Genomic DNA, 108,728 nt, shown 5'->3' with positions numbered 1-108,728 from the left:
TTACCCGTGTGAGTTTATGTGAACTAATAAGGATGTGCAGGTTAACAGTAACAACACCCAGACCTCTCCTACTAGCTTCCCACCTATAGTATGTCCTTTAGTTTGGACTAGTCATGGTAGTGCTGATAAATTCTGGTTTGTGAGTTACAAGCTGCCCACCCTGGGATCTGATTGTGCAACACACTTCCATGTGGTCCAGATGGGAATCGGAAAACTGCAACTCCATGCAGCTTTTTGCTGTTCACACTGATCAGAAAACATCAAAACTGGGACACATGAAGAGAAAAAACATCAGAATTGGGACACTGAGCTGCAGCGTGGATGTAGCCTAAACAGCCTGCGCACAAGTAAAACATGCCACATTACATGAGCTGACACGTAGTTAAGGTGAAGTCCTGCATGACCTACCTTAGGTCATATCATTATGTCCTCATTCAGGCCAAATGCTTCAGTGAAAAACTGCCTTCTTCAATGCTTCACCTGACAATCAGATGAAAGGAAATGTTAATTTGGCATACTGCTCTAACAGAAATTTTCGTTTTCAGACAGCACTTGATGCTATCATGCTAATGTTAAAAAAAAATTCTGTCTTTTGTGCATGAAAGCTCATAGGGAATATTCAGGGTGCTACTGTGGCAATATGAAGACAAGATCAAAGTCCTCAAATAGGCTTTTATTATTTTTATTGCAGGTTCCCCTTTACAGAGAGGGTGCTGTAAACGATGGAGAGGAAATGTTATGAATCTATTACTGTCGAGTTTTCTCACATCCTATCTCTCGTAGATGGAGGATTTCTGAATCAGTTCTTTAATGATCTGAGCTCATACAAGCTGTTAACAATGTGTAATTTATATTAGAATGTAAAAAAAATTCCTCTGCTCAGTGATCTGGCAAAGAAACACCATGTTATTAGCTTCATTTTACACCCGTGATTAAAACTTGTATCATCATTTATTTACTGAAGTAAATATACGATGCCAGCACTTTAAGGGAATTATAACACTTAAGCAGTGTTGGGAGGTGCTCAAGAAGAGGTGATCACGCTCAGGGCCACGCACCCTTGGATGAATAATTTCACACATCATAAAGGATCTGTCACAACCTCGCACCTTCATCAAAGAGCATGAATCAAAGTGAGCCATACTCTCTGAGCCTGGCTGCTTCATCAGTGTGAGTTTAGATTGGTAGAGAGGAGCTTTGCCACACTAGAGATCCAGGTGCTCAGGGTTTTTACTTTCAGTCATCTTCATGAATTTGTGGGATCTTCGACATGTTGGTTAGCGGTAGGTAGGTAGGTCTGTAGTTGGGGTTATAAATTCACAAATCTCATGTGATCATCTTTCTTCCACAGCCAACTTTACTTAAATACCTCCTACACTTCCAAAAGACTGAGCTGACAGGGACGGACTGATCGTGCTGTGTGTTAACTATAATAATAATCATAACATTGCATTTATTTATGGGCGCCTTTCAAAGCATTCAAGGACACCTTACAAGACAGTTAAAAACAAGCAGCAATGTATCAAGACATTATAGAATCAAACAAAGCTTTGATATACGATAATAAGTCAATATAAAATCATTATTCATGCAAAACCCAACGTGGGCGTAACCATTAGAGTCAGGATCAGACCGAATATACCAGTTTGAAAAGATGTGTTTTGAGAAGGGATTTGAAGGTAGAGAGAGTCGATATTGCAAATGTCTTGTGGGAGAGAGTTCCAGAGGCGGGGGGCAGAACAGCTGAAGGCTGTAGACCCCATGGTAGTCAAGCAGGCAGATGGTGTAGTGTGTTGGATGGCAAAAGAGGATCTGAGAATATGGGAGGGTGCGTAGATATGAGGGAGTTTGTAAAGATACAAAGGTGCTAGGTTATGAAGGGCCTTAAGGGTGAGAAGCAGAATCTTGAAATCGATACGTTATACACAGTAACTGTGAGTCAACCTAAGAGATAAACGAGATGCTGCCTTCAGATCCCTGTCAGACATTCCAGTATTATAAGTAGGGTGTGCATAAAGATTACAAACCAGGGGACAACATACAAATACAGTTATATCGTTACAGATTCATTGCAAAGAAAGTTGCAAATGCTGTTTTTTTTCGGGATTTTTCTTGAAGGCGAATTTTACTGTTTGCTGAATTAATTAAAAGATTGTTTCCCCACCAAAATGTTATATGTGGTGAAGGCTTTGAACCAACTTTAGACTAAATACTATTTTTACAGAAAATTTTATTCAACTGTTATTCTAAAAATGAGCCGAAGCCCAAAATTTAGAAATGTTGTTTTTTCATGTCAGTCCAGGGTAGTGTTGCAATGGCTGGACCACAGTATTTGCACAATCCTGAATCTGACTACCTGTTGTCTGTGCATCAGCTCTGATAGGGCAGTGGGTCAAATATCCAGGGACATTTTTGACAAAGTACATAAAAAAAAAACCCTTTTTATCTAGTCACTCAATTTACAACCAGCCTAATCACAGCTTATCACAAATTGCATTGTCTCGTTGTAACTTAACATAATAAGATAATGATCTTGTCCCAAATTGCCCTCTCCTCAGTTTTGATAATGATCACTGCTACATTTTACTGTCTGGTTGCTCCAGACAATCATGTTGTTTTGAAGCATGCTTCACAGTAGCCCGAATTAATAAAAAATATTGGAGTTTAGTGCAGTGGCTCTTCCCAGTGCCCTTGGGCTCACTGATGATGTACAGACGAAAATGAAAGGTCAGTCGCTATTCAAGCCAGCCTGCAGAGGGATGGCAGGTTCATGCTACTTAGGAGCCCAGGGGGGCCTTCAAAGAAGGGCTATAAAAGTGTAGCCTGATAGTTTCGATGGTGCTGATGTTGTATTGTTGTAATGTAGAAGCTGTTGTACTGTAGCAGTGTAGTTAAACTCATTCTCCTCAGACCATCAATCAATACAGGAGGGCAGCCTTCTTTGCATTTACGGTACATTACTGTAGATTAATTGCTCTTCCCATCACTCTTAATAAAACAGATTAAAAACTCCAGTTACTAATCAGTTCACGTACAACTAGGAAATAACAAGCAGAAATTTTCACTCTATATGGTGCGGTATAAAAAAAGACAGTAATGCCTGCACACTTACTCCAAAGCCACCAATTTTATTTATTTTAAAATTTGTGGGTTTGGAGTAAATGTAAGGGCATTACTCTTTTTCTATTTTTGATAGCCTTATACCAATGTGATGTGCGTATAATTGCACCCCTTCAAGTATAAAAAAAATATGGCCCATACTGTGCTCACAATCACTTTTTGAATGCCGTTTTCTCGAGATCACAAGTTAATTTATTTCGTTACCTTGAGAAATCAACTTTTTGTTTTCTCGAGATAACAGAATAATTTATCACAAGATTTATCATGGATGGAGCTCATTCTCATTTGTTCGGGTGGCTCTTAAGGACATGGGTTCAAATCTGGTTCTTATTCCCTCTCTCCATCTCACTTTCCTTTCTCTCATTAAGTCCAATAAAATGAAAGTGCTTGAAAGGTATTGTTTGGTACTTCTCCTATATGAAACATCCCATCATATTATGACCAGAAGTTAATCAACCTGCCATTTGGCCATGACACAGATATCATTTATAAAGGTGCTGTTAATAATAATGGGTACTCCTTGATCTAATTTTCAGCTTAAATCAGTTACTACAGTTGTCAAGACGCCATCTATGCATACTGGCATGACACTCCTGATCTCTGATAAACATTATAAGTAATAAAAAGAAACAACCTTTTGTTTTCTCATGATGAAGGGTTGATTATCTCGTTATCTCGAGTTAAAAAGCTTGTTTTCTCAAGATAATGGAATAATTAACAAGTGATCTCAAGATAACAGCATTAAAGAGATTTATAATTGTGTTTACAGCAAGTCGTGCAGCTTGGTATCTTTCAGTGTTGGAAATTTCTTCATCTGAAGCATCCAGAGATATAGATCTATAGCAGTGGATACCAGAAGGAAGGAAGTAATTCATAATTTTAGGAAGAAGATGAAAATATTTACATGGGCTTTATGTTATACATGTGTATTCATACATTATATAAAAAGTTATATTTATAAGCAACAAAACTCATCCTGGCTCAATACTCAATGATTTTGCTACTACAGCCACTGGGCGTGGTAACCAGTAACTTGGTGGCTATTTTGTGTAACTGCCATTAGCTTACTGCAGTTTGCTGACTTTTTGACTCCCCTCTACCTGTGTAAGTGTGAAAGTGTGTTCAGACCACAACTGAAGTGAATTTCCAACTCATGTTATTCACTGGTCTGTTTTTTCCCATTTTTATTTGAACTTAACTGCAGGTGCCAACTGGTTGTTGGCTGCATCAAGCTAGCAATGTACACACTGTGTTTGTGGAGTGTGTGTGAGTTTCGGACTGACTGCAGAACTCACCAGGAACTTTTCTCAACAGTTTCTCTCTATTTTCCTCTTCACTCTGTCTGTTTGTGAGGTGGACTCATAATTGCCTTGGGATGAGCCCTAATTTTCCACTGAAGTTCAAGAGATTTTCAAATCACTTGTGTGTTTACTTTAATTTATGCTGCCAAAGGCTAATTGGAATTTATTTTTTATGCAATCATGCCGCCTCTACAGTAAAAGTAAAAATGTTTTTCAAAATTTAGGTTCAGGGTCAGTTTGCTGTACTTGTTCAACTGTTAAACTCTATTTTAGCATTTGCTACTCTGTATTCTACTGTACCTTTGCTAAATAATCACTGTTGTCTAATGTAAGGAGTAGAAGAAGCTAACTAGTTTAGAATAGCTCATATTCTCTAAAAATACCACAGTATTTGCAGACTCTGGACTGGTTATTATATGCTACTTGTCCATTTAGGCCTTTAGTCTCTCAGGTGGTCAGTGTGATCAAAGTACAAACTAGCATGAGCTTTTCCAGAGTTGATCTGTGACATCAGTGCAATATTTCCTTTTAAATGGATGTGTAATGGTGCTTCATGCTACAGAGCTGAGCATTTTATTCTGTCTTGTCAGCAATGGTGAAACCACACTCACCATCAGCTCCCCATTTAACCCTGCTCTGGTCAAAGTCGAGCACCACTCATCTCATCTCTGTGGAACTGCCCCATTAAAACATAGCTTGTGGCAAGTGTCAGCGAGTGGTGCAGTGTGAAAGATGAGAGCAATAACAGAAAAGAAGCACATCACATTGCATCAGTGGTCGACTTCCAGCATGTGGATTGAATTGATACGCCATCCGTACCTCTGGGTGTAGAAAAGGTTCAGTGTGACGTCATTCTACAGACTTCTCCCCTGAGCTGTATTATCTGGGTTGGGAGTTTATGAAGACTCTTCCCTTTGCAAAGCCTTACATGTGTATAAAAAATTACAGCTGGGCGCCTGGAGGCATGCCATGTGGTTTGTGCTGAGGCCAAGGAGAATTACAGTCATATTAGAGATGTCTTCTGGGCTTTACATGTAACCCATGTGAACATCGGCCCTGTAGGCAGCAAAGTGTTCAAGCTGGTTTAAATGCATCAGCACTGCAGTACTGCTCTTAAAAACCCCCGAAGCTGTAACTTTATTTTGAAGGATGAAGGATGGAGAGAAGGATGTCATTTACATATCAGTGTATCTTATCTGTGCATGTTAATTCATTTTTTACGGTTGCAATGCAGTTACCCAGCAAGTGAGATGAATGATTATAAATGATTAATTTGTGAGTTATGACTCCTTGCCCCGTTTCCTCCCTCAGATGCTAAATCACAGAGGAAGAAAAGCAAAGCTAGGTGCTGATTAATTCAAACATTAATTCTCCTTACAACAAGCCTCCCAGTCAGCTTTAAATAGGCCCATTGTTCAACTGAAATTCGCTCTCACAAGACACAGTCGTCTTTTCATGGCAGTGTTCTTGTCAATGAGTCACCAATTAATTTGGTGCATTCTGGAGGGCTGGCCAACAGCAGTTGGTTTTGCACCAATCACATGTATTACAAGTCTGTTTAAACATGCAGATATGACCCACATGCAACCTCCTTAGACATTAACAACAAATGTGATAACTGCTTTTAATTAACACCAGAACGAATAAATTCCATTGAAAGTGCAACAAATATCTTGATCCAATTGCACGTGTTGGCCCAAGAAGGATCCTTCCTCCATTTAGCACTGGCTGCATGTCAGCCAAATGTCAAAGTGATGAGGCAGAAGTCAGCGCCTTTACCGGATGAAGAGGTCACAGCCATGCTTAGAGGGTCAGGAGAGCTAATTAGACAGAATGAATGACGGGAACCTGAGGGGGTAAATGCAATTACCAACAGAATGAAAGGCATAAGTAGAGGAGATAAACCCCTGAGATATCTGCTGATGAAAGTTTAAATTTTGTAACTTTAAGCCCAGAAAAACCTGAAGTTAAAATCAAATATATGCAGCGCTGTTAAGCTTTGAGACAGCAGGAAGCTCACCGCACAGCTTTTGGCTCATTACCACACAGGACACACTCTGATGATCGTTAGTGTGTCAGAGTTGGTTGCAGGGATGAATAAGCCTCTCTTCTATAAGGAAATTTATGAACAATATGACAAGCTGTGACTATGTAAAAATTTGCCTGCACGACAAAATTAAATGATGAGCTAAAAAGCTGTAGTGAGCCGGGGTAGCAAGGATCACCCACTCCTAAATATACACATCCCTGTCTCAGCAGGTGCTGCTAGATGAGTTGGACTGAGCCTGCAGACGGCAGAATGTCACTTCAAGCACGTCTGGAGAGAGAAGCAGCCAGAATAATCATTATAGCCTGTTCAGCTCTTTCCCAAAAAGGGAGCAATAAGCAGAAGAAGTACCTGTGCTGCATGTTTCATGTTGTCTGTTTGATTGTTTGATCCTGAATAAAAGAAACCCAGACGGCTGTCTACGCTTGGCTTGCTTCCAAAGACTGTCAACGTTTGGAGACGACTGGGAGTCCCTTAATGCCTTGGCAGTGTATAGGAAGGATGTCTAGAGGAATTTAAATCTGCAAAAGTAAGAGTAGGGTTGACACTGAACAGTGGCTGAAGGCACAATGGTAATAAGAGCAACAGGGCATAAATGAACCCCTAAAGATACATCTCAACATAAATCCGCTCTGTTGGGCAAGAACATTTGTATATACAAGTAAGTCACTGACTTTAAAACAATAAAAAAATTGACAAAACTTGAATGAAAACCAAGCCTATCGCCAGACAAGAACACTGATATTGAGAATTCTACAAAACATTGGATATGTTAAATTACAATGTTTTACAATATCTGCACATGGCAAATAAACAGTGATTAAAGTAAGATTAAGGTTCGACCAAACACTTGGTTATGGTTAGGAAAGGATCATGGTTATGGTCAATATAAAAGCGATCCTTAATTGCAAGGTTACAGTTAGGGTTAGTGTTGTCGCTTTTTGCAAGAAACAAGGTACTCTTGTCTCTTGCACAAAACTCAGATGTGCTACATGCCCATCCATCACCCTGTCCTGCACAATTCAATTTTACTTTCCACCTTACCAAATAAGACAACATAAGACAACTTACTTCCTGCATTGGCACTGAACATTGACATTGGACATAAATCACAAGGTGCTGAATCGTCCAATATGGACATAATTCATAGGATAATTGGCTGATGAAAACCTATATGTGAAACAGGAATACATAGTGTTGTGTACAACAATAGACCGCTATATCAGTAATAGAAAATAAAAAATTGCAAAAACGCTCTACAGCATATTCAGTGATTTTTGCGCCTGACTGCTCAGATCTGAGTTCTCGGTGAAGCAGCCCACCAAGTGCCACTGGCACTTAGACATAGGGAATTGGGAAACAAGTTCAAAGGGATTGGGAAAGCTTTGGTCTTGACCCAAGAAAACCTGCAAGGGACAAAGCAACACCCCTAGAAAACAGCAGGCTGGTAGTAGAAGTGGTATATTGCGAGACGGATGCAGCACGGTGTGTTAAAATAGATTTGCAAGCACAGACAGAGGACGGACTGGGAAAACTTGGAGAGAGGAGCTTTGTTGTAGAGCTCTGTGTGCCATGGGAAGAGGTATTAAATGACACATGAAAGGAAGACACTTAGATACAGTACACTGAGCTACTGTAGCAGCTGTTGCTGGAAGGCTCTAAAGACAGAGTTTTTGGTAATATGAATTTGCAGCCACAATAATTTCCAGCTGTTTGGTTGATGCTGAGTTTGAGATTCATAGCCAGAAAAGGTTCAAAATCAGAAAAGAGCATGTGCATGGCCTTTTCATCATGCATCATCACACCCAGGCTGATAGAATAAGCAAATGTTAGCAGGAGATAGTCAACTTAGCATACAAATGCATATTTGCAAAAGAGGGTGACCAGAAAATACTAGTATCAACAAATGATATAATCGCAGCAAAATGGCAGAGCAGAGGCAGGTGCTTAAAGGGCTCACAGCTCACGGCATGACAAATAAAGCACGATGAGCACATGTGAGGCATGAAATCCCAACACAAACACAGCCAACAGGGCTGGACTGGACAATAACTGGTGCCTTTGAGCAAGTGAAGCACATTAATTTGATCATATCCCAGCAAATGCTCATGTTAAAGGACATAATGTCAGCTCAGATATAACGACAGACATGTGTGTTTGACATTACAGAAGCCCATAAAAATCCCTTTCTGTCAGAGATGTGTATGTGAATGCTTTTGAAGGGGAAACTGATCAAACCTGAGGTGATGCATTAACAATCAAAGAGAGTCCAAGGTTCACTATTGTCATCGCTTGTCACACTGATGGAGGCTTGTTCAAGGTGAAACCTGTCACAAGTTTGAAGTATTCACATTGTCAGTGTGGACTAAAGGTTTTTAATTTTGCCATTAAAACCTGTGTGGGATGGTCTTTGGCTGCTAATACATTCTGGTAGTCTCCATTTAGATGAGCAACTATTGATTCCTTTCCGCTAAGGACATTACTGGTGCTATAGTGCTCCTGAATCTTTGCTAAAATCTCAGGCCATTTCCATTGATCCTCTCTGAAGTTTGGGGAAAACACAGTAACAGGGGTTAAACCAAATTATTTATTGTTTGGGTAATGTAACATTTAGTAATCTGATAATATCAGATACAGTTAATATATTAATAATAATAAGAATAATTAATAATATTAATAAGACAAATTCCTCTCTTAAAATTTAGCCACCAGGGGAAACTAAAGGATTCTTTGTATCATTTAGAGTCTGAATACTTTATGTCATAATTATTCTAATATTCATTTTGTTTTGTATTATAATTATAAATATCAATTATAAAATAGTATATAATGGCAAGTAATGTACAAAGAGTCCACTTAAAGCTCCCATTCTTGATCATCATAAAGCGTAAGTGCTTTCATCACTTACACTTTCACTGACACTTTCATAAGGAAGGGGTATAATTATACGCACATCACAGAGGTGCAAGGCTGTTAGAAGACAGCAACAATGGAACAATAGCATTTCTTCTACTGCTTTCACCCATTACATGTCAATTGACTGATGAACTGATTTTTATTCTTCTAACGGTTCAAGATGTCTGTGAAGATTCTCAGTCATCCGGGTAATGGTTATCCAAGGATGGTTGAATCGAGGGCAACTGGACTTAGTTGTAGATACTTGAAGATGTTTCACCTCTCATCCAAGGGGCTTCTTCAGTTCTAACTGACTGAACTAGAATTAGTACTAAAACGAGAAGATCATGTGCCTGGAGGGATAGCTCAGGGCCTATACCATTTTCTATCCATAGTAGGTGGTCTTATGTCATATTTGGTATTTGTTGGCAGCAGGGGAGGCGAAAGGAGCCGGAGGACACTTGAGGTTGGAGGACACATGTGGGCCAAGGTACAAAAAAAAAAAAAGAAGCTTGTGTGCATGGTGTGTGTCACTTACATTGATGAATGTATGTGCATATGGGTGATACGGGTGTCCCTTATCTTTCAGGTGTAGGTAAACTGCTGAGTCTTGACCTGAGCCATGCGTTTGTGGTCTTTCGGATGGACCAGTTTCTATCTTAGTGTGTTGCTAGGTTTGAAAAACACAGAGATGCGGATGCAAACACCGCAAGCTCCTCAGGTCAAGACTTAGCAATTTACCTTCACCTGAAAGATAAGGGACACTCTTTCCAGGACAACAACGTATGTATTTTGAATAGGGAGGACAGATGGTTTGAAAGATTAATGAAGAAGGCTATATCATCGTCAAAGAAGAGAAACTATCTACGACACCACTTATCCCCCACCTGCAATGCTGTGCTTTCATACCTTCCCATTCACATTTCAACCATTCACATCAACTCCAATGACTGACATTTACACTTGGCCTTAGGTTACTTCAATGACTCTGTCAACTGTCATTACAACAGCCAGGAGTAAGAATAAACCAAGTGGTATCAATGGCCTTAATAATGACCCCATAGAGGTTAAATACCTGGGACTCCCCACCAGTTAGTTAGAACTGAAGGAGCCCCTTAATGAGAGGTGAAACATCCTCAAGTATCCACAACCAAGTCCAGTTATCCTTGTCTCTAACAATTCAACTGCTGTCTTACTCTTCAAGTAAAATCTGAAACGCTTTCATCTCTTGCTCTTCATCCGACATTTTAACTGCATTAATCGCTCTTAGTGAAGTGAAATTAATTTCAACGCTTACTCTTCATCTGATACTTCAAAACTTTCAGGTCTCAGGTCTTCATCAATGCACGACAACTACGAAAAACTTTTTTTCAGGAATTCCACTTCCACATCTAGCTCAGTTTATTGGCTTCACTTCAACTGACATTAACTGTTTTCAGGGTTTGAACTTAAAGTAAATCTTTGACTTCTTTAATCTCCTATTCTTTGACTGCGGTTTGAAGTCTTCCTTGCAATTTGCCATACACATTAAAATCCTTTCAGGTCTCAGATCAACACCTTCGAACAAAAAAAATCTTTCACTTCAACTTCATCCATAACTTACACTTAAAACTTTTATTCTATTCTTCTATTTAAACTGCCATTTCAGCTTCTTTCAATGTTTGTATTTCAACTACAACTTGAATTGTTTCAGTATTTGAACTATTTCAAATGTTTTAACTGCAAATTTTCAGATGCAAGAACATATTTCCGATAAGAAACAAAAAATATATAAAATTTTATAAATTAATATAAAATTTCTAGGTTATAGTGATCCAGTCTGTCAGTCAAGTTTTTGGTTTCTGGTAGGTTAAGGAGTAATATTTTTAATGTTTATGTATTGTTAAATTTAATAGGCTGATATTTTTATATACAGTTATTATATTCCCCACAATACTTAAAATTTGTAACCTGGGGAAACTATTGGTTCCTTATATAAAACACGCTGATGTCCCTAATGCTGTATATTATATTCTAATATTCATTTTGCATTATCTTTGGACCATTATGCATCAATTTATAATTATTATAATCTCTCAGACAGCAAGCGCCTTTGTTCTTGCTCACTTGAACATCTCATGATCTGTTTTTGAGACAGTATTTGAGACAGTCTGTACAGTAGCTGGCAGTGTTGCGGTGTGTTTAGCTGTCTATTCCAAAGTGCTTTTTTTAACTCATTATAATGATTGGCCCATGGCAGCAAGCCACAGTGCAGCTGGGCAAGAGAAAATGAGGTTCTTTGAAGTTCCCTCTTTTGAATGACAACACAGATCGTTGTTGTTGTGCCTTGTTTCAAACCTGGAGCTCGCTTTGAAACCACACAAAGGGATCTGGCTTATTATGGCCCAGTAGGCCGTCCATACTTTGCCCTTCTAAAAAAACTGAGGAGTAATTGGAATTGGCAGGATCAGCCTTTGCTCAACGTGATCATGAGCGTGACAGACTTTACATCTTGGTGATCTTATATGATTCATCTGCATCATTTTTGTTCTGCTTCCCACTCTATTTGTATTTTGTATTCATGTCAGTCTTTTATGTTGTCTAATATATGATATCATGCCCAGCACAGCATGTACTCAGCATGTCTACTCAGTATTTGTGATATTATAGGAGGTTATTCTAAAGGAGAGTGGAGTTAGGTGGCAGAATGAGGGAAGCAAGGATTCATGGAGGGCCCCGGAGGCTGCTCTAAGGGCAGTTTTGCCCCATTTCTCGTGGCCATGTAGGTTAGTGGGGAAAGGACTGATGTTAAACCGATCCTAATGGATGTTGGCGGTGGGCATCAAGCTGCCGGCCTGGGCGGAAACAGGAGCCCGTCTGTCTGTCTAATGTCAGATGAAAAGAGATGGTGTGCTGTCACTACTCTCAATCACGTCTCCCTGAGCAAAAACATTGACTCTAATGAAGTGAACCGCAGATACAAAGACACAGCCACAGACTCCATAACCTCAAAGCTTTTAGCTCAGATCACTGCTCAGTCATCCAATTTAGCTCTTTGTACTTAAAATCCCCAATTAATTGTATTAGCAATTCATGAGGTATTTACTGTTCCAGACACACAACAGATTAATTTGAAAAGACTTACTGAGATGCTATTAAGTGACTTGACTACCTTCATCAAGACAACACTCCTACCTTAAAGCTCAGTTGACAATGATGAGCTGTAATTTATTTATTTGAATTTAAAATGATTAATGAAAACATACTTGAAATACTGTTGAGTGTAATTGCAAGGACTTCATATCCAAGTCAAAATAAAAAAGACAGGTTACCACTTACAAATTACCACTGAACTGAAAATCCCACATACAGAAAATATGCCTGCAAAGAAATTCACTTACACAGTTTAACAAGACTGATGATATGTCTCAAATCTATACTACACAATAATTCAAAGCAGGTTTTGAGTATGACCAACAGATCGACATTGCAGTCCACTGAGCCTCACTGCTAAGTGTTCATATGCAGCCATTTGCAACAGTTAATGGTGAGTAATGCGATAGTTTTTTCATCTTTAAATAACCCATACACTCTCCATTAATGTAATGGGTGAGCTGCAGGAATATATAGCCAGTGCTGTGTCAAATGTAGTGTATGCTGAAGCAAGCTTCTTATAAAGTCATTTTCACACAAGTCAGGGCATTTGCAACTGGTGGATTCACAACTACACAGCTAATTATGTATGAAACTGTGAACTAGAAGGGTTCACATAGTTAATGATTATCATGACAGAAAATATCTCATAATTCTGCATAATTTAGAGCCAGGGCTACTGAAGTTAAGATAAATGACTAGTAATTCTTTTTCACTTGATTGTGAGTGCGAAAAGGCAGCACAGACAGATGGATGATATGACAGCTGAAGTCAACTCTACTCTGTACAGAAAGTCTGCTCGCCAAGTTGAATGATGAGCTGGGATGAAAGTGGAGTCATGCAAATTTAAACTAAAGCCTTTCTACCGTCAATGGGAACGGGGTCTACATTGACAAAAGTGTGTTTCCAAAGAAAATCAGAGAGGCTGAAAATTGGAGGAAAACAATATAATGCAATCCATACAGACAAAAAGTAAATCCAGGAATTAAGACAGGATGCAGGAAGGTGTTAAGAGTGTATAGAGGGGTCAGTATTCACCATACAAACTGGAGCTATGGATACAGTTTGTGTCCAGCGAACTGATCTTGTATCATTTTGCAAATATAACAAGATATTTGAATATGAGACATTCCTCAAAGACTGCAATTATGTAAAACTGTCTGCAAATTCTTATATTTTATAACGTAAACAGTCAAATTAAAGAGTGTGAATATGTGCAGCTTTAGTGCAAGTAATATTACCAGCATAAGGATTCAAAAACATAGATTTGTAAAGGGAATATAGTTCTACATTTTGGGAGAGAGATTAATTTGCTTTCTTGCTGAGAGTTTAATTGATTGATACCACTCTGCTATCCATTCCATGAAATATGGATCTCGAGTCAGGAGACACTTAGCTTAGCTTAACAGAAAGACTGGAAATAGTTGGAGACAGCTAGCCTAGCTGTGTCCAGCATTTCAAATGCTTTCAAATACTATGTACAAAAATGAAGTGTAAAACTGACAAGTTGGGGTCTTACAGGGGTCTGTGTGACAGACTAGTGTATTTCTTGGCCGGGCACAGTGACTTCCTGGAGTCTTGAATTAAACAAATCAGATATAACATGTTAGTAAATGAGCTTTACAGCTGCATGTTGGCAGATTTTTTTTTTTTTTTTTACCTTTGGACAGAACCAGGCTAGCTGTTTCTGTTTTTCTAATCTTTATGCTTAGTTAAGATAACCAGCTGCTGGCTATAGCTTCATATATGAAGTTATAAGAGTGGTATTGAATTTCTCATCTGACTCTGGGTAAGAAAACAAATATGTGTATTTCCCAGTATGTCGGACTACTCCTTTAACAGTTACTGACTATAAAAATAATATAAGTACAACAAAGACCAAACATTTAAAAAGAAAGACTAACTTAATCATAAATTATTAGCTAGAATCCCACACATTTCGTTGCAATATGGTAAATGACAAATGGCTGCATTTATATAGCGCTTTTATCCAAAGTGCTTTACAATGTTTCTGCTGCTCATTCACCCATTCACATTCACACACACACTCACACACTGATGGCAACAAGCTACCATGCAAGATGATGACACAACCATCAAGAGCAATTTGGGGCTCAGTATCTCACCCAAGGACACTTCAACATGAGGACAGGAGGAATCAGATTGACCTTCTGATTAGTGGACAACCTGCTCTACCTCCTGAGCCACAGCCGCCCCTATGTATAGGTAGAGTTCTAGTTGTACATCTATTTAGCTTAATGATAAAGATCCAACTATGTGAAGATTACAGTTAGCACCTACTCAGGCAGCAGGGAAGTAATAGACCTCCAATAGTGGTGCTTAGAGACACAAGGATATTGTGGTCGACATACATGATTGTTCAAGCCTTGGTCCTGGTGCAAGAAAACCTGCAAGGCATAAAGTAACACCATTACAGTGTGCTAACACTGCCAGTAAGTTGGTTATTGGCTGGGTCTGTTCTGACTTGTGGGTGTTTAGAGAGTCTGATTTTATCTTTGTGGCGGTATACAGTCACAAAGTTCCTGAAAAGGCAAATATAATCTATCTAAAGTATGTGTGTACAATAGAAGGCTGGGAAGTGGTTGTGGTAATATGGTAGGATTCACCACATATAAACAGAAATATACCATTACTCTTAAAGAGAACAAAATTCTAGTCTTACCATTGACCCACGCATTTGAGGTAATTGTTCTCCAATTGTCATTTTTGAGACCTTTGAAGACATATAAAAAGCTATGAGCTCAACCAGTCTCTCATGCAATGAGATCCAGGAACCTTAAGGTGCTCTTGAAGATGAAAAGAATTATAACAGCAAGGGGAAAAAAATCTTCAGGCACTTTAATGTAGAACACTTTTATGTAGAGCAAGGCGATGACTTACATTAAAATCCTTTTAATCTGGCGTGATTATGGTTAAAAATACAGACCTCTTTCAACCTGGCAGGGTTCTTATCAGGGCAGAGTTAATAAGACACATGAATAACACCTTTTTCCATGTATAGACAATCTATCAGAAGTAAATTCCCACAAGTAAAACTAAATAACATAAAATAATATAACATAATATTAAAAATGGTTGTACACATCTGTTGTGTATCATTTTTGATAATTTTGCTCATATTTTCTTTGTGTAAACAACTGGGAAGTCTTGGATTGTTGGAATCAATCTCTCAGCTCTGTTGCATCAGTAAGGCTGCAATGCTTTTCACAGAGTGCAATCACTTCAGTGGGGTGGCCAGAAGGAACACAATTAGGAGTGGTTGTTGACAGTCAGTGACCTTGAAAACTTCAGCAGGAGCCAACTTTTTTCAGCTGACTAACTTGCTGACCGTCTGCACGTCATCCATGTTTCCTCGGTTGCTGAGCTCTGTAGGAAAAAACGGACTTGCGGTGGCTTCTTGTTCATGTGACTCACAGTTTTACTGAAGGGCACTTGTAATGCAGCAAACATTTTTAGAGGAGGACACAGAAAAGATTGGGAAAAGGTAACCTGTTGGAAGTAGACAAGTATAGCTGGGCAAAAATGTGCAAAGATAGGATAGGAAGACTTTGAAAGTGCCAGGGGTTAGATTCAGTATAAAGCAACCTCTGATGTACTGCTATCATCCAAAACCTGCAGTGGCCAGATGACGACTCCACATGTCCTCTGTATTCTGAGACAGCTCCTATCTGGATACAAAATTAGTCTAGCCTGAGAATGATACAGTCGCCACATGAACTAAGTGTTTATACTTTGGCAATAAGAGTAAAAAATCTTTCAGTTTTAGGATGACAGGTGTTTTGGCTTGTATGTGGAGGAAAGAGCGCCAGTAAAAAATAATTACTACACAATTTAGGGGATCTTAAAGGGAAGCTAAAGCATAAGTGGACATGAGCCAGCAAAGATAAACTGATCTATTGATCTAATGTGGCCCCAACCTCATCAAACTGTTTACCTCAGGGGGGTCATCGTGCAACAGGAAGATACTGTAAAGGAGGTTTATAAAAATGATTAAGCTCACATACAGATTTAGCATGAGAGCGGAGTTGCTGAACAGAAAAGGCTCAGAAGCCTATAGAAGACAGCTGCTTGGTATTTGTAGCCTCTCCACACTGCTAGTTTTAGTGAGATTTGCAGTCATGGATTGCAACAGCCCACAAGAGGCCTTGGAAGAAATTGTAAATAGCAGCCAGACTGACTTAGGAGAATGGACACCAGCTATGGTCCAAAGTGAAGAAAAGATTCAAAATTTTGACAGGACACCACTGAGAATGTCTTGGATGGTGGCACATCTGAGTAATCATCTACCTTTTTCAACTCTCAGTGTAATTGTGTTTGTTTGCAGCAATTCAGAGACTGAATTGCTCCTGAATTGCTGATGAGCCATTTAGAGCCAGCAGCTTCAGCCATCCCATTAGTGTCTTGCTGAGACCATTAGGAATAATATTGTGAATTAGGTCTAAGCTCAAGTGTGTATACAGTGTGTAGATGAATATATAGTGCTGTAAATAGGTGTGAAGGTATTACTGGTCCCAGAGTAATTCAATGAAGTTTCTGCAAGGGGAGAGGCTATACACACCCTTTTACAGACCCTTTCCTCCACCGCAGTTCCTGACATATTCTGCTCTATGGATGTCAGAAAGTGGGAAATTCTTTTTTTTTTGAATAGATGAGCTCATTCTTAAGGAAAAATGGGAATTAAAGGTGTATAAAATTCTTGATATACCTGAAAATGGCTGATATATCTATTCTCAGGGAAAATAATAATTACTTTAACATCTGTCGACACAGTTCTCCCAGTGGATGTCCACGGCCAGGTACTCTGGAGACATGTCATGTAAATGTAATTTACAGTGGTATGATTGAAGGGGAAAGGGGAAAAAAAGTAGCTATTAGGTCTGTAAGAGTCAAGTGTGGCGCTATTCATTTAGACCCACAGTACCCTCCTCACAAGAGAAAATTAAAAGGCAAACACAAAGTGTTTTGCCTGCAGATACATTCATTTGTAGACCAGGCTTCATGTAAATGAATTCAAATAACCAATTTCGTGCAGGTGGGCACCTTGAATAAAAATGACATCACTGACTTCTACTGTCCCTCTACCGCGCCTCGTTCGCTAGAGGGCGCTGTGTACCTCAATCAACGGGTGACGTAGACTGACGTACTAGGAAGTAGATGACAACAAAAACTGCAGCTGGTTAATGCTAACCACCCGTTCATGTTGTGAGAGTGACAGGAGAAATGCAATGATGATTTTCCAGCAAGATTTGAAAGTCTTCCTCTAGAAACGCGTTGACGTGACGGCTTAGGATCTAAAACACAGAACGGGTGAGTTGTGGCGGTGTCGGCCAACGCTAGTGAGCGATTTAGCATAGCGAGTTAGCATGGTTTTAAAAGCCTGCGTTAGTATGCCACAAAGTACTGATTTATCTATCAGTGACAGTAAGTTATTTCCTTCATGTTCGATACAGGTATTGGCATTGCTCTGTGATTGTCAGTTAGCTTATACTATTTATTTAGTTCACTAAATCTGAGGTGTAACGTTGCTCCTGTTTACGTGCTGTTCTTGTTTTTGTAAAAAAAATGTCACGCCAATATCTATTGTAGAAAATGTCAATGTTAACTTGCATTGCTTGTCTGCAGATATACACAGCTAACTGCTTTCACGACAATACAAACATTTAACTATCAGGAGTTGCTGGTCAATTCAGCATAATCATACACACACACACATATATATATAACCCATCAAACAGCAGTTTAATATAGTGTTAAGCGTTATACATGAGTGTCTGATATGCCTGATCTCCTGCTTCCAGTTTAAACCTCTGCCAGGATCGCCGTGAAAGGAAAAAATGAGAAATATTACTGAACTAAAGTGCAGTTTTATTGGATTTGTATACCTAATCCAACAGAATATCACAAGACTAGCCATAATCTATTAGTATTGTGGACTTTGATGTAAACTTCCAGTATTCTAATGAAAATTAGTGAAGCATGAAATTGCCCCATATTAGAACAGTGAGACTCTTTTATCCCTGCAGGAATCATTCATTTGTTCATTTTAGTTTCATGTTTGTCAAACTAGACATTGGAAGAGGAAGAGAAGCCATTTGAAGTGTCAGCTGACTCGAAGATCATCCCATAAACAAATCACTTTCATTTCCTCTGAAAACCTTATTAGATCCGTTACGATGAGTTATTTCTATTCATATGTCCTGTTCAAGCTGAAAAGTTACACAATTCCAGTATGTAGCTGGTAAGATGAGTAGCTTTATAAACCTTTGGAGATTGAAGATAAGTTCTACTTTTACCAATGGCTAGAAACCTGTTTTTTAATAATGGTGTACTTTATTAGAAGCATAAATTGTAGTGTTGTTTTCTGTGTTTACAATGCAGATTGAACATCATTCCGCTTTTCAGAAGACTGTCACGTTTCCAAGTCACTCCAATGTCTTCCGGCTGTCCGCCTCAGTCACCAGCTGTGGCGAAGTCTGAGGTAGCAGTAGAGGGAGAATGCCCGCTTCTGGCTGCCACCTTTGCCTACTGGGACAACATCCTGGGTCCACGTGTGCGCCACATTTGGGTTCCAAAAGGCGACCAGGTGATGTTCCTCAGCGACGGAGAGGTGACCTTTTTGGCCAATCATACACTTAATGGGGAGATTCTGCGCAGCGCCGAGTGTGGCGCGGTGGACGTGAAGTTCTTTGTCCTGGCAGAGAAGGGCGTCATCATCGTGTCTCTCATCTTCGATGGCGAGCTGAAGGGGGACAAGAACACGTGTGCCTTGTCCATCATTCTGCCTCAGACGGAGCTGGCCTTCTACCTGCCTCTACACACCATCTGTGTAGAGAGGCTAAAACACGTTATCCGCAAGGGACGCATCTGGATGCAGAAGGTAACCTTGATACTCCCACTGTTCCCTTGACGTCTCACTCCTAGACGCTCTTCGTATCCACATAGCAGTAGGCAAATTGTTACCCTACCTATTCCTGCTTCCATTCCTGATTTTAAAGGGGTATTAGTAATCCACCTCTGTTTTATTCATTATGGATTGCAACACCGTTGGCAGAATAATAAAGTTACAGTCTCCCAACGTAGAAGAGTAAGTTAGCTAATTAGCTGTGAGAGCTCCTGCAGAGAAAGCTAGTGAGGAGGGTATAATAGGGATAGACAAAATGACATGAACACATAGTGAGAAAAGGCTTCAACTTTTAATTAACTCCGTCAATACTGATCAGTCATATAAGGTTGAATCAGTGTGTGCCCTGTTTATCAGTCTCATATGTTTTACCTATATTCATCACATTCCTGTTGGTTTGCTTTACCTTGTGACCGGTGTTTCTCTTGTCAGTGTGTTCTTCTTGACAAGAGTAATTATATTATTAGGTTAATCATAACCATTGATAATTGATTAATGAGGTTTTAGTAGTTTTTTTTTTTTTTAATTTTGCCTGGTGCACCTATTTTGGCATCCTTAGTGCTCTGTTTGGGCAGCTTTAAAACTGTTGATATCAGAGCACTGATTTTGCCGGCTAACAGCTAACAAGTAACACTAACCGGCCCTAGCGCTGACTTGAACTGTAGTGCTTTTTGCAAGCAACCAGAAAATATCTGTAGCAATGAGTGCTGAAAACTGTCAAATGCTGAAAGCTGGCGTTGAATGTATGCTCAGTCTTTTAATCTTGTTTAATTATTCTTTGATCCCACATCGTTTGATTTGAAACACAGTTTTGTCTGATTTGGTGTGTATTTAATTTAGGAAAAGTTTTTATATGTCTGCTTGTGTTTAACAATTCCCATATGAATATTTTAGCTTCTTTTTAGTAAATGAAATAAGGTTTTTGTAGAAAAATATATATTTATCAAAGTAAGGTGTTGAAAAAGTGTTTGGTGTCCTAAAATCTGATATCTTTTAAGCAATAGATTAGAGATCACAGTCAAAGCCAGAATTCTTATTATTATTTCACTGGTTTTAGTATTTCTTCAGTGCTTTTAGTTCACTATTTCCTCTTTCCTTGATTTTTAGGGCTACAACATCATCTCAGTGCTGAGTTTGGAGATTGTCCCTATCATGGAGCTGTTGGCCTCCATGAAGACACACAGTGTACCAGAGGATATAGATGTGAGCAGCACACACACACACACACACACACACACACACACACACACACACACACACACACACACACACACACACACACACACACATCATCTCATCCTCTCATATTTTAATAATGAACAGTATTGGCAAAGAAGTAGAAAACCGTAATTCGGTTTTCTACTAATTAGGTGCACGAAATATTTAGGATTGATTTTGTTTAGAGCTGCAACTAACAATAATTTTCCTGATTAATCATTTGGTGTACCTCATCATTCTGTAGCACAAGGTGACATCATCAGATGTCTTGTTTCGTTCAAATAACAGTTCAAAACCCCAAAATATTCAGCTCATTGTAATGTACATAACCTATGTGTGTTTCACTGACTGCATGACTAATATAACAAGAAAAGAAAAATAACAGATTCTCACTTTTGAGAACTTGGAACCATTTTTGCTTTAAAAATCATTAGCAATTAATCAAACAATTGAATTAATTGAGTATAGTTGCTGTTTTACTTCGCGTTCAATCAGCTAATGGATTAACTGACTAATTGTTGCAGCTCTATCGATAAATAATTTTCCATTAAGTCTACTAGAAGGCAGAGTTAATAATTTATCATCTAAACATCATGGTGGCAGTGATTGGCTGAAAAGAACCGGATAGAATTTTAGAATATAATATGTAAAATTTTAAACAAAGCCTTTGTCTCCAACTTTGCTAAATCTCAGTTGTTTCACTGTTTCAGTTGTTCAAATGGCCTCTATTTCCAAGAGGTTTAAATTATCCATGTTCTCTGCCTAGTTTACCTCCCAGTGCGATTAAACACATTTGTTCCCTCTAATATGCAAATGCAACAAAAAAAACGGAGCATGAAGAAGCTCCCCAGAACCCTTCTTGTGTTTCCTGCTCTGTTGCACGATGGTGTATCTTATTGCATCTTATTTTCATCGCAGTATCTGCAAGTGTGCCCATCATCACTTCTGTATCTTTGTCAAGACCAATTTTAAAAATGACTCATTTGTTTCGCTCCTGCTGAGTAGATAAAAGACACGGTGCTAAATGATGATGACATCGGGGACAGCTGCCACGAGGATTTCCTCCACAAGTAAGTACTCTGGTACAGGCGAACGGAGACGGATGATGAACAATGCCCATTTAACACCCATCAACCTTCCAATGATGAGTAATGGCTCTCCACTTAGCTGAAGTTTCCTCCAGAGAGAGGACCAAAGCTAAATTGCTGTTAGTGTCGAGAGTTTGGAAAGTTCATTTCGGCAATGAAGCTCCCAGTTGCTCAGACTTGAACAGGATTAGTTCAGCATCCTGTGGAGATGATAAAGCATCTGTGAACTGGAATTTATTTACTTGATGGTAAAGAATATTTATAGTTGATTTAACAGACCAGCTGTATATTATTTAAAATCACGTGAGATTTTTTTGTGACCAGTCAAATGACGGTTTAACATTCAAAAAGCCAAAAAATGATCAAACTCCATAAGGATTGGAGTAAATTTAAGGATTATGTGTAAAGCCTCCTAAATGTCCTCAGGACACAGTTCCTCTGTCTCAATCATTACTCCTACAAGCTGTCAGTATTAATTACAGTAATGCTAATGAAGCTAGTTGGCTCTAATTTGCATCTTTGTCTCTGTGGTTCAGGGCCATCAGCTCTCATCTCCAGACTTGCGGCTGTTCAATAGTGGTCGGAAGCAACCCGGAGAAAGTAAACAAGGTAAATTTACCGGATTAGTGGCTACACACAGACAAATTTGTAATGCATCTGCATAATTTAAAATGTTTACAAGTGTGCTGCGCTGTTGTTTTAAGTTTAATGAGCCACGCATGCACTTTTTTCAGTGTCTGCTACTGCTTGCGTTAGTATTTCGAATGCCCCCCTGCGCTCGGGAGCACAGTTACAGTTGCGGCTGTCTCCGAAAAGATAGAAGTGATATGAGAAAGCATATAAATGACTTAAAATGAGCAGACATCTGAATGAAATGACAGAGGCTACACATTGTAACTGAGAAGGAAAAATATGATATTGCATTGCACACCATGTATTGTTTGTTCAAAAGATCAATATTACAGTAGGAAGCAGCTACAAACAATGAATATCTTACAGCCTTAATTCAGTTTGTTTTGGGCTTGAGGACTGAATTGAGCCACAATTCAATCAAGACTTTTATTTGTATCTAACAACTAGCCTCAAGGCTAATGCTAGATGATGGTCTTCAACCAAAATTTAGCTTCTTGAACAAACTTTGTGCTGACAGTGTGCAAGAATTCACCACTTTTTTATATAACAACCAGCAAAATCAAGATAAAAAAAAAAAACATTTTCAGCCTATGTTTTAAAAATGGAAACCTAATACAGCATTGTTGCTTAAATAGTTGCAGTTATGTTGAGTTTTATCCATTGTGCTCAAAAATACTCCCAAACCTGTTTTTCCTTCACCTGAATCAATTACATAAACACTGTGCAGATAATCAAAAACTGGATTTTGAAGGCTTCTCCAGTTTAAGAGTTAAACGGTCACTCTGTTTATAGATAAATCCTTTTTTTTTTTTTCTTTATACAGATTGTCCGCACACTCTGCCTCTTCCTCACCCCTGCTGAGAGGAAATGCTCTCGCCTCTGCAAGGCTGACGCTTCCTTCAAATACGACACAGGCCTGTTTGTTCAGGGTCTGCTCAAGGTAGCCACCTCTCATTATACACTGTGATTTGAATTAGAGCCTGGTTATCGTTCTGTTTCGCCTGCTTGTTTGATGTCGCCCAGTCTCGTTCTGCTCTGACCTCATTTCTAACATGAAATGGTTACAATGAGATATTTGTCATTACCATATTGCTTACGTTTCATATCTGATTTCATACGTGTAGCTTTATTTGCTGTCTTTATATTGTTGTTATTCTTAACCACACAGCTGCAATATGCAAATCAAGACATTAACATATACAGTATGTAAATATGTGCTCTATTCTTTTTAACTCAAATAACCAGAACATACATTAACTCAACATGAACAGAATGAGAACAGCAGCTTGTTAGTTCAGTCATAAAGAGTCAGTAATGTACACACTGGCTGTTTTGTGGAGCTTCTAGTTTCGACAGCGCCTGCAGGATCCTCTTATATATTTCCAACTTAAAGCGCAGAAATAAAAGAGACTGGCCCAGGGAGAAACAACAAGGAGACGAGACAAAACTCACTGCTTGCAAAAAGGGAAATTATTTTTGTCAGCTTCTTTTGCCATATATAACATGCATATAGGATGTTTGTCTATGTGAAGTTTTTTGTTTATATATCAGCATCAGAAGTTCTAATATATCTCACAACTTGTAAGCAATGGACTCCCTGTTGTTGTGATTTTAGTGTACATAATGCCATTTGCTTTTTTTAACAGGGATCGAAGAAGTTTTGTTTTGTACACACTAAGCAGAACGAAATGAACATGCCCTTACACATCACAACAAAAACAAAACTACCAGGTTGTAAGATTACCTAAGGGTTGGCAGTTTTTCAATATGGGCCTCCCCCCCCCCCTTTTTTTTTTTCATTCTCAGGACTCCACAGGCAGTTTCGTCCTGCCCTTCCGCCAGGTTCTCTACTCGCCTTACCCGACCACACACATCGACGTCGACATCAACACGGTCAAGCAGATGCCGCCGTGCCACGAACACACGTACAACCAGCGCCGCTACATGCGGTCTGAGCTAAGCACGCTCTGGAAGACAGACAGCGAGGAGGACATACCGCCTGACACGGTCATTCACACTGATGAAACCTTCACACCTGACCTGTAAGCCACGTATTTATCTGCTGTTACACAAACATATTCTAATATCTTACTTTTATTTTCTTATACTACAGAAAATTTCCCAATGCCAATATCATAACCACCTTGCCTTTCTTCTTAGGAATATATTTCAAGACGTCATGCATAAAGACACTTTGGTGAAGTCATTTATAGATGAGGTAAGAATATAGCAACACTCCTTGCCATATTATTCTTTATTGTTTGCATAAAAACGGAAAAAAAACATCCCTAATCAAAGACAAATATGAATACATCAATAAAAGAAAAGCTATAACCATAAAAGGAGGAAGAACCATATTCAGTGTACTATGAAACAACAATGAAATGACAATCATCCAAAATAAAAATACCCAGAAACAAGAATATATCAGTAATTATGAAATCATAACTAATTGTACTTTGAGCCAAATACTATGTTGCAACACATTGTACAGCCTAAATTACCAAACCACAATATTACTCTGATAATTGTTTAAATTAATCATGTTCCAGGTTTTGGAGGCCAGTTTTTCACTCATCTTTCTTGGATGGCTCACAGTGATATGATGTCAGTTAGGAAAATGAAAATTGCTAAAAATGAACTCTCTAACATGCTCCTTTCATACCTGCTGTGTTCTGTGGGAGGTGTGTAGCTGGTTTCTAGTCAAGTCATGCCTGAAAATGATACCCAAGATAAAACAGTTACAGTTCTTGATCCGTTTTGATCACAGTTGTAAACCTGGTCTCTTCTGGAAGTTAAATGTTTTGAGTTCATAAAAAAAAAAAAAAAAAAAAAAAAGACAAAGTTCACCAAATTTATTCTACAAATTTACAGAAGCAACAACATGATGAAAAAAATCTTGCCTACGGTCTTTACTTTACTGTTCTGTTTGTATGCATTCCTGTTACGAAATGCAGTGATATTATGTTCTTAAATGGTTTACACAGAGAGCATCATGACGCTTTCTGCTTTCAAACGACGTATAAATTGTTAATTCCAAGTGCAGATTCTTTCAGCTGTTTTTATTGCTTGTTAAGTTCACTGCAAAATCAAGAATATGAAATCATCAAGTAGAAGTGAATCTGGTGTTTCTAAGACAAACCTGTTTGTATGTTTTTTAACACAGTGTAGTGTTGTGAAGTCGAAAGTGGCAAATTCATAGTCATATTTCATTTGAAGCACCTTGCTATTGAACACAGACCAGGACTTGTACCTGGCTACTGCAAACATTTGAATGACGTGCTCCCATCGCACTGATGAAGTCTGTAGATCCCATAGATACAAAGCAGCAGGATTTATTCCCAAGGGTAACAACCCATCCTCCGGTCCCATGAAAGTGCTCCCAGAGTTGCGGTTACAAGTTTTTTTCATGACAACAGCAATATGTTTCTTCCTCAAGGTTAGCACAAAAGAGAAAGGTGGTGGGTGGGTGGGGGGGGGGGGGGGGGGGGGGGGGGGGGGGGGGGGGGGGGGCAGAGGGGGGTGTATTATTCCAACCTTTTCCAGCAGAGTCGTAGCCTGGACTACTAATTGACATCCTGTGTCGTACCCAGGTGTTCATGCTGAAGCCGGGTCTGTCCCTGCGGAGCACTTACCTGGCCCAGTTCCTGCTGCTGCTCCACAGGAAGGCCCTCACGCTGCTCAAATACATCGAGGACGAAACGTAAGACCTGTCAATAATAAGACTTTAATTCAAATAACGGCTTTCTGTGTGGCAACAGTCTTCCACACTCATACACCCAGCATCACAGAGAGATTCGAAAAATCAAATTACCAGAGCTGCTAATTCACTTTCAGGCTGTTTAAAATACTTTTTTCTTCTTTGCCTTCTGCTATTGCTTCTGCTTTGACTTTGCATTGTAGTCACTGACCTTGCTTTGATAGCGACATCACCACCAATCACCACTATCCCCCCACCCCCAAACCACCACCACCACCACCACTACAGGACACAAACACCATGAAATCTGTGACCTAATGTAACACACTTTTTTTTTTTTTTTAAGTTGTAGAAGACATGTCTCATCTCAGTGTTTTTCTGCATTTTGTCATGTCTCCAGGGTTTTGGTGTGTAGGGGTGAGGGGGTGAGCTAGCTCAGAAGGACAAATTACAACACGCTGAATGATAGGGAACTGACAACACCAACTCCACTTGAGAAACATCTGTTAGTCCTTGGAGAGGACCCTGCTGAATCAAATCTCAAAAGCCGCTAGGTAGATGGACAGCGGGGTTGCAGGAGAGGAACACACAGGTGCAGGGTGAGCGCACACTCTGAGTTCCAAACAAAAACATGTTTTTTGAACGCAGAGAGGACGTACAGTCACCTGTGATGTCTGTGCACTTGCTAGAAACGTATGGGAATACAGACCAGTCACTCTGATTCAGCTGACTGCTGGCGTAAAGCAGACGCTTTTATCAAGATGAACAGCTGTGTGTCAAGAAACACACAGAGCGCGATATATGGTCAGTAAACCATTGCAGGAATAAAATGCAGGTTAGACGTAGTGCAACGAACGCAGGAACCATTCTGCTGAACAGTTAAAAGACCTCATATGTTCAGATGAGTCATCCTTCACCCTGTTCTGAACGAGTATGACTGTGACGCATTTCACAAGAACTCTTTAGGTCTGAGTGCTTTTTTCCCAAAGGACAAGTTATTTGGTTTTGGGCAGAATTTTTATGGTGGATTATGTTCACTGTACTGCTCATGACCAAAACAGTGTGAGCAAACAGTAGTGCTGCCAGCTTTATTCATATGCACAAACTCAGTAAGTCAGTGAAATCATCTGCAGTAGTGTTTGGATGAAGTCTGCTGATATCTGTTCCTGCTTTACATTATGAATTATAGACATTATACATTCTTACAGTAGAGAGGTATTCTGCCCTAATGGGACAAGAATGTTTTTGTCTTTATTAAACCATGTACATAAGAATGTCTAACTTGTTCCTTCGTACGGACAAGTTTTAAGACACCCAACATTACAGCAGTGACAAAATAGACTCAGGGAAAACACCTCTTTCTAATTTTGTGGAGTATCTTTCCATCTGCCAGCGCTGCTGAGCAGGTAGCAGCTACTACATATTTTTATAGTAATCTTAACAGCAAGCAGCAATCTATCGTCATGATCTGCCTTTCTGTTTCTCTGCGACACCAAAAATAGCAGTCCTGTTCTCACACTCAAAGGTTGTGACATGCTTTATCTTATTGCTAAATATCTCACACAATCAGAGGGGAAGTTTAAAGCTCTCTGCAGCTGAGACATTTGAATAATTTCAATATTCCCCTAACATCTCTGTCCTTCAGAAGGGACAGACCTCTTCATGTATATGTATGTGGTGAGAAGAACAAAAATCTGTCCTTCAGTTTACAACCAGCTAAATGGATTTGCAAAGACTACTTTGTGTTTTTTTTTGTTGTTTTTTTTTGCATCAGTGCTGTTGCAGACCTTATCTACTTAGTGTATCAGGCTTTACATGCACAGGAAACGGAAAGTGTGAAATGGTGAACTAATAATGAATACAAGTTATACAGTTCAAACAAGAGCAAAGGACTGTATAAATGTAGCACCCCCGTGGCACCACTGAAGCTATGCAAAGCAGAATTAGGCTTGTAAAATTAATAATATTGATAACTGATTAAACGGTAGTCATTTATCAAGCAAGGATGCTGAACATTTGCTCGTTCTGGCTTTTCAAATATGAGGATTGGATACTTTTCCCTGTTTTATGTCTTTGTAAGATTCATACATTTGGTTTTTGACTGTCGGTCAGACAAAACAATCAATAAACAAGAAGAAACTGGTACCCTAGTAACAGTTTCTTCTTATTCATTGCTGTATAGTTGCATATATAGTAGTATATAACAAAATGTGAAAATCAGGCTCCCAATTATGGTTTATGTGAGTGATTGGTGTTGGGAGAAACTGAGAAGAGGCAGCTGGTGCACAAGGTGATGAATCCTCAGCATCCTCCCAGAATGACAGTATGCCTATGGGTGTGAAAGGCATCAGCGGTTGGTGAATAATGTGTTGAAAATGATGTAAAGCACGTGCCACAGCCTTTTCAGTCACCACAGCTCAACTTCTTAGAGACTAGCGATGCCAGAGATGATGTTGTCCCTCCTCCTCATCATCAAAACTCTAAGGGCGTTTTCACACCTGCCTTGTTTAGTTTGGTTGAATCGAAGCCTGGAGCGTTTACCCCCTCGGTGAGGTTCGTTTGGGCAGGTGTGAACGCACTTAGTGATGCGCGGATCGGCTCTGATGTCATCCGAATCCACATGTACGCATAAATCATCCACCCACCACCCACCTGAACAAATTATTTTCTCCGATTTAGAGACCTACACCTGCATGGACATTTCACTCCACCTCTACTAGTCCCTGCAGGCTATATTGCCTTTTAAATTATGTTGAGAAGCACAAACTTTAACGATTTACTTTGAAGATTAGAGAGGCTGCTTTCAGTGATTGTAAATGTTTCCATACACGCAGTAATGTCACTGCTGCAAATATCCTGGGACATTTAAGCAGCAATACTTTAAAATATAGTTATAAACTTGACAGGACAGAGGAAACTCTCCAGGGGAAACAGAATTAAGCTTTTAGCTTCTGAAATATTTTTTTTAGACAGTTCTGATGGAGTTCAGGATTTATCAGGAGGACGGCTGCTTTACTCCAAACAATTTCACTGTATGAACCTGGAACTGTATATGACCTTTTGGATGTGGAGAATAACAAAGAAAATTAATTAACATTAGATCCTGACTGATCCTGTCAGCGTGTCTGGAGATTTAAATCAGTAAAGTTACGCCACTGGGCCTCGTGCAAAAATGCGCACAGTGTCTCTTAATGGGGCGACGCGCTTATCTCTTGTGCTGTGGTGGGATAATGAAGTTTAAGATATGTTTACATTTTAAAGAATGTAATTAATATTTTCCGCATTAATGATTTATTATTTCACCCACCCATAACCCATCCGCTATTAATCAGAATGTTCATTTTTATAACCCAGTCCATCCGATCTGTGGGTGAACTGCGGTGCCCGTGGATATAACTATGATCCACGCATCACTAGAACACAGCAATCGAGTGCAGACCAACCGGACGGAGATGTTGTTGAAGAGGTGGTCTTGGTCCTGGCACGGTCAGTTTGTATTATGAACATGGTCCAACCTAGATTTGATGCAACTGCAGGAAGCATTGCATATTCTTTGGATTAAACCAGCTCTCGTAGCCAGCTGCACTGTGCATTTTACTCCCTTCTCTTCAGCCCACTGAAGGCAGCACGTCCTCACACTCATTGTTTTCTAGACGTTACCTTGAAGTTCGTTCAAATGTGCCATTCTGCTCGCGTATCGTGGCTTGGTATATCGCCCAAACGATGACCGCAGTTATGAAGAAATATCAATTCTGCTGATGATCCATTTTGGACAACTATCCCGGAAGAAAAACAACCTTTCTCCCCCTGCCAACCCCACGAGATTTCTGACCACGGATTGACAGCTCCCTCGTGGTTTTTGTTGATACATTTTAGTTCACTTGATATTTTGCAGTGTGAAATCAAACCAAACCAAAGGGAAAATGCAACAAAGTAGCAACTCATCCACTGATTCGGACCAAAGCAAAGTATTGGTCTGAAAATGCCCTGAATTATGGTTTTATGATCACCATTTTATCACTGACAAGAAATTCTCCTTCCTCTGCTCAGCCCTCAGGCACAGAAATGAGACTGAATGCCACGTTGCAAGGTGACCTGGTGGCTTTTGATGGCCCCACACCAGACTTTGCATTAATGAGTCTTTCATTTAGGCAGTTAACAGAACATTCATTTAACAATAATACATGTTAGAAAACCAGCACTGTAGCTTTACACTACTAAACGCATCGAATTACCCTCCTCTCCGGGGAGCTTTTCAGTTCCTTGTAAAAAGAAGAACTAGAAATAATTGTATCTCTAGTCACGCTCTCATCCCATCAGGGTTACAGTAACCACCTCCTGGCTCGGCTCCATAAGCACCTTCTTAAGCCCTTTCAATTCATCTGAGGCGCTGCAGTCCTCCATTGTCTTCAGCTTACCCAAATTTTTTCATCCCACCCTCCCTGTGGCGACCTGGTCATCGCTCCATCTGGGCTTGACTCATCTCCTTCTGTGCTCCCCAGTAGTGAAATGACCTTCCCACTCCCTGTTGATTCCTCTAGTTCTACATGAACATGCTTTTATTTTGTTTATAGGAGACATTTGAACTCTTTATCAAATGCTTCTCTATTGTACATAAGCATTTCAGCATCCAGGAATATTTGTAACCTCTGGCCCTGTAACTAGTATTCACTATCAATGTCCTGGTACACTTGCTCTGAGGCGTTTAATGTAGATGTTCTATTTTAAAGACCTTTTTAAGGCCATTTCAACTCTAAAGCGAATGCATCTTGACACTGCATAATAGAAACTGGATGGCACAGCACTACATCAGACACCGGAGTTACTGAAAGTGGTTGAATAGTTGCATCAGTAAATGTAAACAAGTCTGTGTGCAGAAAAATGCTTCTGACACATACAAGAAAGTTGGCTTAATCTCATTTTTTTTTATCCTGTTTTTTGAAACTCAACTTTTATTTTGTGTCACCATATCAAGTTTTAAAGCTGTACTAATCAATATTTTTTATAGTAAAACTTAATGAAATGAAATATGTGATATGAAAGGAGTCACTCATATTGCCAAATGCAGTCTCCATTTAAAACTTTCATGTGTCTTAGGAACAGTTGTTATTGGACACTGATATTTATTTATAAGTTTACTTTTAAGTTCAGATAGAAGACATTTCTTTAAATTATGCAGTATATGCTTATACATATTTGACAATTAAGAAGGAAAGTAAATACAGAAAAACTGTTTGGTGCGTTCTGCCATACAACCAACACATCAGACATGCTAAAATATCAATATGCAATCATTTACTAATTCATGTAAATTATGATATAGAATAGGCCTTCAACTAACTAACTAACTGTTGTCATTATTGATTAATCCACTGACTGTTTTCTCATCTAATCAATTGGCCTATAAAATGTCAGAAGAATGTCTGTCACAGGGTGATGTCATCAAATTTCTTCTTTTGATGTTTATTGTCATATAAGACAAAGAAAAGCAACAAATACTCGTTCTTATATAACTGATTTTTCTGAATAAACGTTGCAGGAAATGTCACCATGATTTTGCACATATTGCTCTTATTGAATTTTTTCTCCTGATACATAAAAGGGTTTCAAAGATGTTATTTAGAATTTCATTTGTTCCTGAACTCAGGAAATGTCTGAACATATCTCACTCCCGAGACAACACTAACCACACAAACAAAACCATTATTTGTGTTTGCGTACGAAGGCATTAAAGCGGTCTTGGTTATGGTGTTGCTACAGTAACAGCCCGAGGTCTAAGGGCATGCTATTTTACAGGTGCTTTGACAAGATTGTTTATGCTCAGTTGCCGTCCTGTAGCAGCATACATAATTCATCGTGGCATGGCATTCCTGTGCACAGCTGCAACCCAACTAGATGTTAATGCAAAGCCTCTGACCCTGGGTATTGTCGGTTGTTAACAGTAACACCACGGTGTCTCCCCTCCTGCTTTCACAGGCAAAAAGGGAAGAAGCCATTTCGATCCTTGCGTAATTTAAAGACAGACCTGGATCTGACGGTGGAAGGAGACCTGAACATTGTAATGGCCTTCGCTGAGAAGCTGAGGGCAGGACTGCACTCGTTCGTGTTCGGGAAGCCGTTCTACACCAGCATGCAGGAGCGAGACGTGTTAATGAGCTTCTGACTCTGTTCTGCACTATGTCACGGAAGGAAACAGACATTTATGTTGTGTTGTTTTTGGTTTGTTTTATCGTTACATGAATGTATGCACCAGTGTACTCTTCATACAAGACTACCATTATTAGCCTGAGCGTTTGTTTCTGCTTGGCTGAAATGAAAAGAATATTTTGCCTTTTTTTTGTGTGTGTGTCTTTATCAATACAAGGCATGATTTCAAAGACTGATTGTTACTGCTGTTATGAGCCATCAGAATTAAAGTTTTGATATATTGCCTTGATCAACTGTAAGTATGATGTGATTTTAATGTTTTTAGAAGACTTGAATTATTTTATGCCTTCTGTTCATAGAGGGTCTGTACTCATTTATGGTGTTAAAATTGGCTGAGGTGCCCACCTGGATGTTTGCAATTTAATTTAAATTTCTATTTATTATAACGTGTTATTAGTTTCTTCACTGCCCGTGTTATACAACGATCTCAGTTGGCCTTTTGAATCTTTTGAACTTGTGGATTAACCTTTTCAAAAATTCAATTAAGGAACGTGTGTGCTGAACGTGAATGTTGCACTACGCTGCAACTAAAAGGTTGTGAGTAGTCATAAAGCACGGAGATTTCATTAAAGGAAAAAGGACAAAAGCACTGTAAATGAAATCTTATCACAATCCCTCCTGACAAAGCAGACCTGTGTTTGTAGCTGACAGTGAGTGTCATTAAATGCATTTACCCAGCTGTGCGTAAAATGGATTTGCACAGATTTTTTTTTTTTTTTTTTTTCCTTCCCCCCACAGCAATGATGCAGCTATTTGTCGTTAGGATAATCCAGCTTTACAGCAAACATAACTTTTCCATGGTGTTAAAGTCAAGTCATTTAGTTTATTTGCTTTGAGAATTGTGGCCAAAAATACTATTTGTTTTGACATTGTAATATGTGGAGTTGATGAGTTTGTGCTATATGTACATTTTTACTGTTTACAGACAGTTTGATTGAATATAGAACAATGCATCAAATGACAGGCGTGTTCTCTTTTCTACATTTATCCACTGTGCTCCCTTTCTTTTTTACTTTATTGCTTACTTTGTTTTAACAGAGGATTTTGTCTAATTTACATCAACTTGTGCATATTGGGCAAAGAACAATAAAGAGTAATAACCAGCTTAGTATATCATCTTTTATACTTCATTGTTATGTGCTTTGGAATTGATAAAAATGTCACTCATGAATTAAAGTAAGCTGAATAACAATGAAGTAAGGATTGATTTTGGAGAAAATGATGATGTGAAAGCTTCTCAGAGTGCAAGATCCAAAGCAGAAGAGCCCTGATGATAAAGATTTAATGACCTCCAGATATTAAGCTAAGCCCTGACTCAAAATACAGGACTCACAAGTCAAACGGGGACTTAATGTGTTCAATAATAGATGAATGAGTAAGACATTGTGAAATGAATAATGATATGACTAAATACAGACAAAATTTATAGTCTGACCATGAAAGTTTAGAGTGTATTGCTGGTCATTTTTAATTCTAGCAGTCTTTATTTATTATATTTATTAAAATGTACTTTTTCCTAAGTCTGGTCTTTAATTCACAACAGGATTTACTGCATTGCTGATGAAAACGGAAACCTTCAAACATAACTCTCTGATTCCTACTGGCAAATGGCTAACCAACTATATAACCAGATGTACAAGGTTAATGGAGCTGAGTGTGCCAAATGTATATTTTTTCCTTATTTTTTTTCTCTTACTGCAGATATTTAGACATTCAACGAACAGAATCAAATTAACCCTGAGAGTACACCATGTATCACATCAATCAATCAGATAAAAAGCATCAGAGCCCTTTGGGATCTGTATCTGTGACTCGAAGCACCTTTTCAAGATGCTGCAGCTGAATAACATTAAATAACATTAAAATAGCATTGAGGCCAGACTATTAAATTTTAAAATAATATAGCGAAACACTGAATTTATTAGTGAGGCAGCAGTAATTACAATCTTTAACTGAAGTGGTTCATGAACTATGGACACCTTCAAAACCTGACCGCAGTTTCTCCAAGATGTGGTTATTCATAAATAATATAATCTATGAGTAAACTGCTTTCTTTAAACCGCTGGATGGGAGAGAAAAAAAAGGCAGCTTGAAGATCGTAGTCTGTCTAAAGCTGCCTCAAGCAAGAAAATTATAATTAGGTGTCCTCTAGAGGGCCTTGAACTGCTGCATATATTTTTTTTTTAAAAAGTGAAGGAGCCTTTAATTACTAATAGAATATGTGTTGCAACCAAGGACCTCCTTCAGGAATTAAGATGAAATAACATTCAAAGGACAAGAAAAAGAATTCATGTGAGATATAGTTTCTTTTTAAGCCACAACCCAAATAGGTTGGTCTTGAGGGGGAGGCTTGATTGGCAGGGAAAAGCTTTGAGCCTGATGTCTGGCACCTTTTCAGTAAAACAACTCCTACGTCTGCTTTGGGGAGGCTTTGTTGTTGTGACTGGAGGGGCACATGACAACCGTCTGTTGCAGTACCCTAGAGTTATGGCAATTCTTAGAGATAACACAGACGATGTTGGAACCGAAAATGTTTTCTGGTACTTTGATATTAGCTTGTTTTTTGAAAAGAAAAGGAAATCAAATGCTTGCTTGAATTCTTTCCTTTTGGACCCCTAGCCATAAGATAACAGTTTCCAGCTAGTTTAACATTCAAACCACTTTATCGATTACAAAATGAGCAATTCAGCAGTCTATTGAAGCAGCTGAATATTGACGTAATAATAGCAGAGATGAAGTTGATCACAGGAATGGCTCACATTAATAGAGAAAGCAGCTTTGAAAGTAACGCCTATGTTGACAAACACAACATATTTTTTGTCTCATATACTGTATGTGTGACATTTTTTTGCAATATTAGCCAATTGTTCAATCCATTGCTTTGGTCTAAGCTGAAATACGCATTCTCAGCAACTTTTGAATGAATTACCATGAAATGTTGAGATTCATGGTTCCCAGAGGATGAATCCCTCTGACTTTGGTGATCACCTGACTTTTCCTGTAGAACTACCAGAAGGTCAAAGTTTTTATTTATCCTGTGAAATATCTCAGCACCCACCGGATGAATTGGGACAACATTTTGTACAGGCATTCAGTGTGAGTCTGGTTTTAACAGACTCAGAGCATAAGACAAACAGACAAACAGACAAATCTTCATCAACATATAGGATTGAAAATATCCAAAATGAATGGATGAGCTTGGCAGCAAAAGAGTTGTTGTTATAATTCTTTTGAATAAAATGCTTTAAAACAGGACTAGCCTGATGGAAATCAGTGGGAAAGTGTTGCAAACATAACAAAATATTGTCAGATACTATTTGTTTTGCAAGAACTTCAAATTCAGATTTAAAATAATTTAGGCAGTAGAATGAGAAACACAATATAAAGTGTTGGTTTCATTAGCTTGTTACACTTTCTTTTTCAATATGATGACAAGAGAGATCACTCCGAGACTTCTCTTGGATAGGCTTTATTTAGTCGTTAAGTTGTTACTGTACTACTACTCAGATAGATTCACATTGACAATTACAACCCCTCCTCATAATATGTTGTTAATAGGGGAAAGGTTTCAGAATTTTTGGAAGAACACAGTATAAATTGAAAGGCTCTACTGAGAAAATCCTCAGAATATGGATTTCTTCTTGGTTTATGTGGAATAAAAAACCTTGATCTCCCTTCTGGGTAAATCTATTTACATTTGCATTTATTCATGTTGCAGGCACTTTTGTCCAAAGCTACATACAAATGAGATATTTATTTTATTTCAAAATAGCCATTCTTCACCTTAGGAATAGAAGTTTAAGTTTTATGTATAGTTGCTCTTATTTTAAGTGTATATGATGTGTGAGTGTGTGAAAAAATATGTTTGACTGTACTATACTTTTTGTCATATCCATTTTTATATTTCAGTTGTTTTTGGTTGTGTATTATATCTTTCTATCATCTCTCTAACTGATGAAGATGCAGAGAAACTTGTCCATGCCTTTATCTCCTCAAGACTGGACTGCTGCAATGCCCTCTTCTCAGAGATCCCTGGCAGGAGCATCCAGAAGCTCCACTACATTCAGAACAGCGCTGCCAGGATCCTGATGAGTTTGTGAAAACACGAACATATAATACCAATTCTGCTTTCATTGCACTGGCTCCCTGTCTCCTTCAGGATTGACTACAAAGTCCTGCTACTCACATACAAATCCTTCATGCATCTCCCTACATACAGGAACTGATCATACCCCAAACCTCCACCAGCACCCTCAGATCTGCCAGCAGCTTGCTCCTCCAGGCCCCCATAACTGAGCTCTGCACCGTGGGGGATCTAGTCTTCTGTTCTGCTGCACCACGCTTGTGAAACAGCATTCCTAACTATCTGAGACAGCACAGACCCTAGAGTGTTTTAAAAAAAAGCCTAAAAATCTTTCTATTCCAGAAAGCTTTTTCATCTCAACTCTTATTATTATTATTTTCTTTATGTTGTTTATAATAATACACATTAAATGTATGATGATGATGATGATGATGATTATTATAATTATTATCATTATCATTATTATTACATAGCCTACTCTGGAAAACTAATAAATATAGAATAACACGTTTCTGGGGCAAATGTTCCTGCTGAGGTTTTAACAGAACTGAACCAACTCAGCATCAAAACAGCGCCACTCAAATCCCACTACACTGCTATAAAAACATTCTTAGAGATAGGTAGAAAAAACTGTCTGTCAAGAGTGTGCGTGACCTCACGCTTTCCTCTAATTGGTCAGTTTCTGACTTGCCATTTTTCCTATTGGTCGATTTTAAGACTGCCCTCGTCACAACAGGAAGAGATGTTAACTGGCCGTCTGCCAGGTAAATATTCAACAGAGGATGCTAGCTATCCCCATGTCTGACACGACAAAAGGACAGCAACTCCTGGACAACTGGAGCAAAGATGAAACCACATGCTTTCCCGAGGGCATCGAGGTAGTATTTTACTATCATTAAGTGACTTGTTTTCACAATTTTAAAAAGGAGAAGTTATAGGGCGCGGCCTGCTGTCATTAGCTAGCTAGCCTTGGGGCTAACGTTATGATATTTAGCGGTTAACTGCATTATCCACAAGCTAAAACGGCATTAGCTAAGAGGCTGGCTATGCTTGACGAAGCAGTATTTAGTTGTAACGTTGTAAAAGGTGTTGAGGACAATGCTCTGGAAATTATTCAAGACTTGGGATTAGCAAGGTGTATGGCTGGTTCCAGGTATGGTTCGGGGTTACAGGTTACGTCTGAAGTCGAGTGCATTGTTAATTTAGCAATTTGTATACGCCGGGTCAAGTTTAACTTAATCTTAACCTATTTATAATGATGGAAAACTCATTCGATGATTGTAACTAGTGTGTAAACAAAACTAAAAAACAACCAAGTAGCTTCGATGAGTTGCTGTTCTGTTGTTTCGGGTGATGTTATTAATGACTCCTTGTCATCATCATCATGGTCGTCTTGTTTAAGCAAAATACAACATCCAAACACCACCGAAAGCTATTTGGATGAAATGTTAGGTATGAGTGTATGTTAGGTATGAGTTTAAACACCTTGTGTATTCAACAAGGTGTTTGTTTTGCTGATAAGCAAGGTCAGATTTGGTCAAATTTCCAATGCAGTTTGGTACTGTGAGCACAATGAAATCAGCCAGACATCATTATTACACCATAATAATCATTTCTTGTATATTCAGCTACTTCTGCTATGTTGTTTTGAACATGAATACACCAAGAGCAACGACAACAGCATTAAATGAATAGTCTTAACTATTAAACAGTTACTCAGATGTCCTCTGATTTTGTTTGTTGATGGGCACTGTCTGATGTGTACAGTGTATGTGTTTGGGTACACCTCTGGTAGCTAAAAAGTTAAAGATAATTTCTGTATTTGATAGTTACCTTCCCTCCTGTACTAATGTAAACACTTCAAACCAAAACTGAAAACACCCTGGTTTTTGTAACTGTTATGAGTCATTGATCTTTCAGGGATTGGCAGCATAATCTGTGCTCATATCTCATAACTCAAGAAACATACCTCTCAAATCTGAACTTGCCTTTCAGTAATATCTGTGCTGTGATCCGTTCAGATGGACTGAATCACAGCTAGGTAGTGTATAAGAGATATAAACATACATTCAGGGTACATTTAGGTGAAGTAACTGTGATTTCAAAAACTCATACTGACACTGTTTTAGTGCCTAATTCAGCTTTTTGTAGTAAACAAACACAACTGTCACAGCCAGAATTGGATTAGCATCTGGCAGGTAGCTGATGTTAAGTATTCAGTGAGATCCAGATCTTCTGTTTAAGTACAAAATGTCAAATATAACAGATAATGTTTGTCTGTTTCCTAAAATGAAGTACCTGTCAAAAAGAGAGATTAAGAAACACTGCGTTTTCTGTAAGCTGGGTTTGCTCACTGTGGTTTTACAGCCAACGTCATTTAAGGTGGATTAGTCGAGGATTTGTGTTTGTGTTTGTGTGTGTGTGAGTCTTTTTGTGTGTAACAGCATTCAAGCTTTTGACTCCTAAGCATGGGCTGACTGGATTCACACAGTAAACACTTGTTGCCACACACACACGCATTTGCAACCTCCTTCCGCCAATACCCTGCCACAAACAGACAGAATAAAGTAATCCTTGTATGAAGCAAAGTCCACGTCATGAAACAGCCAATGTCTTCATGACATGCAAAGTAGTTGCAGGTCAGGGTAACTAGGTATGTAACTAACCATGGTCACGTGTTGCGTAATGCATAGCAAGCATTTTTTTAAAGTTTGGAATGTGTAGTGAAGTGATCCATCAAATAGTTACAGTGAGCAAGTTCAGTCAGCCCCGACCATACAGCATAGGCTCTTTTCTTAAATAAAAAATAAAATTGTAAGACTTGAGTCTGTTGTCAGTGGATTGGGGTAGAGCATTATTAGTCTACTTCATATCAACATTTGTTGGCCATTTGATGTGTAAATTATATCTAATTTTCTTTATTTCAACTAATTATTTTCTTGTGTTCATTTAATTTATGATTTGAAGATGTATTTTACCTGGGGTTTGCAGAAAATATAACTCGTCATTTATTAGAATAACACTTTCATCAAGAAGAAGCTTGCATTTAGTTTTTATAGTGTAGAATCATCATATTTTACAATTGTTTTGATTCTAATTGATTCAAATTTTTGTCTACTCAGACATTTCAACAGTAAAGTGGTTTAATTGTTTTTATTTGTGCCTTGTAATTCCATCTGCCACAATTTTCATAAGAATCCACTTTCTGTCTTTTAATTTTCCTTCAATTCTGTTTGTTTTGTTTGTTTATTTATCTGAGTTTATTCCTGCGCCATTGGAAATAATCTTGAGTTGAACTCTTTTAGTTTTAGACATCAGACTGAGAGCCTGTAGCCATGGATGGGCCTGGTTCCAAAAACAATGAAAGCACCTTCCCCAGCTTCGGTGACCTGGATGACTTTCTCACCAAGCACAACTCCAACTTCATCTGGCTACTTGTGGGTGAGTGGTCTGCATCTGTACTGTAAGAAATATCCACATCAATGATTGATTTTTCTTAGACTTAACATAACTTCTCATATGTAAAGCACAGAGCTGTCAACACTAGATCAAGTTGCGTTTTAGTTTGATATCATATCGTCTTTTGGTCTCATTAAAGTATGTTAAATAATAGTTTTACAATTATTGCATAGTCCTGGTGTAGCTCTCGGTAGGCCGATGATATTTCATGTTTTACAGGAAGTTGCCTTTTTTTCTGTATGACTACAACATCTTCAACTTGAAAATAGCTCTTTTGGGGAAAAGGAAAAAAAAAAAATCAGATAAAGCTTTTAGTGCTGCAGTAAAACCCAGCTGTTAGCCCAGATTTGGAAGAGTAAACAGTTACTGTGTTAAATCCATCTGCATTGCTACACTCTGTAAAAAGTGATGAAAACATTTTTGGTTATAGTTTATGATGGGTTTTCCAGTCTATTTTACTGATGGGTCTTATTCATCAGGAAGCGTAGCATCTGGCACATTGTATAAAAGGAACAGTCAGTACACATGTATAATTAAAGAGTTGACTTAATGGATGCAAAATCAGCATTAGTGATTAAATTATAGGCCTATTTCCCATCTGTGTTTACAGACACAAGTGATCAACAATTAAAGACACTTTTCTGTTCACTTTTACATATTGGTTCAGACCATAAGCATGTTGTAGATAGTCTGTAAATGTCTAAAACGTCCCACTGTTGTAAATAAAAATGTGTCCCAAGTCACTTTATAATTGATCATCTTTGACTGACTGAGACCTTGTTGTGTTTTTTTTTTTTTGCCTTTCAGCCACCATTCTGTCCTGTGGATGGATCATCTATTTAACTTATTACAACTCCCGCAACATCGGCCTCATCCTCACCCTCATCATCAACAGACTCTACAAGGATGGCTACATTCATATCGGTGTGTTCGTCAGGAGCTTTGTCACACGGTGATAAATAGGGAAGAGGACGGCTGCCAAAGCTTTCAGTTCAAGGCGTTAACTCGGCCTGCTGAATATTTCATGATGAGCCAGGTTCTATTAGCGTTTATCTCCGTAGAGTCTGTACAGCAACCTGCCACCAATAACAGATTGAATTTCTCTATATAAACTAGACACAGACTGGGATTTAAAGCACCTTGAGACCTTAAATCCAAGTGTAACTCAGCCATTATTTTTCAGCAAATTGATCAGTTCTTTCCAAAAACATGTTGGCTTCTTCACTAAAGAGTTAATTAGGGCTTATCTGGTGCATCTGCTCTGTAATAATTCAGAACCAATCAGTTTACAGCCCCAAAATCAACCTTCAGAGAAGCCAAATTACATCATATTGATGCTTACTTTGTAATAAGACATGCTTGTTGATTATTTTAGTAGTGAATTAACAAATTCACCTCATTTATTTAGCATCTCAGCTGCATGCGTCGACAGAAACCCGCAGCCGACATGCCATGAGTAAATAGAGAAAGAACAATTACCGAGGCAGCATTAAAATTTTAGTAAAGGCCTCATTGCCAACATGTGTCACAACAAAGTGAGCAGTCACCTGTGTGGCCACTAATCTGTTTATTCAAATCCGCCTCTTAAGTTCCACAGAGTTCTACCGTCCACAGGTGGCATTTACAAAAAGCATTGCAAAAGCTCGGAAAAGACAATCGCTTTATCCTAAACAGGTCTGAACATGTTTATTTAAAGGTGTGTCTTGTCAACACTCGGTCATGTGAAGTTCTTGAGCAGGTTAAAAGAGGGAAGCACTGACCATGACAAGTTCCCTAGTGAGAGAACCTTGGCCCAGTCACACATCCTGTCTTTAGTCAGTCAGCGGAAAAAAAAGTCAAAAATACCACAAACATGAGTGTCAGCTGGAATGATTAGAGTTCAACTGCTCAGGTGTCGTCACCCTCTTGGCATGAAATAATTAAAAGACGTTTTATGAGGAGGATTAACGATGGCAAATCATGTTCAGGTTATTGCACATCTTTCTTGCCCAGTGACATTCTCAGGCCTACTTCATGTACAATTAGATCCTAATCATGTTTTTTTCTTTTCTATGATTAAAAAAAAAAAAAAAAAAAAAAAAAAAGAAAGAGAGAGAGACAGGATGATTGAATGTCCCAGCAACACAGATTTTAACCTGTCTAATTACATCTTTTGTGTAACATTTTAATTAATTGGTGTGTTAACTTCAGTTCAAAAATATATTGAACAAATCCAAACAGATTTACACTGCCATGATATCACTTTTTCAGTCAGTGTAATCAACGCTACTGTTATTTATTTACTGTTTATAGAAATATTATACGTGTACTCTGTGTCTGTAACACAAAATATGTGTGCACCTCCTCCATAGGCTCCTTCTCCTTCTCTGTGCTGTCGGGGAAAGTCATGTTCAGAGATGTCTACTACATTAACCAAGACATGTCTATCAGGTAATGTGACCTCCTGAATCTCCTGGGTTCATCTATAATCTTAAAGTTTGATTACTGATTGTTTTATTTTTTTCTGCGTAATAGGATACAGGATGGCTTCCTCATATTTCGCTGGTGGAAAATGTATAACCCAAAACAGAAACAGCATGGTAAGTAGAGTGTAACTGTCCTCCTCATTCTGTTGTTTGCTTGGAGGAAAACGCGCATCTGTTATTATTTTAATATAACCTACTTTAACTTTAGGATTGCCGAATGTAGAATATTGTAACTTGTCTCTCTCTTTTATCACCAGACCCCAAGGCAGAGACCAGGCTTTACGTGACAGTCAACGGCTTTGAATTTCATGTTTACAACCGGACCGACCTCTACGCCCGCCTGCAGGAGACCTTTGGCCTGGATCCCACACTCATCACGCACAAGAAAGATGAAGAAAGGGGACGGGAGGAAAGAAACAAGACCCTGGAAAGGTAAGACCAAGGCCTCATCAAACAACATTGACGATTGCCTTGAAAGCATTAGTCTTTTTTAGGGACAAGTAAGACATGTCTCCAACATTGATTTGAAGTTAGTTAAGTAGATGTTAGTTAAGTAAAAATAATATTTTGGTCAATACACATTCCTGATTGCTGAATACTTATCTTGCTTCTGTTATCATAACTCACAGTAACATAAAATGTTGGGTTTTTTACGAATTAATCCACAAATTTGAACAGTAAACCAAAATTGAAGTATGTCTGAATTCATTTATTTTACCTAGCAATCATCTGAAAATGGTGGGATTTGAAACGAAAACAAATCTCTTTTTACATGGGTTATCATTCACTAAACTGTGTCTTGATTATTGTAATACTGCGTAGGTAGTATTGTATGGTAATTTATTTTCTCTCTAGTATTGGACTTCACTTCAGAAGCACAGTAGTAAGTGTGAAAGAGCAATTCCTCAGGTGTGGTTGGAAATGCAAAAAAGCAGGAAACAGTACTATCTTATAAAAAAGATTTATGAATTGAAATTTAATGACAAGCAATAGGAATAGGCTGCACATATACAATCCCTTTTCCCCCCATCATCATGAAATGCGATGGAGGTGCAGGCACAGAAGAGAGCTATTATCATTTCCTTCTGACAGCCAAATTAATTGTACAGACTGGAAATGTAGTTCTACTAAACTGTTGTAAGGCTGAATGTCTTCTGGTCCACTGTAGTGTGAACATCAAAGCAGAAAATCCAGACCCAACGTCTTCTTGGCGCTCCCTCATCCCTGTCATCAAAGTTAACATCAGCACGGTGAGTACCTCACAAGTTCATACCATCAGGACACCACTGAGATACAGAAAAATATTAAGGACAGAAGTGTATTTCAGGAAATAGTATATAGTATGTATATACGTATGTTTGCTCTCTTGTAGGGTCGTTTGGCGTTTGGGAACCACCACCTCCCCCAGACTCTGTGTGTTAACTTTGAAGATGCCTTCCTGACCTACGCCACCAAGCCACCATCCAGCCACCTCGACCAGTTCATGCACATCGTCAAAGGCTCGCTGGAGAATGTACGCGTCATGCTGGTTCCCAGTCCACGCTACCTGGGCATGCAGAATGACGAGTAAGGCCAAGTCATATATTTATTTTTACAGTACACCATTTTATTTGTTTTCAAATTTTATTTCAGCCTTGCTGTAATATCACAAAAACTTGTTGTTCAAGAGGTTTTGCTGTTTAAATTCATGGATGAATTGTGTATAAAGTAATGCCACAGAGATTGAATAATATGACACTCTGAAAATGTAGTATTTATATATTCAAAGCAACTTTTGTAATGTGTAAACAACCTAATTTTTCAATTGTTGATTTCGGTGTGAGAAGTATTTTCCCCAAAACATTTTTATTGATGAAGCTATTGCCTAAAGAAAAGTTCAACATGTATATTGTCAGTCATTAGTATAATGACTGTATAATGAATGAGATTATTTGTACTGCGATATGTATGACGTCAGTCTTAAACAAAAGCAGAGGACTCACTCTACATCCCTGTGCTTGTTTGTACTTAACAAAACACAAAAAAAACACAGTAAATCTGCTGCCATGCTATGCTCCAGAAGTTTTTCTTTTTTTTTTTTTACAATTTTATATATATATTTTAGATGTGTATATATCAAAATGTTGATAGAGTGCTTTGTTTTTGACCTGGCAGCTTTAACGGTGCCATGAACCAGTATCTGCACTTAAACAGAGTGAATCGACATGGAGCGTGAAATTGCATTAAACCTCAGTGATGTTTAGAGTCGCTCTGAGTAAAAAATTGGCAACTGTAGCCTCTAGAAAATCCATCTATGATTTCAACCTCCAACAGTCCTTGAAGTGTCTTAAAGCCTTATTGGAATATCCAGTGAGATGAAGAAACAATATTTAAGAGGAAAGCCATTGCTTTTAAGAATTTAAAAAGAGTGTTTTCATGCAAAAGTTGAGCTTCAATAAGCGCTGATTATTTAATTAGGGCTTTGGTAGCTCTTAAGTAGAGCAGGAGAAATTCTGACACGTTGATTATATTTGCCTCTATCAGAAAAACTCTTAAAGGACCAGTGTGTAGAATTTAGTGGTATCTAGTGGAACAGACTTGGCAGAAATGCAATATAATATTCATAAGTATGTTTTGATTAGTGTATAATCACCTGAAAAGAAAAATCATTGTGTTTTCGTTAGCTTAGAACAAGCCCTTTATATCTACATAGGGAGTGAGTCCTCCTCCACTGAGCCCGCCATGTTGCACCGCTACGTTTCTACAGTAGCCCAGAATGGACAAACCAAACACTGTCTCCAGAGAGGGGCTTTCGCGTTTTTTGCGAGTTTTGTGACCACCGTAGGTCCGTAGGTTCTCATGCTTGTAAAGGGAGGGTGAGGGGAGGGGCATTCAGTTGGTTGTAATCTACAACCTCACCACTAGATGTCACTAAATCCTACACACTGGTTCTTTAATGAAAACTGGGTTTTCTCTGTACCCTTGTGGATTTCTTTTCTAGGCCCCCCAGACTGATGGGTGAAGGCTTTGTGGTCATGCAGTCCAACGATGTAGACATCTACTATTACCAAGATGAGCCCGGTATGCACGCACACACACACACACACACACACACACACATACAACGCAAATAATCTTGCTTTTAATTTGACAAGCTTACATTATTAATTTGTAGTTGACATTGTGATGTGCTATTGTGTGTAGCTTTGTGTTTTGTATTATGTGTCCTGTGTGTTTTTTTGCTTTGTACTGTTTGTTATTGTGCTGTTATATGTTTTAATTGTGACCTGCAGAAGGTACTGCACATGAAAATTAGCAATAAGCTAACTCTGGTACAGTACATCAAATTGTAACATTTATGTTTAACACTGTACAAGGTCTCAATAAATACAATAAATAATAATATTCACACATTCTAAAAAAAAAAAAAAAGCCCAAATCCATTGTCTTTTCTCTGTAATAACACTCACAGAATTGTTTAACCTTATTGGACACACTGTGTTTTGCCTTTGAACGACTGATCGATAGTGACTGGCTAATTATAAAGGACTTAAGAGTAAATGTGCAGTATGTCAGCAAGTAAGCCATTAAAAGTAAAGGGTTCTTTGGTTTCAAGATTGTTTTCAAGGCTTTGCTTACATTTGTATTTTTGTTCAATATTTATTGTCAGAATGCTCTAGGGCTTGAAATCTTTGTGTGTGTGTGCGTGTGTGTAGGTCTGGTCCCAGTTGAGCAAGAGAGTGGAGAGGAGGCAGAGACATGCAGTGAGGGCGATAAGCTGCAGGACTTGCCTCCATGTTGGGGTCTGGACATAGTCTGTGGAAAGGGAACTGACTTCAACTACGGCCCCTGGGCAGATCGTCAGAGGTGAGTAAACAGAATGTATAAATACACAAACTCTCTACTTAATTACCATGAAAAGACAAGCTCTGTTGTTAAAACCTGGCCCTAATATTCAGGTGAAGTGAGATTTAAGCATAAAGTTTTCTAACTACTGTGTCTAACAGATCAAACTGTTAAGGCTCTAGATTTGGGCTTTACAGATGTGGTCTTGCATTTACACGAGCGCTCACTTTTCACAGGGATTGTCTGTGGAAGTTCTTCCTGCCGGCTGACTACCAGGCCATGAAAGTGACCGAGATGGCTGAGCCAGGAAAACCCAGGCAGATCCAGGCCTTTGAGCTCCGCATGAACATCATCGCTGATGCCACCATCGATCTGCTTTTCACCAAAAACAGGGTGACTCTAGCGCTCGCTCTCGTGTGCTTTCTTCTCTCTTTTTTTTTTTTCTTCCTTTCTTGCCAAACCCTTTGATCTATCTTCGTCCCCCTGCTGCTTCCCTTGTCTTTGTCTTTATTCCTCCCTGTGTTTTTAGCTATTGATATTGGTTCATGTTTTATGCTTTTTAAAATTTTCATGCTGAAGCAGTGCAGGGATTTTTTTCGCAAAGCTAAGTATGTGAAGTGCATACTAAATAACAACATAAATGCATGTTGAATAAAAACATAAAATGGCTTGAGTCAGGAAAGATTAACATTTTATGACCTCTTTTGAACACATTTTTTAGATTAGATGACTATCTTCTGTTTTTAAGACAGTAAGGCACTCACTCTAATAATTTGACAGCATACATGATTTTTCTGTTTGCTCTCTCCCCTTCTGCTGTCTTCATCCCCATTAATAGGAAACCAATGCCATCCATGTGAATGTAGGTGCCGGTTCTTACCTGGAAGTCAACATCCCCATGACTGTAGGAGAGAACGGTAAGACCAGTGAATTAAAACGTCAGCACTCAGATCTGTTGCAGCAGGTGTCCCACTCATGGGTCATCTGCGCTTGTGGACCAGTCTTCTTCATATAGAAACACATGTCAACTCTGTTAGTTTTCTCTTTCATTTGGTATTAATCTGATGCACTGACTAATTACTGAACTTTCCCAAAAGTCAGGAAGAAGACAGAGATTCTTAAAGCTAATCATAGCAAATTAGCATCTTTATTTACTGTATTTGACATGTAAATTTAGGAAGTTCAGTGGCTTCTTTATAAGTGGAATTTAATCAAATTCTGCTGTTTCATGAATTGTTTATTATTTAGGCCCATAACAAAGATCTTTTGAGGTCACAGCAAACGTTAACCTGGTTGTCAAAAATGTAAACATACTATTATGGAAATCGTTGTATAATCATGTGAAATTAATGTTACCATGACAGTACTCTAAAATTACTTAAGTTTACTAAAGTTTGTTTAGTCTTTGCTAATAAGAACTTTTGCTATTTGCTTTTTTTAAATTTCACATTCTCAGTCATATTGTGCACATATTTAACAATATATGCCAAAAAGAGTACAAAAACCAACTACTTTGTATTCTTATATCAAAATCCAATCATGTTTTCCTCCCTGTAAAACAAAATATGACGTGTGCTTATGTAGGCTTGAACCAACCAATGTCAACCAATCAGTCTTCAACTTTTAGCGGCACAGAGATAAGATTCACTATGATGATTATGAACGTTCACATCAAATTCCTCCCAGCGTTATGTCCTACCTGTCTGTCCTGTTTCACTTGAAATACATCACGATGCGGAAGTTAGATACTCTCAAAATGCAGTTTCATCTAGACTTAAAGTGAGCTTTTACGTAAGAATCAAGTTTTCCACTCTTATAATAAAGACTAGACTAAAGATCAAGTATCATAAATATTTAGAAGCCATGTTCAGAATAAAACCAGTAACCTCAGGCAAATGTTACAATCTCAACACTGATAGTTTGTGAGACATGTAATCATTTATCACACTGAGCAGATAAGTCATCAGTCAATGCTGTCCTCTGTCCCCGTGAATTTAGTTAACATAAGTAGATTTTCAAGTTTTGCTGGTAAATGGGATTAGTTGCGAGGACTTTGCTGTAGCTTTGTGTTTTGAGAATTGATGGCCCTGCTTTTCCGCTTCCTTCTTCTGCCCTCAGGCTACTCTCCCACCATCAAAGGTCAGCTGCTTCACGTTGACACCACCAGCAGCATGCAGTACAGGACTCTTCTGGAGGCTGAGATGTTAGCTGTAAGTAGCAGGCAATTATACAAGAAGCTCCTCTGTTGAAGTTTTGGAGATAAATTTGGAAAATGGTCACTTCTTAGCTGACTTAAGATGCAAGGGAGAGAGATACAAATGCAATGTCAAACGGGCATATACATAGTAAGTGCTCTGCCGTTTAGTGAAAACTTGTTCTGCCTCTGCCTTCATTTCAGTTCCACGTGATAGCCAGCTACCCTCGGGTGTGGAACATGCCTCAGTCGTGGCAGTGTGAGATTGAGGTGTACAAGGCCACCTATCACTTCATCTACGCCCAGAAAAACTTCTTCACCGGTGAGTCTCCCAACAAACAAACACAATCTGAGCGCAGTCATCTGAGATCGGAAGGTGAAACACTGTTTTTTTCCCCACCTCATCACTGTCCCGTCCATCTTTATAGATTTGATCCAGGACTGGGCGAGTGACAGTGCCCCAGACATCTACTCCTTTGTTCCCTATTCCTGGAAGTTCAAGATCCTTTTCCACCAGTTTGAGATGATCTGGGCGGCAAACCAGCACAACTGGATTGATTGTTCCACCAAACAGCAGGAGAATGGTGAGGAAGATGAAGATGCTCTTCTAGATGCAGATAACTATACTATACTAAACATATTAAAATGGGTGTTCAGTTACAGAATGTGTCTTATAAGAGTAGTAGAAGTCAGCTTATTTATTTTCTGCATGCAAGGCTCTCTGTGTAGAGATATAGACATGTACACATATCTATGTGTGACAGTAAAGAAAAGAACAAGAAGAAAAAAGAAAATTTCTATAATTATTCTGTCTTTAACATGATGACAACCCATAATTCTGCACTGAAATTACATTTACAGTCATTTCATCTAACAAGCCATTTACTTAGAGATGAATGACTTTTTTTAAACATATTTTGAAGTAAAGCACAAATTGCAATATAAAATCCTAGAAAACAATACAATTGGATGATACAGTAGTTTTATAGTTTTGCTATGTAACAAATAGACTCACCTCTGTATATGTCTTTAGCATTAGCATTAGCACTGCTGCAAATAATGGAGGGGAAATAATTCAGCCATGACAGTAATCGATAACTTAATGCCTCTATAACACTGACTAATGTACATGACAGGATGCTTTGACTCTATTAAGTCATGACATATTGTACAGTATATACTCCCATCCCAAAATGGTGCAGACTAATCAATTGCATTATTGATCTTATATAGTGTACCTGGCAGCATGCGGCGAGACGCTGAATATAGACTTCACTTTGCCTTTCAACGAGTTTGTTCCAACCACCTGCAATACCCGCTTCAGCTTGAAGGTTAGTCATGCGTTAAGTGAATATGATTTGTTCCAAAACTAAAAGTCAATTAAACGTCTGGTTTTTGAGTTTACTTGTAATGATTTTTTCCTGTTTCACAGCAGTACGACTGCACATACTGTATGTTTTCATTTCATTTTTATTCAGATGCTTTCGCTCTTCGCCCACAGATGTGAATACTTTGACACTAACTTTGTGTACGTGGGTGCGTTTGTGTATGTGCGTTTGACCTCCTCAGGCGGAGGATACAGACATGCGACTGTCCCTTCCAGAGTGCCACCCGAGTCGCTACCCCCTCCTCACCCTCGCCAAAGACTACCAGAACGTCAAGCTGCCCCCAGATATGTTCATGCCAGGAGAGAGTCAAGGTGCTCCCCCTCCCAAACCTGCCAAGTCCCGGTGGAGGAACATCACCCACGCAGAGTGAGTTAAACCTGGGAATAGTTTCTCTCTAGTTGTGGGCAAAAAGTGAGTGTTCGCAAAGAGCAGGGCTGATGACTCATCACCGTAACATTGACTCACATCTATGCAAAGGAAGAAGAGAAACATTGCAAAGGTAGTGGGTGGTAATTTCAAGTAAATGTACCACTAACCTTAACTTTTTATGCTTTGGCTGCCTCTGTTGGTTTTGTATAAAATGTAATATCCCTTTTTGACTGGACAAGCCACAGACCAGCACTATAACCACAGTTGTCCATGAGCGAGTGAGTGATGAAGTGTCACCATTGGTCGGCCGGTCCAGTGTTGGAGTTTCCTCATGGGCCGTTGCTCTTTCAAAATGAATCAGTGCGAGACGATGGAAGCGGACGACAGCAGCGTGACGCAGAGTGACTGTGTTTCCTTCTCTGAGCTCTGACGCTCTCAGCTCCGGTGTTAAATGTAGAGATGTCGGCTCAACTCCCGTTTAAACAGACACGTTCCAGCGTCTCTACCGTCTCCTTCTCTGCCAACCAGAGTGATCGACTCTCCGGCTGACAGTGCTGTCAGCAGCCAGCAGGAGAGACGCTCCGGGGTGTGTTTGGATTTAATAACTGAACTAATACCAGGACACAAGCTTTTTATTTCTCTGACATTGTCACATCACAAATGATGAATGACAGCATTAAAACATCTCTTGAGTCTTGCAGGTAAAACATGCGACTCATGTATCTGGCTGGTCCAACCATATACTAAGAGCTATTTTGACAGTTTAAATTTTGGTCAGTTCTGTTTAGCATCCTTAGTTGAGTGAAAAATGAACTAACTTTATATCACTATCTCGGCGATAGAGATAAGATGTATAAACTCTGCCTTGTCTTAGCGCTATCAGCAGTGTTGTCATACCAGTATATCTTGATTTAGACTCTTTAAAACCTACAGTTCTTCTCCACTTAAAGATCAGCGAAGGTTAAAAGAGACGCTGCGGTTGGGTAGCGCATGCATTTTGCAATCTGTACATGATAACTTAACATGCAGATCATTTATTATGTATAGCCCTGAGCCAGACTTTACTGATGTAGCGCTGTGAGACACCCGCTTACCCCCTGGGAGGTTACGATCGAATTCTGTCTGGACTGGTGCACTCTATGCTGCAGAGAAATCAGGCGTGACCCATTTGCAGCCTTTAGCCTGTACTGTATGTCCTCGAGTTGTACGGTTCGTAAAGCAAATGATGAACTGGAAAATCCACTTGAAATGATGATAAACTCAGCATTATGACTGTGTTCTGAGTATACATTTTTCTTTCCTTACATCAGAGCTGGCTGGGTAGATTGCTGGAGTGTACCCAACTTCTTGCTCATCATCGACTACACCTGGCACCCCATTTATCCCCAGAAGGCTGATGAGCAACTCAAACAGTCATGTAAGCTCTCCGTCTTACTACCAATTCTCAGTTGTTCCTTCTAAAGCCAACCATAAGACTGCGGACTACGTTAGGAATTTTGACGGTCTTTGAAATCTTTGCTTTAAAAGACATGTCTCTCACCTTAATCTTGTCCGACTTGTTCACCAGTGTCTGAGATGGAGGAGTCCATGCTGTCAGCTCTGCGGCCCCCAGAGCACACCTCAGTACCCCACAACGCCCCGCCACGCTACACTTCCACGTCTACTTCAGCTACACACAGTCGGGTGCCCACTGACCCGTCAGAGCTGCCCCCCGACAGACTTCATGTGGAAATGGAAATGTCCCCAGATTCTCAAATCATCCTCTACGGGCCTCTGCTCCGAGCACTGATCTCCATCAAGGTACAGAAATCTTTGAATAAGCTTAATAATAGTAAAATTCTTAATTTTCTTGACTTTGGTGACATCTTTGGTTAGATTTATTGCTCTCATGGTTTTCACTCAATGTAGTTAGTGATCCAGTTTAATCATAAAGATTAGATTTTGGATAACGTAAGCACCAGGAAAGCCCAGGTGTAATAAGTTCATAATCCATTAAACATCCTCCTAATCTCCCCTTCTACCTTTTCCTTAGGAAAACTATTTCGGTGAGGACGACATGTACACAGACTTTGAGGAGGCAGTGACCAGCCCTGTGTTGTCCACTTCTACCTCCTCGGGTCTGGGTTGGTCTCCTCTGGGCATGGAGGACAGCGAACAGAAGGGAACCTCAGACATCCATCCCCTTGACCTGCGGCCCTGGGACATCACTGTGCACATCAACCTCTACAAAGTCCACGGCCGACTGCCAATGGTAAGACTGATGACTGCCAATAGTTCTGTTTAATGGTTTGTTTTTTTTTTAAAGAGAGAGCGAGAGAAAGATAAGTGTAGAAGTGTAGCAAATTGGGTACGATTTAAAGATAATGGAACTACTCTATCACTACAGTGTGAAATATAAGTGATGAAAATGTTCACTTGAGTATGCTGCAAGACATGCAGTCTACAAATAGATAGAAAATATCATGATACTGTATGCATATTTATAAAAAATGAAGGAAAGACAATGAATAATGCATCTGCAGTATGAACGGAGAACATTCTCGTAAAGTGTTTCCATTTCATTAAACCTTTGTCTCCTGTGTTTGCAAAGACTTGTTTTTTAATCCAAACCTGCCAGCCTTATGTTTTGACTCGATCTGTATACGCATGCATCTATGTCTTTGCTTATTTTCTCGCTTGCCTCCAGCACTGCAGCAGCGAGGGTCCCGAAGGTCCATCAGGCTTCTTGGAGCGGCTGTGTTTTGAGATGAAAAAGGGTTATAAGGAGACGATGCTTCAGCTGCTCCTGTCTCCAGTTCACATCTTCATCAGTGACAACTACCAGGTCAGAAACACATCATACCTGTCGCTGCTCCATTTGGCTCCGTGCAGGGCAGACATCTACAAAGCAGTAGATTTCATTTGTATAAAAGCACGTTCAAAATCAATTTGTGTCTCGGCTTTGCAACAGGAATACAGAAGCACAAAAAAATAACACGATTATCCCTGTGGCTACAGGACCGTGTTGGCCTCTGTATTAATCACTTAAAAGCCTAAGCAAGACAGTGTTATACAGCACAGTAATACAGACTTTAACTGTGTGTGTCAAGCCTCACGTGTGGAAGGACTAAATAATTAATACACAAACAACTACACTTTAATCTGGTCACTGAAAGAGTGACTCAGTCCTTAGAAAACAATAAAGCCTGCGGTTAGTGTTACCTAATGTGAAACAGGTTGGCAGTACCTGCCACATGTTTGCATAAGCTCAAGCATATTGTATAACCGCAAAGAATTTATAAGCTTTAGCCATGAGTCGGAGCCTATTTGCTGTTTAGAGTGAATATATTTTCCTATTCCCTGATGCAGAACGTGTAGCCCTCTCTCTCTCTCTCTCCTCTTTCTAGCAGGTGCAAAGAGATTGTGGAAAACAGCCATGGATTTCACTTTAGCTAAAGATTGCTATTAGCAACACACCTCGTTTCCTTCATGTCAATTCAATTTCTGTGGGTTTAACCTCCCGAGGCAGTGATGCAAGTTTAAAAATGAGTGTGTGAGAATCTGTTCTTTTGTCAACAGCGTCCCACAGCGGACGGGGTGTTGAGGGACGGCCACCTGAGTCTGTCAGGCCTGCAGATGAGGGCACATGCCATGTTCTCTGCTCAGGGCCTCCCACTGGGCAGTGACACGCTGGAGTACGCCTGGCTCATTGACATGCAGGCTGGGGGGCTCACCGGCAGGGTTACTGTTCCACAGGTGCGTGTGTGTGTGTGTGTGTGTATGTGTGTTATTGGTTAATGTCAAACGGTGATGTGGAATCTGGAGGGGATATAATGTGTGCAGTTTAAATACAGACTCATGTAGATTATGATTATGTCATGGATCTTTAGGTCAGCTGTGTGGGAGAGTGTGTTTGTACAGTTGTGTTTTAAAGCACTTGACAGAATGTGTTTTCTAAATAAACATCACCTTTGTGAATTCATAATGCATTTGCTCTTACAGTAAACATTTATTGATGTTAAAGTTTTTGTGTGTGTGTGTGTGTGTGTGATTATTAGGTGGCCAGTATGATAGAGTGGGGTGAGACTTATCTTTTCCACGTGGTGTCCCGCGAGTTCCAACTAGAACAACCCAAGCCCTCTGTCATCTGCCAACATGGTGTGGACCGTCGCATCTGTGATGCCAAGGTACAAACAGGCAGTATACCATGAATTACTGCACAAGGTCTGTGCCTCATTTCTGATGCTGTAGCTGTCTGGTCTTGTTTTGAACTTATTAGCAGTTATGTGTGTCTGCATCTCACACCGGAAGCTACTGATTTAACTCATTATAGCTAAAACTACTGATTTAGCTTGTTAAAGCTGAAGCTACTGAATTAGCTTGTTATGGCTGAGGATACTGAATTAGCTCGTTACGGCTGAAGATACTGAATTAGCTCGTTATGGCTGAAGGCGCGTTTTCATAAGATTTAAATGTTGGTCAGACCTGCTCAATGTGAAAGGAAATGTGAACATGATGAGATAATAAACGGAGGCCACTGCAGACCGTGTCTCTCTAATGATGCATGATTCAGAAAGCACACTTTGTTTCACATAGTTGGAGAAACTGAACAACACAAACCTATTGATCAACTCACAGGAGCCATACATAGCATACATACACAACACCATGTTGACGTATGAAACCGTGTTGAAAGAAAACAAGTCTATTTCGCAAAAAGTCTTGTTTGTGTGCGAATACTAACAAGGATATTTTTAAAAACTGCCTGAGAGCCCTCATTAGTTTCTGACAACTAGCAGTTATGGCTACAGGAGAAATAGGAGATTGCCTGTCTCAGAACCATTGAAAAGTTTCTGGTTGTCTTTTAGCTGAGCTGCCTGCCAGGTCACTGTCGCACATCAGAGGAGCTGAAGTACACCATGACCCGACTGGCTATGGACGGAGTGGACCTCTTCGTTGTTGAGCATGGCTGTGCTGCTAACATCAAGGTTATTAACACCAACTATGTTTTTATTTTATTTTAAATATAGTGGGAAAAAGTGGACTATGCTCTTAGATTTTTTTAATGTGTAAATGTGTTTTATTAAATTTGTTCCTCCCCAGACGGGTATCATTCGTGTGGCTAACTGCAACCTGCATAACCAGGCAGTGGGAGAGGGCATCAGCGCTGTGGTGCAGGATGTAAACATCCGGCAGTACATTGAACAACAGCAGCAGCACAGTGAGGCGACCAGGCTGCAGCCGGCTGGACAAGGTCAAGGTCCCGGTCAGCCGTTAGGTCTCGGTCAGCCCCCTTTGCTACGACGCTCTGTCTGGCTAGAGGCAGGTTCAGTCAACCTGAACCTCATCACAGCAGATATTGCCCTTGCTGCTGACCACCCCGCCAAATGTGAAGTCCAGAGGCATTTTCTGGAACTACATGATGCTCAGACCAAAAGGTAGAAAAGCACAAACTGTCATCTCTTATTTGCTTCTCTGTGCACTTGTCACATTTTTTGTGGGTGGGATAAAGGTGTCTACAGTTGTTCTTCAGCTAGCCCACAGCAGCTTTTCAGCATTGTGGCATTATTTGTTTAGATCATTGGTCACTATTGTTCTTTTTTTTTTTCTATATGTGAATTTGCTTACAGGTAGTAGCACCCTTTAGTTTACTGAAGGGACACTGGTAATGTTAAAGCATCTTTTACAGAAATGTCAGTGCTGAAACTCAGTCGCTGTAGCACACTTCTGTATAATGAGTCACTGATACCAATCATGATGACGTAGATACAGTATATTAAAACAAGAGTCCAGCTTTCATTGAGTCATCATGTCTTATACATGGATCCAGCTTATGATATTTGATAATCAACCAGGAGATTGATCACTTGCTGTGACAATAAATTCAACACACTTCAAAATCTTATAAAAGGTGTACAAGGCATCATTATCAGTACAAATATTCATTGGAGTTTGATATATCATCAGTTATTATTGTAAACAAATATACCAAAGATACTACTATTTGGGTTGTGAGATGTGGTATGTATTATCTGTATTACAAGTATGTATTATCTATGTATGCACATTGTAGGAGTGTGTGTCTTAAAACCAAACAGTACAAAATAAAGGTACCAAAGGAATATCAGCTGCTGGAAAGGGAAATTTTACCTTCTGCATGAATTTTTTTGGGAAAGACTTTGATTGAGACCACAAAGCTTCTCTTTGTCTTCCCACAAACCCAGAATCCTGTCTGTTTTAATTTGCTGTTTCCTTCATCTTTCTCTACTTTTCACTCTCCTTGTCTCCCTCTTCTCCTCAGACTCTGGTTCTTGTGGCCTGAAGAGGCTGGCATTCGCAACAAGCGCAGCAGGAACCGCTGTGGCTGCCTTGGAGGCTGCAGGTTCTTTGGTGGTACCAACATGGGTCTGGACTTCTTCAAGCTGGAAGAGTTGACGCCCTCCTCCTCATCTGCATTTTCTTCTTCTAGCACGGAGATGGACATGGGTTATGGCCAGTCTTTGCTACAGCCTGGGGAGTGGATTATTACCAAGGAGACACCCAAAGTGGATGGTATGGATTGGCAAGATATATTCTACATTTCCTGATATTTTTTTAGACTAGTCTTCACATAGGGGGACCTTTGAGAGTAAGATTCAATACTGCATCAATACTTACTAAACCAAATCAATGTTTTGTCAGGGAGGGTTGTAGGACTGAAGACGGACACACACTCGCCATGCCTGCCTCCTGAGGTGCCTGAGAGGCGTGGTCACCTCAGTCTCCAGGTGCCCCAACGCTCCCACAGCTCTGCCTCTTCCTCTGAAGAAAATAGTTCCTCTAGTGCTGCGTTGCCCCTGCTGGCTGGAGAGAGGGACACTCCCTCACCAAGCACAGAGGAACGCATGTTCCCCGTGAACGGCAAAAGCCCTGCTGAGTGAGTAACATAATAATGCTGAATACTAAATTTAGTGTTATATGTAGTGTGTTTGAGCATGAAAAAATGCTGAACACATAAATATAAGCAGACAGCATGAAGGAAACACAATAGGATTTCTAGCCTGGGTGTAGTTACTCTTTCATTATAATAATTTAATTTAAATGTCCATATACAGTCTGTAATGTCTTCTAAGTGTTATGTTTGCTCCTGTTACTGTTACAGCACCCTAGGGGAGGTCCCAGAGGTCTCGCCCGTCTCACCCAACAGCTCCCAGGAGCGCTCCTCAATGCGCTCCCCCCTCTGCTCTCCTCTCAAGCGTCAGGCCTCTGTACAGTCAGGTCGGTTGGGCAGTACCAAGAGCCTTTCAGCTGCCGTCTTCACCGACAAGCCTCCCCCAGTGCTGTCCGGAGGTGTCCAGTTCAGCAGCGAGGTTTCCCGCAGCGATGAGAACGTCCTGGACTCACCGCGTCAGCGTAGGAGCTACGGCTCCTTTCCCTTCACACCCTCAGCAGACTCCAACACCTTCCACCAGTACCGCTCCGCCGACTCCAGCATGTCTGTGGCCGACAGCGAAGCCTACTTCTCCGCCGCCGAGGACTTTGAGCCAATCAGCAGTGCTGATGAGGGTCCAGGGACGTACCCTGGCCGTAAGAAGAAGAGGAGGCAGCAGATGCAGCAGCCGCAGCAGCCCCCGTACCACATGGAGAACTACAGGTCAGCTTAGATGATAACATACTTTAGAAGTATTGAGTCTATTAATGGAGCTCAGCTTCAGTGGAGCTCACGAAAGTTTTCAAAGTTAAAGGACTCAGAGAAGAATAAGTGGATGGTCCGATCAAGTCCAAGGTTAAGCACAGGATCAAGGTGATGATAGATTCTAGACAGCTCACAGTAACATCAAAGAGTCTCTTATTTCTCATCTGTAAGAGCAGATGAATTAATGACCTATCTCGCAACTCCTGACCTTGCCAGACGGCTTAAAGTCTTACCCCTTATTAAAAATGTGAAAGCAGCCATTCAGAAGGATTTTGCCCCTTTGAGTTACATTTCATGATTGTGATGTGTCCAAGCATTTGATTTTTCATTAAGTGTCTCCAGATTGTCAGATTGTTACACTGCAATTTCAATTGCTGGGATTTTAGTGTTAATATTCCACATTTAGAGTAATAAAATCTGTTTTTGCCTTTGAGCTATTTCACGGTATCATGGTAATATAGAGACCTTCTTCCTTTTGAAACAGAATTTAAGGTCTGAATTACTGTCATAGCAAGGTCTTTAACACGTCGCCTATATTTGGGAAACATCGCTTGGAATGGAAAAACAGGTATTAAACGACTGCATCAAATAATTTCTGATGACTCACACCGACAACTGCAATGATTATAAAATATCTGGATGGCACAATACGCAGGCATTCATTAACCGTGTAATGACACTTTTATGTTTAACACCCAGCAAGTGTTGCATTTGATCGTGTAACTCGCCCCTGAGCTAAACACATCGCAGTTTCCATTTATTACTTTGATTCGATCATGCAAGGATGGATGTGATGTAGTGGGGTTGTAGCAAATGAGATGTTTGATCCATGGGCAGCCACTTAATGCTGGTGTGTTTTGCAAATTGGATTGCAGTCTTGTTCGGCATCAACCTTGTCATTTTTCTATTACCCAAAATGTTCACTCATTGATTTCAGCGCGCCTTTTGATTGATACAGCCTCCACACGAACACAAATAATCAATTCAGTCTCATGAAAAGTTTCCTCTGGCACAAGCCTGTTCAAACATATGGCTGAATTCAATAACATAAAACTATATACAGAAAAAAAAACCATTATTTCCAGTGATGTCACAAAACATGAGGCTTTTTGCCGCCAAAACAATAACTGGCTGACACCACACCGAGGCTTGTTCATGTGATGCTCATGTGTAAATGTTTTGACCTCCTCTCAGCCGAAGCTCCATCTACCACAGTGTTGAGGGTCCTCTCACCTATGTCCTCAACGGGGAGCTTATCACCGAGCCACGTCCTCTGCCCATGCCCCCAACACTGCCCCCGCTGCCTCCCCAGCCCCTGCCCAGCCACACATCCCAGGCCTCCTTCGTGTCAGCCCTGGCTATGGAAGAAGAGAGCTCAGTGGAGGCGGAGAAGACGGCTGAACCTGGCCCCGTAACCCGACAGCCCCACGTCATGGCGTGCTACCAGAGCTACCTGGCCCACTACCAGGTAACATCTGTCACGGCAGTCCACATCTGTGCAAATCTTCAGCCCACATGCGAGAGGGCTGAATTCATTTTTATTTAAATGATTTGTTTTGATGCAAGAATCCACCACTTTTGCCCCTTTCCTCTGCAAATACACTTGCTGTGTTGTGATAAGAGGATCATGGTGAAAAGTACTTCCACGTGCAAAGCAAGTGCTTCATTTTATGCTTCCCATCTGATTAAAAACAACTTCCTGTATCTCAAAATGTTTGATTCGCAGGATCCAAAGCACAAGTGATGATAAAACACATAAATTATGCAGCACCACATATAATTAACATGTTATATGTTTATTGTGTTGACTCTTTTGTCTAATTTTGTCTGTTTACCTCATCTCTGCCAGGTTTCCAATTGGTCTGTCAAGCAGCCCACCAATAAGAGGACCTCCAAGTCTTCTCTGCACCGCCCCCTAGATCTAGACACACCCACAAGCGAAGAGAGCTCCGCCTCCTTTGACCAGCTCTCCGTTCCCAGCTTTAAGGTCTTTTACCCATGACATACAGTCTTTGTCTTAGTGTATTAAAGTGATTAGAAACTTTACTTTTAATTTGTGTGTTTGGCTGAAGTTCCTAGTGTATTAGTTTTAGGATTTGGTTTTGCATTGCAGGTGATAAAGCAGGGCCTCTCAGCCAGCTCACTACTGGATAGAGGAGTTCAGCTGATGGGAGAGAACAACAGGTATTTAAGCCAAATTGTTGACCATATCAGCTTTTAAATTTACAATAAAACCACATCCGCTCAGAAAAATATATTTTTTTGTAGTTCTACGTGTCATTATATTCAACAGCCCACATTCAACCTCTCCTGTGTTACATTATTTGATTGTTATGCATAATAAGAGATGTACATATGTTCCTCTCCAGTACACCATATACTCCCCTGGATAAGAGAGCCATGGAAAACACAGATGATGACACAACAACAGATGACTGGACTCTAGAGCAGCCCTTAGCTCAGACCAGGACAACAGCCATTGTGGAGGTGAAGGGGGCCATCAACGTGGTGCTCACACCCCTTGTGGCTGAGTCCCTGGACAGGTAGATACCAACCTTCATGTTGTGTTTTTTTATGATTGTGGTTGAAAATCTAACTATTTACTGATTTTAAAATATTATTAAAAGATAAATATTTGTCTTTGCTGCTTTGTTGGTTATGTCTCTTTTAAAACAAAATGTTTAATCTCAGTGTGGAAAACATGATTAAAAATACAAAAGAAATACAGTAGCTGACATAATTCTTTCTCACACAGCACATTCTGAGTTGAGGGTTATTCTTAGCCCGAGGCTAAGATTTGACCTTAAGCCAATTTAATCCCTATGCATACCACATATTGGATATAAAAATCCTGCTGACAGTATTTCAGAGTCTGGTCTCGTTCTTGGTTTTCTACCAGTATGAAACTTTAGTTTGCTATAGGCTAACAATGCTAGGTTAACAATGTTCTTACAAGCACTTAGCTTTTGGCTAGTGCAGTGTGGAGTTAATAAACTGTAGCTTGGAGGTTGAGGAGTGGCCAACATCTCTACTGACAGTAAATTTGATTATATTTGGAAAGGCCATTCTGAATCAGCTCATGTGATGCTCACAAAACAGTTTGTGTTTGTGACGTCTCTGTTTTACAAAAAAACAAATATCAACTAAATAAAACATTTATGTTGCTCTGAAATGTTTTATTTTATTACAGCTGTCTGTTTATTTGCTCTGTTTCAGGTACATTGAGTCTATGGTACACTTTGCCAGTATTCGTCATCCTGCTGCCATTCTGGACGACCTGCATGGGAAAGTCCTCAATGAGGCCTATCAGATCAGCAAGTCCACAGTCACTGAGTCTGTAAGTAAAACAACACCCAGAACAGAGCAATAGAGTTTAATGTGTGAGTGTTTTTGTTCTAAATGTTTAAAAATGTTGTCATTTAACAAAATCCACCCAGTTTAAAAGTGAATTAAAACTGGCTTTGCTGCCCAACGACTGATGTCCCACTGTTATGAATCTGGATCTACACAGAGCCAAGCAGGCAAGCAGGAGCACAAGCTGTCCAAGACAGAGGGCACGACCCCTGGCTCGCTCAACATCTCCCATGGCCAGACAGACCTGTCTGTCAAACCAGATAATGTGAAAATCAAGGGCCTCCAAGCCAACGTCTCCATCCCCAAGGTAAGACCCATGACCCCGTATAATGAGAGACCAAGAGTGTTCCTGAAAATGTGCTCTGACCAAGAGAGGTTCAGGAGCAAGCACAGAATCATGAGCACTGCTGTAGATCACTTTACATTTAATGAATATACAGTACATTCAGCATTTATGTAGAATAATGATAGTTAAGCCATATATTTTTGTTTTATTTGTAAAGTGCACAAATGTAGGTTTGAAATGCAGCCTATAATAGCCTGTATCACCACAATCATGTTTCTTTCTCTTCCACTGGAGAGAAGTTAAAGTCTGTTACGCAAAATGTTTAAGTGGATATGTAATACATTTCTTTCATTTGCAACAATTGCATTATTGATTTTGCTTTTGCCCTCTGTATATCTTCATAAAGAGAAGACTAAAACAATCTTACATTTGGGAAAAGTACTCACATACAGTGTGACTAATCTGTTTATTATTGTATTCATCCCTGTGGAGCAATAATTGTTTTTTAAGAAGGTTCAATTCGGCATTACTATAATTTATGACCTTAGTTACAGATTTTTTTTAAACTTGTTTTTTTAGAAGAGAATATTTTTCAGTATTGTAGGATTCAGTTCAGTTTGGTTTACTTGTTGTTTTGTTTTCTTTCCGCGCAGGTGAACCTTTGCCTCTTGCAGGCTTCTGTAGAGGAGGGGTCACCGTCCTGCTCCAGTAAGTGTGTCACACATGTGTCTCTTGTGGCGCTGTGCTTTGACAGGATTGCCACCCAGTTCAGAATGAACAGGTAATGCCTCAACTACTCATGTCACAATAGAGTGAGTGTGTGTGTGTACAATGACTAAGCTTTTTGGAGTATACATATGTGCACAGGATTTATACTACACACCTGCTGTAAATTAAAATTGTAAAATTGTATGGAAGTCATTTTTTTAAGAATGCCATCCGCTTCAGATCCAGGAGGGGTTGTGAATCTGCGAGAACTTGTGAATGATTCAATTTGATTTCTATTCTTTGATTCAAAATGAGTTCTCAATTCCCAAAAGCTCATTCTCATACTTTTTCAGTGCGAGTGTTCAGAGTACAAAATCAACTAATTCAGCTATTTTTCTGACTCCACAACATCTGACATGCACATAAATGTCACTACCACATAACTTGTGTCAAAAGACCTACACAAATACATGTTTTTTTTTCTTTTTTTCTTCTCAGGGGTATTGTAGAAGAGACTCCCAACACCACAGAACACGGCCGACCGTCCGTCATGTTGGAGAAGTACGCCTCGGCCACCAAGATGCAGCCTCAGTCGTCTGGCTCGCTGCGCTCCAACGCCGGCATCGAGAAAGGCAAAGAGATCGCCGCTAGACTCAACGTCCACCGTATCCACAGCCAGCTCCGAGGCCTCGACTCCACAGGTTGGTTCTGTAGAATGACAGCCCTGATCGAGCTGTTGTGACCATGTTTGAAGTCAGACACTGCGAGGTTTACATGTCATGTGTTTGTCTCTTCACAATATGCAAAGTGTCCTAACTAGACCTAGAGTTCCAGGGAAAAACACCTTGAATTTTTGTTTATTTAGTGTGGTTTAATGATATTTTAAAATGTTCTTTTTCAAGATTTTTTTGTTGTCTTTGCTCTTTGTTTGCTTTGGGCAAACCTGCCATGCCAGGAAAAAAAAAATCTATAACCTCCGACAACATGTATTATTTGTCACAAATATGTAATAATGATTCAAATCATATTCTGGTGGTTTATTGTCCTTCTAAGTGCCAAGAGTTTTGTTGTTCCTTCTCTTCCTGTAGACATTGGCACATGTGCCATCACAGCCATCCCTTTTGAGAAGTCCAAAGTGCTTTTCGGTCTGGAGGAAATGGAGGAGTTTTCAATGGTAGATGAGACGGATGCCCAGGCCACCTCAGGTGATCTGGGCCGTTCCACCACATCTCTTGAGAAATGGGGCTGGATCATGTTTGAATGTGGCATCGAGAACCTCACGGTCAAAGGTAAATCATCCCAAACTCTTCGTGCAGGAGCCGTCACTTACAATGAGACCTAGAGATGTGAAACATTTAAAGATGAGTCGCATTAAGAATGATGTAGAATATATTGTAGACAGATTTCTGAGTATGTGTAACTTATATTTGAATATATAACACTTTGTGTTGCAGGGGGTCGTCAGTCAGGAGCCATTCTTTACAATGCATTCGGTGTGATGGGTCGCTCAGACACTGGAGGGAAGACCGGAATGTCTAAGTCCAATGGTTCAACAGGCTCCCAGACAGGCAGTGGTTACAGCACTGACGTATCTGATGACAACCTGCCACATGATACTGTCAGCCCTGCCTCTGAAGTCAATGAGCACTCAGACTCAGACGACCAGGTGAGATACTGGGAAACGCCCAGACACAACCAGTGTTAAATCTGTTTTAATACAACATAATCCTGAAACTTCATGAGCCCAAACTTGGTTGAAATACAAATTTTAGTTTGTTGTGGAATTTATCTCCACATTTATCTATCTATCTAGTCATTGTATGTGCTAACAAATTTCTAAATGTCATAGAAAATGCAGAGCACTTGTTAACAGAGAATCAAAGCTTGTAGTAGAGCTCTGATTGAGCAAAATGTTTGTCAGTCTCAGCCTAAAATCACAGAATATAATTCATACATTTCCTTTTACACTTTCTTTGTTTTTCCTTCGAAAACATGTACTGTAAATATCACAATCCAATTGCCATTCTTTGATTTGGGTTTGAGCAACTGTCATGCTCACAACCATGCGTTGTTCTTCAGATAGACTATAATCAGTGACGCAGTGCGGCTTCAGTTACAGAGGACAGCACTAAATCCAAACCAAACATGCAGTATGGAATTCGTTCGCACCAGTCAGTCTCATCCACCTGTTAAATCCTGTTCTCCTCTGCTCTGTAGGATGAAGGTGTTGAGTCAGATGACCTGAAGAAAGATCTGCCCCTCATGCCTCCGCCACCTGACTCCAGCAGCATGAAACTGACCATCAGGGAGATCTGGTTCAGTTTTGCTGCTCCCACCAACGTGCGTTCACCTTCGGAGGCCATCTCCAGGTATGACTGCACTGACATAATATGGACCTCTTTATAAAAATGCTTTCATGTCGGTACAGGAAGTCAGTGATTTGTGATAAAACTACACAAATAGGGTGAACTCAGTTCAGACAACAAGCCACCACATTGCAGCATCGTCTGGCTGAAGTACAGTAAACTCACTAGTCGTTTGCTTTTGGTGTCAGTCATGTGGCAGCAGTATTTTGTCCTGACTGCAATATTATCTGCTGCAGGAGGTTTTCATGAAAATCCTCTCTTGTGTGCCTCTGGCAACTGCTGTCAACCACTATCAACTTTGCTGTTGATGCAGACCTGTCAGCCTCACAGGTCATCAAACTGAAAGGACTCACTGGCAGGTGCAGGAGCTCTGGATCTGAGTTTTATTATAACTCAACCAGCCAATAAGGGACAGAAATAAAGTCTTAACCGCTGTGAGAGAAACCATTGCAAAACAGTTGAAGCCATAATAATACATGTTACAGCTATTAGCAATTTATCTGGAAGAGGAGAAAAAACATTTAAGTATACTTCAGGATATATAGATGAACTGACTTTCTGTTGTGATTATAGGCAGTTGAATCTGCTCAGCACGGCCACGCCGGCCATCGGAGCCTGGTTGGTTCCCATCGACCAGCTCAAATCCTCTCTACGCAAACTGGACATGGAGGGCACGCTGCGTGTGTGTGCCGTTATGGGCTGCATCATGACAGAAGCTCTCGAGGTCAGCAACGCATCTGTGGACACACACATAAATATATGCACCCGATAGCCCGTGATCACACATAATTGAATTAATAAATCAGTAAAAAAAAAAAAACATTTTATCAGCTTGTTTTATGACTTTTCCATCATCCTTTTGTTGTCATTCAACAGAAAAAGAGCATCCACATCCCGATCCGCAGCAAGTACAACCGTGTGACTAAACGAGCTCGCTACCTGCATGAGAACCCTTCGTGTATGCTCTGTAACATCCTGCATCGCTATCTGCAACAGGCTGACTACTCTGTCATAGAGGAGGCCACCATGGTTAGTACAAGGCCTCTAAATCTTTCTCAGTCACATCACTTTTATAAGCCTTCTCAACTTGGCTATCTACAGTTAAGTGACTAATAAAATAATTTTATTAGACCACTTTGCCCTCAAGTTCACTATATGTTAACAAATGTTTCCAAAATATTTCACAGCCAATTATTTTAAGTGGTCTTAAGCGCTCTTGGCTCCGCTTCATGATTTCAATTGATCCCTTGCCAATGTGAAACTATGGCACTAATCCACTCCTCTTCTCCTCTCCTTTCCATCACAGAATGATGGGGTTCCAGCTCTAGTCACTCTAAAGAAGGGTCTGGTAGCTTTGGCCAGACAATGGATGAAATTCATTGTGGTCACTCAGGGCTTCAAGGCTATTGGTCTAATGAGGCCCAATCAGCTTACCAAACCCAAGGAGCCCCAGCAGAGCCTGGGTGAGACGATCTTAGGCCTGGACAACGGTGCCGCACTGCAGAGTGACACCAGCGCTGATGGGGCTGAATTTGAATATGATGCAGGTGGGAACATACAGCTTTCAGCGTGCTAAAAATATATTGAGCCACCCATCTGTTACCACAGATGGACCGTGAAACTCCTAACCTTTACCTCTGTGTTTGAACAGAGATAAATGGACTACTATCTCTTAATGGCAGAAACGTGGTGTAGAGATGGCTACAATATGAGTTTTCTGATCTCACTTTTCAAGCGGTCACATGGTTCTTCTAGGAGTTTTATTCTATGTCATTTTTGTGAAGCCACAGTGAGTGAACACACCATGTTGCTGGAGGGAGCATGCAGTCGTCCGCCGCCAAAAGAAGCGAACTCTGGTCCTGTCAGCGGAGTGGAGATCATGAGGAAACTGTCCAAGTCCCACACACACAACGAGTCTGCACTCAGAATAAAGGTACAACTTTGAGATCATGTGTGTCTGTATTTCCCAATCACGTGTTATGAATCCATATCGGAGTACATTAGATTGTACCTAGTGCCTAATAAATGTAACGAATACATAAACATACACATTTCCATACTTGTACTGATTTGTATATATTCATATGTAGCATATTTCCTTAACATACCTTATGTAAACCATAAGGCAGTATACAGTTTTTGTAACTGCAGCCTGTGAGAGTTTTAAACAAAGAGAAATTACTTTTACCCATTCTAGAGTACATACATCTAAATACACTTAACTAAAAACACTAAAGAGAATGTTATGGAGCACTTTCGAGGAAGGAGATTGTCCTGACAGTATTATGAGGGTGATTACACTGTTAGAGCGCCAAGAGGGATCACAGCCGACACTAAGATGGCACTTCACACTGCAGTTTCTCTGCCAAGTTAAAGAGTGATTATTTATCTCCTATCTCAGGGTATGTTGAAGCTATTTGGCTCTTTTGTCAAAGAACTATTACCTCAACTTTGGACTATTTCCACAACGGATAGCGGCAGACAAAAAGAATCCCACTCGTCTTTAAAACGGGGGGGAAAAAAAGCCAGTAGCAGCGGCATAGCGTGAACATGACCTCCTCTCAGTAATATGTACGTTTGTCATACCCAGGGCTCCCATCCCTACCAGTCGCTGAGCTACACCAGCGGTGACACAGCAGCTGACTCACCCGCCCATGTGAGCCGTGCAGGCCTGCCAGCCAAGGACAGCCCCAGGAAGGAGAGTCTCCTGAGCAATCTGACGGGAAGCTTTCGCAGTCTGCACAACCTGCTGGAGGGCACGCCCCAGAGGAACGAACCGTCTGCCGCCACCGCAGCCAAGAGCAGCTCCCTCACTCGCACAGGTACTCATGCCGGGATCACTGCCGTGTTGCTTCGCTGCTACCTGCAGTGTGTAGAAAGGTCTGGTAACCACTGACTACAAGTGTGAGCTGGGTTTTTTTTTTTTTTTATGACAACATGTAACAGCCTACTTGTGATTTTTGCTGCAAAGCTGACCTCTAGTGTTCAATAACGTGAATAATATCAAACCAGTGTGTTTATTTTCTCACTGAGCTCATGCTCACTGTGAAGGAATATACAAATATAGATGATCTTCAGCCAATTCACACAACAATGTGATTTCTAATTATACATGAAATAACTCCCATTGGAGATGAACTTGAAACAAAGTGTGGAAAGAAAAACATTCTATCTGCATATTTTGAATCTGTGTTGTAAAACATGATTTTTATGATGTTGTGGGTTTGCATGGAGTCAGAGTTTGGAAACGATTCGTCATAAATTTTTATCCTCCCCTAAAATTTTAAATTTACATCAAGCACATGTGCCTCTATGACGCAGGATGAAGATGATATGTGAACAGCAGTCTGCCCAGTTTTTTTTGTAACCTGTTCGATGATTTAATGTGCTCTGAAAACCAACTCTCTTCTTTCTTGCCCTCAGGAAACAGCCTAGGGACAGACATGCTGACAGAGCACCCGCTGCTGTCAGAGCCCTCCTCCGTCAGCTTTTACAACTGGATGTCCAACGCTGTGGGCAACAGGAGTGGGGCTGGAGTCCAGGACTCCCCGGTCAACCGGTCCCAGCACAACAGCCTGCAGACAGGTGAGACACGGTGGACTCAGGATTTTCCTCTGAGGGTTGTTGCTTTTTTTTTCACTTCTGAATTAAAATATTATTTTATAATGCTGTTAGAATAGATACTGCTCATTAAAACTTTCGCACTTCTTCTAATCTAGTAGCTATAACTGCCAAAGAATTCAGTTACATGTCCGTTTTAATGTTGCTGTTTTACTAGACCAGCTGGATTCTCCTGTCAACCACTTTGTGTACCAACCACTACCAACACTTAACAGTCCAGAAGGAGGTCAGGGATTTGTTGCTCGGTGTTGTGCTGATGTTGTTGGTGAACTAATTAGCCACAGTAGCTACCTGAGTAAAGTAGCTTGTTCCCCTTGTTAGTTTAATAGTCACCTAGAACTCTGTGTCTCTTAGCAGAACTGCTATGTTGTCAGTCTGTGACAAAGACAAGATTCCTTATTCACTCTGGAGGAAATTGATTCATTTCATAATCATTAACAATAGATTCTGTATAGGAGGTTGTTGGTTAAAGCCACTATGTATAGAATTTTAATGATTGTAGCATATTTCAACTTATTCTGATGGGATGTTTTTATTTGTTGCCATTCAGGTAAGATGTCAAAGCAGCTTTAGCAAACACAATACTGATATGGATACCAAACCTTGGATGATTGGCCAATATTGAGCACTGATCCAACACTAGGGCTTATTTCCTTGTACAAGTGAATTCTGTATATGTCTCAGCTAATTAGTGGTCATTTAATGTGGCAACATGCTGACCGGTCAGTACAAATGGCCGTGATGATATAAAACGATGTGTGGTGTCATTAGACTTAAGTTGTAACCTTGTAACTGATTTACAGGCACGCAGTGGTGCTTTTGTTTTGTATGTCATGTCGTTTCCTTACTGATACTTTTCCGCCAAACATACTGTGAGAACCAGAGCATGTTATTGAAGTTTAGCGACCTGAAATGCTGTTTATCCCTCACAGCACTGCTCTTTCCCACCCTCTGTTCCTCTATACTTCCTGAGTTAACAAACAGCTGCACCCTGCATTTATTTCATCCTCTCCCAATGGTAGCTCATCATCTGGAATCACCCGCATGGATCGCTGGAAAGATATATCTTGACTTCACAATTTATCAGAACACGGCTGATTGTGTGGGTACAATTATAAGTGTGTAACGGCTGGATTCGTGTCCAAGACTATAAGCTTTGTCATCATCGGCTCACCAAGGTGTCAGCCAATGACAGCGCAGCAAATTAGTTCCTCACAAACAAATTAACTGAATGTGATCTGGCTGTTAGGAGTTCCAAATTGCGCACAAAACAGCCATAAAGTTCCTCTTAACACCTCCTGTAATGTGATTGTTACTCCAGTTTGCCTTCTGTTTAACTCACTATAACATCTTTGTTATGAGGAGCTAAAGTGGTAAAGTGTTTCACTGTACAGCACTTGATTCACTGCTTCTTATATATAGAGTGTATGCCCATGCTCAGACAACCTCCTGCCTGATCTTACAGTACATGTATCCCAAACCTCTCTTCCACACCCTCAGGCGGGACGTGTAACCTGCCCACCATCCCCTCAGCGTCAGACTTCAACACGGTGCTGTCCAGCGACCAGAACACCCTGGATGGGACCCATTCCCAGCATTCCCAGCATAGCACCAGCCAGGATGACATGGCCGACATTGAGGAGGGAAATCAGTGTCCAGCTGCTGTTCAACTGGCCGACGCTCAGGTGCTTCTTCATTTGTCTGATTATTATCTCTGCCAGGAGTAAGCCTGAAGGAGATCATGTGTTTGGTCGTGTGTCCGCATCTCCATCAATCAGCTAGGCTCAAAACAAGTCTGTTGCAGGTCACATTTTTGGCCTTGGTCATGGCTCAAAAACTGATATCCATAGAAAAGTTTGGTCTCATCTTGAAGTGGAGCATCTGCAGATTAATTCCATACTCAGTATGTTATGTTCCTCTAAAGTTAGGCATGATACGAGATGAATAAATCCTTGTTTTTGTTAGCTTCGCCACCATCTTGACTGTAAAGGAGGGACAGCTGAGTGAGATTCAAATCTTCTTTGTTTGGGAGGGGAGAGGGAGGTAGGGAGGGGTTTTATTTTGTGTGGTGTGTTACAACAAAATGTTCTAAATAAATAATAATGTTTAAATTGAGAAGTTTGGACTTACCGTCCTGTTTATTTTTTTACCTTTTTAAGTTTATACAGTTAGGTGAACCCAGGAGGACGCTTGGTTACAATACCATCACACTATTCTATGCATCTTAAAGAAAACTGAGACTATACATGCCCCCCGACACTCTGCTGAGTGCTGAGTGCACTCTTCTCATTTCGCTATTGTGTTTAAATCATCACTAGGCAGCTCATTAATACGTCTTGAAAAATATTAAAATGTGAATTTGTCGTTTTTGAATTGCTTTAGAAATAGTTTTTAAATGAAGTTTTTATTTATGCCGATAGCAAGAAAACAAGCAAAATATTTAGGCTTAATATACATCTATTGGCTAACAGCCAGATTTGTCCATTGAGGGGAAAAAAGTGGCTAATCCAAATGTTCACTTGATTATCAGTCATCATCCTTCATCATTAAAACCCTGTTGTCATTCTGTGCCTTTATGTTTTCCCCCCTCAGGTTGTTTTCAAGCCTTTGCTGAGCTACACAGGCATCCAGGCCCAAGACACCACTCCTCTTAGTTACAAGATGTATTTTGGAGAGCACTTGTCTTTTTCTGGCAACCTTGAGTGTCTCAGAGCAGACATAGTCGACTCAGACCCTTCAAAAGAACGCAAAAACAAAAGATCCAGGAGGTAAAATAAATCTGAATTACTACATATAAAAATGACAACAAGAAAGAAGAAGTGAGATTCATTTTTACCCATTTTCTTTCTTGTCATTTTTGTGTGGCATTCCCTTGAAACAGAAGTGTCTGAATGTCTGCTGAATACATACATAACCTTTTGTCTGTTCTTGCTCTATCTTTTAGACAAGGCATGGTGAACCTCCCTCCTCTTGAGTTCAAGCCAGCGCTGCTGATTGAGACATTCAGTCTGAACGCAGTGGTGATGGAGAAGTCAACCAGCGCTCCGCAGGGCCCCACCGCAGCCCCGCTCTCCTTCCACGACCTCAACCGCCGCCAGTACAACACATTCCACTGCGATTTCACCACAGCCTGCCAGGCCATCAGCCAGCGCGTGGACATGGCCCTGGTGCGCCTCATCCACCAGTTCAGCACCATGATCGACGACATCAAGGCCACGCAGACGGACATCAAGCTGAGCCGCTACACCGCCGGCTCAGCTTCCCCGACACCCACCTTCAAGGCCCGGCCGTACCGCCACTTCAGGTCGTCCGACTTCAGCCGCAGCTCCCGGGGCAGCCTCAACGGCGCAGGACGCAGCGGAACGCAAACCCTGAAGAGCAAGAGAGGAGTGGGTGGAGGGGGAGGAACGGGTGGAGGAGGAGCAGGGGTGGCTGGGGGTTTACCTCCTAACGGACCTCCATCAGGCATGGACACACTGGGGAGAAGAGAGCCCAGGGGACGCAGCTCACTCGGACGTTCAGAGCGACGCACCTCTAAGGTAACAAGAATGATAACAGACATTTTTGTAAGCAGGGACTCAAAGCTTTCAAAGTTCAAAAACATAGATTTAAAGACATCATTTAAAGGATTTAAGGAATTTCTATTGCTAAGCAACAGCTCATGTTCATACTGAATGTATAAAATCGACAACATAAACACCCAAGTTTGTTTCTTGTCAGATAATGATATTGGCAAACACCGCAGTGGGAACAGCCAACACTGCCCCAGGACCTCAGTTTATGATCTGGCAGATGTGATGTTAAAATATCTCTGATATTGTTTAGTGCCACACCTGTTCAGACCTTAAACACGATCAGTAAAATCACAAAATTCAGTCTGAAACTGACAGTTTATACACACAAACCCTAGAGGGAGCCAGTAGATTATAAAATCCTCTCAGAACAGGCACCATTCACAAAACCATACTGTGATTTGTTTGTAAAATTAAGCCTATCATTCAGTCCACAGTTTATTAACTTCCAACATAACTTCCCAGCCAGACAGAATACTGCTGCTTTTAAAGTTTTTTAAAGGAAAGTTATTTTATCTGGGCGGTGGGAACATCAGCTTCAAACTTTGAGAAGCTAAGCACTTTTTGATGTGAGGAGATTTTTATTAAAGTAAAAGATGATCTCATCAGATAGACTTCAAGACAGACTTCAAGTAGTTTTCACAGGTACTGTATTTCTAAACCAGGTCTCTTAGGAATCTCTGTCTGCTGAAATAACCTCCATGAGTTACCTCCATAGTATACCGAGGTTCCTTTTGCAAGTCGTCATCTTTAAGCTCTCATTAACTGTCGTGACTGCTTAAGAGCTTATAACTTAACTGTCCGAGCAAACAGCAGGTCAGTAAAAGAAGAAATAAATAAACTGACCAGGCTTTTTATTTACCCTTTAACCCCGTGATGCATATTGTGACATTTCTACTCGTTTCATAACGTGGAATATTACGTAACCTCTTCAGGTGTCGAGAAAGGGCTCCCGTGACGTGGCGGACCACATGGCCATCCAGATGGACGACTCTGACTCCATCACAGTGTCAGAGCAGAGCGAGCCGTCAGCAGAATGTTGGCAGAACATGTACAAGCTGCTCAACTTCTACTCCCTCATCTCCGATCCCACCGGCATCCTGGAGAAAAGCTCTCCAGAGAACTGCCTCTCAGGTGGGAATCAGCATCTGACAGTCAGCCAGTTCCTTATTTCCGTCCTGTCATCGCATCCCTGCGCTTCCTCTCTGCTTCACTTTCCACTTTCACATCCCGTACCTTCTCTCCTCACATTATTTGCACAACATCTTTCTGTATTTTTTGCTTTTTCCATCCTCCCTTCTTTCAATCCATCGTTTCCTGACACTTCGTTTGCACCCTTTTTCCTTTTTCTTTCAGTTTTTACTGATGTATCAGTTTTGTTCTTCATATTCTCAAAATGTATTGCTGTATCACACACAGGATGTTAATTTCACCTAAACAAATGTATCTATACAAAAACCAATACTTTTTCAACATCTGCTGTTTTTCAAGAAATTAGCATTCAGTAGAGAAGCCCCTTTTTGTCTCAGCCTGCAAACTGACATCGGGAGCTCACTTCCCCTAGCTGTACATCTTGCTGCTGTATTTTAATTCAGTTAGTGATGTATTATTATGGTCATTTTCTCCTGATATTACTTTTTTGCTGATGTTACGACCTCACATTCCCCCCGAGGAGTTCATTAAATATAAGAGAGTAGTGTGTAATGGTGGGACAAAGTTTCACAAGAGCACACCTTGATGTAGGGATAGAATTGGCTCCTCGGGGACTAAAACTTTGCTCAGTCTTTTTTTTTGGCTAATGATGGCGCAGTGGTCATCACAAGCTAAAGTTATGTCAGTCAGCAAGAAGGAAAGCTGCAATTCATCAATCATTAGATCACGGTGTACTTAAATCATTCTACACAAATAACGTCTATCCTTAAAAGAAATATTTCCAATAAATAGATCCCTTCATTCCGACTTGTATTTTTTTTTCTCCCTCATCCTTTCTGCAGAAGGTGGGCGTCGGCCCTCGGAGCCTCTTTGTAAAGTGATCTTTGAGAACGAGCAGCAGGAACCCACGACACCCAACAAGCCCCCGGGTGCAGGCGGGAGGCGGCGTAGCCTGGTGAGCTCGGAGCCGCAGCACGTCACCCTGATAGTGTTCGGCATCGGCATGGTGAACCGCACCCACCTGGAGGCCGACATCGGCGGTCTGACCATGGAGGCTGAACTGAAGAAGATCCATGGAAGTTTCACCCTGAAGGAGAAGATGAAAGGTGGGCGATGCGAATCAAACATAAAAAGTTTTATCAGTGTGTTGTTTGCTTTTTCCTTTTTTTTTGTCACTTCAGGCAAGCTGGTTACCCATATCTTAATTTCCCTAATGTGCTCTCACAGTGAGAGTCTTAAATGAATCAAGCATTAAAAGACAGTCTTCAGGGGATGAATAAAAAAATCAATTAAAACAATCTCAGTTTTTGGCATCAAGATTTAAAGTTATAAAGTAAAAGTTTTGTCTTGAATGATTGATTTCATACATAAACTATAATTGGAGACTTATTGCATGTACACAGTATAGTGAAAAAGTTAGTAGTTTATCAGTCTTTGGCAGATGAACTTTTTTCCCCTGATGTCTCTATTCTGTTTGATTTAATATTTCTTTTCATGTTTCCACAGATATCCTGCATCAGAAAATGACTGAGACCTGTGCATCTGCTCATATAGGAGGAGTAAACATTGTTCTGCTGGAGGGCATAACACCTGACATACAGTACGTACAAACCCGCCTTCAGTTCTTCTAAGTAACAATGTGTACATATATATATATATATATATATATACACAGTACAAAGAAAGGTTTTTATGTCTCATGTTGAAAGGAATTCTTGGAAAAGAAAGACGTGCTTTGAATCTTTACTTCATCTAACATGTTTAACAGATTATACTGATCTTAACCCTCTCTAGATGAGAGTTTGCTGATTGTTGTGTGCGTGCATTCATTTTTGTATCTCTCTCAAATTAGTTTGAAGTTGGTAACAATCATTTAAAATCATAAGTAATGGTTTTTGGTGCTCTGATTCAATATTCCTTTATTTTTTTGTGTTGCCAAAGAGAAAGGTGATTTGATTTTAACAGTGGTAACTTTAATGTCAAATTTATAAGTATCTTTGAAAATCTGAGTTTAGAAAAGTGGTGCAAAAAAGTGTTTTCCACAAGCATTGGTGCTCAGCGCGAACCAATTACCGACTTCTTTCCAGCCAGGTAGTTTTTGTTTTTACTGCAAGCGATTTCCTCAAAGCGTAACCGTCCTAATCATGTTACAAGCCTCGTAGTCATGCATTGAAACACGCTGATGTATCTCCACAGTGTTCTGATTCAGTTAAAACTATAATGCCACTCAAGAAGGAAGCTTTTTTTTTTTTTCATCTCATTCTATTTAACAGATGCTCCCACTGTGAAAATAAAACCGCTGAAGCTTAATCCTAATTTTATACAGTATGCTCTGAATGCACCCATGTGATTAAATTTGTGTTTGTCAGACAGAAGCCTTGTACCGTTTAGTTGTTATTGATGTGTAAAATTGCCCAACATTCAGATGTAAGTAAAAATAATCACAGTGCCACTCGCGTATTTACCAACCCGCTTGTTTGATTCAGGGTAACACAGCGTGCAGATGAAGGACATTAATTGAATCATAAGCAGCAACAATGCGAAATGTAAACATATCGGATCACAACTGAAGTGTGCGGTGTGTTTCATATTAGCAGATTGTCAGCGGTTGTTTTCAGATATTTTCTTCCAGATTCAGTTTCCTGATGATATTAAATTTAACTTTAGTCCTCTGTGATGGCTCAGCTTATCTTTGCACTTTAACTACTTTACTATCTCAGAACTGTTTCACACTTTCTTCTGCTCTTCTTCTTCTTCTGTTTTTTTTGTGTTTTTTTTTTTTTACATTCCTTGGCTTTCTCTTCCAACTACTTGCATAGACTGGAGGATTTCCCAACATCTCCCACCAGCACAGCTAAACAAGAGTTTCTGTATGTTATTGCTGCCTTTCAGGGCTCATATGCATTAGTCAATCAAAACCACAACTGCCCTAATTGCACATCCTTCATTTGTCTGAGTCACTTATCATCTACGTGTATTCTCAGTGAACGTTCACTCAGGACTCTCCTGGTTGAGTGTGTATGTGTGTGTGTGTGTGTGTGTGTGTGTATGAAGCCACTTTCATTGGTTACAGAGACCTAAGGGGAACTATTCCAGTTGACTTTCATGAAAGCAGGGAGTTGGTTTTTTTTTAATTTTTCAAGCTCTTTGTGAGTCTCTCACGCCTTAAGTGTTACTCATGAATGTCTGACAAAATGTTGAAAAATCAGACTGGTATTTCAACATTTTATTTCAGTTAGTTGAATAATAAATTCATAAGACTGTGAAATGTGGAAACTGTTGAGTCCAGATCACTTTTTTTTTTTCTACATAAGCGACCATGCATTCAGCTGCCATAGTGTACAATTCATTACCTTATTCATTATTCATAGTGGAACGTGTACCTCCGTCAGTGTCATGATTGCTCATTCTACCTGTGTCCAGAAATCGTGATTGCCATCCCGAATCTGCATGGTGTTTCGCTTTTTGATGTCCTTGTAGTAATCCCACATAAAATGCACCTTCATTCATATCACCTGAAGAGAAACAACGTTGACAGTCCTGTTGCTCACTAACACTAACTTCCTCTTGTGTTTCAGAACCGTGGTGAAATGCAACATCGCCAAGTCTCAGGCCTTGTACAGCGCCCAGCGGGGACTGAAGACCAACAACGCAGCTGTCTTCAAAGTGGGGGCCATCATGATTAACATCCCTCAGCACCCCGCTACTTTGCACAGCATGATGGTCCGCAGCTCCCATCAGCTCTCCAAACAGATCTCCGACCTCATCCGCCAACCCTCCAACAGGTAAGTCTGCTCCGTTTAGCTGTTTTTAAATACCGCAAGACAGACGCTAAACTGCTGTACACTTGTAGCTATATTTAGATTTGTGATAGAAAGCTTCTAAGAACTTTTCATTTACATAAGTGACAGATTACCTCAATATATCTACACTGTTGCCAGTTAACTGTGTTCAAAGCCTGTGTATGGCCTGTTTCCATGGTAACATTTTGAATTATGTTAATATATTTATAGAGTTGTAGGTGTGCTTAGGATGTTAAACAATTTTTCCATTATTTGATGTTCACAGGAATATGAGCCAGTTTCTGCAAAGCTCTGCATATTAACACACTCAGCACACAGTTTTTCAGTGGACTGAAGTGGATCCACTCCCTTTGTTAACATTGTTCACCACTTATGTCGATAATTAGCCAACTGTGACTGAGTGAGCAAATGTTTTTTTTCCTCCCCTGCAGTCCACCTCCCAACAGAGAGGACACCCCCACACCACAACCCTCCGACAAGGCATCCAGCATCAATCAGACCCCCGTAGAGGCCAACGAGTTCCCCCAGCTTCCTGAAGGACTGGAGAAGAAGCCCATAGTCCTCAAGTTCAGCGCCATGATGGATGGCATCACCATCGGGGCTGCCCTGCTGCCCTCACTGAAAGCAGAGTACAAAATGGGTCGCATGAAGAGCCATGGCATGACAGGTGTGTGTGAGAAAAGAGATCCGACCTTGATTTCCATGATAGTTTGAACTAATTGGCGAACAGTCTATTTTTCCTTCTAGATTCATTTTTCCTGTGCTTGAGCGTCAATGTCGCTCTTTCTGACGTGTCATACATTTCAAAATGACATTTTATTGGGAAAAAAAACTGGATACAAAATACTTTTGCCTTGTCTTTCTGTTTTTAATATCCATTTTGAGGAATACTTTCTCCTTTCTTCACTCGTTCCTGTGTTTAGGAGCACAAACCAGTTTCACCTTTGAGTTGCCAAACCACAAGCTTTGCTTCCAGTCAAAAGTGTCCCCAGTGGACATGTCCACCATGCCACCCTCAGCCAGCCTCACCCTGCCCCCGGTCACCATGTCAGGAGAGTACATCATGGAGGACCACGAGAGCCACTCAGACCAGGGCTGGGGTGGCGATGACTTCCCAGCAAAGCAGGGGAACTACCTCCAAGGCAACTACCTGCGCTGTGTGGCTGAGGTAGGAGGCTCCTGATGGGATGGTTTACTTTTGCATACCATGGCAGTGATTAACAGTTGAATAGCTGCCCAGCTGAATTAACAGAGCAGCCTGTGATGATTTTAAACCCGCACTAACTTGTCTCCTCTGGCGTGCAGATTGGTTCTTTTGAGCACAACCTGACCACAGACCTGCTCAACCACCTGGTCTTCCTGCAGAAGGTTTTCATGAAGGAGGTCAATGAGGTCATTCAGAAGGTGTCAGGTACTGTACCAAAAGCCAACACACATTTTTAAATTTTTTTCATACTTGCATTTTTATACATTTATAAATTATAAGGCAAAAAACCTACACATTACCATGGAAGCCAATACGAAACTATATAATTTTCTTTGTTGCTGTAATGGCTCAGTTTCCTCTCAGATCAATAAAGTTAATCTAATCCTAAACATCTGACTGTTCCCCAAAGTATTCAATAGCCTACAGCCACTACTTAAGTCATTGAAAAAAAAAAAATTCCACACAAAACATCGCCCAAGGCACATGCACAAATCCAGTCATGTTTATTTCCACAACAGTATTGATAGTAATTTGTTTAACTCACTAAGCTTAATCGATGTAATTGCCCAACAGAGAGAGAAGTGAGTGTTTTGTGCCGTTTTAGGCTAAAGAATAATGAGAATGGTGTATGGCAAGTATTCACATCAGGGGATTGAAAGGAAGTTCCAATGGGAAACTTTGGCAGATATTAGAAACTCACATATGTAGGTACACAAGTACATCACACGCTATCTATTTCACAACAGTCTGTTGGAACTTGTGAGGCTGACTTGTATACTTCCTGTCCCTGCAGGAGGAGAACAACCTATCCCACTGTGGAATGAACACGATACCTCAGCAGATGCAGACAAGCCAAAAATCCTGCTTTATTCTGTCAGCCTCATGTTCAAGGTATCTCATGTTCAGTTTCTCTTTGTATGAAAATGCAAAAAAAAAGCACCTCAGTCGCGCTGGGAGAAGCAGCCCGGTGAAGATTTAAGACCAAACTTTATATCATTTCAAGTAACAGAACCAGGAATGGTTTGAGATTTGATATATGATTGATGTGATATAGATTTTTGTTCTATTTTGAATATGATTGTCTGAAAGCCATTTTCCTGTTTCACAGGGAATCCAGATGACAGCCACCACTCCTTCCATGCGAGCCGTGCGCTTTGAGACGGGTCTGATCGAGCTGGAGCTATCCAACAGGATCCAATGCAAGGCTCAGCCCGGTGGCAGCAGCAGTTACCTTAAACTGTTTGGGAAATGTCAAGTAGATCTCAACCTAGCCCTTGGACAGATTGTCAAGCACCAGGTACAGATCAGCCTCAGACTGGTGAAATAAGTACCCTGCTTTAAGAAACTTTCACAAAAAAAGCACAAAATACAAATACTTGAATAAAGTTAGGACCTGCTTGGTTTTAGTAGATGGCTATCTGACTCCATGTCATTTTACAGGTGTATGAAGAGGCTGGGTCAGACTTCCACCAGGTGGCGTACTTCCGAACGCGGATCGGTCTGCGGAATGCTCTACAGGAGGAGATCAGCGGCTCCTCCGACAAGGAAGCTGTCCTCATCACACTCAACAGACCAATTGTTTTCGCCCAACCAGTGGCATTTGACAGAGGTTCAGTTCATTTTTTTCTCTAAATCACATCACAGTCCTCTTAGGCTCTTGGAGTTAACACATCCATCATATAAAAACACAAAAAAATATTTAAAAAACAAAAATCTGCCAAATGTATTGATGTCTTGAGCCCTACTCTGAACCTCATAAGGGTTTTTCAGTTAACTGGAAGTCTCTAACACTTCTGTGACTTCTTTACATGACATTCAAGATTTAAAAACTCTTTCTACCCACCTGTGTTTCCTACTGCAGCTGTGCTCTTCTGGCTGAATTACAAGGCAGCATATGACAACTGGAATGAGCAGCGCTTGGCCCTCAACAAGGACATCCACATGGCCACAAAAGAGGTGGTGGACAAGCTGCCAGGCATCCAGCAGACTTCAGCCCAGGCCTTCAGCACCCTCTTCCTTCAACTGACGGTCAACGACCTGGGCATCTGCCTACCCATCACCAATACATCCCAGGTAATCTGCTATGCTTGGTTTTATTTTTTTTTTGGTCCATCATCAGTTTTGTTAAGATATTTTACATCTAAACTTCGGGGCGTAGATGTCCAAGTTTATATATATTGTACTTGATATAGTGTATAAACAATAGCAGGGTTGCTGTCTGTTAGCTTTAAGGTCATTCAGGTCAAACTGTCCACATTTATTTTGATGTTTATGGCAAATAATTTAAGCAGAAAGCTAACCTTTTACAAAGACTTAACGCATCTTCTATTGGCATTTAATTACCATGGTTGCATTTTTTTGCTGTGTTTTACCTCATGTAAAGCCAAGGTTTGCAGATGTGTTGTGTAGCATATAAAATGTACATGCGTCTCCTTCTGTAAGTAGCTTTCATTTACTGTAATGAAACAAACAGTCTTTCATTTGGATTCTCGTTTAAACTAAAAAGAAGTATAACATGCAGAAATAATTTTTGGCCTCTTTTCTCAAATTATCAAATTATGTCAATACTGCATTTGATCATCTTCTTCTTCACTGGCATTTGGCAGCACCTACTGTACCAGTGCTCATGACATTTATTTCTCTTTTATTAATAGCCTTGAGAAACATGTACTTAGAGTATGTTCCTAAAAAGAGATGATCTTCTGTTATCAGCTTTGATATCAGTGTTTCCCCTACTGTAACTGTTGCTAAGCAAGCAGACCAATAAAAAAACATGTCTACACCTCCACACACTCTTCCTCTCACTGACCTCAACAAGATACACTTTTAATGCAAAGCAAACAATTTCTGATCGTATACAGACTCATAACATAAGTACATGCTGGCTGGCCTATTTTTAATGACAAGGCATATGTGCAACATATGTTAGATTTACTGTAAAATAGACTTAGGTAGACATTTTTATTTTAGAGACTTGCAGTAGTGTTGTCGTTTATTTTTTTTATCCACAAAATGTATTTTACTGTTTATCTGCTTCAAATGTATAACTTTTTTTTAACATAATTCTTTCAAAAATGTATTTTTTATGTGAAGTGATTCAGACTGACGTGTCAACTGAAATTTTGTTTTGCTAAAAAATTTACCTGATTTAGTGCATTAGTGCATTTCTAGGGGAAACACTGGATATCAATGAATGATCCGTATCAGATGTCTTGTTATACTCACAGAATGTCCTTAGAGACAAGATATACCAGCTGTTATGTCACACTTATTTCCATAGAGAGGACAAGTACCAGTTACGGAGGGCATCCACTCTGAAGCTGGGGCCAGCACATCAGTAGGCCGGCATAAAAATGCACGAAAAGTAACCTACAATTTATTACATCTCTTGTGATGGCTTGTTGTGGGACAATGACTTACTGTGATCAATAATCTGTCATGAAATCTGTCACAAGTACACTGCATCACAAGTGCTCTTTTCTTGAAATCGCGGGTGACACCACTTTTAACAGCGCTGGCATAACAACTAATGAAGCTTGAGTTGGTGTCTGGGGTGTTTTTTGAGGTGTGTAATTATTATACTAAAAAAGAGGTTATGCCAGTTGGTGTTCAATGTATTGCTTATCTGTTACTAAAATGGAGATTTTTCAGACTACCATGAAATTCTACAAAGTTTTATACCCAACAATATATACCCACACTAGATCTAATAACACACTGCATCGCTGCACATGGCAGGCTCTGTCTACTTAAGAGAACGCATGTTGACCTTTGAAAATTACCTGGATTCCTGCACGAATTGCTCCAAAACTGTCATCTGATTGTGATCTGAGTTATAATGACAGGTAATCGAATAGTTATAAGATAAGACATACTTTCCTCTGCCTCTAGTTATGACTGAGATGACGATCAGACTGTAATTTTAGGATTAATACAGAATTAATCCAGAAATTCAGGTAATGTGGGCGAATCTTTTCCCATCCGACAGTAAAACCCAATCTAACAAACCAAAAAGCTTGGTAACATTTCACTCAGACGTCCACAGAGTACAGTGAGAGTATGTATGAATGGTCTGTCATTTGCAGATTTTGCAATTAATGTCTACCTTGATTTGAAGTATTCTAACAAAATATGATCTATTTAAAATCTCATGAAAAGATCTGTGTGGACCATAATTACATTTCCATTGATAGATAGTACAGTAGAATGAAGTGTTACCAGCTAACTCTGCCTTTTCCCAAAACATGGAAGTGGGTTTTTTTTCCATGTACTTCCCCCTCAGCCGAGGCTCGGGTAACCCATCTCCCTCTCTCCACTCCTCCACCAGGCCAACCACAGCATAGATTTTGACACGGGCTCAGCTCTGGTTCTTACCATTGAGAGCACACTGATCACCGCCTGCTCCTCAGAGTCCTTGGTGAGCAAAGGCCACTTCAAGAATTTCTGCATCCGCTTCGCCGAGGGATTTGAGACCTCCTGGGACGACTGGAAGCCTGAAATCCGAGGGGACATGGTCATGAATGCTTGTGAGTGGCGCAATATGCTTCAGTTTTATAGCCTTTAATAAATGTTAAAAGCTAGAGCACCTCTGAAATATTGACTGGATGTTGCCTATGCGTCTGTTTGTGGTCTGTATATAGGTATAGTCCCTGATGGTACATATGAAGTATGTTCCAGGACTACAGGGCAGCCCTCTGCAGGCAAGTTCTTTTAACTAAGCTCTGGTCCTAAAAATATGGATCACACCCTAGAGCTCCACAATAAACATGAGACAATTGTCTGAAATTTTTATTTTGCATTAATTTTTATCAGCATCCTTTGCTATTCTTTCTTCTTCCTCAAAACAGAGAGCAGTAGTGCTGGTACCTGGACTCTCAATGTGCTTTGGAAAATGTGCGGCATTGACGTTCACATGGACCCCAACATTGGCAAGAGGCTCAATGCTCTGGGTAACACGCTGACATCACTGACGGGCGAGGAGGACATAGATGACATTGCTGACCTGAACTCTGTCAACATGGCGGACCTTTCAGATGAGGACGAGGCTGACAGCATGTCACCCACCATCCACATGGTCAGTCAGTATTGGGTTCAAATCGAGATAGGAAGTATACTGATATACTATTGCCAACACTGCTAGATTAGCCAATCCTGTTGCTATTTAAATATAATTTTCAAATGAGTTATTATGACACAGTGTTATGTCAAGAGAAATATGCAACTGTTGACAATTAGATCAGATGTCCTGTTGTGATTCCAATGAGAAAGTTCTTATTGGAAGAAGATGTTTGAAAAATCATTTCTTTAGACTTAGAGAGTTATAAAAGAAAGAAAAGAAGAGAAAACCCTGAATGTAGGCAGTGAAGCTTTTGAGTCTGTTGGTTCTGGTTGTCACAAGATAAAGGAATAGTTTGACATTTGGGAAATGTCCAGACAGTGTGCATGTTTTTATATATATATATATATATATATATATATATATATATATATATATATAGTTAGCTTTGCTTAGCACAAAGACTGGAGACAGGGGGAAACAGCTAGCATGGCTCAGTCTAAACTTGACAAAATCTGGGTACCAGCACCTTGAATGTGACAATTTTTGGTTTTACAGGGCCTTATGTGTGGGACCAAATCTCTGCTTGGCCTGGCAATCTCATGGTGACAACAAGACTCACTGCACCTGGCCAAGAAATAGTCCCACACATAATGCCCCGTAAAACCACAAAAAATTATTTTTACTTATATGTTTTTTGTACAGATTAAAGAAACCAGGTAGGACGTGTTCAGTAGTGAGTTTTAGAGGTGCTGGTACACAGATTTTGTTGCCAATGTACAGAGCCAGGCTAGCTGTTTTTTGCTATTTCCAGTCCTTTATGCTAAGCTAAGCTAACTGGCTGTTGGTGGTAACTTCATATTTAACATACAATTAATATGAATAAGCATACTTCCCCAAATTTTGAACTGTTCCTTTAATATTTCATCAATAAATGTGAAGAAATCTTACCTAGCTTACTTTTTTAAAAACAAAGCGTCAGAAGGTAAAGTCTGACCCGAGTCGTCCATTCTCCTACCTGTCCATCCATCTGTCCCTGCCGTTGTTTGCAGAGTCCAGAGAACCTGTTCAGCCCACGGCTGACCTTAAGGAGGCGTCTGGTAAACCACATCCTGGGCCTCAACCCCAGGCCCCAGAGTGTATCTGTCCCAGCAGACTACTTAAACTGTGCATCGCCTCGCCCCCAAGCAGGCAATGCCAGGGCCCAAAGACCTCTCTCCTGGGCCTGTGTATGTAGCCACCCCACAGTATTAAACTCTTCTCTGGGCTGACAAAATCACTTCCAAGGTGGCGTTACATATCAGTCACAAATTAGGGTTGTGGATTCCACAATGCTGAGCAATGCTGTTTTATGCTGGAGCTAAATAGCATGATAGCAGAGTAGATAATAGTGTTGCTTAGCATTTGCTTTCACTGCCCTCCTCATTAAGCTTCAATGATGGGTGAAAAGAAATAAATTAGTCTAAATTACACAATTGCCTGTGGCAAGGATGCTTTCCTCTCTCACTTTGAATGTAGTGGTGATGGTGGTGGTGGTATTTCCTGTTTTGTGCCATTTTGTATTTTGTTGTCCCTGGTGTGTTGATTGAACTACATATAACCTACTCTGACTGAATCATAGAGATCAAAATAACCCAAATTTAATGAGACTGATTTGAGAAGGATGCATTTTTATTTACAGCAACTGCCTGGTGGAGATTGTTTTTAAAAAAGGGTTTTGGGTTTGATCAGCAGGTTTGTGACTTTTTCAGTTTGACCACATAAAAGTGTTTGGGTGTCTATCATTATTTTTGATCCAACAGGAGACCGTTGACCCCAGAAGGCAGATGTCGATGGGGAACCAGGTGATTGACGCTCGCGGGAGGAAGTTCACCAAGAGGGTGGTGGACATCAGAGAGCTGAATGAACAGGCCAAGGTCATCGACGACCTCAAGTAAGATTCCGGCTTTCTCAATTGTTTAGTTTACTCTTATTTGTTTAGATTATATGATTTGACATTAATAATTCTAAAAGGTTACACAAGTGCTATCCTGTTAATACTATCTATATCCTCTTTTCTTAATTACAGGAAATTGGGGGCCAGTGAGGGCACCATCAACCAGGAGATCCAACGCTATCAGCAGCTGGAGTCTGTTGCCGTTAATGACATCAGGAGAGACGTCAGAAAGAAACTACGTCGCTCCAGCATGAGGGTGAATTCTCATCTATTTACCTGCCACAAATAGCAATGTATTCACCACAGCAGTCTGAGTATACTTTTACAAGACCTGTTTCTGACTTTGTGTTTGTTCCTCACCAGGCGGCCTCTCTAAAAGATAAGTGGGGTCTTGGCTATAAACCAAGCTACAACCGCTCCAAAAGCATCTCAGCAGCAGCAGGCAGGCCGCCTCTAAAAAGGATGGACAGACAGAGGTAACAGAGGGCAGGAGTAGCCACTTTCCCCGGTGTTATATTGTAATGGAAATGACACTGTTAAGGTTGATTAATCTAGCACTTACTGTAAACAAAAGAGATCATGTAATCTCTGTCTCACACCAGTGCTGCTGGCACTGTGTGTTTTCCAAAAACATTTCCCATTAACCCTGTTACAAAGAGGATGCAGGGGAAATAAAAAGGTGCTCATATTTTAATTATGCAGATATCTCAGAATGAATGCAGTAATGATATTAGACGCTATAACCTATAACCTATATCCTGAAACCAACTATAAGCTAATTTATATTGTACAAATGTCATTTAGCACTTACCTGGCACTAGTTCATGTCACTTTACTGTGTCTTCAGTTCCAGAATAGGGGATGTGGATGATTTACCAGACGTGCGTGTGGATGCTGCCTCTCCCGGACCCCGGGTCACCTTCAACATCCAGGACACGGTAAACATATTTCTACAAGCATCCTGCATATCTCACATAAACACAGAAGAGAGACAACTTTAACACAATAACCGAATGTAGCTTTTTATAGATTTAATTGCACTGTAGAAGTCTGTTTTTTGACGTAATTTATAACCAAATTAATCATTAATGCAATGACAAAGTAGATATCTTTAGTTGTGTGCCATTTTATGTTTGAAAATCATCATCTCATCCTCCATTTCTATGTGTTTGTCAATGTATTTGATCTCCATACCATATGATATTACATGATAACACCTCATGATGTCATATGATCATGGGGGTTTTACATTCTATTTTAAAAGCAGCTCCGAGGGAGCGGCTATTATGCTCTGAGGATTTTTATGAGTATATTTTGGATGAGCTCCTTTTTGATAACTCTTCTGTTCAATTTAAGCTTAATAATCAGGCCTTGGAATCCACATTTGCACCTGTCAGTCCAGGAGAGGTATTCAAGGTATATGGTATATTCAAAAAATTGAATTTAACCAATTCAAATACCTAACCAACACCAACAAATACTTCTGTTTCCTATTCTCCTCTGTGATTACCTTGATGGTGCTGATAGGATTTTGAATATGCAAAGTCGAAACAGGATGATGAAATACCAGCTTCTGCATTAAGTATATTAAAAGCAGCAACATTATATCGAACAGTAGTGTGAGTTGATTTGCATGATAACTTACTGTTATCCTGCTCTGTGTGATTTATTGTGCTGCATAGATATTTCCAGAATTTATACTTCTACAGGGACCGCATTAAAATGTATGTTCCACAGTCTTTGTTACTTTTCTGTTGATGAATGCCAGAAGCATACCATCAAGTACAAAGAAACACTGTGCAAGACAACAATTTGTCCTTGATTTTACTCGGATAAGCTCACCAAAAGCATGTTTTCAGAAACTAATTTGTATAATAAAAAAGCTAATACAAGTTTATGGTTTGATTACATTATGATAAATTATGAAGTCCGCTCATGCTCATCCTGTCTTGAAACTGCATAAAAATCCTAATCAGCTTTGCTTCAACCTTAATATATTTGCTGATTTCTAACAACTCTGCATGGTAAGCATCTGAACCGAAGTCTGTTGGCTCTTGTTTGTCACAACAGTAAGTCTTCTCTCACACCCAACAATATCAAAATATAAGATTGAATACATATATAAGCTGAGATTCATATGTGCCATGAACAGAACCATATAATATTAAATTGGTATGATTACCATGATCTAATTAGACACCTCATTGACAATTCAATCCCTCCCTCCCTGAAAGTCTGAAGATTTTAACGGCATCACCTTCCTGTTTTGTGCTGTACAAACAGATATCAGGTTGAGCTTATTGGAAAGAGCAGGTTCAATAAAAAAAACTTTTTTTCGTTTAATGTAATTACACTTAATTATGAAAATTATTTTTCCTAACTTATTCCTTATTATGTCATGTTGCTACATGTTGCAGTCATAAGACCTTGCTAATATTATAACTGTTACAAAACTAATTCATTAGTGACAAAAATGCACTCAGAAAATCCAACCTTTCATTCAGTAATTCAAAAGAAACACTTCATGAATATATTTTTCTGGGTTTTTTCGCTCAGCGCAGTTTGAATGTTGCTTGATCTGCTTGCAGACGTATTTTCCTGCTTGGTGTAAATGATCAAATCTCTCTCACGACTCAAAGCCTCCAATCATCACTCTTTAATGATGACAGACCCAGACTGACTCTGCTTAAGGCCATATTGACTGCATTTGCCTCACTTGTCAATCTCTCTGTGGTCATTCGGCTTCTCCCACCCACATACTTGCCTTGGCCACAGAGTTATTCACAAACGTGTATTTCTGTGATTAGATTAATACCATGCCAGTGGTTTTAGATGGTCAGTGAAACAACCTAACAAATAAGGTCAAATATTGTTGTCGAGCTGACCCTCAGACAGATCTTAAGTCTGGATTATTTTCAGATGCACTTTGCAAAGATTTATGGATGTTCAGGAGCAGTCAGCCTCTGTCAATAGCTACATTGGGGATCTGTTGTTACTGTTGATTAATGAGCTTTTTCTCACATTCTTGGTAAGATAAGGGCACTTTTAAACTTTTTTTTTTTCCATCTTCACTCTCTTTGAGAGTATGTTCATCTTTTCTCCTGTCAGGGTTTCATGTTGTCCTCATCTTCCTCCTTGTCTCACACTGTCTCTCTTTCATTCCTCTTTACAAAAAGTGCATGACCTCTCAGCTCCTCTGAGAACAGTTGCAGGCTGGTAGTGTTCTGTCATTGGACATGTTGTCAAAAACTAGACATCTAAACTGTTCTTTGATATTTGATTTTAGTATTAGATTTTAGATTTTATTTACATAAAGATTGAATGTCATAAAGAAGAGAAAATAACTTCTAATCAATATGGTCCAGTCAACAGAACACTCCTCCCTCAAAGTTTAGATTCTTTGGCTAGCTTTCTATTTAAGACATCATCTCCATTAGTTGCTGGATTGATGTCTCTAAATAGAAAGAGCTTTATGTCGACATAAAATCTGCCCTGAGTTTGACTCTCTGCCCTTCTCTGAAGTTTCCTGAAGAGACAGAGGTGGACCTCTTGTCAGTCACCATCGATGAGCCATCCTATCCTCATCATCACCATCATCTTCATTCTCCATCCGTTACCGACGGCCAGCACTCAGTTTTCAGTGCCCCTTGCACCCCTGCTGTCTTCTCATCCACACTTCCCTTCCAGCACGACGACATAAGGCGCGATGACCTGTCCTGGTCCTCATCCGAGGACTCCGAAAAGGAGGACGAGTTTGAACGTGAAAGACCAACGAGCTATCGAAGGCCTTTGTGAGTTTTCTTTTTTATTTGCCCTGCTTTTGTCTACTTAAGCATTCTTGTGATGAATGTTAGATGAAAAGCACCATTAATCTCACATTATAACTGCATGAAAGCCTTGAATTTATGATTTATATCTTATACTTTAAATGAGGTTTCACAGTTTTCAGCTTTCACTACAACAGTCTCTTTGCTCTGTCTTCTCAGCCAAGCGTCTCACAGGAAGTCGTCAGGCTTTTCTGCCGTGAGTCAGCTGTTCAGCGAACGCTGGCCGGGCACGGCCGCCAATCGCAGTTTCAGTGGCCCAGCAACTGAACGAAACATCGACTTTGAGCTGGATGTCCGTGTGGAGATCGACAGCGGGAAGTGTGTCCTTCACCCCACCACTCAGCAACCTGAGCATGAGGACATTTCCTTCAGAAGGTACGATGAAAAGCATCTCTTGTTCTGAAAACTACACGTTTTCAGACATAACATTTCCTGCTGTCTCCTGCTGCTGCAACTCATTTTTGAAACATCTAGTAAAAAGAAGAACAAATCAGATTCTACATTCTGAAATCCTCCTCAGTGATTTGCCAGATAAAATTTTATGCTGTTGCTGGAACAGCTGCGTCTGCTTGTCCTCAGTGGATACAAGAAACTTTTTACCGTGAAGCGTATTCAGATAACTTAACAGAATCAGGCATAAGCACACCTTCTTCATATTACAACACTGTTCTCCCTGTGGGTTTTGTAGGAGCTGTGAGCGCAGCCTCAAGAGTCTAGACCAGGAGTCTCCTCCCAAGAAGAAGAAGCTGCAGCCCACCTACACCTCCACCACTCACCTCCTAGCTGGCAAGAAATGTCCCTCCTCCCTGCAGACCAAATCCAACGACCTGGAGACCACAGTCTTCTACATTCCAGGAGTAGATGTTAAGGTCAGCTTCTCCCTCAGCATCCACATTGCCCACAAGTTTCTACTCTGTGTTTACATTGAATAATTAATTCTTCTCTTTCTTTCCAGTTGCACTACAACTCCAAGACCCTGAAGACGGAGTCGCCCAACGCTTCGCGTGGATCCTCCCTCCCTCGCACTCTCTCCAAAGAGTCGAAGCTGTATGGTATGAAAGATAGCGGCCCTCCCAACCCTCCCAATGCTGTCCAAAGCAAGACTAACTCGCTCCTACCTCCCCCGCCCCCACCTATTCCATCAGGTATTAAGCATTCCCTCATCCTTAATTGCATGCCCTAGCACCATCTCTAATCACCGACACCACAGCGCCACGCCTCTCCGCTCTTGACGATTCACATCTTCACGTGGATCTGCCGAATCAAATGCATGTGATTTGATCCTTTATGTTAAGGCATGAATCCAGAGGGCACCTTTGATCAAACGGGCTCATGCATATTGATGCACAGCACAGAGGGAAAGACACCACGCCAAAGACATGACTGTTGATATGATTCCCCTTTGTTTATAGTCTAAAAAAATGAGCTTTCAAGTGTAGGCTTCTGGTGCTTTTAACTCCCATGTGTCTTTGCAGCCAAAGGTAAGGGAAGCGGAGGTGTAAAGACGGCTAAGCTGTATGCCTGGGTAGCCCTCCAGACTCTGCCAGAGGAAATGGTCATCAGCCCCTGTCTGCTCGACTTCCTGGAAAAAGCGCTGGAAACCATTCCCATCACTCCTGTGGACAGAAACTATGCAGGTTTGTTTGTTGGAGTCAGATGTGACGCACCGTGTGGTCTGTTCCTTGAGGACTTGTACAGCAGAACTTAGTTGTCTGGCATTCATAGCCATTTCTTTGTGTTCCTCCATCAGCTGTGGCTTCCCAGGAAGAGGACATGGGTCAGTTTGATACGGTGGAGCCACTGGAAGAATCCACCACCTCCCTGGTTTCTTCTTCTACGTCAGCCTACTCCTCCTTCCCTGTGGACGTGGTTGTCTACGTCAGAGTCCAGGTATTCAAAGATCTCTCACAGCCCGGCTGCAATTTTTATACTTCACTTTGTCCAGAGCATATTTACCTTTCAAATCATATAACTTAAATATTGCATTTAATATATTCAGTCTCTGAAGAGAATAGGAAAAGTGAGAAATCTGTGTTTCCAGCCCTCTCAGATCCGCTTCAGCTGCCTGCCAATGTCCAGAGTGGAGTGTATGCTCAAACTGCCCTCTTTAGACCTGGTCTTCTCCTCCAACCGTGGAGAACTGGAGACCCCGACAGGAGCCCACCCTACCGAGGGATCACACCCACCCTCCTCCACTCCACCGGGGCAGCATATCCCCAAACCTCCTCCTAGCAAAGGTCTGTAGAGCATCACTGAGCATTCCCTTTTACATATGTGCAGATATACATGACGTGAGCAACTGCAAAAAGTTCTCAGTCAGACTCTTTGAAAGTTTATCAGCTACAATGCACATACCTGCTAGCTGTCACTGCATGCAGTGACTGGGCCCTGTGTGGTTTAATGATGCTCATAGCTTGTTCTCTTGTATTCATTACTTTTCCCTCTAGTCTGTCTTTTTGTCAGATCATGAAAGTTCTGGTATTCCTTTTGTTTTTTCACAGATCCTTTCCTCAGTATAGAGATGGTACATTATACTGAATCTCAGGTCTTATTTTTTATTTAGTTCAGCCACATTTACAGTAAATGTTCATGTACAGTTTGTTCTCAAGCCAAAAAAGAAAAGCACAGTATTAATATTACAGTATTACATTATTATGCACAGTGATGTATTAACTTTTCAGCAGATAATTCATTTGGATCTCTGCTCTAATTAGCTTACACCGCAGTATTATGATAATGTGACTTTATCATTTCTGTCACATGCAGGCTACTGTAGCTCAGTGGACTGATTTGCGTCTGTTAATAGAGGACAACAAAAGTATTTTAATTAGTTCATGCCTACTGTATGTGACTGCTTTTCTTACTCCATCCGTGTTATTCCTTCTCTCCTCTTGTATCCTTCCAGCGTCTCCGTTGCTGGGGAGCCCTCTGGGCAGGAGCCGCCACAGCAGCAGCCAGTCAGACCTCACCGGGCCCCCCAGTAACTCCTCAGGCCTCAGCTTCACTGCCTGCATGTCTGACTTCTCCCTCTATGTCTTCCACCCCTACGGCGCCGGAAAGCAGAAATCTGCTGTCACAGGCCTGCCTCCAGGCCCAGGACCATTAGGTACGGAAAGAGAAGAGGGGAAGCCTGTTGTAATATTCTCATGCGCTTCTACAGGGCTGCAGTTGTTCATGAAATTTAGTATCTAATGTTCCCACTGATGAAGACTTTACTGTGGATATGATTAAAATAAAAATATATGTATACACATGTGATTTAGGTAGGTTTAGTATAAATGGAAATAACCATGACTTCATGCTTTATGCAAATGGTGGTACAGTATTATCTAGTTATTAATGTATGAGAGGCTACCAAGATTCAAATTAGATGAAAGTGTAATAATCGTCATGATAACCATTCTTTTTCCTGAAGGTACAGTAGACGAGGAGCCGTCTTCAGTAACAGGAAGGAAAGACTCTCTAAGTATCAACCTGGAGTTTGTGAAGGTCAGTTTATCCAGGATGAGGCGGACCGGAGGCCCCACCTTCATTGAAAGCTTCATTCCCGGCAAAGGTGGCAAAATGGACACCACCCTCATCAACATCTCAGGTACACTGTCAGCCCTAGGAGATGTCACCATTACTATTCCTGTTTTGTCTGTGTAAAGTTAATTTTTAACTTTGAACTTTCTTTCTGCAAGAATTGAACGGATTCTTTAAATTTGAAGGTTTGTTTCAAGGAGGCGAAGTCAGGAAATGTGATAAATTCCCAGCAGACTTAAAGTATAAATTAGTATATAGGAATGTTTGTTAAAGCCCAAATTTGTTATTTCATGGGACACATATAAGAGTAGTAAAGTTACCTTGTTGCAGCTTCATGCTTTCAGTTTTATTTTAAAACCATCATCAGAAGGAACTACAGATGTCAGCTGATTGCTCAGTTGCATCAGATTAAGTCACAGGCCTAAAATGCATGTGAGATAAAGCATCAACACAAGTCAACATCATGTAAACAACTTCAGTTCCTTAGAAGCTTGTGGACCATTGTTCATGGATGATGGCAAAAGCGTCTCTAAGAAGTAGACTGTCACAGTATTTACTTGATTTTTTTGTGTTTTTGTATATTGTCCATGAATGTCTTTTTCATGAGTTGTCTCCAACTTTGTTTTCCGTTTTGCTCATTCAATCAGCCTTACAGCCAGGACATTTGAAGTGACATACAACCAAGCATTTAAATACATTCAGTGTTGGATCTTTAGCAGATGTTAAATATATTATTAGGTACAGTCCTAGAAGTTTACATCAGCTACATGAAATATACATGTCCAAACGAGTGCATGAACTCATGAATGGGACATCTTACTAGTATAGAAATGACCCTGGGGAGCATAATGAAATGAAAAATTCACCCTTTTAATCTTTGACTGTCAGGTTGCACAAGTGCTTCTTTTTCCCTTGTAGGTTTGTGTTAACGAGCATTATGCTACCGATGTGCTTTCATTATAGAACGTTTTATAGGTGTGTCTATATGAACAATTGTAACACTGTCTCCTCAGCTGTGTGTGATATTGGCTCGGCTTCCTTCAAGTACGACATGAGGCGACTGAGTGAGATCCTGGCCTTCCCCAGAGCCTGGTACCGACGAAGTATCGCCAGACGCCTCTTCCTCGGAGACCAGACGATCAACCTGCCAGGTGACCTTTAGTCCACTCATTGGCTTTGGCCTGTGGTAGGGTTGGTTTGTTAAATGTTGTATTAGGATGGTAGCATGGTAGTTTTGTGGAAAGGAAAGGTCTCAGCTGAATTTGTTCCACAAACGAACAGCAAATATGCAACTAGAACTCTAGTTTTTGTGGTAAAATATCGTCTTTTGCATAGCGTCTAACACCATGAGCAGAGAACGTGTATATTTTGTTTGTTGTTGACCTTTGTATGAAAGTAGTGCTAGAAGTTTGAAAAAAAGCAGAATAATACTAACATGGTCTTCAAGATAAACTTACTAACATGGACAAAAGAAAAGAAGGAAAAGACTCAACTGTAGGCAGAAATAAGTAAATCATTCTTTTAACGTCAGGCTCCATCTATCTCCTAACCAAGGGGGGTTTAGCTTGTGTTCATTTTTAATATCCCATCTCGCTGACCTTCCTTCAGCCAACATTTCCTCCCTCTGTTCCAAGTTGACATTTCCAAGGCTGTCCTTTACTTACATCTCTCAACCTTTACCTGGCTGCAGCCTCTGGCCCCGCCACCCCGGACTCGGCCGAAAACATCACTCAGCATCTGTCCCCCGAGTCCAGCCGGAAAGCCTATTGGAGGACCTGGGACGGCAGCACCGGGACGCAGCACATGCCCCAATCGCCCAACGTCTTTTCTGAGCACTCCACCGGAAGCAACATGTCCCCGGGCGGCCTGAGCCACCTCAAGTCCCCCGCACCTGGTCGCACCAGGAGCGTGTCTGATTCCTCAGCCCCGAGAAGAGGTAATTACAAAAAGTCTTCCCATTTCCAAATGCAACTCCTTTTCCTCCGCCACGTTTTTACTCATCTTTATTCCCTCTCATCCAGATTCGGTGACCAAAACATCCACTCCTTCGTTCAGTAAAAACGGCAAAGCAGCGGGTCAGCAGGGGGCGCCGTGGGAGACGTTGGTGGTGTTCGCCATCAACTTGAAACAGCTCACCGTCCAAATGAATATGAGCAACGTCATGGGAAACAATACGTAAGTTGTTACAGTTTCTTGACTGAAAGGATGCAAATAGACAGATATTACACTTATTTCCATAGCGATTTCTGAAATCAATATGTATTTGACATATATATATTAGTTCCTATTTTTATGAGAAATTACCTGCCTTTTCAAAGAGTGACTCTATTTTATTAACTTTTTTCAGTTTGTCCCTGATGTCTGAAAAAAACTCCAGTGCCCTCTAACAAGTGATACAACAGTTAATAAATCTTTATAAATAAACAGACATCCATATCATTTTCTCCCTCTGGGTATATTTGGATAAATCCTGTGAGTGTTACTTAAATTGGCCTCAAACTTACACATGGAAGTAAAAAAATCTGGCAAAGGAGTCTAGGAGGGATTCATATCACCCATGACAGCTGTAAAAGATAACCCAAAATAACTTAATTATTATTCAGTGGCCCTTGATGTTACATCTTTTACTGACTGCCACGCTCTCTCTCCGCAAATGAGATATACACACTTGTCATTCACATTCATGAAAAAAAACTCTGTCTCCCATTCCTTATGAAAATAGTATATTTTTTTGCCTTTTATTGACCTGACTTTTTTCTGCATTGTCATCGTCAAGTCTGGTGTGTGCTCACCAGCACCTGCTAACATCGCCCAATGGTACCATGGCTGTATAACGAGAAGGTTACAGCATTACTGACATAAACCAAACTTGACAGCAGCGTAACTCGTTTAATTGACAGCTGATTGGAAAATAATCATTTTGTGTCAGAAGGGGGCGGGATGTCTGTGAATTTGATTGGAATAGAAATTTAAACAAGTTTACCAATTGTCTTTGTGTTATCAAATTCACCCGACCTACTATGAATCCTCCATCCAATGGAAAGAAATTGCATAAAAACTGTACATTCTTCTGGATTGAGTCATACAATCCCCTAACCCAGGTTGTAGACATTGCAAAACAAGCCCATTCAACGGAGCGCATCCGCAGGCTCCGTTCTCTCACTACACTATGATGCTTGCAAAAAGGGAAATCAGCCAAAAAAAAAATGGCTGGCATCCCTTTTATTCTCGGTGGAAAATGCAACATTTTAAGATAGTTTCAGCATTAAAAAGCGTTTTGATAACATTTCTAGCAAGAAATGTGCATTTTATTTTCATAATCTTCATTCAGTGAATGTATGTGATGTTTAGTTTGTCAGTTATTACGCAGATATTTTTATGCTTTCTATCGTTGCTATGGTGGTTGCTAGGGACGCTACTACAGCTGAAACTATGTAGCTTACATGTTTGAATCATTGTCTTTGCGTTGTCTCTGTGCTGCAACTTTCTATCTCCTTTCTACATCTGATATTCCACTCTTAATGCCTCTTTACCGCCCACTCTTATGGGCTCAATTCACCTCTACTACACTGTTGTACTTTAGTGCCGTCGTTACAACTTTCACCTCTTACAGTTAAGACACAATTGCAGGAAATGCTGCTGAATCAGTGACAAACACAACAGCCTCATAACTAAGGCAGTACTGTTTTTATGAGCTGTGGGTCATCATAAAGTTAAAAAAACATCTTCCACTCAGGAGGAAATGTGTGGGCAACACACACCTGTCTGCTGACTGTTCCTCACCAGGTCAGGATAGACTTCTCCAGCGCTGTTTAAATTATTTAAGATTTCAGAATATTTTTCAAACATGAAAACATTTATACAGAAGTCTTATATGTTTTTTTTGAAGCAAGAATTGATTTCAGATCATCTGATCGTCCGTACAGGCATTATTGATGAGATTTTTTATTTGCCAGTAAGGTACGTTCAGAGCGCACAAAGTATTAATAAAGAAATCTACACTCTGGACCACAAATCTGTACTTGGATATGAGTTTATAGTATGTTGTCATATTAAAATGATATATTGAGATTATGATATACAAGCTTAAGTACATAACAATATCTTGGTGTACAAAAGCTGACATATTTACTCGTCAATCAGAGTCGCTACTTCTGGTCGCCTGGTCTTTTCCTTCTCTCTGGGCTGTTTTTCTTCCCGGGCAAGTCCTCCCAATGAGTCATTTACGTTTCATAGAGAGCACTTCTACATTATTCAGCAGCACTCACAGTTGTGTTTTTTTTGCCCCTGCAGCTGGACGACCAGCGGACTGAAGAGTCAGGGCCGCCTGTCTGTGGGCAGCAACCGGGACCGAGAGATCAGCATGTCTGTGGGCCTCGGCCGCTCCAAGCTCGACTCCAAGGGCGGGGTGGTGGGTGGCAATATAGACGTGAACACCCTGGAGATGGTCTGTAAGTAAACACAGCGTCGACTTTTTCAGACATCTGGTGTTTTTTGTTTTTTTCTTCCTGCCACTCGTTAGCAGCTCTTATTGCAGCAGAGTGTAAACTGTGGATGTGGAACCGAGCCAGAGTTCAGTGCAGGGTTCTCACACAACACTGAGCCGTGCAGTCATAAAATCCAGACATATAAACTTTCACATTTCACTCTCACTGTTTTACACTTGCCGTGTAAATATATGCTCCATATATATTATATATTTATTGCATTTAGTGTTTAAATAACCTACTGTTACACATATTTAAATGTTATGCATTTGTAAATTGAATATAATTGCGTTTTTCTTTCAACTTAAGTAAATGTCTATTTGAGTATTCATGTTATTTCACCGCCTGCAGTTTTGCATGTAATGAATACACTATGTAGCAGACCGAACTCTGTTAACTTCTGATGACTTTTTAACTTTTCAACAATTCAAATATATTGAAAGTGAAACATTTAAATTGGAATAAGACTGACATTACTTTTAAAGTAAGCTAAAGTTCTACAACTTAGGAAAGTTACCAACAGTAATGAAGTGAAATGATCATCCTCCTCATTTGAAATTGGATCATTTTTCAACAAGTGAAACACATACCGCAGTGCATGAATATGCTGATGCACCCTCCGGTCCACAACACACACAGGGCTCCAACTGCACCTGTAAGCAGCAGATGATGAAATGTTAAACAAATACTGAGCTCAGCAGAAGCAGGCCTTTGCTATTTAAATGTTTTTTTTTTTCATTTAAGTTTAATACATTATCATTTTACACGTTTTTTTGGTTTTATTTTAACATAATAGCAAAGACCATCTCCCACTTTGGCCAAAGAAATAAGGATTTTTTTAAACTAGTTCAGTTTAAATATTATTTTTCAATTCTTTTTCTTAACTGTATCACTTAGATACAAGTTTCTCTCTTATCTCAAGTTATTGTATAAGTGAAGTGGTCACTTGATGCTGCAGTGATAACTCCTTGCTGTTTGTTTTTCTAGCCCACATCTCCGAACACCCAAACCAGCAACCCAGCCATAAAATCCAGATCACCATGGGCTCGACAGAGGCTCGAGTGGACTACATGGGCTCCAGCATCCTGATGGGCGTGTTCAGTAACGCTGACCTGCAGCTCCAGGACGAGTGGAAAGTCAACCTGTGCACGGTTGACACCAGCCTATCAGAGAAAAGGTATGAAACGACGTCGGCAGAAGCCAACTAATCAGCGTACCGCCTCTTTTTCTTGACTTAATCCTGCTCCTGCGGTATGTTCATTCAAGATGTAATGATCTTCTATACACACACTAATTCTGTCTCTTTTTCTTCCATCTGTCTCCCTGTTCTTCGCCTCCCCCCACCATCCTCCTCCTCCTCCTCCCCATCCCCATCTTTTCTCCCTCTCTCCCTCCAGTGAGATCTTCGTCCACGGAGACTTGCAGTGGGACATTTTCCAAGTGATCATTTCACGCTCCACCACACCAGACCTCATCAAGATCGGCATGAAGCTGCAGGAGTTTTTCACTCAGCAGTTCGACACCAGCAAGCGGGCCCTCTCCACCTGGGGCCCTGGCCCCTACCTACCCCCCAAAACCCCCGTCATCAACACAGAGAAGGGAGGTGCAGAGTTTTGTAAGTGTGCCTTTTTCTATACTGCTGGGTGAAAATGTTTAATGCAGACTGTGTCTCAGGGAGTCCTGCTGGTTATAGGAAGAAAAATGATTTGTAATTCTAATAAGCTTCATTTGTATACCACTGTTTCAAAGAGTTAACAAGGTGGTTCAACAACTGGGTGTAATCAAACATGCTCATGAGATAATTAAAAACAAACAAAAAGCAGCATTCGTTTTAAAAGATTGGAGGTTATTTGAGGATGAAGAAATACACAAAAAACAGATCCTGTTACCAGCAGCAACAAGCCTTTATGTTCCAGGCAGAATTGATTTGTCTGCCCACGTCCAAACCCTGCTTCTCTCTTTGTGTCTCATAACCGTCTTTGTCACGCAGACATGGATGCAGCCCATCACCGCCACTGGCCCGGGGTGCTGAAGGTAATCGCCGGCTGCCACATCTCCCTCTTCCAGATGCCTCTGCCCGAGGACGCGGTGCAGCTGGGCGGTTCAATGAGCCTCCATGGTAATCACATGACCCTGGCCTGCTTCCACGGACCCAACTTCCGCTCCAAGTCATGGGCCCTGTTCCACCTGGAAGAGCCCAACATCGCCTTCTGGACGGAGGCACAGAAGATCTGGGAGGACGGTGAGACAGAGAGTTCATTTCAGGGACTTTTATGTTATACAAGATATATTTTAAACTAAATATTTGATGTAAAAAAAAAAAAAAAATGGATTTTTACATTGAGGTTTGGCATTATAATCCTGACTTTTGTTTTTGTTCCACCCAGGCTCCAAAGATGATTCTACCTTCATCGTGCAGACACTGGATTTCCATCTTGGTCACAACACTATGGTGACCAAACCCTGCGGTGCACTCGAAAGCCCAATGGCCACTATAACCAAAATAACTCGCAGGAGACACGAAAACCCTCCACACGGAGTTGCCACCGTCAAAGAGTGGTTCAACTACGTCACTGCCATGAGGAACGAAGGTAACAATCTATTTCTGTTGTATATTAATGTCCCTTAATGACCTTTATTGATAAAAATGTGGATGAAATATTATAAACAGCTCTCAGTATGACAGTTCAACAGCACCTCCAAGATGACCATAAAGTAGAATCAATACTTTTCTAACAGTGACTTCATGAATGTAGGATTTAATGTATCACTGTAGAGGTTGATTGGCTTCATTTTAGTAGCATTTAAAACTTTCAATTTTCTCAACTTGAGACAACTCTGCCTAAAAAGAAGACAGTCACAGCTTTCTGTCTGCCTCGCAGTCGCTGCCTGTTATCTTAAATGCAAAACAGGTGCAGACAGTATTTAAGAAAGCAGAGTAGCGTGAAGGTGACCTTGAATTCAGAAGAGTTTTGACATGTTTTATCTCTCATTTCAGAGTTAAACTTGCTGAGGAACGTGGAAGCCAACAACCCGGAGAGCGGAGTCGCTGCCAAAAGCTCCAGTCTGCTGAGCAGCTTTCGCAGCAACTCCAGCTACAACCATGAAACGGAGACCATCTTTGCCCTTCCCAGAATGCAACTTGACTTCAAGTCCATCCACGTACAAGATCCTGATGAACCTTCTCTAACAGGTATGACCGGACACCACAAAGTAACGTAACTCTGCTGAAGTCTTTTCTTGCCTATTTTTCTGTTATGTAAGTTTGCAAATACTATGTTAATCATTATCCTTTTTATTGGTTCCTAGATTCCAACAGCAAACCCAAAGTGGAGTGCAGCGTGGTGACCGAATTCACAGACCACATCTGTGTGACGATGGACGCTGAGCTCATCATGTTCCTTCATGACCTGGTGTCAGCCTACCTGAAGGAGAAGGAGAAAGGTCTCTTGTCTTTTTACTACAGTCAATCATTCATGCACGTCAACGAGAAGTAAACAATGTTCAGTCATCTCAACCGTTCACGCTCTACAGCACAAAATAATGAATCATCTACAACAAGAACGTCATATTATTCAAGAGTAAAAAAAAAAAAGGCATTCAAAGTTTGGAAAGAAAAGGTATTGTGCAGCACGTCAAGAAAATGACTCATCAAACTATCGGAGAAGAAATAACAAGACACGCCACATCTGTCTGCCTGTACCTGTGAAGCTGTTTGTATGCTGCTGGACACATTTTTGAGAGCAGCATGAATTGCGGGCAGCTGAGTGTTATTTTCACACACAGCAGGGAGGTCAGAGAGCCCAATGCAGGCAGAATTTTAATGGGTTTCCCATTGTCACAAAGGAACAAATTAGCACTCCTCATGCCTGCGACCTCGCATTCTTTTGCGACGATTAAAATAGTTCCACCACTTTGTTGTGTTGACGCTGCAGCTGAATAGAAAGAGAAAAGAAGGAGAGAGGTGAAGATTTTCATCGGCGTTTGATTAATCCTGATTAATTGCAGTAGGGCAGATGGGTATTTGAACATGAATAGAGCCCACGTCTGTACTATCAAGGTGCTGTCGGAGCTTTCAGGGATATTAATGAATGTTTATTGTGCTCTGCCTGTTGTTGATGTTGTTGTTTTTCCTGCTCTGTAAGAGAAAGAATAATGTGTTTGCCGTGTTAAAAGAAAACAGCAGGGCTCTCAAGCGTGTGAAGCAACAACCTTATTGGCTTTCTCCCTCCCCCGTGTGTCCTCAGCCCTGTTTGCCCCGCGGATGTTCTCGGCTCGGCCGGGCCAGAAGAGCCCCACGGCCCTGCACGACGAAAGCTCCTCAGACAAGGACAAAGACGACGGCATCAACTACACCACGGTGGACTGGAGGGAGTTCATGTGCAACACCTGGCACCTGGAGCCGACTCTCAGGTCAGCTCTGCCACGCCGCAACGCACGCATTTTGGAGTGTTTTTGTTTTTTTGTTTTGTTTTTGTTTTGTTGTTGTTAGCGCACACACCCTTTACCTATGACAAATTCGAATAGAGTCACAATGCTCATTCATGAATAGTGCTCATTCAAAACCAGCAGAGGAGAAAATGGAAAATAACATGTGAGACACAGTGTTGTTGACCTTGTGGCCACACCAGATCTGTGCGATGACACACAGACCAAACATGCAAATCCTAACATACAAGGCTGTCGTGCATCACTGTATTAGATGCATGACAGCATCTTTTTAAAAAAGAAAAGTTCAAATTCGCACTTAGCTCAAATCTTTCACGTGACAGAGTGAGTTGGTATCCTTTATTGTACTATTTGTAGCACAAATGGCATGAAATGCAGGCAGTGTTAGTGTTTCAACTATTTTGAGTAGATACAGTAGAATAAAGGATTTTTTTGAAAACAAATAAAAGTCCAGAGCAGCATGAAGGATGAACTGAAATCATATCTCAAGCTATTTTTCATTACATTTGTTTTTGTTTGTGGGGTTTTTGTCATGTTGCAGACTTCTTTTAAGGATTTGAATTGTTCATCTTCTGACATGCAGCAATGGTTTCAAAATATTCCGTTGCTTAAGTCAAAGTAGTAATACTACAGTGTAAAAATACGTTCTGCCTTCATAATGTTAAGTACAAGTACACAAGTATTGGCAGTAAAATATACATAAAGCATCAAAAGTAGACGTCCTCCTTATGGCTCATGACAGTTTTATACTATACTATACTATCTGCATGCTATATTATTGATTTATTATTAGTGATGCATTAATGTGTTGCAGTATTTTACATTACTGATGGTTGAGGTGGATACTGTTGGGTACGTTAGCCAATAGCAATGCATTGTATTTTATACGCTCATTATTATGTTTTGTATAGAGTATCTTCATTTGCAAAGTAACTAACTAAAAAACTAAATACAGCTATTAAATATGAAAAAACAATAATGTGGAGTAAAAGTAAAAATTAAACTATGAGTAAAAGGAAAGTACCTCTGAATTGTTCTTAAGTGCAGTACTTGAGTAAACTTTTTTTATTTCAATCAGAAGAATTTTTTTTTTTTAAAGCACATCATTTAAAAACAGTCCTCTTGTAAATATGAGATGAAATCATTCTTGAATAATCAGCACATACTGTCTGAAATACAATTATCAGTGACTAAACTAAACATTTCCTCTCTCTTCAGGCTCATCTCCTGGACAGGACGTAAGATTGACCCAGTGGGAGTGGACTACATCTTGCAAAAACTGGGCTTCCACCACGCCAGGACTACAATTCCCAAGTGGCTGCAGAGGGGCGTGATGGACCCTTTGGACAAGGTACTGTCTGTTCTCATCAAGAAGCTGGGCACCGCCCTGCAGGACGAGAAGGAGAAGAAGGGCAGAGACAAAGAGGAACATTAAGGAGCCCAAACACACACACACACACACACACACACACCACTGTAATCAAAGCTGTGCATACGTTCTCAGAGGGTCACAAACACTGGATTATTGTATTACAGTGGCTGCTACTGTACAATGCATTTGTCAAACAAACTCATCTTTACCTGCTACAACCTGTGAATTTCAGCATAGTTGTTTACTGTGGTGCATGCCACTAGCAGCTCTGACTGAAGCGTTTTGCACCGATGTTATTTTCTGTATATTTTGAACAAAGTAGCAAATTGTAGAATGATTTGACTGCTTTAATGGTGAAACCCTGCTTCTTTTACCTGTTGTAAATTACCTTACTGAAATCGCTTGAAAGTTTGTTTTAAGGCTTAACAATATTTCATGAGAAATGATTTCTTAAACCATTGCCTTTTCTTTGTTTCCCATGGAACACATGGTAGATATGCTTTATGTATTTTATAGCGTAGTTTTAAGATATTTAAGAACAGTTCAGTGACAGTGTTCTTGATTTTTGACGTGAACAAAGAAGCACTGGGAGGTTACGGCACATCATCCGCTCTGTCATGAGGATGAACATGAACTTGTAATTATAATTTGAACCAAGATCATTATTTATGGGTACGTGAAATGCAAAGTCTATAACATGTATTAGCTTGGTGTGTCAAGCTTATTTTTGTCTTTTTTTTTTTTTTTTAATCCATACAGTATAACCAGTGTATATAATTAAATTTCTTAAATGTGTTGATTTCCTAACTTAATAAAAATATTGCCATTTAATTTTAGACGAATCTCGGGTCTGTTACTTTGCAGTGTTCAGCTGGTTATAACTAATACTTTAACATGAATCTTTATTTTTGAATTTTGGTTTTATGCACCAATTTTACACATAAAGTTCAGTTTAGTCACTACTCAGCCTGTGAAAACACTTGTATAGTTTCTAAAGTGGAGAATGTCCCTGATGATCTCATCAAGGTTATCTTTGCTTTGAGACCAAAAAAAGTAGAGTAGAACAGAAAGCCTGCATTACTATCCAGAGGCAGGGAGTTTGTAAGACATGGGCATTCCCGTCATATCTTCTAGGTACCATATTCAGTGTTTTGTGTTTGGGCAAGTAGTGCGGCTTTCCTGAGATTTTCTGTCGGTGCATTTGAATTTTTCGTAGGTTTCCATTAAACGCCTATCAGACAGAGTGGTGTAGAACTTCAAATAAGACTAACTACCTGGAAATGGGTAACATTTTTTGAAAATCCTTCATATTATTTTGAATCAAAGCTTTAATGGCACCAACGGTAATACATTTCTTTTCTTCAGGCACTAATTTGTTTCTGTTCTGTGGTTTTAGACCAGTTAACGAGCGCATGTGTAAGTCCACAAGATTCACTAAGTAATTTATAACAACTTCTAATAGTTTCCTCTCATATTTGTCAGAATACCCTCCCACCCTCCTGCTGCCCCCCCCCCCCCCCCCCTCCCTCCCGCTCCATAAAAAGCCTGCTGTGTTCACCGCAGGGGTTTGTTAATACAGTACTCTGACTCCCCCCACCAGCTCTAATCTCTTCCACTGTGTTATCCCCAACTCTCCACGAGCCATGTTCCACTTTTGGTTTCATGCCATGGTTTTGCATTTTTGATGGTGCGTTGGCGGGTGAAGGAGAGCGCTGTGGCACTGCGGAGAGGAAGAGAACTGCCGGTTTCCTCTGTGATGTCTGCTGTGAGATTACAACAGTGTCACCTGAGGAAACCCAGACAGCTCAGTGTGAGAGCACTGCTCAAAGTCTTTGCTCTCACATGCCTGGGCCGGACATCATTTTTGATGTGAATATGCTGCCTGCTTTCCTTTGAAGTCATTTCTTTTATTACATATTGCTACACTGTATGTTGCCTTTTTTTTTAAAAAAATTTCTTTAACTTCACAGAGCTACAGTATATAAATATTAAAAAAGAAAGCCAAGTCAATGGCCAGTAGATGGAGTCAAAAGCCAGTCATCTTACAAGCTGAACTCCATCTTAATGACACTTCAGCTCCCTACAGTATACTGTCCTGCTACTGAATTATAAAATAGAAACAGAATAGAAAACATTAAAAAGTCATGAAGTGGCCAGAGATGTTGAACAGCTTAAATTGCCTTCCTCTGTCCTTCCTGGCCTGGGATCATACTGTGCTCAGACAGCAGCTCTGGACTGCCCAGTCAAGTAAAACTGACAGAAAGCAGAAAGTGACCAGAATATGATGGCAGTTGAGGTGCTGGCACAAAGTAAAATATAATTCCCTAATTATAATATGGGAGATGCAGAGTTTAAGACAGCCTAGAGGGCCATGCGGGATAGCGGTTGAGTGTTTTATCTGCATAATTCAGTATTTCAATAAAGGATTTTCAGCTTTGAAGTGAACCAGATATTAGTTGAGCTTTTGACAATTTCCTATACTGTGGGCAGTTTTAAGAGAGATGCACATTTTCTCTTTCCAGGATGGAAGTCTTTATTAACAGGACAGGCAGGATATAATTAAGAATGTTTTCAACCTGGTCGAAGATGTCTCTTAAATCTTGCTTTAAATTAAAATGTGACACAATGAGTCAAATCAAAGTGAAATAGCCAGAGAAAAGGCTATTTGAGAAAGTTTAAGTGTAGATTTTCAATCTTAAGAGTTCAGAGCCTCCTTCTAATAAGACACCCTTTATAAAGAGTTTATAAGTTGTAACAAATGGCTTTATTAACTTTAATAACTCATTTACTATGCTTTAGATCTGTTACAAGCTACGAATAAGAACTTTGGGCTCCCCAAGTCAGGAACAAGAGTCTAAAGCCATGCTAAACAACTGAGACTATTCTTAGGCATAAATATTTCATTCAAAACCACAAATATCACCTGCTGGTGACACTAGAGGAAAACTCAGGGGATCAAGGCCATTAGGATTCATTGTCTGGGAACCAGACCTGGGGACCTGCTGGTTGTGCTATAGAGGAAAAACACAAGCGTGATAGCATTCATCCCCTGAGCAACATGGATATCTGTACAAATTTAATGCCAATCCATACAGTAGTTGTTAAGACATTTCACTAAAAATGTCAGCCTGCTGGTGGTACGCTAGAGAAACAGTCTGGGGATCACAAAAAAATATAAGGATTCATTCTCTGGGGATCATTATTGACTGTTCAAAATTCATGGCCATTTATGATTGTGATATTTCAGTCTGACTGGTATTACATTTACATTTATTCATTTGATTTTGTCCAGAGCAACGTACAAATGAGGTACAAGCCTCAGGAGATTAAGGAGAAGCCTTTGAGAATAAGTGCCTCGCACTCAATTCCAAGTTCCACCTCACACAAGTGCCACATGACTTGCAGTTGTAATCATAATATATATAAGTGCCTCGCTTTTTAATTCATAAGATGTATTATTGTAAAAACTCTTAATTAATGACTTATTGACATTTTAAACCACAGACTTAATGGTTTACGTGAGAAAGAAAGAGAAAGAGTTTGACCAACATTTATATTACTAAATAGAAAAGAAAAACACAAACTGATGACCCAAAATTGCTTTATAACTAACCAAATAAGCATAGCAAAGTAATAAAGCCAATAGTTACCACATATAAACCCTTTATAATGGCTGCCTTATTATTATAAACTTTATTTTAAACATTTTAATTATATTTTATCACACACAATTCAGAATATCCAATGATTTTTAAGTTAAGATAAACAAATATGCAAGCTCAATCAGGAGCTGATAGTAATATATTTAGAAAAAAACTCACTTAAGAAAAGAAGGGCACAGGTTCAAAGGCATTAACCCCTCATTTAAAACATCAAGGTGAGTGGTGTCTTATTGTTATCAATTCAGTCTATACATAAGAATATTCTACAAAAAGATTATTCTCAGCTACACTCAGCCCAAAATACACACAGGCAAGCAGCATTGATCATGTTTCTTCTATTACTTTAACAAACCTGATGATTTCAGTTTTTACTGTTGTATCAGAAAATTGCTTTTTAGGGAAGAATATTTTTCACATCATTTTCAAATTATTGAAAGTCCTCATTAGCCTAATGATGAAGAAGAAAAGAGCAAAAGCACAATACCTTTAATAATGTTTGAAACCTCTTCAAAGCTGTCTACTAAGCCTTGCCCTACAGAACAAATGTGCCCAAGTGGGACAATAAGGACTGAACTGCATTAAATTGAATACCACAGAGCGCTGTTATGATGTTCAGCAACTAAACTGCCTTAATACAAATGAGCAGATTGAGATTTGAGCTCCTTTTTGATTGAGGCTCTAATTGCTTGTTCCACTTCATCAACTTTACCTTGATTTAATAATTTGGTGTAACAATATGACTGAAGCGTTGAAAAGAAAAGCTGGTAGTTTGTATAATAGTCTGAATGTGGCCTTTTTTCCAAGCACTCAGCTAGTGATTCTCTGTTTGAGCTGTGAAACGCTGCCACACACAATAGATTACAGTCTTCACTCACTTGAAGCGTAGCATCTTTCAGATCATTATTTCAGTTTTCCAACCTTCAATTTTATTGTTTCGGTTCAGTCACCACTTTCATCAACATCATTTCCAGTCGCAGCAGGTAGCTGTTTTCAACTAAAAATCTCTGATAAAACCACTGTACACTACCTGCCTGCCAGCACCAAAGACAGACAAGGTTAACGACTAGCTGATAGTGGAACATTTAGCAGTATTAGTGTCAGATACTTTTCTCAGGAGTTGGTGGAGTCTAAAACAGAGCTTACATTCATCAGGGGGCCAGAAACATGATTTCAAATGGATGCTAATGTTGCATCTTGTCCGCTGGATGTGTAAGTTTGCTAACATGTTTGCCAACATCTTTTTTTGTTGCTTCCATGTGGTCAAAACATCAATTAAAGGTCCAGTGTGTAAAATTTAGTGGCATGTAGAAGTGAGGTTGCAGTCTGCAACCAACTGAATACCCCTCCCCCCCCCCCTCAAAGTGTGTAAGAGAACCTACAGTGGCTGCAAAATTCGCAAAAAACGCGAAAGGCCTGGTGGAAGAGGACCACTCCCTATGCAGATATAAAGGGCTCATTCTATTCTATTCTATCTTATTTTCAGGTGATTATACACTAATTAAAACATGCTTATAAATATTATATTCCATTTCTGCCAAGTCTGTTCCCCTAAATGCCACTAAAATCTACACACTACACCTTTAATGCAGGTTTAAAAGCTGCACTTATCAATACTTTTATATGAACAATGGGTCCAATGACTATGTGTAATGTGGAAGTTTAACGTAGCTTCTTTCAGCTAACTGTTCCACTGTTCTCATTTTCCAGCGCTGATAAAACGTCTGTATGTTACCTACCCAGCAGCAAACGGCAGATACCATTAGTAACTAGCTGGTGGACATAGTGAAGCATTAAGCAGCTAAATAGAGAAAGAGATATTTACCTTAGGAGTTGGCTTAGACAAAAACAAGATTAAAGAAGAGTTTATATTTGATTTATATTCATCTGATGGCCAGAAACATGACTCCAAATGAAATGCTAATGTGTCAGCTGGATGTGTAAACACATGTTCGCTGTCAACCTAGTTTTTACAGCTTATTGCACTGCCTCTAAGTGGCTGAAACAACCATTAATGCAGGTTTGAACTATGTATGTAATAGTGTATAGTAAGCTAAGTACTTGACAATTTGACTTTGAAAATATTGATATTAGGAATGTTCACTGGACATTGTGAAACAGTGAAGAAGAGCCAATCGTCCAATCCATAGAGCTCACTCTCTACCATGTTGAGTCCTACCATCTGCACTCCATCAGTATTGGCAGACACACACTGTTTCGTAACAGTCGATTCTTTCTGGAAATTACAAGCCTTCAGGACCAGAAGGCATGTCACTACCACTGACCGCTCTCACCTGTGGCACTTGTCAGACTTATCTCTGGCAGCGAGAGATAAAGTGTGTGGGTTCACCCAAACAAACCACACTTCATCACTGGAGAAACACACATGAACACACACACTTTATTTTGCATTGTAGTCTACAAGAGCCAATATCAGCCAGGGTAGTCAGGCTGCTATGCAATCTTGGTGCATGACTCTTCATTTGCAAATGTCATATGTTGAACTTGCAGCATTAATAAAATGAAGTAAAAGATGCAACATTAACATCTTCATACATTAGCTGCAGTTTTAATCTCCCAAAGTTGCTTTGACTTTGTTTTTTGATTAATTCATCCAGACTGGCGTTTCTCAAGGCACATTGTGAAC

General features: G+C 40.2%; 2 protein-coding genes across 12 annotated transcripts; both read left to right on the top strand.

Moving 5' to 3' along the window:
- Window positions 1–17,642: 17,642 nt before the first annotated feature.
- Window positions 17,643–32,492, top strand: c9orf72 (C9orf72-SMCR8 complex subunit). 2 transcript variants are annotated; one of them, XM_042389263.1, is made up of 10 exons: window positions 17,643–17,823; window positions 18,919–19,393; window positions 20,525–20,620; window positions 21,641–21,705; window positions 22,260–22,332; window positions 23,180–23,296; window positions 24,163–24,398; window positions 24,517–24,574; window positions 25,950–26,059; window positions 32,033–32,492. In XM_042389263.1, exons 2-10 carry the CDS (start codon window positions 18,947–18,949, stop codon window positions 32,217–32,219), a joined length of 1,389 nt encoding a protein of 462 aa, XP_042245197.1. In that variant the 5' UTR covers window positions 17,643–17,823; window positions 18,919–18,946; the 3' UTR covers window positions 32,220–32,492. The 2 variants fall into 2 exon arrangements, with proteins under 2 accessions (XP_042245197.1, XP_042245196.1); XM_042389262.1 differs by having other exon boundaries at window positions 18,895–19,393.
- A 4,580-nt stretch (window positions 32,493–37,072) lies between these two features.
- Window positions 37,073–103,258, top strand: kiaa1109 (KIAA1109 ortholog). Of its 10 annotated transcripts, none has more exons than XM_042436899.1 (90): window positions 37,073–37,225; window positions 39,653–39,788; window positions 40,614–40,730; window positions 42,158–42,236; window positions 42,321–42,385; window positions 42,529–42,703; window positions 43,440–43,521; window positions 43,644–43,837; window positions 45,252–45,331; window positions 45,967–46,117; window positions 46,333–46,489; window positions 46,935–47,013; window positions 48,215–48,306; window positions 48,495–48,612; window positions 48,719–48,874; window positions 49,524–49,621; window positions 49,860–50,044; window positions 51,358–51,464; window positions 51,615–51,847; window positions 52,080–52,298; window positions 52,734–52,871; window positions 53,606–53,782; window positions 54,085–54,213; window positions 54,895–55,014; window positions 55,130–55,464; window positions 56,328–56,578; window positions 56,708–56,942; window positions 57,168–57,659; window positions 58,896–59,169; window positions 59,551–59,688; window positions 59,815–59,885; window positions 60,071–60,244; window positions 60,918–61,038; window positions 61,213–61,362; window positions 61,995–62,122; window positions 62,548–62,750; window positions 63,138–63,338; window positions 63,504–63,715; window positions 64,267–64,418; window positions 64,989–65,139; window positions 65,292–65,444; window positions 65,722–65,962; window positions 66,206–66,348; window positions 67,006–67,237; window positions 67,839–68,000; window positions 69,537–69,721; window positions 70,629–70,804; window positions 70,981–71,575; window positions 72,544–72,742; window positions 73,603–73,866; window positions 74,267–74,360; window positions 76,339–76,545; window positions 76,995–77,230; window positions 77,487–77,731; window positions 77,869–77,974; window positions 78,564–78,661; window positions 78,879–79,067; window positions 79,211–79,379; window positions 79,632–79,843; window positions 81,051–81,134; window positions 82,098–82,296; window positions 82,411–82,470; window positions 82,618–82,844; window positions 83,879–84,055; window positions 84,629–84,759; window positions 84,895–85,018; window positions 85,126–85,238; window positions 85,610–85,700; window positions 86,119–86,178; window positions 88,285–88,553; window positions 88,749–88,964; window positions 89,278–89,458; window positions 89,545–89,734; window positions 90,065–90,226; window positions 90,340–90,479; window positions 90,631–90,826; window positions 91,495–91,695; window positions 92,005–92,181; window positions 93,128–93,265; window positions 93,805–94,050; window positions 94,136–94,289; window positions 96,408–96,565; window positions 97,589–97,778; window positions 97,999–98,216; window positions 98,592–98,843; window positions 98,989–99,192; window positions 99,600–99,794; window positions 99,911–100,045; window positions 100,849–101,014; window positions 102,269–103,258. In XM_042436899.1, the coding sequence occupies exons 2-90, from the start codon at window positions 39,683–39,685 to the stop codon at window positions 102,483–102,485; spliced, it is 15,522 nt and encodes a 5,173-aa protein (XP_042292833.1). In that variant the 5' UTR covers window positions 37,073–37,225; window positions 39,653–39,682; the 3' UTR covers window positions 102,486–103,258. The 10 variants fall into 10 exon arrangements, with proteins under 10 accessions (XP_042292833.1, XP_042292837.1, XP_042292834.1 ...); XM_042436903.1 differs by having other exon boundaries at window positions 66,200–66,348; window positions 89,545–89,641; XM_042436900.1 differs by having other exon boundaries at window positions 66,200–66,348; window positions 92,011–92,181.
- The last annotated feature ends 5,470 nt before the right edge of the window (window positions 103,259–108,728 follow it).

Source organism: Thunnus maccoyii, chromosome 16 (genome assembly GCF_910596095.1).
Source record: "Thunnus maccoyii chromosome 16, fThuMac1.1, whole genome shotgun sequence".
In the NCBI taxonomy this organism is placed as follows: Eukaryota; Metazoa; Chordata; class Actinopteri; order Scombriformes; family Scombridae; genus Thunnus; species Thunnus maccoyii.
This window is presented reverse-complemented; position numbering and strand designations above follow the sequence as displayed.

Bases quoted from the DNA above. Each gene is read 5' to 3' on its own strand.
- c9orf72 (XM_042389263.1), top strand. From the start codon at position 18,947: ATGTCTTCCGGCTGTCCGCCTCAGTCACCAGCTGTGGCGAAGTCTGAG. The intron at 22,333-23,179 runs GTAAATTTACCG...TTCTTTATACAG, and splicing joins ACCCGGAGAAAGTAAACAAG to ATTGTCCGCACACTCTGCCT. The intron at 24,399-24,516 runs GTAAGCCACGTA...CTTTCTTCTTAG, and splicing joins GAAACCTTCACACCTGACCT to GAATATATTTCAAGACGTCA.
- kiaa1109 (XM_042436898.1), top strand. From the start codon at position 39,683: ATGGATGGGCCTGGTTCCAAAAACAATGAAAGCACCTTCCCCAGCTTC. The intron at 77,975-78,563 runs GTACTGTACCAA...CTGTCCCTGCAG, and splicing joins GGTCATTCAGAAGGTGTCAG to GAGGAGAACAACCTATCCCA. The intron at 97,779-97,998 runs GTATGAAACGAC...CTCTCCCTCCAG, and splicing joins ACCAGCCTATCAGAGAAAAG to TGAGATCTTCGTCCACGGAG.